At 38.8% G+C, this 144,179-nt stretch overlaps 12 protein-coding genes, 1 non-coding gene and 1 pseudogene across 15 annotated transcripts; 8 read left to right on the top strand and 6 right to left on the bottom strand.

Moving 5' to 3' along the window:
• Positions 1–951: 951 nt before the first annotated feature.
• Positions 952–4,167, top strand: LOC102713973. The gene is made up of 6 exons (XM_006664382.3): positions 952–1,393; positions 1,581–1,698; positions 1,870–2,222; positions 2,508–2,587; positions 2,771–2,920; positions 3,987–4,167. The coding sequence occupies exons 1-6, from the start codon at positions 952–954 to the stop codon at positions 4,101–4,103; spliced, it is 1,260 nt and encodes a 419-aa protein (XP_006664445.2). The 3' UTR covers positions 4,104–4,167.
• Positions 4,168–7,893: 3,726 nt separating this feature from the next.
• On the top strand, positions 7,894–13,917 carry LOC102713702. Its single transcript, XM_006664381.3, has 2 exons — positions 7,894–8,351; positions 13,012–13,917. Exons 1-2 carry the CDS (start codon positions 7,894–7,896, stop codon positions 13,271–13,273), a joined length of 720 nt encoding a protein of 239 aa, XP_006664444.2. The 3' UTR covers positions 13,274–13,917.
• A 1,450-nt stretch (positions 13,918–15,367) lies between these two features.
• LOC102713430 (protein NRT1/ PTR FAMILY 4.6-like) lies at positions 15,368–20,302 on the bottom strand (the record flags this gene model as incomplete). Its single annotated transcript, XM_040529377.1, has 5 exons — positions 15,368–16,649; positions 17,569–17,684; positions 18,444–18,890; positions 19,300–19,517; positions 20,182–20,302. Coding segments are annotated over 5 exons (1,755 nt in total), but the record flags the coding sequence as incomplete, so codon positions are not given.
• Positions 20,303–32,149: 11,847 nt separating this feature from the next.
• Positions 32,150–33,528, bottom strand: LOC102713151. 2 transcript variants are annotated; one of them, XM_040529532.1, is made up of 2 exons: positions 32,972–33,528; positions 32,150–32,871 (listed from the first exon to the last, which is right to left on the bottom strand). In XM_040529532.1, the coding sequence occupies exons 1-2, from the start codon at positions 33,498–33,500 to the stop codon at positions 32,852–32,854; spliced, it is 549 nt and encodes a 182-aa protein (XP_040385466.1). In that variant the 5' UTR covers positions 33,501–33,528; the 3' UTR covers positions 32,150–32,851. The 2 variants fall into 2 exon arrangements, with proteins under 2 accessions (XP_040385466.1, XP_006664442.2); XM_006664379.3 differs by having other exon boundaries at positions 32,150–32,828.
• A 14,257-nt stretch (positions 33,529–47,785) lies between these two features.
• On the bottom strand, positions 47,786–51,510 carry LOC102712874 (calcium-dependent protein kinase 29). Its single transcript, XM_015842760.2, has 8 exons — positions 50,782–51,510; positions 49,650–49,773; positions 49,405–49,548; positions 49,167–49,319; positions 48,968–49,083; positions 48,717–48,884; positions 48,341–48,562; positions 47,786–48,255 (listed from the first exon to the last, which is right to left on the bottom strand). The coding sequence occupies exons 1-8, from the start codon at positions 51,367–51,369 to the stop codon at positions 48,082–48,084; spliced, it is 1,689 nt and encodes a 562-aa protein (XP_015698246.2). The 5' UTR covers positions 51,370–51,510; the 3' UTR covers positions 47,786–48,081.
• A 4,499-nt stretch (positions 51,511–56,009) lies between these two features.
• LOC102712597 lies at positions 56,010–60,134 on the top strand. 2 transcript variants are annotated; one of them, XM_006664377.2, is made up of 3 exons: positions 56,010–56,067; positions 56,176–56,299; positions 57,930–60,134. In XM_006664377.2, exon 3 carries the CDS (start codon positions 57,966–57,968, stop codon positions 59,226–59,228), a length of 1,263 nt encoding a protein of 420 aa, XP_006664440.1. In that variant the 5' UTR covers positions 56,010–56,067; positions 56,176–56,299; positions 57,930–57,965; the 3' UTR covers positions 59,229–60,134. The 2 variants fall into 2 exon arrangements, with proteins under 2 accessions (XP_006664440.1, XP_015698563.1); XM_015843077.1 differs by having other exon boundaries at positions 56,022–56,067; positions 56,199–56,299.
• A 1,362-nt stretch (positions 60,135–61,496) lies between these two features.
• On the top strand, positions 61,497–67,526 carry LOC102709694 (chaperone protein ClpC2, chloroplastic). The gene is made up of 10 exons (XM_006663854.3): positions 61,497–61,616; positions 62,334–62,912; positions 63,660–63,775; positions 63,876–63,998; positions 64,072–64,257; positions 64,432–64,647; positions 64,809–65,026; positions 65,385–65,460; positions 65,562–65,651; positions 66,177–67,526. The coding sequence occupies exons 2-10, from the start codon at positions 62,357–62,359 to the stop codon at positions 67,353–67,355; spliced, it is 2,760 nt and encodes a 919-aa protein (XP_006663917.1). The 5' UTR covers positions 61,497–61,616; positions 62,334–62,356; the 3' UTR covers positions 67,356–67,526.
• Positions 67,527–70,924: 3,398 nt separating this feature from the next.
• Positions 70,925–76,662, top strand: LOC102712319. Its single transcript, XM_015843355.2, has 15 exons — positions 70,925–71,516; positions 71,672–71,749; positions 72,028–72,156; positions 72,271–72,344; positions 72,578–72,671; positions 72,992–73,034; positions 73,283–73,345; positions 73,731–73,960; positions 74,141–74,261; positions 74,337–74,437; positions 74,548–74,661; positions 74,869–75,039; positions 75,099–75,242; positions 75,334–75,479; positions 75,584–76,662. The coding sequence occupies exons 1-15, from the start codon at positions 71,212–71,214 to the stop codon at positions 75,730–75,732; spliced, it is 1,962 nt and encodes a 653-aa protein (XP_015698841.1). The 5' UTR covers positions 70,925–71,211; the 3' UTR covers positions 75,733–76,662.
• A 1,062-nt stretch (positions 76,663–77,724) lies between these two features.
• LOC102709415 (probable calcium-binding protein CML28) lies at positions 77,725–78,973 on the top strand. The gene has a single exon (XM_015843059.2). The coding sequence runs from the start codon at positions 78,353–78,355 to the stop codon at positions 78,845–78,847; it is 495 nt and encodes a 164-aa protein (XP_015698545.1). The 5' UTR covers positions 77,725–78,352; the 3' UTR covers positions 78,848–78,973.
• A 3,643-nt stretch (positions 78,974–82,616) lies between these two features.
• LOC102712042 lies at positions 82,617–84,181 on the top strand (annotated as a pseudogene).
• Positions 84,182–89,550: 5,369 nt separating this feature from the next.
• On the top strand, positions 89,551–89,673 carry LOC121056085. Its single transcript, XR_005812988.1, has one exon. It is a non-coding gene; the product is annotated as a small nucleolar RNA snoR86 (small nucleolar RNA).
• A 5,969-nt stretch (positions 89,674–95,642) lies between these two features.
• Positions 95,643–98,066, bottom strand: LOC102711761 (2-alkenal reductase (NADP(+)-dependent)-like). Its single transcript, XM_006664375.3, has 5 exons — positions 97,754–98,066; positions 97,087–97,264; positions 96,534–96,700; positions 96,327–96,409; positions 95,643–96,240 (listed from the first exon to the last, which is right to left on the bottom strand). The coding sequence occupies exons 1-5, from the start codon at positions 97,988–97,990 to the stop codon at positions 95,862–95,864; spliced, it is 1,044 nt and encodes a 347-aa protein (XP_006664438.1). The 5' UTR covers positions 97,991–98,066; the 3' UTR covers positions 95,643–95,861.
• Positions 98,067–101,398: 3,332 nt separating this feature from the next.
• Positions 101,399–103,764, bottom strand: LOC102709126 (2-alkenal reductase (NADP(+)-dependent)-like). The gene is made up of 5 exons (XM_015843076.2): positions 103,392–103,764; positions 102,960–103,137; positions 102,677–102,843; positions 101,878–101,960; positions 101,399–101,790 (listed from the first exon to the last, which is right to left on the bottom strand). Exons 1-5 carry the CDS (start codon positions 103,701–103,703, stop codon positions 101,415–101,417), a joined length of 1,116 nt encoding a protein of 371 aa, XP_015698562.1. The 5' UTR covers positions 103,704–103,764; the 3' UTR covers positions 101,399–101,414.
• Positions 103,765–111,907: 8,143 nt separating this feature from the next.
• LOC102708850 (2-alkenal reductase (NADP(+)-dependent)-like) lies at positions 111,908–114,702 on the bottom strand. Its single transcript, XM_015843351.2, has 5 exons — positions 114,438–114,702; positions 113,982–114,159; positions 113,486–113,652; positions 112,698–112,780; positions 111,908–112,600 (listed from the first exon to the last, which is right to left on the bottom strand). The coding sequence occupies exons 1-5, from the start codon at positions 114,666–114,668 to the stop codon at positions 112,222–112,224; spliced, it is 1,038 nt and encodes a 345-aa protein (XP_015698837.1). The 5' UTR covers positions 114,669–114,702; the 3' UTR covers positions 111,908–112,221.
• Positions 114,703–144,179: the final 29,477 nt, after the last annotated feature.

Genomic DNA, 144,179 nt, shown 5'->3' with positions numbered 1-144,179 from the left:
TATTAGTTGTATTATAGCAATAGTATGCAGTCACACCTCATGTTACTGCACTTCGATCATAATGTTACTATATTTGTATTATGACATTACTGTAATTGTATAGTAACAACACACATGTTACTGCACTTATATCACTCTGTTGCTGCAATTATGCAGTAACAATACACATATTTTACAGTAACATGAAGTTATACCGTTACTACAGTTATTGCCGTAGCATTAGTGTATACTAATACAAATCCTATAGATATTTTTTAAGATTTCAAACTTTAAACAACTTTATCTCTCACCTCATATATTATTTTTTCAAAACGTTTGTACCACGTTGTTAGAAAAATAGTGCTTTTAAAAAAATAGATCCCTCATGGGTATGTTTCGATGTTGTTACTGCAAATTAGTTGTCGTGTTACTGTATTATTTAATTGTGTTACTGCAAAATTCCTGTGAGACAAGGGGTAGGCTTAGATAAGCATGAGAGGAAGCCCATAAGGAGATTGACCACGGGGGTAACTCTTTAGCCAACCTTTAATTGAGTTGTGGATGATTTTTTAGCTAGAAAAAGGGGTGGGAAGTAAGATGAACCTTGGGATGCCTTAAAAGAGAGGGGTGCAGAATAATTTATACTAATAGGTGCACGTATTAGTCTTGCTATATATATATATATATATACACACACGAGTCACTGACCATAGAGATGAGATGAGTCGCTGGCCATAGAGATCGATCGTCGACGAGGCAAACCTCTCATGAGCCGACAAAATTAATTCACTGTGTTTTTCCACAACCGCTAACCCGTCCCGGCGCTCCCGCCCTCCTCCAAAACCGCCACTCTCTCCCGCCATTTTCACTTCGCGCCCCCTTACTTCTTACTGGCGGCGCCGCCAGCCACGCCGGCCGGCCCGCCGTTTCGATCTCGCCGCCGTGTTCGCAAGGGTGGTCAACGCGGCAGCGATGGCGGAGTGCGGCGGCCGCGGCAGCGGCGCCGATGGCGGAGGAGGGGCGCGCGGGCGGGCCTGCTTCGACTTCGACGACTACCCGTTCCCGGCACCGCTGGACGAATTCGACGACGACGTCCTGCACCTGCTCCATGTCCCCCTCCTCGGAGACGACGTCGCGGCTGCGGCGGCCACGCCGGCGCTGGTGCAGAGCGCCGCTTACCACGGTTCCACCGGCGACGAGGATCTTCTGAACTGGTCAGCGTGGTCATCCATGCTTGATAATTTTCACACCGACGTCGTCGACGACGCTCCACCTCCTCCCCCTCCTCCCCCTACCCTCGTTCGGTCGCCGGATCACTGCGTCGCGTCAACGTCGTCCGCCGCACCGGCGCCGCCGGAGGTCACCGTGGACTGCCGTGCCTGCCAAGTGCTCAGAGAAGTAGTGCATTCCAATGGTACATCGATCGATCGCCTCAGTTCAAAGATCGATTAATTAATTCATCCATGTTAATTTCGCTCTATCCAATCATGGATGAATCGAACATTAAATTGATGCAAAAGATATATAAATGCTATTCGTTGGAATGAATGTGGAGGATTCCACTTGATCTCACTGTGCTTAATTATTGTATGATATTCTAGGGTTGGAGACGACCAAGCTTTGTATCCATGGCGGCGACGGCGCGTTCTACCATGCAATACTGGACGTGTACCGTGTCAAATCCAGGGGTCTGGCACTGGCACATCACTCCATCATCGAGTAAGATGAGATCAAGCCTGTTCGTTCATCACACAAATCAACACTTGAAATGTTCCGATTTCCTCTTGATCTCCTGTCCTCCTGAATCTTATATATATATATGCATAGGCAAGAGATGTCTAGCTAGATTTTATGCAAGCTAATCGATATATCCATCTTATCCCATCGCAGTTTCAGAGGGTGGGGCTACGACTGGGTGAAGCAGTACCTGACGGACTACGCGCAGCGGCGAGCCACCGGCGGCTTCGCCGTCGTGCAGGACTCGCTCTCGGCGTTCCACGACGCCCTCTGCACACCCATGCCCTGCAGCAGCCATGTCAGCGACGCATATAAAAGAGCAGCATCATCAGTAGCAGCAGCAAGAACCAATGGCGATGGTGATCATCGACTCGTCGTCCAGACAGATGCCGTAGTACAGCCAGTAGCATCATCGTCAGGTTGCCGTGTCGGAGCAGAAGCAGCGGCAAGCAGTGGTGATCGTCAACTCGTCATCGACACTGCCGCCATCCAGCAGCCAGCATCAGGTTAATTGTTCAACGCTGTTGACTTGGTCAGTAACAGCATGTTTGGCGGCATATTTGCTAACGAAAAATAATTTGTGAATGAGAATTTATATACATATTCTTAGTGATCTTAAAGCCAATGCTGGAAAAAAAACTTTGGTAGAAAAACTCTAAAATCAACTGTGAATTTAAAGTTAAAAATTTATTTTTCTGCTTATAAGTATAAGCAGAAGCAATAACATAAGAAGTATTGTTCATGGATTAGCCCCACGTGTTTGATACTTTTGTATACATATATATGTACAGGGCCTTCGCAGGCAGATCATACCGTTCATCAGATGCAACAATGTTTTCATCGTGCTGACAGGACTGCACTTGCAATCCAGGTATTTAAGATTTTATTATTTGAGTTCTTACTACACATTAATTCTAATACATCATTTTGTTTAATTATACAATGTGAAATCGGTATCTCTCTACACAGGGAGCATCAAAAACGTATAAAAATTGCTTCTAATTAAACATTACTATTGCACTGAAATTCACTAAATTTGATATATATATTCTAGAGGGAGAGAACTAAGAAGCTTTGCCTGGGTGACGTCGCCCCCTACTTTGACCAACCCATTGCCAAGGCTGCTAGAAAGTTGGATGTCTGCGCCACTGCTCTCAAAGCCATCTGTCGTAAAAATGGTGTACAACGATGGCCATATCGTAAGGTTAGGTACTAGTAGGTTATTTTACTTTCAGACTATATATTTTGTACAGAAGGTCAAGAAAAAAATGTGCATTGCACACATATACAGTACCTGTAAAATATCACAATCTATATATTAGCGAGCACTACTACAAAATCATTTTGTAAAGATACTTTTTGTAGAGGTGATTTGAGAATTGCCTCCAAAAAATGATCGATGAGTTTCCCGCATGTTCTTTTTTTTTTATCTTAGAGGGACTTTAGATAAGGTTTTTGCATATTTTGCTAAATTTATCTTGTATAGACATATTTTTATCACTTCAATTAATTATGCAGAAACAAATTTTTAGCACTTAAGTGTTCTCATGAGGCATTTTAACCTCTATAGAGGTATGTTTCAGAGATTAATATATGCAGAATAAGTAGATATATGTTACACAAGACACACATAAACAAGTATTGACATGACATTTAGATGGGTGGTCCATTGAGATTAAGTGTGTTTTTTCAAGAGGTCTTGATTTTTTTTTTGAAAATTCATTAATTAAGTTTTATTAAAAACACGCTCTAGAAAAAAAAGTAAACGGTTTACAGAGCAATTAGATGCACAGAATAAGATTTTAAGCAGCCTTGCATAGCAGTAGGAATTTTCATGAGCAATATGCGATATATTTTGACAGTCAAAGCAGGAATTAAGAATTGAGCATGGGTTATTACTCTATTTTTCACAATAATTTGCTATGTAGTAATAGTACAATTTAATGCATCTACAAAATACTTCTACTCTCTTATAGATATAAAAAAACACCTCTATCAAAATGACACAAGCCATAGAGGAATGCCTCTTCGTTTACAGAAAAAAAGTACACAAGAAGGCATTTATGAGGAATCTCTGAATATGCTTTTAGTATTGTAAAGGCATTTGAAACATGTCTCTATCAACCATTTTTTAGTAGTCAAAGAAATCTTGGAGCAGTGCTATAGGAAAAACCCATCTTAACAGAACCGTTGATTTTTATATGGCATATTTATATAAAATGGTTGTTTAAGACTAAACTTTGAACATTGTGTCCTTACTATTTGTATAGGTGAGAAGCATCGATAGGCAGATTGCGACTCTAAGGAGATCTGGTAACGGAGACACAAATGAGATTGAAATGTTGATCGCTTCGAGGAGAAGGATAGTTGCTGGTATTATTGAATAAGGACCAAGGGGAATTAATGCTAACCCCTTTTGAGCCCTCACAATTCACAAATGCACATAGAGATTATTTGGGAGTAATTTTTTTATTAATTTTAATTATTTGCAAATGTTGCAATTCAAGATAAAGGTGTGTCTGTTGTGTAGCAGACCTCAGCTAGCTAATATTAATAATTAGTCAGTCTAATACTTCAATGATGAGAACTACAATATATATATATATATATATATATATATATATATATATATATATATAACACCAAACATGCACACACTTTGTAGTAAACAACGTGTCTCAACAGCACTGCCTATTGGTGTCAAAAATTTACTCCCACTTCTAGCCAATTTGGCTGTGTTGCTAAGCTCTCCACCCATCCTCTCCTCTCCCCCTTCCCTGTAGACGTAGAAGAATTCTCAGTCCCCTTCCCTCGGTGCAAAAATATATATATATATATATATTCTCACTTTAAACTGAATAGGTTCTCCACCAATCATTTCTTCTCTTCCACTCTTCTTATGTTGTAAAGAATTGCTCATTGTCCGGTTCCCTCCTAATATCTCTTTTTGATGTAGAAGAATTATTCATTGTCCCCTCCCCCACTCCCTCCACCTATTAATGTTTCATCTTGATGTAAAAAAATTAATCATCATCCACTTTTTACTCTCTCCCCTCCTAATGTAAGTTTTTTGTATTTTTGTTATACAAAATAAGTCAGAGAAATATTTTTTACATTAGAAGGGGACAGAGTGGGGGAAGGCAGTAGGGAGAGAAGGATAGGTTGAGAAACTAATAATGCCAAATTTTTGGATCGGCAATAACATATGAGGTGGCACATTAACCGAAAGTACGTATGAAAGTATGTATGATGGAGCGTAGAAAACAAGGGGTTACTCAGTTTTATAGTTTCAAGATGAGATAATACTCTACTCCTACTTAGATATAGGTTGATTGTCTAAACCGTAGCACATGATTAGCCATGATCTGTTGGACCGTGGAGAATGTGCCCCCGAGAGACCCTCAACCTCCCCTTATATATCGGTGACAGTGTTTTTATAGATATATAGACTTAATTTGATAAGACGAAGCCTAAACTGACGCATATCCAACTAATCATGGAAATGACATTAAATCTCATCCTTCCCATATACCTAGTCGGTTACAGTCTAGTATCTATCTTTACAACTTCTTTTATAATTTAGAATGATGAGAAGCAAGAAATCAACCATATATTAAGAACTGGTTGAAGCATTGCAATGAGCCAATGAATATAGGATACGTATGTAAGAGGAGATTACGTACCGCAGTCCGGGTGATGGTATGAAGTAGCGCTTTTGCTATTCCGCAGGCGCCTTATTTTTTTTTGTTCTACCTTAGTCGATTTGTTGATCAAGTGGCAAGATTCGTGCGCTCAGTGCTGCTGCCACTACAGTCTTTTTTTTTTTCATTCACTGGCCCATTTACTCGAATCCTAAAAAACACCCTTGATCGAGAGTATCCAGATTCCAGACCCTTCCATTGCATTTGCCCAGCGTCTTTCTTCATGTGGCTGTGAACTGCACCCTCCCCGCCTGAGGTTCCATCCCGCCCTTGTTGGCCCAAGGCCAAAAGACGCTGGCCCAATCAAGATAGAGTCTTTCTACGCCTCAAAAAATAGCTCATGAGATGAGAGATTTTTCCTAAAATTTCAATGTGGACTATTCCGAGCCGCGCTAGCCTTGCTGCCTATGGCTGACGAGCAGAATGGCAGCCCCGGCCACGCCGGCCGTGACGACGCCACCATCTTGAGCCGCAGGCCCCCCGCCGACACCGACGGTACCACGCCATGCCATCACCCGGAGGGCCTTTTGTTTTGCTTATTTGATTTGTTCATCTATGCTTGGTTTTGGTTGCTCAACTTTAATACCGACTGGCCGTGTTCAGCATGCCTATAAATTAACTAAGCCTCACTCGTTTTTCGTGCACATATTTTCTTAATAATTAATAATAATTAATCATGTACTAATCTATTACTACGTTTTTCGTGCCAAACATAAGTTAACTTATGCCCACCTATCCGAACGGGGACATGAAGGAAAGTTGTGGATTGCAATTTTGGCGTTCCAAATGTTTGCTATTTTTGGAGCTTATTTTATTACTACAAATCTAGCATTGATTGATGCTTAAGATACTTACTGACTGATGAGAACTAATGCTCGTCCAGTAAGGATATTTTTGGTTCTAGGGATGGGATGGGTTAGGACAGAGCCAACCCATCCCTGACCTGTTTGTTTGGTGGATGGGTGGGATGGGTTAAACCCAGGAGAGAAATATTTCTCTCAGATCCAGGTCGAACCCATCCCATCAAAACGGTGGGAAGGATCCGTCCCAGGACGACCACGACGCATAGAGGGTCTCCATTTTATTTATTAAATTTATTTAAAATATATTACTTGTATAAATATACATCCAATTACTTTATGTTATTAATATATTAATACTAGTATTTAATATTTAATTTTGGATATGAGAGGTAATCTTTATCCCATCTTATCCTTTCAACCAAAAAATACAGGTCCAACTCATCCCATCCCATCCCTCCCACCAAACAAAAAATAGGGTCCAACTTATCCATCCAACCGAACAGAAAAATGGAACCAGCCTATCCTACAATCCATGGATCGGTCCTGTCATTTCACTTTTTGCAAGTCGTTTTCGTAACGGGGCTGACTCCTGTGCATTTTACTGCTAGTAGAATTTAGTCCATACCGTTGATTTATTTTTATCAGACGGCTATGATAAATTATACTATCAACAATATTAGGTGTAGTAGAAATTTAAATGGGTAATATCATCCTTTTTATTATCATCTTTATTGAAAAAAAAATACAAAATTATAAAATACTGTTAATCAAGTAATTAACAAAGTACAAAAATACCCTTTTATAATAGTATTACTAGTAAAATACACCGAAGAGTTGCCCGTAATCATACCGAATGGCTAGAATGAGAAGATTGCCTTTGGCGTTTGGCCTGCTAAACCTGTTCCTGACACACATAAATGTCGCCCATGATCAGAGTAGTACCAAGGGAGGATACTAAATTACGCTTGAAACGAGTTCATGGTTGTTGCGCCATGGTTTACAAGAGGCATCGCAAGAGAGCTTGGATTTGGTGCCTTCTTTGATCATGAGAATCTATCTTCGCATTTCTAGTTGCATTCATATGTTAGTTATATATTTGCATATTTGTGCGATCCAGAGGTGCTTGAGCGAGCGATGATAATAGAATCTAAGATTTTGCAGCTCGAGGATGCTATGTCTATTCAGAGTTTGAGACCAATGATAATCTCGGATTAAAATATATATGTCAGTGGATGATTATCGGCTGAGTTGTTAAATTTTTGTTATTTACAGAAAGGTCACACATATGGCAAAAAATTATTAATTCAAAACTTTTGGAAGCCAAATTGCACTTCTCAATTATCATAGTTGCTTTTTTCTCTTGTGCAACTCCTATCCTAAATTTGTGCAACTCAGTAATAAATATGTGCTACTATACAACAGACACCAAGTATAATACCCTTTTAATTTAAAACTTTTGGAAGCCAAATTGCACTTCTCAATTACCATAGTAAGGGACCTTTCGTGGACTTTTTCCAGAGAAAAAAAAAGACAGAAAATAACAGGCCCAGATAGCGCAAAAGAGACGGCCCAATTAAGTGGGCCGAACTCGATGGAGTCTTCTCCCGCTACGGCCTTGGACCGAACCCCACTTTAAACCCTTCCCACGAAACCCTAGCCCGCCACCGCCTCCAATGGGCGACGGCCCGCAGCCGCCGCCGCCGGTCCTGCTCGCCGCCGCGCCGGGTGAGGCCAAGCTCTGCCACGCCGCGGCGCTGTCCCGCGAGGAGGTCATCCGCCGGCGACGGCGCCGCCTCCTGCAGCTCTGCTCCCTGTACCGCGCGCAGCTCTGGGCGCTCGCCGACGAGCTCTCCGCCAGGCACGCCGAGTACTGGTGGGAGCACGGGGCCAGCCCCATCGTCGCCCCCGGCGCCGGGAATGCCGTTGGCGACGGTGGCGCTCCGCTCCCTCTTCCTCTTCCTCCCGCTGTGAATGGCGGCGTCCGTGCGGGCTCTGCCGCGGGGAGGGCGGGGTGCTTGGCGGCGAATTGCGGCGCGAAGGCGATGCCCCTCACGTCCTACTGCTTCGATCACATCCTCTCCGACCCCAAGCAGCGGCTCTACAAGCCCTGCGCATTTGTCACCAAGCGAAGGTACAATTTCACGCTTCCTAGAGTTGATTTGCTTCCATATTAACCATTTCGCATTGCGTGGGGTAAAATTCTATGCGAGCAAATGACGACATGGGTGATTTACGATTCTGCTTGATTCAGGGAATTTGGTTGTGAATTTTGATATATTTTATTTCAGGTTCACTGCTTATGTTGAATTGTGTAATGTTATGCCATACTTCTTTTTTCTTTGTGTTGGTATCATTTATATAGTTCTAAGAATTCCGCAGCCTTTTCATTCATTATGGGTATGAGGCCTGAATAAGTATGGTTTTCAGAAAACTTGGTGAAAGCTGAATACATTGGTGATGTATTGGCGGTTTTTGTTTCTGAGATATTGTTGGAACATCATCAGATTTGTAGGTATGTTAGGTTTTTAATTATCGCCCTGCTTGGATCAGGGCACATCATTTTGGCGCGAATCAGCTGGTTCCCGCCGTTTCCTGGATCCTGTTATGGATAATATGTGCTACAGTAACATATAGGACAGTTGTAATTATGTTATGTTGTGACTAAAAAAAGAAGGAATAGTGGATTTGTTTACACTATTCTTAGTATTTTTCCGCCGCAAATAACTATCCAGGAATAGAATCACTGATGCTACCAATTGGAATAAATAGAATTACTGATGCCAATACAAATTAAACAAATAATCAATAGAAGTATTGGCTCCGATATGGTATCTCAATACCATGACCTGAAAGTAGCATTATCCATTCAACCTGCAAGCTAAAATGGTGTCCATTCATCCTTCGTTCATTTAGTTATTATTAATGTATGGGTCAATTAAGAAGTTTCTCTTAATTTCACAGCATTCATGTTAGTATCCCTCAGCTTTGTGACTAACTTGAAATATCCATGAGCTTGCTCCTGTTAGTAGAGTTTAACCACTTAAATGTTCTGTTAGTCCTGGCATGTCAACATATCTTATTGTTTGTGGTGAATCACACTTGTTTTCTAGTACAAGGTGCTCCTGGTTTTGCTATGACTTTTTACTATTGCTTCTTAAAGAGACTTTTTGCTTGGGTCAGTACAATACATAATGACCGAGGCCAACTTTGGTTGGCTAATCCAGTCATTTCATCAATGATCAACAAGTATGATGGTTCTAATGATGATCCTACACAATATGTTATGAGAACATTTAGTTGAAACCTCCAAATTTGGATTCGCCTTTGTTGGATTTGGGGTTAAACCTTGAACTATTCAAACTTTTATGTGCTGACAAAAAACATGTCTATATTAGCAATACACCACTCTTGCTTACTTATTTTGCCAGTAGGACATGGATTAACGCCTGCGATAACGGTTCATATATACTGTTTTTATGGAAAAAGGTCGAGAAAGCAATGTTCCATTTTTTTTAAAAAAAATAGGACCCCCTCACTATATTTTTCTAATTAAAAACAGATTCAGAATTGATAAATATAGATTTTAATAATTTTAATTCGATTGTTAATCCGTTATTTTACAGGCTGGAGTATCCATTCACCACATGCATTTGCATGTCCATAGCTGCCAGCTGTAGTTGGTGGTGGTCTATCTGTTTGATTTGTGCATGCTGTTTTGAATGCAGTGCTTAATAAGTTTCTTAATTCCTCTACCCAAAACAAATTGGGTAAACATCAGTAGTAGTGTTGTGTTGAATAGAAAATTAGTACTAGGTGTTCAACTCACATGCTATGTTGGAGTCCGTTCTTCACACCTTCAATCCATATACCTGTTTATTCTTCTTGTGTTTGGTCAAATTAAGCATTTTTTTCTATATTACATTATCTCAGTCCCCATCAATTTCATGTTTAGCTTGTCATGTTCCTAAACTTGTTCATGATACTGCACTCCATTGATCTGGATGTTATATAGAAGGGGCAATTGTATAACTTGCCCTACTTTGGAGTCCAATTGCGGATTTAACCCTGTTTTTTTCAGTTTGCAGATTTAGCCCACTTTTCAAAGTTGAAGCTCACTTTTGGCCCTACTTCATTAAGTCATGTTAACGGTGTTAAGTGAGGAAAAAGTGGACGTCTTTACCCTTGCACATTTGACCCTGTTTTGTTAGTACTATTTGCATATTTGGTCCTGTTTTTAACACATTTGTATATGTTAAGAAATATTTGTAATATTTAACTTATATTTAACAGATTTGAGTCGGTTTTAATTGATATTCGACTGAAGTTTGATAAATTTGAATAAGATTTAAAATACATTTGATTAAAATTTGAATAAATTTTAAAAAAATTGGGGTAAACAAAATTGACATTGTTTTGTCTATTTTTTTTACAAAATTTTGATAGCATATTGCCTAAAAAATCCCAAATTGCAAACAGTGAAGCAAATATACAAGAATGCTCATGTAAAAATAGCACATAATTATGTCCAATAGCCTACAAATCAACACACAACTCCTCAACCATACAAATCAGCACATAACAAGTCGTCGCTGAGGATGGGCTCGATGCCGGCGTCGAGGACTTGAACCGCCACATGAAAATAACTTACATCTCCAAACCAAAATCGTACCTAAAGAGCATGGGCGAGAGGATAATAACAGACGACGCCTGACTGGATCTGCGAGTTCAATCACTGGTCTGGTCGTTAGCCGAAAAAATTAGCAGAAGAGTAGAGACTACCTAGACGAACGGGATGGACGCCGGGATGAACAGGATCGGCCCCCCACGGCGCAAGGAGTCGGCGGTACTCACTAAGGGCGCAGCGCACGGGTGGTGGCGTGGGGGACTCGAGGATGACAACGGAGTACGGTACTGACGACGACGTGGGAGGGAAGGTCGAGGCAGACGGCATGGCGGGCAGGCGGCGATTTGCTCCCTCCTGACGTTGTTCATCTCCTTGAACCGCTTCACCACCATGGGCTGACCTTCCAGCGGCGTCGCCCCGACGCCTGGAGCAGATCCTCCAGCTCGAATCTTGGCCTTCTTTCTTGGATGAACACTAGCCTCTACAAGCCCGGTCGTCGCGCGCCTGCCCAACGCCGTGCGCCTAGCCGCCTCCACCTCCAGTCTGCTGATGCCGCCGCGCGCCTAGCCTGCTCGCCCAGCGCGCGCCTGGCCCGCTCACCGCAGCCGGCCGCCCGAGCACCACCGGCTGCTGTCTGAGTGTCGCCGCTCGTCACGCCGTCGGACCGCCACCACCCATTGGCTCGGTTCCAACCGGGGTGGGGTGGGGAAAGTGCATATAGGTTTTTTTTTGGTTGGAATGACCTCAATGTTATTAAGATAGGAAGAAAAAGTTACAAGAAAAGTTTTACATCGATAGCTGGCTGTTGAGGAAGGATGTGTACCAGAGCACACGCCCCGAACCAATTGCCAACTGTCCAAACACACACTACAGAGAGGAAAGCTAAGCATCGAACCGGCCATCGCTAAGCGAGATCGATCGCCACCGAGCTAACGACATCACTACGACACGAAGACTCCAAAACGACGCCCTCACGAGGGTGCGACGCCAAAAGGCGTCGCCGTCATCCATCAATGACTGGATAAGGTTTTCACCCAGAGCTCCTTGCCGAGGGAGGAGAGATACCTCAACAATGCCCTCATTAGGGTTACTACGTCTGAAGGCAAAGCCACGGTTGGCCTAGGCAATTGGGCTAAGCTTTCGCTTAGAACCCCCTACCACTGTGGTATGTCACCCAATCTGAAACCACCATCTAAGCATTGGCGGCACATAGCTTCCACCACACTCGACCAACGCCCCTCCATCGATCGGCTTCATCGAACCACCGTCCCTGAGAGCTGGCCCAGGACCTCTCCGTTCCACCACCCGCTGACCTCGCCAAATTTGGCCGAAGGAGAACCCGGGCTTGGATGGCTTTGCTTCAGCAGCCTGAGCTTCCCTCGCTGACAAACTGCCGTCTCAATCCAGCCTAGAAACTCCCCACAGAGAAGGGATGGAGCCCCAGGAAGGGTGAGGATGCTGACCATCAACGAGAAAGACGACCCACCTGCGCCAACTCCCTTAGCACAACCATCTGTGCCTGCGCCGACGCCAGACACGTTGCCAAACGGGACAGGGGCATTGTTGTCATTTCGCGTGTTTATTTCTTTTTTCTTCTTTTTTTATTTACACTACTCATGGTACATTAACAATAGGGTCAAACGGGAGCTTCATTTTTAAAAAGCAAGGCCAAATCTGGAAAGTGAAAAAGATAGGGCTAAATCGGTAATTAGACTATAAAGTAGGGCCAGATATGCAATTGTCCCTATATAGAATGGGTGAATTGTTTCATTGGTGGTGAAGGCAGCTGCTAGCTTGGTACCAAGCTGTAAAAATGTTACTACAATCATCCAAGTTTGCGGGTTTGGCTGGTTTTTTTATTAGAAATGGTTATTATCCTTAAATGCTGTTACATGTCTAAACTGTATAGATGCTGCTGTCATTGTACTGTATCTTGTAAACTTTATAGGACTCACAAATATGCATATGCATATGAAACATCTGCAATGATATAATACATAATTGTAGGATGGTTGATGTTTATTGGATGTACTTGTTTTGTTGAATGTAAGGAAAGAGGATTGACTTTTTTAAATGCCAATTTACTCTTTGAAGAATTTGTCTTTCTACTTAATAAGCAATTATCCATATATGTTGTATCTAATTAGTATTGTTTATGCTACTGCAGTGGCATGCAAAGTGATGTAACAACTTGTGGGAAACCAGCCCTGACAGGCATTACTCCATTGCGATGTTCTGAGCATGATCCAAAATCTCAGAGGCTCTTTATAAATGCTCTGAAAAAAGTTGGAATTGACCTGCCCTTGACAAGCAAGAGTGTTCCAAAACTCTCCCTGTTGATTTGTGAATCAGTCCGCCAAATTCAGATGAAAAGAAGGATGCAGTTAAATGGTGCAAAGAATGTGCCACTTCATAGATCATCAAAATGATTCTTTTGGGTTGATATATGATCCTGTTGTACATGATAGCTGACAGACATGAAAGATCATCCACTGTAAATACCAGGTATTGATGCGCACCTCATAGTCAGAAAACTTGCTGGAGTTATGGGGTGCAAAAATCTTGCACAGAAGAAAATGCTGCTCAACTGGCCAACTGCTTGTAAAGAATTCCCTCTTCAATCCTTCAAAGGAAGAAATGAGAGTTGGACTTAGAGCATCCAAGGAAATGCAAAAACATGTTCAAGGAACTGCAGGGGAATGTATAGCCCTGATGTTTGTTGATCTATATGATGTAGTTGCTCAGTAATCCTTCTATATTTGTTCATCCAACCTTGCTGTGGTCGTATCAGCATAGTTTGTTCATGCTGCCGCAGATTGTAGTGGTTTAGATTTTTAGTTTGCTGATGATGTTTGGGAATTAAGCTTGCAAGCTTCAAACTGTGAAAGTTGATGGCTGCTCGAATTCCTCTAGCATTGTAAGGTTCGTTGCCAATGTGTATATATTAACTAGTACTAGCTTGGTTTTCTTATTCTACGAACAAAATTATTGATCCCTTGGATTATACGTCTTGAATGTGTGTAGGAGATTGATTTTGCGCTATGAATGTGTGTACGAGATTGATTTTGCTCTACGTTGTGGCATCTTTTCTAATTAACTCTTTCTTTTTTCCCCATACGCACTTACCTGTTATTTCCCTTTGTTGGAATGCCATTTCAGTTTTTAGAACTATCTTTCCATGAAATGTTGGTTTTCATTTTGTTTTAATCACATATTCTCATTGCATTTGGTTTGTGGGGAAACATATTTTGAACATATCTTCTCAACTATTTGCTTTGTTCCGAAATATATTGTAGATAAAATATAAACTTTATAGGTTTTTTACAAACACATTAGTTAAAGAAAAATGTACCCTTATTAATCATCTCAGTGGTCAAATTTAAATTTAAATTGCATAAAATTTTATTCAAACGCTAGTCAGTTGAAAATATATAGATTCTACGCATTAAAATCAGTACACAATAAATGGTTATATTGTGGTATAATTTTTGAATCCTAAAAAGTTTGGGTTTTGCTCCCCTGTTTTAAAATAGAGGTATTATTCGAATTCAATTTTTTAGCACAACATAAGCATTTATGTACTAGTTCCAATGATTTAATTTTTATGATTTTAATGATTCTATAACCAACCTATTACTTGGAAAGTAAATCTAAGCAATTCGAAATTCGAAATTTAACCAATGAAGTGACTAAAGGTAATATTTTAATTAAGTCTAATTATGCTAAACTGTAGATATAAACTAGGAGTATAGATGAAAGCTCGGCTTGTCGGCAGTTTTGAACGGGTCCTGAAACACAGGTGTTGTTGGAGCACCCTGAACACAGTTTTTAGCTACAACACACCTTGCACCCCTGCACTACTGCACTAAACTATTACAACTACAAGCCCCCAATGTGACAGGGAAAGAAAGGGGCGCCACTGCATCCACCACATTCTCTCCCTCCACAATCCGATGGAATGCTTCTCCACCTTACTATTATTACTGCCTAACAGTATTTTACTATTACTGCCTCTGGTCCACTGTAAATCTCGGCACTCCCATTTTTTTCTTCTACTTATATTTATAGTACAGGTTAATTTTTTACTTTTCAATTTAAAGTTGATTTTGTGAGTTTTCATCGAAGTTTATTTTCTGATCTTGGCTTTTATATCGTTCAGAATACGTATATAAAATTTTTATTCACAAAATATTTTTCATTTGCAAATATGTCTTTTTGTTTTTTTTCATAAAACATCCAAACAATCACCCATATATATGCTTTAATGTTTTGAAACAGAGATAATTGGAAAATCTTTTCAACTTTTTAGCCCTGTCACCGTCTACTTGGCTTAAGCTAAAAAATTAAAATCTAAAATACTTTGAACACACGTGTATAGAAATTAGAAAGCATATCTGGATAACATCTATAGCCAGTAGTGCAGACACTGTTATGAATCCAAAATAAAATACTAGCTGCACGCCGGGTACTCAATCTCATCAGTTCTGAGGGCTCATCATCATAAGCTGTACATGGAGAGATCACAGCCGTCCGTTTAAGATCCTACGGTGCACCCGTTGGCGCTCAAACTTGTAATCCTCCATGGTGGCATGCATCGATGCCTGTACATGTAAGATCACTGCCATATCTTTTTAACTTTACTACCCATCATATTGTCTGCTACTAGTAATTGGCTTAAGTAAAAAAAATCTAAAATACTTTGAACACACATGGATAGAAATTAAAAAGCATATTTGGACAATATCTAGTAGTGCATATATCATTGTAGAGCCAAAATAAAATACTAGCCGCATACCTGCACTCAATCTCGACCGTTCATTTCTCGATCCGAGGGTTCAAACCCTCCACTACTGTCTCGTCACTTATACATAAGCTACAAACCTTTTTTTGCACAATACATGGAGAGATCAGAGCCATCCATTTCAGATCCTACGGTGCACCCAGCCGTGCGATCAAACCGCGGCTTTCTTCGTCGTCGTCGTCGAGATCTTGTCATCCTCCATGGCGGCCTGCATCCGCGGATGATGCCTGTACGTGTACCGCCATGCGCAGCAGAGGTAGAGGAAGAAGGCGGCGATCTCGAACAGCGCGAGGAGCCAGTAGAAGCGATCGAGGTGGCTGTCGTCGAGGTCGGCGCCGTCGAGCCAGCCGCGGCGCCCGCGGCCGGCGCCGGCGGTGGCGCGGTTGACCGCCTGGATGAGGAGGCCGCCGAGCCACGACGCGACGCCGAGGATGCAGAAGAAGACGGCGCCGCCGATGGACTTCATGCCCGCGGAGGCCTCGCTGTAGAAGAACTCGAGGAGGCCGACGAAGGAGGTGACGTCCATGACGCCGAGGAGGAAGAACTGCGGCGTCAGCCAGAACACCGACATGGGCGCCGCCGAGGCCGCCGCGCGGGCCCTGCGCCGCGACTCCACGGCGGCGGCCAGCGCCAGCGCGCCGGCGCTCGACGCGAACCCGAGCCCCACGCGCTGCAGGTGGGTGATCCCGCCGGCGAGCCCCGTGGCCCGCCGCAGCCACGGCACGGCGGCGCGGTCGTAGGCGACGAGGATGAGCATCTGGAAGACGATGGGCACGACGAAGAGGCTCGCCGGCGGGACGTTGGTGCCGCCGAGGCGGGTGTCCATGGCGCCGCCCTGCTGCACGGTGAAGGTGAGGAGGAGCGGGATGGGGAGGTAACCCAGGACGGAGCTGAGGAAGACGGGGAGCATCCGGAGGATGATCTTCGCCTCCTCCACCTGAGTCACCGTGCACAGCGACCACCGCCGCCGGTCGCCGTCGTCCACCGCCGCCTTGTCAAGGAACCTTCATTACACATCAAGCACCGAATCAATAAATTAATATCATATATATATATATATATATATATATCAGAATTTACACTTAAAATTATCATATCTCAAATACAAAGTAGCTGGAGATACTAAATTTTATATTAGAAAATTTAATACATGTCTATACTTTATTAAATGATGGGTAAAATTGCTCAAAAAGTACCCTCCTGTTACTTACAAAATCTTTCAATTCGGTTCTAAACAAACCTTATAAGCTTCGACTGTGTAGCTCGAAAAAGTTAGTCCAGAAGAAAGTGACAATTTGTCTAGATTTATCCTAAAAATTACATGGCTCATTTTTAATTTTACTACCGGTTTGAATTTTGGACACGACTGGACATTGATCTTATCCAGAAAAGGTATTTTTTGAAAGTGCCATCTAATTTATTGTGACCGTTTATCATTATTTTAAACATAACATTTTTTTTTACATTTACATTAAAGTTTTTATAAGTCAGACGATTAAACCATGTTATCTTTAAAAAGATTTGCTTCAGTCCTAAAAAAATAACAAAAAGTACCTTGAGGTACAGAGACCTCGCGGTACTAAATTATTTCCGATCGTTGGATCCAACGGTGCACATCCTACTCAGCAAGATCTAATGGTGGGAAACGATTTGGATACCTCGAGGTACCGGTACTTCGAAATACTTTTTGTTAGACCGGAGTAAATCTCTATGAAGACAAAGGGTCATATATTAAAAAAAATAAAGATAGTACTTTCATCATTGAATATATTTATTATAATATAAAAGTATGAGTGAACCGTGTATACTCATATGACAAATATGAAATATTTTTACCCAAGGGAGTAAGATGGTACTGAAAGTCATAAAAAATCGAAATAAAATGTAATTTAAAGGGTTCTTTAAATTTTAGAAAATACTTACTTGAAACCAGGAGTCTTGTCCAGCAGCTCAATGCTTGTGCATTCTGAATTCTCATGCATTTCCACCACACCCTCCGGCATCGTCACGTTCCTCTTCCTGAACGCCGCCACAAAAACCTGTCAAAATACACACATGAATCAAACATCATTATGCAAAATATTTCCTTTTTGTTTGCTTTTGGGGAGGGTTGTCGATCGGAGTATTTAAATTTTAAGAAATTTTTTTGAAGTGTTCTACATACATATTTCGATGAATTTGGACAGATCCCTGCTATGTCCTAACAGATTTTCAATATTTGTTCCTAGAGCCACATCCAACTAGCTAGGATCAGGGTACCAATGGAACTGAAATTCCAGAAATTACCGGTACGAAATAATTTGAAGTTTTAACCAAATTCGGCCAAATCTTTAAAAAATCAAAATTCACAGAAATGAAAAAAGATTGAAAATTTCGGGAAAAATGTTTTCCTATATGGGTGGAGGGGATCTTGAAATTTTCATTCCGGAAGTTTTGAAAGAAAATTATAAATTTGTGAACCCCGATTAACGTGTCAGATAATTAAAGAGGTGATTGTTATTAAGATAAACGTCAACCGAGGTATTTGCAAATAAAAATAATTTATGAATAAAATGTTCATATACTTGTTCTTAACGATCTAAAAAACTGGCCGAAAAATAAACTACGAAAAAATCCCTAAAATTTACTCTAAATATAATGTTTAAAATTTAATTTTTAGCTTATAAGCATGACCAAGACAAAAAGAGGTGGCTGCAAATTGAAACAAACATTAATCTCGCCTGACAAATTACCTACAAATTTAATCAACAGAAAATTATATAAGAGCAGAGAGGAGGATGCTCTGCTAAGCAAGTTACCTGGAGGATCCTGGTGAGCGGGCTGCCGGCGGGCACGCGGTGGCGGTAGTACGGCAGGCCGGCGAGGACGACGGCCATGGCGACGAGCGCCATGACGGCGGCGAGCGCGAAGGCGAGGTCCCACCCCTGGTTGTTCTGCACCCACACCACGAAGACGAGCCCCACGAAGCCGCCCAGCGAGATGCAGAAGGTGAACCAGTTGAAGAAGCTCATCTTCCCACGGAGCTCCGCCGGGTCGCCGGCGCCGTCGAACTGGTCGCCGCCCAGCGCCGCCCCGCACACCCGCAGCGCCCCCTCGCCGACCGGGATCACGTACAGCCCTAGCCTCAGCAGCGTCAGGTCGCGCCCGCTCGCCGCCGCGCACCGCTCGACGCCGCCGCCGCCGGCGTCGCACGGCGGCGGGTGCAGCCACGGGAAGTGAGCTTGGCACGCCAGCAGCATATACCCCTGCCAACACCACCAAGGATCCATGAATCCATACCGGTATTTTTCCCACTTTCACTTAATAATCAATTAAATACGCACTAATTTAATCATTAAAATTTCAAGAATTTAGCCGAATTTTGTCTCGAACGTTAAATATTTCAAGACCATAAGGCCTGATATACTAATGGTTTTAAGAGGATGCATGATTGTTTAGCTTATTCAAAAAAAAAAATCAAATGACATATTTGCAAATAAAAAATAGTATGAAAGTTATAAACAACTTTCGTATACGTGTTTTTAAAGACAAAAGCCAAGGCTAAAAAATAAATAACGACGAGAAAAATCCTAAAACCTACTCTAAATTTTAATATTTTAAATTTAAATTTTGGTTTACAAACGAACGAAAAGATATAGCCGTGAGATAACTTGCCAGAATCTCGATCGGAGCGAAGATGAGGATGGTGTAGAAGCGCTTGACGTAGGAGTCGGAGACGAAGGCGCCGAGGAGGGAGAAGACGCAGATGGCGCCGTAGAAGTTGGCGGCGGTGGTGGAGGCGTCGGCGATGCCCATGTGCATCGTCCCGTGCAGGTAGCTCACTATGTTCAGCATCGTCGGGATGTTCCCCATGTTGGTCATCACGATTAGGACTGCAAACATTATTGGAAATTGGTATATTATTATGCATCATCATCGATCGACCAAGCTTTTACTAATTAAGCTTCGGTATGATATATTAATTAATTAATCCATGCAAATTTTTATGTAAATGTGAATGTGGAAAGGGTGTAGGGAGTTAATTGCTATAAAATATATTACATTGCATTGCCCTCTTTTTATTCACAGAACTAGAGCAGTGTAGTGTTCTTTAAGAAATGACAGAGAAACTTCCATCTGTAAACATGCTAGTGGTATGTACTGCTGGTTCAGCACCTCCCTTTGTTTTTTTTTTATTTCTCCAGTGAAAAAACAATGAAGAAAAATAATACAATTTAGGTACATACGTGGAAGGTGATTATTTGGTTTTTTCTACGACATATTTACAAATGAAAAATAATTTATGAATAAAAATTTTATATACATGTTCTTAACGATCTAAAACCAAGGCTAAAAACGATAAAAAAAGCCCTAAAATCTACTCTAAATTTAAAGTTAAAAATTTAAATTCTGACTTAGAAGCATAACAAAAACAAAAAAGATTAGGCCGACAGTCCTTTGTAGTTGCTAATCAGGGCCATTGAGATGATATCTTGATCGTCGATTTCTAATCGGACGGTAACATAAGTGCGCAAAGACTATAAATTGGTTACTCACAGTAGATGAACATAGCAGCCTTCACACCACCGTGCCTCTTGGGATCAACTGGCCTTCCCCTCCAGTCCACAAGGCCTTGCAGAGCCATGGCCAACTCTAGATCTTCACAAGATTGTATGTGTCACAGTCTTGGCTCCTGCTAGCTATATCTTTGTGGCTTCTCATGTGCAACGGTTGTGGCTTGAGTTGCTGCCTTTTTATAGACATGGAAGAAGAGCAGCTAATGGCAGTGTCTGTGTCATTTTTATCACTAAAGGTTCTTCTGATTTTTTTGTCTACATCAATGATAAGACCTAGTATAATTGATTCAATTTGACACTAATTTGTCATATGTGGCCTGTACGGTTAAGTTTCCTAATTGTTTTCTAGTGCCAAGTTGGATCTTTGACACCAGATGCTATAATGAATTATATAATGTAATATGAAATCTATATATATCAAGGGGCATTCCTCTCGACTTATGTTTTAAAGAGATAGCCCACATAAACCTTATACGGGAATGGTGACCACAAATGTGGCACCCAGGAGGCAGGAAGCCCTGACTGAATAGAAACTCTAAAAGGTGTCTTTGGAATGCATGGATTTTAAGGAAATTTCCGTATTTTCTCTACTCTAAGAAGACAGATATTATGCTAATCAAACCATTCCGTCCGTGTTTGTAGGTATAAGTTATTATCGACTCTTATCTGATCCACGTCGAAGAACCTATTTTATAATGATAAGTACACTAGAGTCAGGTATGGTTTATTAATTAATACAATAAAATATTTTTTATTACGCTAGTTTTTTTTCTATCTACCCTCATAAAAAAAGTTTGCTTTAATAAATGCTAAGAGTCGACTCATAACGGCTTTTCTCTCTCCTTCCCTCTCTCTTTCCTCCGCATCACTAAATTAATTTGCTTACGTGACGATTGAGAGAGTCAGCTAATAAACACTTTTGGACGTGCCCTAAAATCCGATATCATTGATCATTATTATACTTACTATATGGCCTACTTTTCTTCATAACCATCTATACTCTATCCCTGACATAGGTCGTGTTCTTCTCCCCTCCTTATTAACCCAAATTTCTCATTTTTCACGTGCACGCTTCCTGAACTGTTAAATAGTGTATTTTTTCCCAAAAAATTTCTATAGAAAAGTTACTATAAAAATCATATGAATCTATTTTATATTTTTTATAATTAATAATTAATTAATAATATACTAATCAATTATTATGTTTCCGCTTTGGATAACTTACTCTCCTCCCGAACACAGCCGTAGGCACAGCATACTCCAACACACTTGGATTAATTTAGGACATACAAAAGACATAAGACTAAGAAACTACTCTCCATATATGAAACCACTCCATAAGAAAATCAATTATAATAGGTCTTATCATGAATGTGTCCACAATTTTGTCTTACATCAAACCACTGATTTATTCTCAAGTGATTACCAAGAGAAACGATAGTTGGGCCCCTTTCAGTTCAATAGCAAGAGGAAACATATTTTTCTTCGGTGGGTGGGCTGTCAATTCATTCATAGCGCAAGATTAGTTGGCACAGAAACGGGAGTTCCCTGTCCATTTTGATTGTCAGTTAATAATCTTAGTTTACAAACAGCTCCATCATTTTTTCAGCTTATAAGCTGTTGCAAAATTATGAATTCCAAAACTAATTTCGGAGTTGACTTTTCGCATGAGTTTATTCTCTAATATTTGCTTATAATCCGTAAGAGTATATGTATAAAAGTGTTAATTAATTTTTTTAAGTCGCTGATGAGCCGTTAGGGCATGCTCAAAGGCAGAGCCCATTGTCAACTCTTATCTGATCTACGTCAGCAACAAAAACCTATTTTATAATGATATGTATAAAGGTAGAGTCAGGTATGATTTCTTCATTAATGCAATAAAAATTATTTTATTACGCTAGTTTTCTTTTTATCCACATTCATGCAAGAAAACTTTTAGTAAATTAAAGCTAAGAGTCGACTCTAAACCGTTGCCATACATGACAATAGTTTTTCCCTCTACTTCTCTCTTTTTCCTCCATGTCACTAAATTTATTTACGTGACGATTAAGAGAGTCAGCTAATAAATACTCCGTACTCTGGACCGAACAATGAGGCTAAAAATGAACCTGAGGAAACTGCAGGCTACAACCCTGAATAATTAATTCCATGACGGACTTATTTTAGAAAAACCCCACTTTCCTGATGTTTCACTTTTGAGGGACCTCAAAATAGATGCCTCTAATTTGGTGCTCTCTTTTATTTTATACGAGGATTAGAGCTTTTGAAATCTATCCCAAAATATGTGTGTGATTATATCAGAGGTTATCTCGACTACAAATTGTCATTTAATTAGCACCATCAGCTCATGATTACTCCCGCACGTTGCGTCACTTCGATCAGGGTCTGGTGATGATCATACACACAACTACACAAGCATTGGATTTGCTTTACATGGAGAATGACCTGAATGATATGATTTCTAGTTAGACTTGTGAACAGTACCTAAAAGCCTTTTTCAGCATTGTAATCCACACTGACATCACACAGAGGGGGTATTCTTTTCGCTTTCTAAAAAAAACAAATAGCATATTTATAAATAGAAATTAATTTATCAATAAGCGTTTGTATATGTGTTCATAGCGATATAAAAGCCAACACTGAAAAATAAACTATGATAAAAAACTTTAAAATAAACTCTAAATTTAAAAGACTTACAATTATAAGTAAAAGTCAAAAGATGAGCCGATATTTGCAAATGATCGTAACAGTTATGTGCGTTGAATATTTGGTTGTGGTTGAGAGGGCACATGCTAGCTGCATTGCCCATATCTAACTAGCATATATATTTGGTTGTTTGAGATTATTTAAAACATCACAAACAAAACTTAAAATTCTTTAAAAATGAAAAAAATTATACGTGTTATAAGATTTTGAGTCATATAAATTGAAATTTAAAGTTGATTTGATATGTTTTTCTTGATCCTGACTCACGAAGCAGCCTATATGAGTCGTGACTCACCGTAGGTAGACTCTACATGTGTATGTGTATATATATATATATACACACACTATTAGGTGTAGTTACACTCTTCATCACGCCTAGTGTACAGGAACATATTTATACTCTTACCCAAAAGATGTATGCATGTAAAAGATTACGTGCTACATAGGTCCTAGGTATAGAGTGCTAAAGTTTATGTGTCCATTTCAAATGATAGTGCAATACCTAAGTGATGTAGATGTATCGCACAACTGTGTGGATATATAAACAAATAAACTTTTTTTCCATACCATGGAGGAGAAATTAGCCACTTTTGCTGATCTTTAGCCATGCAGCAAAATGTGTGGTTTCAAAAATATGAGAAATGTTAGTGCACTCTTTACTTATCAGCCCCGCATTATATTATACTCTAGAAAGATCTTGTGACTAGCTCCTAGAAAAAACCAATTATTGGATATAAATATTATATGGTGTATGCATGTTAAGAGAGTAGTATATATGATTATGACAAAACAATTCATCTTAATTTTGATGGATACATAACCAATTTGGAGGTACTATTTGTACATTCAAAAAGGGGCATGGGGGCAGACCAGGAGTTTTCTAAAACCTAGCTGAATAATCGACTCATGTAGGAAAAATAATATACAGCCCTTTGTTTTACAAATATATAATTAATAAGCATATTTGTCTACAAATATTTGACATATGTCCCATCTTTGCTGCAGGTACATATGTAGCCAAAAAGGAATTTTGGCTGTATATATAATGTATAATCAAAATCCGTCATAAATTGGGATGAATTTAGTACATATTTTTGTGGCGAGCCACCGCAGTGTGTGATGAACGTTTTTGACGCACTTAGACGCTACTTGGAGGGGCCATTAGTGGTGGTGTTGCATATCTATCACTGAAAGGAATCTCATCACTTTGTATATATTGCGGCCCACTGTTGTTTATTGGTGCAGGAAAAAGATATTGCTACAAGTTTATGTTTTGGTAAATATAAACTACTTGGTAATTAAGTGTGCATGCGTCCTTATCCAAATCCAAATCCAAGACTGATTTCTATCCCATAATATACGGCGCAACTAACACTGATACAAAGACCAAGAAATAGTTATAACAGTTATAACCATATCCTTATTTATTTTATCTGAGTGCATGCATGTAATGTGGTTAGACGTTTTGATGATAAAGAATTTAAAGTAAATCAAATTTAGAGAAAAGGTGTGCTAGTTAATGTATATTTGTATAGACACCTTATATTATATGACAGAGAAAAAAATAGTCCTTATCCAAATCCAAGACTGACTTCAAAACTTTGCTAGGGCAATACTGTTTTGACTACCTTAAGTCCATGCCATTGGCTCGGTGGATGCTCACATGCATAATGAAATCTTAAAAGAATATGGTCCACCTTTGTGCATTAGCAGAATAAGCTCACATCCGAAATGTCTATTTCATAAAATCTCAATACATATACAACCGCTATTATGTGGGAACATTTCAACTTAAAACTCTAGCATTCCATTCCTTGTGAGTTATATCGGATCTAAGGCATTTTTATTGGCTATATAAGCGAAATTGAAACATTTTTTTACTTAGCAAATAACTAAAAATCTATAAAATCGAACTCTTATATGTCTAGAGCAAAACTTAACTCACTATGTATAGCTCTTAATTTATATTAATTCTTTGTTAGTATTAAGTTTTTGTTCCCAATTTATTATCTTTGCCTATCTAGTTTATTCTCAATAATAAAAAATTATTTTAATAAATTAAGAAAGATGAAACATATATATGACAGTACATATCGAAGTATCCCTGTGAAATTGGCCTGCACCTTGATAGATTTGACTTTGTGACAAAACTACTTTTGCTAGACCAAGCTAAGGTATTTTGACTTACTTTAGTAAAAAGCAAATATGATCAATATATAATAATCTAGCTAGTGCCTTTTTGGCGCCGTTATCCATAGCGATTATTCTCAGTTGGAGAAGACACATGAAGATGCTCTAGATGTTGTGCTGTGCCATCCAATTGGTAAACCACTCATAATTCCACCCAAATAGATCATCAATCCTTTGCATTGCCACACGTTGTGATGTGCACATGATCTAATTTGGACAGCGAAATAACTATGGACCATATATATAGATGCCTTGCATTTTGCTTATGTAGTCTTGCTGTTTGGTCACTAATTATTATTCCCTTTTGTTCTTTGTTTAGAGCAGTGTTTGTTTGGCCATTAGTCAGTCATATGCATTCAGATAGTACTAATTAATCATGTGAAGAAATTAAGGTACTCAGGTGCATGCAACATCTTTTGTCATGTCATCTAATAACTTGATTTAGTACAGATTCCAGATCAGGACCATGTAATCGAACTCTTTTGACTACCAATATATAGATTAGAAACATTTCTTGGGGTTGTAGAAAATAAATAATTTAATTTCTCTATAAAGATACAGTGATAGTGATAAGGGTATGATGCCACCACCCCGTCTAAAGTTGACAGGACATTGAGTCTGTATTGAGAAAAAAGTTACTGGGAGAACAATATTTTCCTAAGATATTGATCATATTAAAAATCATTCTAACATTCCAAAGCCATGGAAATCATGTAGGGCCTACAAAAGTGTGGTGTCATGAAACATTGTATCCTGTGTGATGGGTGTGCTACTTCCATGAGTAATCACGCGTGCGTTCCACCACAGCTCCTCTCACACGAACCTACCATGTATGTGTGTGCATGGGTCTAGTGGGCTAAGGCCCTGTTTAGTTCTCAAAAGGTTTTCTCAAATTATCACATCGAATTTTTAGACATCTAAATGGAGCATTAAATATATATGAATAATAAAACTAATTACATAGTTACGGGGGAAATCGTGAGATGAATCTTTTGAGCCTAATTAGTACGTGATTAGCCATAAGTGCTAAAGTAAACTATATGTGCTAATGACGGCTTAATTAGGCACAAAAGATTTGTCTCGCAGTTTCTTGGCGGAAGCTATAATTTATTTTATAATTAAACTATGTGTAATACTTTAAATGTTTGTCCGTATATCTGATGTGATGTTTTTTAAAAAGATTTTGTAAACTGAACAAAGCCTAAATATTAGGGTTTGGATTAAACTGTTGAGTTATACATGAACCAAACAAATCCGATATGGCTCATCAAAAGACGAGATATCCTTTTTTTTCCTTAAATTTGTATCTATGAATTATTTTGATATATTTTACCAATCCCCATGATACGTGAAAGTAGTGTGACACTTTTTCTTATCATAATACCCCTGTACTAGTGTCATGTTACAGGCATCGATATGATACATTCATATGCAAGTATCTATGATATCTTGATGATATATATATATATATAGTCAGTGTCACGATACCTCCAAAAAATACATGATATCATTGTAGTACAATGGTATCTCGAAGTATAGATACACATTATCTTTGCAAGTGTATCAAACATGCTATCATATAGCTGGATATCAGATCCGGTATTCCAATACCCATAGGTATCAAATCTAGTACCTATATGTATCAAAGCCAACATATATTAAAGACGAGATATCCTTTGGACTAGTTCCTTTTTTCTCAAAATTTGTATCTACGAATTATTTTGACATATTTTACCAATCCCCATGATACATGAAAGTAGTTGTGTGATACTCTTTCTTATCATGATACCATTGTACTAGTAACATGTTACACAGGTATCAATATGTTACATTCATATGCACGTCTCCATGACACCTTGATGATACATAGAGTCAGTGTCATGATACCTCCAATAAAATACATACCTCTAATAAAATACATGATATTACTGTAATACAATGATATCTTGAAGTATTGATACTCATTATCCTTGCAAGTGTATCAAACCTGGTATCATATAGTTGGGTATTAGATCTGGTATTCCAATACCCATGGGTATCAAACATAGTACCTATAGGTATCAAAGCCGATAATTACTAAATCTGGTATCCAAATGTATCATGTATAATGTTTGCTATTTATAGATATTGATCAAGTTGCCTCTATGATACTTTATCATCCTAGTTGTTACATTCACGGTGTTTTATACGTTATAGTTTTATAGTATTAAGGAAGTATACTACTGATTAATAGTTTACCTAGCTTCATAATATGAAAAAAGAATCATGATATGTAAATTCAGGATATACTTTATCTTTATTGTGAGAACCTGAAAGGCAATGCTGGTGTAGTGGTGTAGCATCATTTGAAGATGGCCTAAGATCTAATGCATCCCACATTGAGGTTGTCAAAATCTTGATCTGTCATATGGTTTTACAAATATGATCATAACTAATGGGCATGATTCTAACAATTTTATACAGGTAGAATTTACCATTTTAAGATGTTTTATGTATACGATACTATAATTGTGACCCAACTTAGAACTTTCAGTTTTTACTCAGGATCACAATTTTAAGAATGAACACAAGCCTCATTAGTGGGTTACAACTATGAACATATGGAGCACTCATAGGTTGAGATTTGCAAGGGATACACTCGTACACTCCGCCCTATTGTGTCCACTCCACCCCCAGTGTGTGTGAAACTTATTCATACACGGATTTTGTAATAATTGGATGTAGCTCATTGAGCAAAGGCCGAAATGTTATTCCATTATCTTAAAAAAATGTCAGTGATGCAAGAAAAAAGTGCACAACCTGTAAATGTCCCCTAACATTTCCAAAGAGAGGAACAAGTCAATCAAAAGTAAAACTGATGGGTGGGAGAAGTTAAGAAATACTTTAAATACTTAGTATTCGAGTGAGGATAGGAATGGTTTGCTAGCATTTCTAACAAAGTAACTATGCCAAATTAATTCTGTCATTGCAAAACTTCAAGTTTTTCATTCCGAAACAAATGAAACATACAATAGGTATCTATAAGTGACCCAGAAAAGTATTTGGCAAAAACAGATACTATATATTCTACAATAGCTATCCAACCAAACAAAAATTTGATAAAGTAAGAGCAAAATCAAACACAAGGAGAAGTCTTTTTTTATCCATCAACTGTAACTACGATACCATTTTGATTATGCTTCTCGTCTGTCCTAAGCAATCACTTTATGTCCTTGCATAGGTTTGAATGTGGTTAGCCAACATGGGCCAACGACTAGCACTAACTACTCCCCTCCCTCTCCCTTTTTTTACTTGATGCCATTAACTTTCGATCTACATCTGACTATTTGTTTTACTTAATTTTTAGTGCAAATATGTAAAATTATAAATCATGCTTGAAGTTCATTTAGTAATAGATCAAATCATACAAAATGATTAATTTATTATATCTTTTTTATAAAATAAATGATTAAATATAGATGTAAAAGTCAACGGCGTTAAATAAAAAAACGGAGGGTGTACCATAATAATAAGGAAGGAAAGCTAACCTTTTCTACACCGAAACCCCCTACGCAACAATCCGAACATGCCATATGCTTCCTTTTCTTAAGCTATGAAATCAGAAGAACAAACAAAAAATCGATGATATAATATTTGTGCTGAGGTTTCCTAAGATTTCCAGCCCAGTTCTATAGGAGCTTTGGCAAGTGTGCCTCCTTAACAAACCTGTTGGGCTAGCCTTTTAGCTTTGTATGTCATATGTGCCCATTGGAAAATCCATGATCAGGCCCAAGTTTATTGGGCTGCATATGCATTGTATAGACATACTAAGAAATAAGTTCACTTAAGGTCCCCCAACTTAACGTCGAGTCTGTCTAATATCCCTTAACCTCAATACCAAAAATGTGTACACCTAAACTTATATATACCGTTCAAAACAGGTCCTTCGGCAGTATTGACTTAAGTTTTGAGCGGTTTTGCTGACGTGGCATATGGTGGGTCCCACGTGTCAGTTTTATTTCCCTTCCCTTCTTTTCTTACGCGGTCGCCGCCCAGAGTCAACATCCTGTTGCCTCGGTCGCCACACGCCGCCATCCCGACCTAGCCACCTCCTCCGTAGTCGCCGCCCTACTTGGCTCGACCATGCCCAGCTGGCCACTCCCTGGCTGCCACCCGCTTAACCCGGCCACCAAGGCCAAGCTTGTCGCGCCTTAGAAGGGCTCCTGGGACCCTGAGAACCATGCCGCCATCCTCGCCTCCCCCAAGCTCATCAGGCCTACCATGGCGACGACGACGGCGCGTGGCAGCAGAGGCTGGAGGCGCACTCCCCCGAGCTCATCAGGCCCACCACGGCGACAACGACGGTGCGCGACGACCGAGACAACGTGTGGCGGCCAAGGCAGGCTGGAGGCGCACTCCCTAAGCTCATCAGACCCACCACAACAACGACGACGGCACACGGCGGTCGAGACGGCATGCGGCGGCCGAGACAGGCTGGAGGCACACGTCCCCAAGCTCATCAGGCTCACCACGGCGACGATGCCGCGTGTGGTGGACAAGGTAGGCTGGAGGCACACTCCTAGAGGCGCATAGCGCGTGCGATGGCCGAGGCGGGCGGGCGGTGACGACGACGTACGGCAGCCGAGTCAGGCGAGCGGCGAGGACGTACGGCAGCCGAGGCAGGCTAGAGGCTCAGAGTGCGGCTGGTGGCCGGCGAGCTTGCGGCAGAGCCACGCGGCGGCGGCCTCGGTCGCCAGGCCGGGCGGGGACTCCGTGAAGCTGGACGCGTTACTCAACGAGATCAACATGCATGTGTACCAGTCTACCAAAACACGATCCTGCCGATGTAGTCCAGCAGGGCGATCTCCAAGAACTCGCGGACGACATCGTTCACGCTGGTGGTTGTGTTCCCGTTTGGCGCCAGGGAGGCGGAGGCAGTGGGCGCTGTGTACATGGACGATGACGAGTAGCCGGAAAAGAAAAAAGGAAGAAAACAAAGGAAAAGAAAAAAATTAAAAAAACTGATACGTGGGATCTACCTTATATCACGTCAGCAAAAACCGAGACCTTCTATAAATGGTTTCTACAAATTTACGAGCACACATTTCTGGTTTTGGAGTCAAGTGACCTCAAACAAACTTAACGTTAAGTTAAGTGACCTCAGATGAACTTATTCCACATACTAATGACAAGGCCCAACTAATGCATTTTCGATATCTATATTTTGGAGGGCATCACAATTCAGAATTTTTAGCATCACTCATCCAAAGGAATTGAACATCAACCCTAGAACAATATAACCTAGAAGTATTTTCAGTGCACCAGAACAATCTGGATTAACTTAAAGTTAATGTGACCAATGCATTCAGGAGAACCTAACATATGAAACATACTAGCATAAATTTCATAGAATATGGACCAAATCTGGCTTGCAAATGCAAATGTATACCAAATGAAGCTCACTCAACACCAAAACATTCTCCTGCCTTGTTGCGTGTCCACTACTGCAATTGCAAAGACAGTCATTAGGACACTGCAAAGGACAGGGCCCTGAACCTGATGTGATGTAAATTGAATCATGTTAGTTAGGACTTAGGACCCATCACCATCAGAGTTTGTATAGCTATTAGCAGAGAGGGCACCATGGCTGTTGGCTGCATCTGGAGAGCAGGCAGCCTTGGCACATCAGATTCCTAGCTAACTCCTACTACAGATCCAACAAGTTTGAACAGTGGGGCCACTGCTACTGGGGCCCACTTCACCTGCCTCTGTCAGTGTGTGTATGTGTAAATGTAACCAGGACCAGCCAGCTCCCCAAGATGGTGTGTTTCCTTTTTGTCCCTGGACCAGCCCAAGACATTTATTAATGGTGCAATTACAAGACAAATTTATCTTAGTAAGCTCCTTGAGGTGTTAATTAAGAACAAGGATTCAGAGTTTCAGACATAGAGCCCAGGTGCAGAGGAGATAGATGTCATTGTGCTGCTAGCCTTGCTATCTTATGTTGTCACACAACTCTCCAAAAGTTCTAGTGTACACCTGTCATGACTTGGAGATTAATTAGTGGTATCTGTGTTAGTTAATGCCACTGTTGGGGCTGATGATCCTGACAGCCATGTGCTTGCTACTAGTACTGCACTTCTACCTGTGTTCAATTTCATGCATGAAACTGGCTGCCACCATTGGCCAGCACTAAGCAAAAGAACACATTACTCTTGTGATGATCTGATGTAGAATAGACAGGTGTCCATTCTCCTCCACTGTAGTACTAACCAAAACAAACTGTAAATGTCGTTGGCTTCCTAAATGACAAGAGATCAGCTTAATTAAGTAGGGTACTTAGAACCCCAGATTGGACCATGTCGGCAAAGGAGAGCAGAAACAGAAAATCACTGCAATGCAGAGCTATCAACCGCTGTTAGGACAATGATTAGGATGGTGGGGGGAGGAACCCGCGAGCATTGATTACGCCTGAAAACAAGACATGATCCCGTGCCACATGGTCAGATCAGACACGCGAAATCATGTGATGAACAGTGCTGCTGATGCTGCTGCTTCTTGTTGCCAGTGTAGTGCTGTGCTGTGGCCTAGTTCACACTTCACAGTGTTCATGTGAATGGCTCATCAGTACGAAACTGTAACGACGAACTGATCGATCGATGGAACTGCCATCTTCTCCAATTAATTTATGAGTTTTTCGCCTCCCAAATTGCTGGCTAACCGACGCAGGAATCAGGTGAAAGCAGCAGATGAAGAGGGTGTCCTTTGTTTTTTTCCTGTCCACTTGGAACAAATAGTGGAAACTGATCATCATCTCAGTAGTAACTGATGGTGTTTAATTTTGTATGAGTGGATCTGATTAACTGCAGTGGAGGATGGAACACAAAAAGATGCGCAATCACATGTTTCTGCGTTTTAATTAAGTGTGTACTTAGCTGACATTTCAGCTGGAACTGAATAAAAGTGCCATTTTTTTTAATAAAAATGCAGTCTTTGATCTGGAAATTCCAGGATCCATCTGGTCCAGAATCTTCCAGATAAACAATGCTTCCAAAAGGCTAAAGAAATCGCAGGGAACTGCACTGAAGCAGTGTAGTATGATTACATTTCTCTCGGTCAAAGAACAAGTTGGTTACAAATCTTCTGCACAATACCTGCAGGAATAGTAGAGAAATGCAGCAACCAAATGTGCCCATGATTAGCAAAACATCAAGCTGATTTATTTATTTATTAATTCATTCACATTTGCTTTGATCTCCCAACTAGGATTACATTATTTTGATTTACATTAGTTGCTGGAGATGACAAGCTGTAGGCTGTAGCAGGCTGGCACAGCAAGCAGACACAATTATTCTCCCAACCAATCTGAACCACACTCCAGCTGCATGTACTGTTACACACATCCAGCTAGCTGATCTGGTCACCTCTCCTCTCCTCTCTCCCAGCAAGATCCAACCACAATGATCATCAATGCCACTCTCACTGTGCTCCCCTCAAATCAATCGATCGATCGACGGATGCTGATGATTTGGAGCAACGTGATCGATGATGTTCTTGACATGGACCCTGGTGCTGTTCTTGACAAGACAAATCAACCGGGAAGACGACGAGGGGAGGGGGGAGTTGTCCATGTCCTTCTCGGGGTGTGTGACGATGGCGGCGTCGGTCGTGTTCAGCTGCAGAGCCTGACGGTGCACGCGACGGCCTGCGCCCAGTACTTGAGCCGCGCCTTCACCTCGTCGGGGCTGTCTCCTGCAACGCCGGCAACAGATCGATCAAGAAATGAGGGTGGCGACTGCAATCCGGAAGTGGTTTCGTGATCAAATTGATGTTTTGTTCCTTGTTTGGATATGCGTTGCGACGTTTCTTGAACAAGTTGGCTTGGTGCTTCTTACCGGGGCTGGAGATCTTCCAGTTGGGAATCGGCGGCGAGGGAGAGGGCGGCGCGGCGGTCTCGGGCGGCGCGTGCGGGTGCAGGCGGTCGTCGAGGAAGCGCTGGCTCATGGAGTAGCAGAGCTCGAGCGCCGGGAGCGTGCCGCAGAGCTCGGGGATCTCGTCGTAGCTGAAGCCGAACCCCAGATCCACGCACCCCTTGAGCTCCTCCAGGTCGTCGTCAGTCAGGCTCCGCGCCCGCCCCACCCCCACGCCGCCGTCGTCCCCGCCCGCCGGCGCGGACGCGCCTGCGCCAGGCTCGTCGGCGACCACCACCGGCTTCGTGCGGCGCGGCCACGCCGCCTCCCACTGCGCCCCGCGCCACACGTCCTCCGCGTCCGCCCCACCGGGGTCGGGGTGGCTCCTGCGGGTGCGGCGGCGGCTATGGCGGTGCCGGCGGCGGCGAGGCGGGGGAGGGGAGGAGCTAGAGGAGGAGGACGCCGTGGCGGTGGCGGCGGCGGCGAGGTCGGGGTCGGAGTCGGAGCTCCACATCTCGCGCGCGCGGGGTGGGGTGGGAAGCTGGAAAGGCGTGCTGCGTGGAGAGGTGGGAACGGGATTTATGTATGCGGAGATGTGGGGCCCGGTGTAGGTGAGAGCATGGGGTGGTGCTGACGTCTGGTGGGGCCCACCTGGCAGTGCATGGAAGGTTGTTGCGCCGCTTGCGTTCATGATTGAAGCCTCAGAGTTGCTATCCTAGTGTGATTTTACTTCTCTCCGTTTCTTCGTTTTGTATGGTAAAACATTTTGGATTTATTTATATTCATCATTATATAAATGTATATTATATGTTTAGATTCCTTATTATTTATATAAACAGTACTAGAAAATTTTATATTATAAAATAGAGGTAGCAATAGCTTTGGTCACTAAATTGTACGTAAGTTCGACTCTGTTATTATAGCAGATGATCATATATTTCAGTTGACTAACAAATAGGTTCAGTTAAAATCTAAATGACTCACCTGGTCTTATACCTCTACCAAACATTAAGCAAACAAGATAGTAAACAAGACTCACCCAAAAAATGCTACGATGAGTCCTCGTGTTGAAAGCATCAGAACCTCGGTTTGAAGCTAAGTGATAAGCAAGAATAAGAACGTGTTTTTACAATGAAGGTGTGGTGGTATAAGACTGCTACTAGCCGGTCAAAATGAGCACAACTATAATATAGTCAGTGTAATAGGTTTGAAGAAAGATGGATAGGCTCCAAGGAAAATGATGGTATGTCATTAGGACATGAGGGTGGACACAATGGTGTAAGCCGCTAAAGATGACAATTGGGTTAGAGGCAGAGTAAAAAAAAGCTTATAAGACCAATTAAAGGGGCTTAAATAAAAAGAGCAATTGAAGAACACTATTATGGCATGAGGAGGATGATCAGAACAAGGCGGAGAGAAATAGAGGCATAGGATCTCTGGATAGGCTTACTAGTGTCGATGCTACGATGAATAGGTGAGGCACCAATGCTACAAACTTCTATATCATTAAAATACTAGTGTTGTATGCTCAATCTAGAGTTAAAACGATGCAAGTGGAAACCGAGGGAAGCAAATTGGGCTAGGAGGTAGATGACTACCTTTACCTTAGCATAATTATAGCCCTAAAAGATAACTGACATATTGAGAACAATCATGCAAATAATCATCATATAACCCCTTTATACAAAGATCAAAATAAACAAGAGAATTGATATGTATTGTGTTTTCACCATACATGCTAACACATTCTAAAACCATATAATATCATGTAGGTGTAATGACAGCAAACCAATCTACATAAATACGATCGATTTATCACGCTTGTGGATTAACATACAAGATAAATCGGTATTTAAAAGAGGACAGTAAGGAATTCTATTATCTGCGTAGAGTCATGGAAATTATGGATTAGGGTGGAAAGTTTTTAAGACAATTAGGGTGGAAAGATCACTTGAGACAATACATTGTGATGTGGGAGGATTGGAAGAGGTGGTGGCAGGGTTGCTACAGAGGGTTAAGAATTGATGGAAAAGATAGGCATGGAAGAGAGATCGAGTCAATTTGTTTGGATATAAAATAGTAAAAGTTTATAGAATTAGCAAACATTAGTAACGCTGTAATGGTAACGTTTTGTTTAGTTTATTAGCCCACTAAATTCAGAATGATTAATTTTAATTTTAGCAGCAAACTGAATAAGTATTTCATAGTTGAGTGACGCCTATTTTCTTTTGCCCGTAAACCTATTTAGTGTTGTGGTGTGGTGCAGGGGAAGTTGAATCAACAGGAAGGTTAACCTGGAGTTTTAAATACTAATTAAATACGCACGGAAAGATCTAGAGAACGCTCGATTGTGATCGTGATCGATCCATGCACGACGCTGCCATACTCGTCTTTTCACGGACTTTAAATTTAAACTTAAAGTTTATTTTGAAGTTTTTTATATAGAAGTACTTTGTTTTGTTTTGTACTGCTTTCGTCCCATAATAATTTTATTTTTTAATTTTTGTCTAATGTTTGACCATTCGTGTTATTTAAAAAATTTATTAAAAAATTTTAAAAAAATTAGTCATGCATAAAATATTATTCATATTTTACCATAGAGTACCAAGAGAAATATTAATCGCGAAAAAAATTAAATAAGATAAAGAGTTAAAACATTATATCTAAAAACTAAAAAAATAAACATAATATGGGACGGAGACAATAGCATTAACATTTATATAGTTAATATTAAGAACATATATAAATATTTTATTTATAAACTGACCTTTCTGGTTTGTTGATACTATAGGGGTGTTTGTTTCCCTAGGATTTTTTAGTCCATATCACATTGAATGTTTAAACACTAATTAAAAGTATTAAATATAAATTATTAATAAAACTCACTCTATACTCTATACTCTAGACTATTTCACGAGATGAATCTATTAAGCATAATTAGTTTATGATTAGCAAATATGATGCTACAGTAAACATTTGCTAATTATGATATAATTAGGCTTAAAAATCCTGTCTAATGAAATAGTCTTTATTTATACAATTAGTTTTATCATCGGTCCATATTTAATACTCATAATTAACATTAAACATTCGATGTGACAAGAGACTACTAACAAATACCTGGACCCAAACAGTTCCCGTAATAAATGTATAGACAATGTGTATATATATGTATATATGACTCCTAGTTGCGTACGCCCTGCATGCTGTGGTTAAGTTGCATATATCACACGTACGTACAGCACACGGGATCGCCTTTTGTTGTCCGCGTGGACGTGGCAGATGCGACGTGTGCACCCACAGGAGGAGGAGTGACGTGGACGCAACCGCCAGCAGTGTACGCGTCGCCTATGCCTACGTGCCCTTTTGGTGTGCTATGCGCCTATTCCCATCGAGGATTATCCCATGACGTAGCCAGTATAATTTACCTTTCTTGCTGCTTTTTCTCTTCTTTTATGACAACCGGACCAGCACCTCCCTTATAAGAAAATTTTAATTTTTAACCTTAAATTTAAAATTAATTTTGAGGTTTTTACTATTTTTTTCAGTTTTTTCTTTTAGATTGCGACATGTATATAAAAATTTTATTTCTAAATTATTTTTCGTTCGAAAATATACTGTTGCTTTCTCTTTTTACGATCCTAAAGTATGTACTGCTCTATCTGTTTATACTATCGTTTGGTTTTTAATTAGACGTGATATTTGATCATTTGCATTATTCTTTACTAATATTAAAAATATGTATCACTTTTAAGTATTAATAAGTTAATTTAGTATAAAAAGTCAAAAAATAAATAAGTGTTTATGATTTTTTTTAAATATGACTTGATATAAAAAAATTAAAGCATCATGCATTAAAGTATAAAAGGAGTACATCATATACCAATTAAAATACAGAGGCAGTACATCATGTTCCGCTGTGTGTACGGGACAAAACCCACTGTACTTAACTGGTGTTTGGGAAAAGGACTTATTTTTAAGTTATTTGTCTTATCGAATGTTTGAACGTTTATTATAAATAGTAAACATTGACTATTAATAAAACCCATTTATAATCTTGGGCTAATTCACGAGACAAATCTATTGAGCCTAATTAATCCACGATTAGCCTATGTGATACTACAGTAAACATGCTCTAATTATTGATTAATTAGGCTTAAAAAATCCGTCTCGTGGATTACCACTCATTTATAAAATTAGTTTTTTTATTAGTCTGTGTTTAATACTTCAAATTAGTGTCCAAACATCCGATGTAACATGAGGCTAAATAACCCCTTAGGTACATGTAAAAAAATGCATTTCCAAAGAGGTTAAGGGAAAACAGGAAGGACTAGAACGCTCATATCTTAATAGGTGAAAGCAGCAAGGTTCTGAAAACTTGAATGTGCCAGTAAGCCATAAATCACCGTGAGATGGAAAGCAGGAGACAGATAAACCAGTGGGTTTGACGTACGGAACAATTCTAATCAAGGAGGCAGCAAAGAAGGTACTGCTAGTGTTCACCAAACTGCTTCCGAAACCGTCGTAGTTATTGCGATTATCACAATAAACACGATTACCGTGGTGCAAAACCACGAAAAAACCATAATAATCATGCTCCGCTGACCAACAAATTCGAAGGTCTCCACAGTCTTGTAAAAGTTGGTTACTGCATTGGAAGCTCCATGCCTTCAAGAGACTTCTAGCTAGCGGTCCAAAGAAAAAGAAAAAGGTAGAGACTTTTTCATTCCAGCGAGTCTTGTGAATGCTACGGATCATCATTTACGGTGGAAGTAACGTGGCTTTGTTACTGATTTATGGGCCAATGGACCCTAGACTTACATGTTACACAGTGACTTCAACTACGGAGGATCTTAATCTGAATTCTATATGTAAGGCACGTTGGACGAGAGAAAAAAATAGCTACACATGAGTCTCAAACCTACGTTGTCATGCTAAATTACCAAATAGATATTTTTTTAAAAGTTATGTTTAATTTTTTGTCCTTTATAGTGAATACAATAGCCAGTTAAAAAATTTGTGCATAAGCAAATGAGAAAGTCTAAAATGCCTTTGTTTGGCCGGCCAGTGGCATGTTTTTCCTCGGTTTTTATACGCACAATTTCTGAACAACTAAACTGTGTATTTTTGCAAAATGTTTCTATATAGAAGTTCACTATCTCTCCTTTTAAAGTAGATTTTCAATTTTTTTTAGTAACTAGTTACATCATTTACTCTATTAAATAGATATCAAAAAATCAAATAACATTTCATCTTTTATTTTTCCCTCAACTAAAGATCACAGCCTACGTATTCTGACCTATTTGGAGAATGGATTCCAACAAATTTTGTGAGATAGGGGCGTATTAATTATTAAAGACTATTAAGTTGGTTATAGATGATAGGAAAAAAAGGTCATTTTACTCCCTCAAATTAATTGATTTTACCACTTAATGCTTTAACTATTTTTTAAATTCATTTTACCCACTAAACTATTGAAACTAATCCATTTGACTGCTTAATAACATTTCTCTTTGTTTCTATGGTTAATACAAGTTGTATTTTAAGATAAATTTTTTGAGGCATACATAACACCATTACCAACTTTTAAAAATATTTTTAATTTTTCAATGACTATTTGCTTGAAATTTAAAATATTATTGATGTTTAAATCAATCTAAGATGCTTCCAACATACATAAACAGTTTGATAAATGTTAAAATTTGGTGAGACACAAGTTGTAATGCATCTATCATCCTAACAAAATCTTAGTGCAAAATATAACTAATATAGAGAAAAAAATAAAAGTAGCATTAGAGTGAAATGTGAACCATTTTTAATAGTTTAAGATATAAAATTAGCCAAAAATAGTTTAGAAGGAAATTACTCCAATGAAATAATTCGGAGGAGTAAAATGGACTTTTCTATGTTATTTTTTAGAGCAAGTAATTGAATATTTAGAAAATTCAATTGGTTATAGTTTCTTATTTATGGCCTCTCACCTCATGCTCAAGATGTTAATATCCTAATAAGTTCAATAAAAGACCACTACTAATAGTGTCTTTTCAGTCGTGCCGGGTAATTGAAAAACATTACCTATGTTCATCCACTTCAATTCAACTAACAACCTGGCACTAATACTAATTATCAGTGCTTCTCTCTCTCTCTGGAAACCGGTCGGATACTATTTAGTGTTACATAAATATAAATATAGAATATTTTCTCCGCCTTTTATATTCGATGTCGTTGTCTTTTATATTTTAATTGATCGTCTTATTCAAGATATTTATGGAAATATGTAAAATTATAAGTTATTCATAAAATCTCTTTAATATTTACGATAAATAATCAAACGAAAAAAAAATCAACGTTCGAATAAAAAAAAAAGTGGACTACGGAGTATATCAATGGCATGATCCGGTGTGACGGTGTGTACGAGCGTAACGTACGTACTGGTGGTACGTAGTACGTGTACGTGTACCTACGTGCACATATTTATGTGTATAACTCTACCGCCTCCGTCCCAAAATAAGATAATTTTTCAGTTTTTAGATATAATATTTTGATTCTTCATCTTATTTAAAATTTTTTGTGATTAATATTTTTATTATTACTAGATGATAAAATATGAATAATACTTATACGTGACTAATTTTTTTAAGTTTTCTTACAATTTTTAAAAATAAGACAAATAGTCAAAGTATTAGGCACAGAAATCGAAAAATGGGACAGGGACAGTACATAAGATACAGTGTGGCGTGTGGCGAGCTTACATCTGCTCGAACTGCTCTAGCTAGCTAGGTCACTTGGCATCTTGTAAGTGGCGACAAATTAAAAGAGACGTGCATGCATGCAGCCCCAAGAGCAGCTTAATACTTGTTGGACTTATATTTGATCATTCGTCTTACTTAAAAATTTAAAAATTATTAATTATTCTATTATAATATAGTTTATTATTATAGAAACTTAAGTTTGACTTAATTTTATATATTTAAATTAAAATTTTAAATAAGACAGTACAACCAAATATAAATTCAAAACCCAATATTATTGTTATATTAATAAAGAACGGAGTAAATAGCTAGCTCACGATGGACGGACGAGTGACGGCAAGGGTTGGCACGTGTACTTGCTTGCTTGCGGTGCACAAACTCCATCCCAACCCACACCGATATGCATGGAATGCACAAGCAACAGCAGATACGTACGTGGTTCCATCGTTTCGATCTGTGGTGCTCACATGCATACCCATCCAATCGTCCATGCATATCCATGCATTCCTGTTGAGCTCAAAGTTCAATTCTTTTTGCATCCATGCATTACTAAGGATGGCTGAAATTTTAAAGTTAAAAGATTATCTAATTTCTACGATTATTTGAGGTATAAACGACTAACACCATTTATTTTATTTATGTTTATGTTTATGAGCCAAAACTTAAACTTTCAACCTTAAATTTATAGTTAGATTTTGTGGATTTTATTTTTACCGTACTTTATTTTACAACATCGGCTTTTAGGTTGTTAAAAATACTTATATAAAAGTTTTGTTTATAAATTATTTTTTTACGATTATGCCGTTTGATTTTTTTCTATGAAAAAAAAGCAACCAATCGCCCCTAAATTAACTACTACATCAGACTTTCTAGTCTTACCTAAAATCATCGATTTATGAATGTATATAATTTATATATATGTCTAGATTCATTAGTATCCATATAAATCTAGGTAAAGTTAGAAAATCTTATATCGTAAAATGGACGGAGCACTGTAAAGTGAAACTTTTATTGTAGAAGGTCAGCTGATAAAATTTTATATAGAATATTTTTGTACGCGAACACAGTCTAGGAGTTCGATAAGCACGCCCCCGATGCTGACACCCTTAGTCCTCATGACAAGAGTTGATGTGGAAGGGACTATTCCATTGACCTATTTATAAATAATTTATTTATAGATATGCTTTTAGAATAGTTAAAATATAGATAATTTATTTACAAATTGGTCCTTAGCACCGAAGAAATTGCATCAAGGATCTATTTGGAAATTAAGTTATTTACAAGCGATGCTAAAAAGATTGGCACTGACCCTCTTTGTCTTACATGCCTTGGCGGTGAGGGTGTCAATGCCACCAACGTTGGCACCGATATGTTAGTCCCAGCGCAGAGAAAAATCTATTTCTAAAATAAGCTTTTTCTGATATCTATTTTGTGAAAGAAGTTTCCAAAAGAGCTAAATTGTAAAAAAAAAATTGTCGATGGGTAGGCCATTGAGCGGTGAGACTGCCCTGATTCATGCAAAAAGCTACCCTCCTAGTCCTAAAATAAGGACATTTTTAGCCATTCTAGTTTGTCTCAAAATAAATTTATTTTTAAGTAATTATAGCACTATAGTTTATAAAAGCAAGGAATAAATGTATTGGAATAGATAAAGTATTGAGTAATTGTATTGAGATTTGATGAAGTGTGAGGGTACTTTTATCTTTTAGCTTTTGTATCGATATGTGTGTGATAAGTGAAAAATTGAGTTATTTTGGAATGGGGAGAGCAATATGTAGCTAGAGGATTCCCCGTGAAAACGAGACTCAAGTTTGTTTCTCGCTGGTCTACGTTGATTGAATCAAGAAAACATCATCACTCGTATTATATCTTTTCGCTTGTATTTATGCTTACTAACCAAAATTTAAATTTTCAGCATTAAATTTAGAGTTGATTTTAGGTTTTTCATCGTAGTTTATTTTTCACCATTAATTTTTAGATTGCTAAGAGCACGTATATAAAAATTTATTTATAAATTATATTCATTTACAAATATGTGGTTTGTTTTTCTATACAAGGCAAACAATCACCCATACTTGTTTGCATTATCATCACCATATATATATTTATCGATATACATGTATATATTTGCATGAAACCAAACGACCTCTATCGACTGGGCCAACAAACTCAGGTAAATAAATAAATCATTATGCATGTTAAAATACATCCTTACTGTTTAGTTGCTTGTTTAATTATAGTTGTGATAACCCACACTTTGTTTCTCCATGGTCTCGCTCGTTACACCCAAACAATACTGTACTTTGTGGTCAACAAATTGCGCACCAAACCCTATTTATGATAAATTTAGTTAAAACGATGTTAGGCAACAAATTGAACCAAACAGGGTACCGTGTCTCTGCAGTAAGTCAGCGTGGGAATGGTTAGGTTCAATCCGTTTATCCACTTGAACCAAGGCGGTACTAAGCCTAGGGCAGCTATGGCTTTGAGCCAAGGCCTAGGTCCATAATCCTTTGAAAATTATATGAAATCTCCCTACAAATTTAAAAAATAGTTAAGATCGCATTAACTTAGCCCTACTCTTGAATTTTTTTCTAGTTTCGCCCCTGACTTGAACCTATTCATAATATGCTTTAATGGATTTGAAATAGTGCTTTTAAATTTAATGGAACAAATTATTATAACCTTAATACTGTAGGATCTATGGATAGATCTTTCTAGCAGTTGTAATCATTTTTACCCTTTATTTATACTAATTTTGAATGTATAAATTTAGAACTAAAATTTTTAAATTTGCGTCTAAACTATGAAAGAATATCAAATTTAATTGTAATTTGGTGAGATGGTTTATTATGTACAAGAGTAACTTTGTACTCACTCCGTTTTTTTGTTTGATGCCGTTGATTTTCTTATTTACATTTGACTCTTCGTCTTATTTAAAAATTTTGTCCAAATATACAATTATAAATCATACTTAAAGATAATTTAGTAATAAACTAAATCATAATAAAATAATCAATAATTATATAAATTTTTGAATAAGACGAAGGGTCAAACGTAGATCAAAAAGTCAACGGCGTCAAACAAAAAAATCAGAGGAGTATAAATTTTAATCAATTTCTACATGTGGTATCCACGTATATCTCTTCTCCTACTAATTAGGTTATCCATTTGGTTATTTATGCATAGCATATCCACACAACAAGCTCAGCGTGGATTGACCCTATTGAACCATAGGTTATAAACTCAATAACAAAAAGTTTAGGTTAATCCATATGATGTCCAAACCATTCCCATCCTTAGCAGCAACCGATGAATCAACAAGCTCAGCGTCGATCGATCATTAGCTAGGACTGCAATGGTAGCTCCTATATATTTATGTTCCCTTGTGAATAACAGACGCTTAATTTGTAATTAATATCCATTGTTGACCAGCCAATTGCTTGCTAGCAATAGCAAAGCTAGCACTTGTGCATGCATGTCGAACGTGACAGATAGTCATTTTTTTCTCTCTTTTTGTAGGAGCGAGCTCGATCGTGTATTATACAGGCACAGCCACATGCATCGTTTGGGGGGAGGAAGAGGAGCTTAGGGGGTGTTTGTTTCTAGGGGCTAAACTTTAGCCCCTAGTCGGATGTTTAGATGTTTAATATAAATAGTAAACGGAGTCTATAAATAAAACCCATTTATAATCTTGGACTAATCCGCGAGATGAATCTAATGAGCCTAATTAATCCATGATTAGTATATGTGATGCTACAGTAAACATTTGCTAATTATGGATTAATTAGGCTCAAAAATTCGTCTCGCGGATTAGCTCTTATTTATGAAGTTAGTTTTTTTATTAGTCTACGTTTAATACTTCAAATTAGTGTCAAACATCCGATGTGACATAGGGCTATGCCCCATCTAAACCACCCCTTAGTAGCCATTTGGATCCAAGGACATTTTTTAAATCTCTTGTCACATTGGATGTGTGGATGTTAACTAGAAGTATTAAATATAGACCGATAACAAAACTAATTGCATAAATAAAGACTATTTCATTAGACAAATTTTTTAAGCCTAATTAATTCACTATTAGCAAATATTTACTGTAGCATCACATGCGCTAATCATTGACTAATTAGGTACAATAGATTCGTCTCGCGAAATAATCCAGAGCATGGGGTGAGTTTTATTAATAATTTATATTTAATATTTCTAATTAGTGTCAAATATTTGATGTGACAGTGACTAAAAAATCAGAGGGAAACAAAAGCCCCCTTACATAGGCACCCAGGAGCAATTAATTAATTAATTAATTAATTATTATATTTACATATATGTGGAAAAGAAGACAAGAAAGCAGCCAAGAGAGGTACGGGCTACCTACCCACGTGGCCGGTCGACCAATTATTACATTTACTGCTGCCCGGTCGATCACCTGCTCATCATCAGCGCCTTCGGTGTCCCGTTAGTGCATTTCCAACTCATAAAGTAGGTTCTATAAACTTCACAACTAGTACTAGACACTACTCTTTCAATACAAATATTATTATTCTATACTTTAATTTAATGCTACTTATCTCACATGATATCTTGAATGTTGTTGTGTAGAAACCATGTCTCATGTAAGACATGGTCTTATTCTCTTTTCTCATTTATTTACTTGCCATATCATTTTTCATCCTAGATGGTAACTTATTTAATGTTATGGACACCATCTTAGTTATTGGGTTGGGATTGACCTTAAACCATTTCCAATCCAATGACTAGGATGATGTCTATAAAATTAAATAAGTTGACATCTAAAATAAAAAATAATGTGGCAAGTGAATAAACGAGAAAAGAGAATGAAACCATGTCTTACATGAGACATGATTTCTATCCAATATCCAAGATATCTTGTGAGATAAGTAGTATTAAATTAAAGTATGGAATAGTGGTGTTTGCATTGGAAGAGTTGTGTCTAGGACTAGTTTCTTGATGATGTGGAGTTTATAGATCTAGTGTTATGGGTTGGGAATGACCTTACGTGCTCGATGAATAGACCAAAGCACGTGAGTTCTTCCACAATTCTATTTAATTATTAAAAAAATTTTAGCTCAAAACTCTATACAATTTTATTTTCAACTCGTTTTGAATCCGACTCTTAAATTTTATAGATAAAATGGTTGAACAGGTTACCACCCCTAGCTCAGTCTTAAAAGAAAATTAAAAATATGTAATCAATTCATAAACTTGAGAGTGGATGTTATCAAGTCCCGTAAACTTAAAAATTTACATTTAGTTACTTAAACTTGGGAGCATATATCATTTAGGTCTGTAAACTTTTATATTGCACATCCGAGTTCAGCATCTTAGTTTAATAAATTATAGTCGGTCTAAATTTTATTTAACTGAAGTTAATTGTTGATGTGGTATTTCACATGTGTACAACATTTACAAATAATCTCGTCTAGGATCAACTTAACCCTGTATATGATCAACTTTAGTTAAATAAGATTCTTATTTTTGACTGGCTATCATTTATTAAAGTAAGATGGTGGATCTAGCTATACGTGTAATTTTCAAGTTTATGTACGTATCGCTGTTAAGTTTAAGTAACTAGATAAGTGTAAATTGCGTTGATGTGTGTATTAAAGTGCGATGACTATCGAAAACATGCACTTTCTCTCCCTCGTATTAGGGAAAGTGTACTGTCGATCCTCTCGATTTACCGCTCCAGCGGTCTGTCAGATTCGATGGTTTTCCTTGTGAGGACCTTGTTAATTGGATGGTTGAATATATAGATGTCTTTGTGTCTCTCCTGATCATTGGAGTATATATCATATGAATGTAAACCATCATCTATTTAGTATAAATATTTGCACCTTGAGTACAAAAATGTTTTACCACACGTGCCAACAACTCTAGTGCTAGACAACTCGTCTAAGACACTTCCTCCATTATTTTTTATTTCATAACTTAAGATGTTTGACTTTTCTGGTTGCAACGTTTGACTATTCGTCTTATTTAAAAATTTAGTACAAATATAAAACATGATAAGATAAATATAAAAAAATGATAAGTCATGCTTAAAATTCTTTTGATAATAAAGTAAGTCACAAGTAAAATAAATGATACTCCCTCCGTCCCTAAATATTTGACGCTGTTAACTTTTTTATACATGTTTGACCATTCGTCTTATTCAATTTTTTTTAAATATGTAAAGCTATGTATGTGCATAAAAGTATGCTTAACAATAAATGAAATGATATAAAAATAATTAATAATTATGAAATTTTTTAAATAAGACGAATGGTCAAACGTGCATCAAAAGGTCAACGGCGTCAAACATTTAGGAACGGAGGTAGTATTTCAATAATTTTTTGAATAAGACAAATAGTCAAACATTGCAAGCAAAAAAGTTAAATATCTTATATTTAAAACAGAGGGAGTATTTGTTGGTCAGTTTTATTTTAGATCCAAATTGACCTTATCCAAATTTGGTTTGGCGTCAAATTTTGGCGATGCATAGGACTCCACAAAAACTTTGGTTTGGCTCGTTTTGGCTTCAAAACAAATGCAAATTTACCTCACCTAATATTGGAATTTCGTTTCTCTTCCGAGGCCTCATTTCAAAGGCCCATATGCCACCCCCCACCATCTACAAATTCAAACTAGCAGCCCATTAGGCCCGATGGGCCCAAATCCCCCGGCCCATCCAAACATATCATTTTAGTCGGCCCGCTCGAGTGGCGTCACACGCACACACGGGCCTCTCCTCCCCTGGCGCCGGCGGCCAACCGGCGGAAGGCCGGGGGCCGATTTTGCCGGAGCATGAGGTGCGTGCCCCCTCGTCTTTGCATATGCATCTGGTTCCCATGCCTCGCTGCTGCAACTGGCGTCGGTGGCAGCGGCGCTCCCACCCGCGCGCCATGTGTTTGCTGAAATGCCGAAGAGGCTCGGCTCGGCTAGCCAGCCCGTGGGGTTTCTGTCTGTCCCGCGGTGGGTGTTTCTTGTTTGTGCGGATGCTGCTGTGTTGGATCGTTATTTTAGTTGTGTTACCGATCGTTGCGAGGCTTTGGCTCAGGAGGCAGGTATTTTTCTTGATTTATATATATTCTTGGGTATTGCTGAAATCCCACTTGAGTGCTGTACGTTCAAACTTGAAGTTGATATGAGGTGTTTAAGCGGCAAAATATAGGATGCAATTCTATTCAGTAGGGAGCTGGCTTGATGGATGGAACTGTTGCCACTAATATTATCACTTTACAGTTGGAAGGATCAGGGTGTATTTTGTGAAAATAGGAGATCAGTTATCCCATGAGAGGGGAGCATCTAAGAACAAAATATTTTGAACACAGAGATTTGAACTTTGAAGCCCAGAGATAACTTAAAACTTGGGATTAAATTTAGGTTTTGTTAGCCTTTATAGTTGCATAATTCGTTGCATTGGGGTTTAGACTGTACGATTACTTGTGGTGCTTGAACATAGCAATTTGGGAGTCGGTCACCAGATTTGAGTCTTCGATTTAGAAGAAAACTATAGTAACAAAAACAGTGTTTGAGTCAGTTGGTAACTCTTCATGCTGCCAATATTGACCTCGTTCAGCAGCGCTAACTATGGCTGCCTCGCAGCCAGCTGCAACAGGAAGATAGGCTGCACAGTGCAGCCTGCTGCTAGTTGCACTGCCGATCAGCGCCATTACTAATCCATGAATGTTAATGATATCCTATTATTTCACTGAATGTTTTTCCCCTACAAAATCACAATTGCATATTTATGGTTGGTTAGGAATTGAAGCTGAACTGACGGATCATGCTTTGTCAGAACAAAAGTTACGGTACAGAATAAAATAGCACTATAGTTTTCAGCTGCCATGGGCCCATGAGTAGTGCCGTGCAGATCAATTATAGTGCAGATAGGTTCAATTCTGAACTATTTGTTGTCATTTTTAGTTGAATTCAAAGATCCTATATTCCTGCTTCGTTCTTTTTTGGCTCGTACTGTGCAGTACAGGAGAAAAAAGTACCAAGGTGGTACAGGGCATTGCTGCCTTCTGTGTTGAACAATATGAACTTCAGCGTAGATCTGCTTTTACACGAGCCAACAGAGAGAGTAACTTTAAACGAATGGTTCAACTCTTTCTTTCTTTTTGTTTAGTTTTCTCAGAGAAAGAGAAAGGGTGTATTTAGGGCTGCTCTTTGACATCTGCATCTGAAACATTCAGGGCCACTGAACCCCGTGGTACCTTTGCATCCCAAAATGTGGAGACCCAATACGCAAACATGGAAAACTGCGCATGTTTTTCACATTCTCTCTATTATGAGTGAGCATGCATGTAGAGAACACGTCACTTAGTTAACAGCTCGTTGCTATTTTCCTGCTGCAACAAGTGGGCCACTGTGATTAAGCTTCAGGGACACGTCCTTAAACATCTTGCGGCTGAGAGTGTTGTAAACTGCTCTTGAGTATTGTCGGGATGCATTCCTCCAGTCCATTCCAGCTTTCATCATTAACTCAAACTCCTCGTAGCTTATCTTCCCATCCTATAGAACGCACTTCAGTTAAAATACTGCTACATATGTGTTGTGATGTGATTTGTTAGTTTTTGTTACGGAAAGTAAACTTAACCTTGTCTTTGTCAACATCCAGAAATATGTCATCGATCGACTTCTGGTCGCCTCTTGGGGAGAGGGCTTCTTTCAACTCTTCGATCTCTATGTACCCACTCCCGTTCTTGTCGAAGAAACTGAACACCTTGGGAAGGTGCTCCTCGCTACGGATTTTCTTCAGGTGAATGGATACTGTCACAAACTCCTTGCAATCCAGCATGCCGTTTCCATCTATGTCTGCCTGTAGAATTAAAAAAAAAAGGCCGGAGAGTCTCATATAATCTGTGAATAATCCACGTTTTGAACCATTCAATTGGCTGATATGGGATTGAAAATGAATTCATGTAGCAAGATTGCTACTTGCAAGTGGTAAAGAACTGAGAGGAGGAACTCACAGCTTCCATAAGCATATCGACGTCTGTATCATGGATGTTGTGGCCTATCACTTGCAGTCCTTTTCTAAGCTCTTCTAGTGTCAAGTGTCCCTTCTTGTTGGTGTCCAACATGTTGAACAGCTCCCTGATTGCGTCCAGCTCTTCGGTTGGTAAGTACTCCGCCACCACCTAACGAACAATAAGTTCAGTTTCAGTACTCAGTTACACTAATATCTAGGGATAACACTAATGAAACAGAGCTGTCAGCTTACAAGTAAGGCCTTCTTCTTGAACTTGTTCATTACAGTGAATTGCTTCAGCCTGGATCTGACTGCTTCTCCCAGAGGAATGTTGGGAGCTGCACTTGCATTCTGTATCCAAGGATGCTCTTCATTCTCGAAGGCCAGAAACGACGGTTAGAATCAAGCCAACTAGTTCCAAGGGGAGGCAAAAATGGCAGTGGGAACTAACCTAGCACTTGTTGAGCTGTCAACCGAGTGTAAGGGTTTGGATCAAGCATCTTCCTTACAAGATCCTTGGCATGCTCTGACACCTTCGGCCAAGGCTCTCTTTGGAAGTCAATATATGACCGGATGATTGCCTGTGCGATCCCTTCGTCGGTCTCTACAAAAGTTCATCAGAAAACATGGTGTGTTAGTTAAAATGGACAAAAGCTAGCATTTCCATGTATATATGAACTGAGTATTACCAGCCCAGAAAGGAGGAACACCACATAACAGGATGTACAGTATGACTCCTGCACTCCATATGTCTATTTCTTGCCCATAATTTCTCTTCAGGACTTCTGGCGCCATGTAGTAGGGAGATCCAACAATCTCATTGAATCTTGCACCTAATGGAGAAGAATTACTCATGATACTTAAATGTTTGTTGAGATATAATGTTTGTGGAACTATATGGAATTGTTGTGGTTTTGTCAGCTCGATCCTGTACCAGGTTTGAAGCAGACTGAGAGGCCAAAATCGATGACCTTGAGAGGGGAGTTCTCGGATGCATTGGCATACAGGAAGTTCTCAGGCTTGAGGTCCCGATGTATGACGCCGTTCTTGTGACAGTGCTGCAAAAGGTTGTAAATAATGTGTCAAACATTTTCGTTCATGTCTACACATTGAGCAATCCATTTAAAGAGGTGTTGATTTACGTTTCAGTAAATATTGCTGATTATCAGTTTCATACTTCAATGGACACTACTATTGAAATGCTCCTGGAAGCAAATTTTGATCACACACATTTTGGTTTAAGTTGAAAGGATTGTGCTTATTTGCACATCTCATTTACATGACATAATTAACTACTACCTCTGTTTCATAATATAAGATGTTTAACTTTTTTGTTGCAACATTTGATCATTGTCTTATTAAAAATTTAATACAAATATTAAAAATAATAAGTCGTGCTTAAAATTATTTTGATAATAATGTTAGTCACAAGCAAAAATAAATAATATTTCTATAATTTTTAAATAAGACAAATGGTTAAACATTGCAGATAAAAAAGTCAAACATCTTATATTATGAAATGGAGGGAGTATATGGATACCGTAGGTTGCATTATTACAGATCACTGTGAAATGAGGGGGTGATTGTTTGCCTTTTTATTTGCAAACAAAAGATAATTTGTGTGTGAATAATTTTATATACGGACTCTTAGCGATATAAAAGGAAAGACTAAAAAAATAAACTATGCAATATTAAAGGAAAGACTAGAAAATAGACTACGATGAAAAAATGTCTAAAATCAACTTCAAATTTAAGGTTAAAAATTTAAATTTTGGCTTATAAACATAAACAGAAACGAAAAGATAGAGGTGATGAGTACATAGCTTAATTTCAAGATGAAATGCAAGATATATAAAGTAGAAATAAAGTAAGTGCAATTTCCTCCGACCCTAAATGTCTTATCAAAAAAATTACATAATTATTAATTATTTTTATATCATTCCATTGTTGAGTATACTTTTATTATATATAGTTTTACATTTTTTTTTAAATAATAAGACAAATAGTTAAACTTGTATAAAAAAGTCATGTATAGGCTGGAGAGAGAGGATAGATATATAGGAGACCTGGACGACGTCCATGATGGTGCGCATGACGGCGGCGGCGGCGCGCTCGGTGTAGTGGCCGCGGGCGACGATGCGATCGAAGAGCTCGCCGCCCTCGCAGACCTCCATGACGAGGTGGACGGCGTCGGCGTCCTCGAAGGCCTCCCGGAGGCGCACCACGTTGGGGTGCGGCGGCAGCGACCTCATGATCGCCACCTCCCGCCGCACGTCCTCCACGTCCACGCTGCTCCGGAGCCTCCGCTTGCTGATCGACTTGCACGCCAGCTGCTCCTCGCCGCCGCCGGCCGACCACGTGTCCCTGCACCGCCGCGTCACCCCGAACTCCCCGCGCCCCAGCTCCTCCCCGAGCTCGTACCGCCGGAGCATCTCCTCCGCCTGCGCCGCGCTCTTCCTCCCCGCCCCCGCCGCCTGCAGCACCCTCACCGGCTCCGCCATCGCCACGGCCCGCGCCGCCTCCGACACGGACGACACCGTCGACAGGCACCGCATGTTCGCCGCCCCGACGAGCCTCCCAGCGCCCCTGCGCCGGCCCGAGCCGCCGGAGCCCCGCCGATTGCCTGACGGCCGGGACACGCAGCAGTTCCCCATCGCCGCCGCCGCGCCACCGCAACGACGACGTCGACCGGATGGACGGATGTATGTGGATCTCTCTCTCTTTCTCTCTATCTGTTCCCCCTCTCCCTCTCTCTCTAGGGCAAGAGAGGAAGAGAGAGATGGGAGGCAATGGCGGTGCAGGGGTGGTTGGTTTTGAGAGAGAGACGGCGACGGTGGAATTGAAGCGCGCCATTGTTTCCTCCCGCCTCTTTCGTTAGTTGTCGGCTTTGCCATTTTTGGGGGGTCTCCTCGATTCTCAATTCAAACCAACCTCATTCCATCTTATGTTATGGTAACTTTAGGCTTTCATTTAAAAGGAGCCATCCACACGTCTATAGATGACCATAAGGCCCAGGGCTTAATTGATAGCCCACGACACAGTTGGTGTCGGGCTCGTGCCAACCTAACCCAACGGTTGGCCCGTGCCTAGGCTAATACCTAGGCATGGTGGGATGGTCTGACACGTCACGATATGGTCTAATAAATAGGGAAGAACAATAATTAAGGGCCTGAAATAGACTTAATTCAACCATATAAGTATGCCCTCAAAGAGATTAGTAAGACAAAGTTAACTTGTTATAACCATATAAGTTATGACCCAAAAAGACTAGGGAAGAAAAATAGATTTATTCCATAGAGAAACATGATGGGATGTCGTGCCTTCGGGTCGGCCCGACACGGCCTAATAGACTCGGGTCATGCCTAGGCCGTTGGTGTAGCCCATAGATAGGGATGACCCAGCCTAGCGTGTAGGTCAGGTCATGTTGGCCCAACTAATCTCGGTTCAGTCCTAGTCGTGCTTGGGTCGTGCTAGGCTAGGTGGCTCATTTGCCCTTCTATACACACATCTCACAAATAAGGGATTGTTTGGTTCATTACTAAACATGTGTGTTTACGTTCCTTATTATGAGGATTGACAAGTAGTGTGCGTGGTTAAGGGCCAAATGGGTCTAGGAAAAAATAATAGAGAGGGTTAAAAATCCCCTTCTTCAACCTATACATGAAACTATAACTTTCTTCATGATGGATAGTGGTTGCCAGATATGCTGCATGCTGAGTAATTTCTTACTCCTCAACGCCTCGTTCTCCATCCATGAAAATGCAAACAGACGGACCATAGGTAGTAAGGCAGACATAAAGCAACTAGTTTTCTTGGGCTGCATAAAACAATGATACTCGTAGTTTATTAGGCTGCATATTAGAAATATGCTACTACATGTTGTTTGTTGTTTATGGGCTGAGCAAAGTATGAAAAATAAGTAAATATTGGGCCAACTATGGCTACACAGTGGTGTCAAAGCTATTGGGCCACTAGTGTCACCTATGGTAGAATTAGGAGTACTTAGCCTAATAAAAATCTATTGGTATCACTAAGACCACCGTCATAGTATCATAGCCGCCCTTGTTACAACGTTCCCTGCTTGCGTCTCAATTGAAAAGTAGAGGGGAGAAAGAAGAAAAATAAAAGGATGAGTAAAGGCTGATATGTTGGTACCATTGTCATTTTGCAGAGACTAATAGATAGGCTTTTGGAGTGAGCACCCGCTCTAGCTAACCAAATTAGGTTGCATTCTTTTGCCATTTTTTCTCGGATTTTCCTCGTTACTTGAGCCCACGCTTTCCACATACCGCTAAACGATGTGTTTTTAAAAATTTATTTATAGAAATTCATTATCTTATCTTTATAGAGTAGATTTTCAAGCTGCCTTCATTGTTTTATTACTACACCTGTTTCATAACGTAAGATGTTTGACTTTTTTATTGCAACGTTTGACCATTCGTCTTATTTAAAAATTTAGTGCAAATATAAAAAATAACAAGTTGTGCTTAAAGTTCTTTTGATAATAAAGGAAGTCACAAGCAAAATAAATGATATTTCCATAATTTTTTAAATAAGACAAACAGTCAAACATTGTAAGCAAAAAGTCAACCATTTTACATTATGAAATGGAGTATTAAATAGTTACTATAAAATTAGAAAATAGTTGATCTTGATGTTCATCAAGAAATAATATAGACTTAATTTGAGAGCCGGCTACGTACAGCTTGATTTGGGTAGGCGGTAAGAGATGCTTTAAGGCCATTTATAGTGCAGGATACACCCTCATGTGCCATGTAGACAAAATCACTCCAAAAGACACCACACACAATGCAAACTATTTACAGTGGAACCCACGGGCTATTTTTTATTCCGTCCTCTCTCCACCTTTGCCACCATCTCTGTCTCTTCCTCCTTTCTTCACCGAGCACATCTCTCTCCCCTTTCTTCATCAAGCATAGGTCGATGACCGCAAGGCTTCTTGGAGCTGGGCCGGCGGACGACGGTCGACGGAGGTGGCTGTCAGGCGCTCTCTCGCCTACATGGTGCGTCCAGGCAACTCGCCAACTAGGCGTAGTGTGAATGCACTAAAGAGACTACATATGGTAGAGACATATAGTATATATTCGTGGACCCATACGAAAAATAAATTTTAGTCGGTTTAATTGATGGCAGCATCATACCGTACCGGGTTAAGCAACCAACTGATGACTCCTCCTGCCTCTGCAAAGTAGCCGACCAAAACCCCAGAGTGCGTGACAAGTCCCGGAAAGAGGTCGATGCACTCACCTGATCGTCGGATGCCCGGTCGGTGCGTGCAGAACACACCACACCTGCACCACGGCCGCAGTGCTGTGCTGCAGGTGAGAATTGAGACCGTAGGCTTCTCTTCTTTGCTGATATGCTCCCTGCACTCCGCTGAATTTACACCTAGCTCCCAGGTGTAGTAGTTTGATTAATTTCCTCAAGATGATGATTTTGATAGGATTATGGGAGTTATCAAACACCTCCAATGTGGGCATATCCGCAAACATAGTCGTGTATACTATTTAAAATTGATGAAATTTGTATCTTTTCTATAGAGATATGCTTTTCTTCTACCTTGGTGGGGTTGCGACGGCGGTTTAGAGGGAAGATGTAGGGCATGTGGAACTCATCATCTTAATTGTCCATAGAAGAGAAGATAAGGGGAGAAAATATAAAGGTGCATATAAAATCTAGAATTTTCAAACTGGAGTTTTAAGATTTAGGGGGTGATTGGTATATTTATAAATAAAAAATAATTTGTGAATAAAGCTTATATATATATGTGTTCTTAACTATATAAAAACTAAGACAGGAAAATAAACTACAATGAAAAAATTCAAATTTATGGTTAAAAAATTAAAATTTCGATTATAAGCATTAGCATAAACGAAAAGATATCGCTTTAAATTTATTCTAATTGTGGGTATTAGATATATAGGAAAATGTTCAAATTTATTCTAATTGTGGGTAAGAAGCAGGTGGACTATCGTTGTCCTTAAGGCAAAACATCATTTTTCACAAAAAAAAATAGTTTATTAGAACAAGTCTCTCCTCTTATCGTTTTGACTAAGGACGTGAACAACAATCATTAATAAGTGTCTTTTTATCCTCATCAAACAGATAATTTTTTTGGCATGGAAGTGAGAGAAAAGAACAGAGAATTATCAATGTTAAGATTAACCTCGAATTCTCAGCTTTTAAAAAAGGGAATTTGCTGAGGATGGGAAAAATGCTAAAAAAATATATTTTAGTGAGTTAATGGTTAGAGTATTTGTTGTTTGAACTATAACTATTGCAAGGGAATAATCTTTAAATGATGTCTATTGGCTAATAATCTGTACCAAGCTCTACCTTATCCTAAGGCTTTTGCAAATTATATTACTAAAGCACGTTACATGTTGAATATCATCATATAATTTTCATTTAACACATAATATAATAATTCAAAAGGTATTAATGGCCCAAATTATAATGACAAAAAACAACGTGTTTATGGGAGTGGAAGGAACAAGTAATTACATAGTTTCTTTTACTGCACTAGATGGATATCCCGCGCATTGTAACGGTATGATAATATAGTAGATATGAGTTCTAAATTTTTCTTACCTACTACACGATTCTTTTCATGTGTTTATATATTTTTGTGCCTTTATCAATTATCCATAAGTTATAAATGATTGAGTTGTATGGTATGTCTTTTGAGGGAAGAAATGTAATTTACACTCTTGATGAATCATATAAAGGTTTAAAATGATTGAGGTGATGTGAAGAGATGCAATTTACACTCTTGATGTATCATCCTAAGACTAAAAATAATTGAGGTGATATAATTTCATGAGAGAAGAGAGAATTAGTATTAATATAAAGTTTATAGAAAGATGAGGTCACAAGGGTGCGATTAAATGCATGATTCATGAATGTCACACCAAGCTCCAAAATTTAAATAAAAATAGAAAAAAACTGCAAGGCATGGACAATATTCAAGAAAACTGAATAAACAAAGTTTCTTACTCATTCTTTTTTTATTTGACATCGTTGATTCTGAATCTACATTTAACTACTTACGTTATTTGAAATATATATATATATATATATATTAGTTTATTTATTATCATTTATTTTATAAGTTTGCAAATTTACACAAAATATTTTAATAAGACGTCAAATAAAAAACCAGATTATTTCACCGGGGGTTCACAACCCATTTTGGAAGAACCCAAGGGCCTAGTATAAAGAGTTGCTAAATAAAGCCTTGGGTTTAAGCAAAACTGCTCCGGGAGGAGATGGCAAAAGGAGGGAGACGGGAGCAGCTGAGGGGCAGCAGGTGGCTTCTCCGAGAGATTCAGGTGACGAACTCTCTTCTTCCTCTTCAGCAGATAATCATCTGAATCAATCTATGTTTCGTTTTGTTGATCACTCCGCATCTTTGTTTGCATTTGTTTACGAAATTTCAGTCCGTTTCATGGGGGAAAAGCAGGTTTCTCTGAAGCGGTTTCCCTTGGGGATCTTCGTTCTTCCCCCTTTGCGTTTCTTGATTCATGGTGGCGTGGTGTTTTTCTTCTGCATCTGCATGTCCAGGTCTTCACTCGAATCCTCTCTTACTCTGAACATTTTACTGATCCTGAATTCCTGATCATATATGTATATGCCCCCTTTTTTTGATTGGTACTAATGGCAGATATGGTTGCTGCTTAGTGCTAGTTTTTGTGAATACCTAATTTATTTATTTATGCTGGAGAGTTTATCTGCAATGCAGCAGTTGTGCTTGCTGGTAATATACCAGAAATTTCAGGCGATTTTTAATGAATGATTTAGTTGAGTGCTAGCTACTCTTTTCCAGGCAATGGTAATGTGAAATCAGTAATTTGGAAGTATTTCAATCCGCTGTATAAACAATGTTCAATATATGCACTGTTTTTGGTGAATGTCTGTACTAGTTACAATATCAGCATGAATTGTGTGTCAGAAAAATTGCTATGCAGAGCATGGTGTCAATAATGACCTTAATAACAAACACAGAAAATTTATCTGCATGTCATTATCTCATCTTGCATACTTTGACCTTTTCTGAATACAATCGAGGGGTTCATTTCTGTGTGAGTAGACTAGTTTGCTTGAAATATTGTGTAAGGTGATGACACAGGCCTATGACAATTTCATTGACCAGGGCCTTAGGTTGAACTTAGCGTATCTCAGGTTGAACTTAGCTTACCACTATAATTCATTAGCCAGAACTGAGGATAGTTAATTAAAAAGTTGTTAGCATGGCTTGTTGCAACATCAAAACATTTGTACATGTCTATGGAAACATATGAAACCAACATCCAAGCAGCTTTTTCTCCTTGTTTGCATGGATTAGGTAGTATGCTAGGTACTTTTCTTCATAAAGGCCAATTTGTAGATAAACCAAGTCAATACTTGTTGGCAAAGTGGATGTCATAAAGAAGGTGATATTTTAGGTAAAGAACTAGATAAGAGATCCTTCTAAAATTACATAACATCCCTTCTGAAGAACAATCAATCAATTGGACTTCATCTAGGATAGTCTTCCGTAATATTCAAGTATTAAATATGTACATAATGTTGGAAAATCTTAATTATTCAATCTGACTCCACTTATCATATGAACTATACTAATTCAACCGCTTCATTTGTCACTATCACTTGTGTAACAGTGATGGACTGACGGCTTCTTCTTCCATATATTTTAGATATGGTTGAGAAATCATATGTAGTTGTCATAAATATCCCATCTAGTTCTTTGACACAGAATCTATCCCTTTTGTTTTCTCTGTTAATTAATTATGTGATCCAAATTTGACTAGAATTATATTTGGATTAGTTTCCTAGTAGGTTTCTCCCAGTCGTTTCCTACTAGGAGTAGGATTAGTTTCCTAATAGGATTCTTTCAACCTTTTTCTATTAGGACTCTTTGATTTCCCCTTATATATACTCTTGTAAGCCGCATGGGAAGAGCTGCGTTCTTATTATTATTCCCCTACGTTGTAATCATCTTCTCATAGCGTTTTTACCGGTTGGCGCCCGTGATTTTTTTTCCGCTGGGGTTTCCACGTTAAATTTCGTGTCTCCGTTGTGTCTTCGATCTGGTCAATTTTTCTAACATTCTCTACCTATTTGGTAGAAGACTCAATTTGTTTTTGTCTTGGGTGATTGCCTGAAACAATTTTCTTATACCTCCAACTTCCAGATAAATTGAGCTGAAGGTTGTACAAGACATATTGCTATGGAAGTCGCCAAGGAGGACAAAAATGTTTGCAGCAAGGAAATATCAACAATATTAATGATTGAAGAAGTTTCTGAGGAACTGACTAGTGGAATGGACAATCCGTATGCTGCTACCGATATCTCAAAGCTGTCTCCAAAGGCTAACCCAGCTTCAGCCCCTGAATGTGGTGGTTCTGAATTTGACAACAACATGGCTTCGCTTCATAACCATCTAACAGCACACTTATCATTATTTAGCTTGAAAGACACATGGATGAACATGAAGGAGGTTGCTGCTTCTGCAGACAGGGAGGATCCAACAGCCATTCTTAGTTGTCCATTGAAGACTGTTAACAAGGATGCTAATGAGGAATTGGTAACAGAATGGAGGCTTGGAATGGGTGATTTCCCCTTGGTGTCATCAGAGTGTGGTGATTCTTCGTGTGAGAGTTCTCTCAGCGAACGGTCATCTATGACGAGCAGCCCATGCACATCATTCACAGCTCATTCAGATACCCGGTCTGAAGATCTTGAAGGAGTAGACATCTGGGTCTCATCCTTGGATCTTAACGAAGAAAACTCTGACTTGCTTCAAGAGAATGAACAAGATCTGGGATTTCTAAGTTCTGATTTCCCCAGCCCTTCATTCAGTGCAGTGAGAAGCCTCCAATTCTGCACTTCCAATTTGACCCCAGCAATATCACATACCAAAGAAGCCAATGACTCTGATGAGCCAATATTTTGGCCATTTGAACGCACCTCATACGACAGTCCTGAATTTGATAAATTTCTGCTTGTATCGCCACGTCGAAATACAATGGATATTGGGTTTACTGAAATTCACCGGTTGAATCCAATCATGCAGAGGCTTCATAAGAACAGATTATCTTCAGCAAGGAAAAACGTCGAATCACATCATGGAAGTGTCACTTTGGGTGCAAAAGGAATCAAATATTCCTCCGGAGATAAGGTTCAGAAGGCTAATACAGCACCCTCCCGGCTGAACAGGACAACAAGAACACCCTCTAAGAGTCAATCACCGGGCAACTGCGAGAAAAGAAAGCCATCTCACTTGAAAATCTCTCCTCCAGGAAAGGATAAGCATCCACAGTTGCAGTCAGGTTGCACTGTTCAAGAGCTTGAAGCAAGTGATCTGCAAAAGCTAGCTGTCGAGAACATTTTGATCGAACAGTTCATTGGGTTGAATGAATTTGATGGCCACGAAGGTATTGATTCAGATTCTTCGGACAACAAATTAAGTCTCTGGCTATCTTCAAGATAGCCAGCCAGCCACTCAGATACCATGTACAATCAGCCCATTGTATGCATGCAACAATCTACTGTTAATGTTGTTCATATCTTCATGTATCACTGGCATCTACTTGAATATATCTGAAGCAATCAACAGCAGTCAGCAGATAGCCTGCTGTACCATGTCACCTTACATTATATTGGCACCTGTAGAATGACATTGCTAATGAGGTTTTTCTGCATAGGATGATTCAATTTTAGCACCAAGAGTTCACAACTGGTTGTCAATTGTTCTGTGATTGGTCTCCTATCAGTCTTGGCACTGAGCAGCCAAATTTTCGCTGTTTTCGTGATGCTGGATGAACCTTTGTGAACTCCTACTGCTATCTCTGAAGCAGAATATAAGTAAACATGTAAGCTTCAGGTTGGAAGTTTTTCTGAACTTTCGGTTCCAAATAACTCCCAAGATATACATACATGGAAGAGGATGCTAGACCAAGAACAGTACAATTGGCACTTGTATTCTTCAGTGTTTTGTCGTCTGGTATGTTGCTTGGCTGGTTGTGAACTGCTCTGAGTCCAGTCGAAATTTCCAGGTGTACTTGATTTTAGGTAGCAAAAGGAAAAAATAGAAGTTGGAGTGTTGGACTTCAGTTGCTGCCAGACAAGCTCCCACAAGTCACAGGAACATCTTTTGGTTGGATACAGGACTGATGGCTTGTGAGCCTCTGTTTTTCTCATCATCTGCATATCACTGTGGTCAGATTATGTTATTGTTTGCAAGCTGACAAGATTATTATGATCCAGGTGTACAATAATTCATAAAAAAGAGTTTAGAGTAGCTTGTTTGTGCATGTATGCATGAATATAAACGGTAGGTAAATTCCCAACCGTATCGATACCATTTCCGTATAAATAATATAACATGATATCTTCTCTGTCCATTTCCACTTCTAAAATTCAGCTTTTTAAAATTGCTATCGAATCGTATCAAAGTTATCACTAAATAGTTAAATTTATAAATACGAAAAATCTCCAACCGTTTCCATAAAAATAACATAAAAACAATATTGTTTCCGACCGTTTTCAATCCGTTCGTGTATAATCGATCAGTGATAGGATTTGGATGGGTTTGGTTCAACCCAATGTATATCACTTGCATGCCATTGTAAATATATAAAATACAGAGGAATCTAGTAGAGAACTAGCATAATATCAAACGAAATAATTATACATTATACAACATGTAGGGATTAGTAACGAAGTAAAAGGAACTGGCGATTCGAAACAGCTTTTCCGTGACACCAGGCATCAAATTATAGGCTATATGAATATACAGATAAATACAGATACAAGAATTTTCTAAAGTAAACGTACCCATAAGAGCAAGTACAATAGCAGGATATAAGCCAGCTATAAATATATTTTAAAGAAATAAGATGAGAGAGAATAGAGTAGACTACTAATTTATAGCCAGCTGTACACGAACTTCAAGATAAAATGTGTATATGACATGTGGGACCATGTTTAATGTTTTATAGATAACTATGGTATGAATTGATTATTAGATTAACTATAGATAAATTGGAGTTAGTAGTTGGCTATACTATTAAACTTGTTCTAATGCGTATACAAATCCTTGCTACGAAGCAAACTGAGACCAAATTTGATCGACAGTACTAATATTTTTCTTCTAAGTTTTACCACATGGTTATAAATATTAGACACTTAAAATACTAAGGTTTTTGTTAAACTTTAAAACTTTAACTATCAATCTTATGGTGTACTCCCGTCATGTGTTAATTATAATGTTGAACTAATCAACGTAGAAAAAAAGGGACTAATAAGTTTAAAGTATTACGATACTATTATTAAAGGCAAATCTACATATATCTTTTTTAATGACATAAGTATTTAATAAGTTGTCGAAGGTCAAAGTTTTAAACCTAATCTTAAACATCAAATGCTGATAACCGAACATTTACATGACTTATCCATCTGAGTTGAAAAATATAAGCTTGCAGCCTGCAGCCTGCAGATTCTGTTCTCATGACTGGGAAAAAAAATCTGTTACCGAGAAAAGAAAAATATCTACCATTTTCCAAGGCAAGAAAATCGGTTGCTTGTGCCAGCAATTCTCTGCCCCCAAGAATTTCACAGACAATAGTAAAAAATCGCAACTTTTTCACAAGAAAACAAAAGAAAGAGGAGAAGAATCGCCCAGGCACGGCCAAAACAAAACCCAGGAGAGAGAGGCGCACCAATCTCTCCTCCGCTTCTGCTTGTTGGGCGCCCAGCCAGCCAGTGAGCCGGAGGCCCCGTCTTCCTCTTCTCTCCTCCGTCCTCCCCCTCCTTATCTCCAGGGAGGAAAAATAACCAAGAACGCACCTTTGTTCTCTCTCTCTCTCTCTCCTCGGAGGTAAGCTTTCGCCCTATCTATCCCCATGCCCGTCCTTCCCTTCCCTGTCCGTGAATTACTGTTCTTGGTTGGTCCCTGTGATTGCCTGCCTGTTCTTGGCTGCCGTGTTCGGAGGCTGTGGTGCGGGAAATTTGCGCTCTTGGATGGGCTGGTGATCTTGTTGGTCTTTGGTTGGGGTGTAGTTCTTGGTATTGCGATCCCTAGATGTTCTTTTTTTTTTCTGTTTGCTGTATGGAAATAAGGATTGCTTTTTCTTTTTTTTTTTATGTTGTTGTTGCGAGGATGTTTGTGGATAGGCGTGCAATGGTATGGCCGATCTTTATTCGATTTTTTATTGTCTCGATATGGTTATGCAGATATTGAATAGATGAACGGGAGAGCAGATGGAAGTGTTAATTTCTTTTGCTGGGAGTTTTTGTAGCACTGCAATTTCCTTCTGAATAAATCGGAGAAAAGAAGAGAGAACAATATAGCTATTTATGATTTTACAGTTTAGTGCGGATTTTTTAGATAATGTACAGTTTCAGTGAAGAGGAAGCACAGAATGTTTTGTTTAGAAACAAAAGAATAATAAGCAGAACATGTTAAAGCACAGTATGTTTATTTAGATACCATACTCTCCATTGTGTTTATCTCTGAGCATTTAGCTTACTTCCCTTTGTGGATCAAGTATCTAGATTGGTTTCTAACTATTTCTGAACTGTTGGCTCTGCACAGGTTTGGGGGAGTTACTTCTAACCATGGCAGGAACCCTGCTCCAGCCGGTTGCTCTTGGAACAACTTTCGCGGGCCGTGTAAGTGGTCAGCGATGGAAGTCTCATGGAACCAGGAGGCCTCCCTCAATGTTGGCTATGTCATTGAGCCGCCCTGTTAAGATGGCAGCATTTGTTGGTCTGAGATCAGTACATAGCTTCTCAGTCATGCCAGTCAGCAACTTCAGATCGACGGTTGCATCTTACAGATCAAGACGGGGAAGGCGTACTCGTTTTGTAACCAGATCGATGTTTGAGAGGTTCACCGAGAAAGCTATCAAGGTTATAATGCTTGCGCAAGAAGAGGCAAGGCGGTTGGGACACAACTTTGTCGGTACCGAGCAAATTCTATTGGGTTTGATTGGAGAAGGCACTGGTATTGCTGCTAAGGTGCTCAAGTCAATGGGTATAAATCTCAAGGATGCACGTGTGGAAGTGGAGAAGATCATTGGGAGAGGCAATGGTTTTGTTGCTGTCGAAATACCATTCACACCACGTGCAAAACGTGTTCTGGAGCTTTCATTGGAGGAAGCTCGTCAGCTAGGTATGTCCGTCAAGAGGTCTCTGTTTGCATTTTGATCAATGTGATTTTGCCTTCGATTTCTGGTTCTATTGTATCTTATTACACTTTAAAAAGATTGAAAAGCTAATAGGAGGATAGTGACATCTATGTATCAAAAAGTCTCAATGCTTATTGATTAGCTATCCAATCATTTTCACTTACTAATTACAAGTATGCAGCAACCCATGGATTTGTTTTCTGGCTTGGTGATCCAATCTGAGACTACTCAGAAGGGAGAGTTTCATAATGGTACTACCTGAGTAGTAGTTGGTTATTGTTGCTGTCAAACTTTTGTCCCCGACAACCATGTTGTTTTCTAAATGGATTGAATTGGAAGTTGCCAGCATATACTTCAAGACATCATATTCTTTTTAAATACGTACCACTAAAAGTGCTCTCTTTTCTATTTTTGATCAAGTAAAAGTAAAAATTGAGTTACATTGATTATACCGTATTAATTTGGTTCATCACATCTTTTGTTCTTCTATAGTGTGGAATTCTCTTATTCATTATGCAAATTATTGCCTTTGCATCGGTATCTTGATTGCTTTGTTGGTGTTACTCATTTTGAATTCATCGTCGCTAAGATGATGGTTCAGATGTTAAAGAAACTTTTGTATCACATGGCTTCTTATGTCACGATGTGATGCATGCGATTTTCTCGTTATATTTGAACATATCACATAAAATATTAGTGGTTTCCCAGACCTAATGCCCTTATTTTTCCAGGACACAACTATATTGGATCTGAGCACTTGCTTCTTGGACTGCTCCGTGAGGGTGAAGGTGTAGCGGCCCGTGTGCTCGAAAGCCTTGGAGCTGACCCTAGCAATATTCGTACACAGGTAATGACATGCATATATGTGAATTTTTTCTCTCCTTGTTGTAAAGCAAGTAGTGCTTGTTTCTATTTTGCATTTTATAACGATCGGTGCACACTTCTAGGTTATTCGAATGATTGGTGAGACAACAGAAGCTGTTGGTGCAGGAGTTGGGGGAGGGAGCAGTGGTAATAAAATGCCAACACTTGAGGAGTACGGAACTAACTTAACAAAATTAGCAGAGGAGGTAATATTTTTTGTCCTATTGCAACATAATAGCACTTGTGCACCATAGTTGTTAACTCTGATAATCTCTGTAGGGAAAGCTGGACCCTGTTGTTGGAAGGCAACCGCAGATTGAGCGTGTCGTACAAATTCTGGGGAGACGAACAAAGAACAACCCATGCTTAATTGGAGAGCCTGGTGTTGGAAAGACAGCAATTGCAGAAGGCCTTGCGCAACGCATTTCTACTGGTGATGTGCCTGAAACAATAGAAGGAAAGAAGGTATACTTTGTTGCTTTAATTGTGTATGGTATATCCAATGTTGTATGCACTAATCCTCATTTTTTTGGGATATTATCAATACCGTATTTGTCATTCTTCTGTGTTTAGGCTCTGAAGTCTTCTGGAGGGATTTCCTGGAAATAATCAATATTTATTTGCACTTATTTGCTGCAGGTCATTACCCTCGATATGGGACTTCTTGTTGCTGGTACAAAATACCGTGGCGAATTTGAAGAAAGATTAAAGAAGCTGATGGAAGAAATCAAGCAGAGTGATGAGATAATACTATTCATTGATGAGGTCCACACTCTCATAGGAGCAGGAGCAGCTGAGGGTGCTATTGATGCTGCTAACATTTTGAAGCCAGCATTAGCAAGAGGAGAATTACAGGTATGTGGATGGTGATCTGCTGGGACTGGGAGCATAGGACTACCAATCGGTTCTATTTGTTGTTGTGTGCACTATCTGCTATCATCATGTCATGCTGAATCTCTTGATAGCTTGGTATTTACTATAGCCTCTCAAAATATACTCTCTATGTTTCATTACAGTGTATTGGAGCCACCACGCTCGATGAATACAGGAAGCATATTGAGAAAGACCCAGCATTAGAAAGACGTTTCCAGCCTGTAAGAGTGCCAGAGCCAACAGTTGATGAAACCATAGAAATTCTCAGAGGGCTTCGGGAACGATATGAGATCCATCATAAACTTCGTTACACTGATGATTCTTTGATTGCTGCTGCGAAGCTATCTTATCAGTACATTAGGTGAATGAAGTATTGAGTTGTAAGCTAGAAAATGTCACCTTGAACCCTTGATCATCATGCAAATTGTTTTTATGGATCTTACGTAGCATCTCAACAAAGTGTTAGTGAGGATTTCCCAGTTGAGAATTAAATTTATTGAATAGGAAATATCTTAATCTGTCTCCACAACTCAACCGATTATCAGAGAAAATAAGGATATGTTCCTATAATTTAAATTGGATAAATTCTGAGACTTCAAAAAATTCTCTGAAAAAACTGCTGCACGTTTTTTCTGGGTATTATTAATTTAGTACTATAGCTTGACTACAATCATGCATCATTGTAATTTTCGTCACCTGACACATTGTTTTGTTTGCAGTGATCGTTTCCTCCCAGATAAAGCAATTGACTTGATTGATGAAGCAGGTTCACGTGTAAGGCTTCGACATGCCCAGGTACTGAATTTGGTCATATGCTACCATTTGTTTGGATCTCCTTACCTTTTCAAAATTTCTCGTATGCTCTACACAATATCTGAATCCAACTATTTCTACAGGTCCCTGAAGAAGCTAGAGAGCTTGACAAGGAGCTCAAGCAAATCACAAAAGATAAGAATGAAGCTGTTCGTAGCCAGGACTTTGAAAAGGTAGCTGCCTATGGATGGAGTACTAGATTTTGATATCTCTTAAGTTCATGAAGCAACTTTACTGTTTAAATACTTATTGAATCCACTGTTAGGGTAAATTCACCATTATTATCATACATGACATAATTAATGTCATCTAGGAATTCCTTGTCCATTCCATCAGAATAAAGCTTCTATTTAAGTTGATGACTACCTAGTGTGATTCACACTTTTGCTTGGAAAAATAGTTATCTACTCCTTCCATTTTATAATGTAAGACTTTCTAGCTTTGCCTAGGTTCATATGGATGATAATTAATCTAGACATATATATAAATTATATACATTAATCAATTGATAAATTTAGACAATGCTAGAAAGTCTTATAATACGAAACAGAGGTAGTAAATAGTAGTGTCCGTCCATATTACCTTCCTTCCTTACATTGTGCATGCTATACAGAAGTCAATGCTTGTCAATTTGCCTTTTATTTGATACAAATGTTAACTTATAATTGATGGGATATATTTAAATTTATTGACATTAGGCTGGAGAGCTGCGTGATCGTGAAATGGAATTGAAGGCCCAGATAACAGCGCTCATTGACAAGAGCAAGGAGATGAGCAAGGCAGAGACTGAATCAGGGGAGACAGGGCCACTGGTCAATGAAGCAGACATCCAGCACATTGTATCATCATGGACTGGTATCCCAGTAGAGAAAGTCTCAAGTGACGAGTCCGATAAGCTTCTGAAGATGGAAGAGACTTTGCACACGCGTGTAATTGGTCAAGATGAGGCTGTGAAAGCCATCAGTCGCTCCATCCGGCGTGCTCGTGTCGGCCTCAAGAACCCGAACAGGCCAATCGCGAGCTTCATCTTTGCAGGTCCAACCGGTGTTGGTAAATCCGAGCTTGCAAAGGCGCTCGCGGCTTATTACTTTGGCTCCGAGGAGGCCATGATCCGGCTTGACATGAGTGAATTCATGGAGAGGCACACTGTATCCAAGTTGATTGGATCACCCCCAGGGTATGTTGGTTACACTGAGGGTGGACAGCTGACGGAGGCAGTTCGACGCCGGCCATACACCGTTGTGCTCTTCGACGAGATTGAAAAGGCGCATCCAGATGTGTTCAACATGATGCTCCAGATCCTGGAAGATGGAAGGCTAACTGACAGCAAGGGGAGGACAGTGGACTTCAAGAACACCCTCCTCATAATGACATCGAATGTCGGGAGCAGCGTCATCGAGAAGGGCGGGCGAAAGATCGGGTTCGACCTCGACTACGACGAGAAGGACAGCAGCTACAGCAGGATCAAGAGCCTGGTCGTCGAGGAGATGAAGCAGTACTTCCGCCCCGAGTTCCTGAACCGCCTCGACGAGATGATCGTCTTCAGGCAGCTCACCAAGCTGGAGGTGAAGGAGATCGCCGACATTATGCTCAAGGAGGTCATTGACAGGCTCAAGGCCAAGGACATTGCCCTCCAGGTCACCGAGAAGTTCAAAGAACGGGTCGTCGACGAGGGGTATAACCCGAGCTACGGCGCGAGGCCGCTGAGGAGGGCCATCATGAGGCTGCTGGAGGACAGCCTCGCGGAGAAGATGCTGGCTGGGGAGGTGAAGGAGGGCGACTCCGCCATTGTTGATGTGGATTCGGAGGGGAAGGTGGTCGTCCTGAATGGCCAGAGTGGGTTGCCGGAGCTTTCAACCCCGGTCGTCACTGTGTAGTAGTACTAGTTGATAACTGCAGAGTGTTGAAAAGATGCAGTCTTTTTCATTTCAGATACATTTCTCCATAGTTAGCAACTTAGCAGAACTGTATATATAGCATCATATAAACTTGGTTCTCATTTTTAAAATGCATTTTATTGTCTTCCTGGTTCTCATTATTATGTTATGGTTAAGGGTAATGACTTCAAACGTGACTAGCTCCTATGATGTGACGGGCGGTGTGTATAAGGCCCCTTAGGCCCGGTCACGGATTCACCGTCGATTCCTGCGACAGAGGACCTCGATGAGATCGCGACCCTTTGTACCCCCATAAGTATACTTGCAAAAAGAAACTGAACTAACAATGAGTATCAGATATTAATAACAGAATATGCTTGTGCCAATACAATACATACTAAGTGTATCATTTGTATACATTTCTCAATTGTTTTTACAACAAGGTTTCATGTGGTGCATATCCGTAGAGAGCTTTGGTATCGTTTTTAAAAAGGTAAAATCTGATTAGTGTGCGTGCACTCTATAGTCTTATCCAGGGGCGGAACTGCAGGGGGCATGGCCCCTCCTAATAAAAAGAAAATTTCTTGTTACCCCTTTATATGTAGCCCAAGTCAAAGATAGTCTAGCAGGCCACCGTGGCCCAACTCAGCCCATGTGGGAACCCTGTTTACGTACTTAGTTTCTTAACCAAAAATTTATAACATCAAGTAATAACATTTCCTTTTTCATTTCTAGGTTGATTCGCCTTGTTCTTACTTTACCAGTTTCAACTGCAACTATAGGGCGAGCATTTTCTGCAATGAAACTTGTTAAAACTAGGCTACGAAATAAAATGAAAGATGGATTTTTAAGAGATTGTTTGGTACTTTATATTGAGAGACAGATTGCAACGAAGGTGACGACAGATTTGATTATGGACGATTTCAATACAGTGAAGCGTCGTGCCGTGAAGTTTAAATGAACACGTAAGTATATTGCTTACTTTTGCAAACTATTCGCTTTTATGTATTGCCAATGCATGAAATCGAGGAGAAAATGCCAATTTTTGAACTATCAAATACTTGTCTAACCGGCCGGCCCCCTTTGATTTTCTGTCCAGTTCCGCCACTAGTCTTATCGAGCGACGCCTAAAATATCAAATATCCTACAAGTATACTACTAGTACATCAAGCAAATTAAAATCACATATACTTTAAATGTAATTTTTTCTTAAACTATTCATCCGATCTACGATCCGATTACACCGTTGTGTTCGTAACAATTAAATCTTTATAACAAGATCTCACATGATTATATTTTGATAAAAAATATAAATTATTTTTATATTATATCCAAATTACTTTTAGATTTAATTAAGTTACATTTTAGACGTATAAAAATAAATTTAATACAACATAAATGTAATTTACATATATTATAGAAGTAACTTAAAGCAAAAGAAAGTAACTTGTCATGATATAAGTAAATCCTGCACTCGATATACTTAACTAGAGATGCATTGATCGTCCATCCGGTCGCATACGGAGATATCCGATCCACAAGTGTCCTACTTTACTTAAAAATATACTACTAGTCCATCAAGCAAATTAGAACCACCTATGCTTCAAATACATTTTTCTCTTAAACTACTCATCCGATCTACGATACGATTACACCGTTGTGTCTATAACAATTAAATCTTTATAACAAGATCTCACATGATTATATTTTGATGAAAAATTACAAATTACTTTTATAACAATTAATACAGCTATGTTCATAACAATTAATTGAGATTTAGAAGTAATTTAATTTGTTTGAAAAGTAACTTATATTTACTAGAAAGTAACGTACATGTGGTTTGACTTGCTCTCTGACAGAGGTGGTGCTGGCTGGATTGCAACGGGTGGTATCTGCAGTTTTAAAGAAGCTCCTTGATGTAACTTCAATGTTATTTTTAGATGTAACTTCAATGCTTTGGGTATATAACTTCAATATATATTGTTTGGATGTAACCTTTTATTGTTGCCCAGATGTTATTTCAGTGTCATGGTGATGTAATTTTTTAGTGTTGTCGAGATATAACCTCAATATTGCGAGGATGAAACATCAACATTAGGAATATAACTTCAGTGCTATTCGGATGTAATTTTAATATTATGGAAATTTCAAAAGTGATGTAACTTTGGTGTTATTTGGATATAACTTTTTTTAGCAATGTTCGGTTATAACTTAAGTGTCATGGGATATAACTTTTAGTGATATAAGGATGCATTTTCAACATTGGCGCGGATATAACTTCAACATTGAGGGATGTAACTTTTAATATTTTTTGGATCATGGATGTAACTTTTAGTACTGTGGAGATATAATTTTGATATTTTGAGGGATGCAAATTTAATGCCGCGGGATGTAACTTCTATAATATATGTAAATTACTTTTATGTTGTATTAAATTTAAGAAGTAACTTACAATAAAAGTAAATTAACTTGTTACGGCATTAAAAAAATCTATTGCGCGGGTAAAAATACAAGTCTATCTAAAAATTATATTTAATCAACATATCATAGTTACCCATAACGGATTTACTTCTAATTTTAAGTTACTTCTATAATATATGTAAATTGCTTTTATGTTATGTTAAATTTATTTTTATATGTCTAAAAGTAGTTTGTAATTCTTTTTATCAAAATACAATCATGTGAGATCTTGTTATAAAGATTTAATTGGTACGAACACAACCGTTTAATTGGATCGTTGATTGGACGAGTAATTTAAGAGAAAATTATATTTGAAGCATTTAACTTGTTTGTCACATTTTGGAGAGAAGATGGGTGTGATGCGCTCGCTGCAGTTTATTTTCAGGAAAGACAAGATATGAGATTAGCAATTTAGCGTATGGTAAATTTGTTAGCGTGTAGTAAATTTGATAACAAGCCATGCGAAGCATACGACGTAGAATGGGTCGCTAGTTAGAACAAACCAGCTACCGCGCGTCAAGTAGTTGCGTCCTTTAAAAACTAATATAATGATAGTAATTTTCCAATCATTTCTATTTAAAAAACAGTTTTCTTAAAAAAACTGCCGACCTGGTATTGAAGTTACTACTTATAAATACTTAATATAAATATGGAAAGTCCTCGACGGTTTTCTGAAAAATATAATAAAATAATGATTTTGTTTTTTTACCATTTCATCCCTAGATTAGCCAATGGTATAAATCTAAAAGAAGTAAATATTTAGAAAATGGTCTAACTCCAATGACCAAAACTTAAGGGCATGTTCAATGATAGGGCCTATTATGTACTCTATCTCAAACCACGTTAGCAGAAAAAACTCCGAACAGTCTCTCAAGCTGACTTTTTATAATTATATACTAATTAATTGCTCATTCACATTTCATCTGGTCGGGATTAGAGTTACCACACGTACAAACATATTTTTTGGGTTGTTTCCTCGTATTTTATACGCCGAGAGTCGATGTTTTGCTGACTACATAACAACTCATTTTCTCTCTCCTATCGTTTTTCTTCTATATCTATCAGCGAGCATGTAACAAAAGAGACGGCAGTAACAATCCTTTATACGTGCCTTAAGATGTCAGTTTGTTTCTTTGATTCCGTGATCTAATACTTGACCCGATGAGAGGAAATGCAAATTATCTTGTCACACGACGTGATTCCATGCTCCAGTACTTCACTTAGGTCAGGAAATGCAATCGTAAAAAAAGATTGCATGGGCCGAGTACACAGAGGCCCATCTTAGCATAGCAAAGCAAAGCAACTGGGCCCGGCCCAATACCTTACTAACTATGCTTCTCTGCGTGACTGGGCCCACTAACCGCAGCGCTCCTTCCTCTCTCCAACAACTCCGGCGATGGCGGCGGCGGCGGCGGCGGCGCCGTCGCGTTCTCCCAGCTTGCTGTCGCTGTGCCTCGAGGAGGTGGCCTCCCACCTCAGCGAAGGTGCGGCGGCCGCCGGCGGGTGCGGCCCTGGCCATCTCGATGGGGATGGGGCCTGTGGTGGCGAGGCTGGCGGGGAGGAGGAGGAGGAGGAGGAGGGTGGCCGCCTGGTGATTACGCCGGAGGAGGTGGCGGAGGCGCTGCCGTGGGAGCTCCTCCACCGGGTGGCGTCACGCCTCCCGCCCGCCGCGCTCGAGTCGCTCCACCACGCACACGAGGCGCGTTATCGCCGGTACCCCAAGTCCCCAACCGCCGTCCCCCCTCTGTATTCCTCCCCTCCATGGATGTCTATCTACTTGTTATTGGATGCATGGTGTGTTATTTCTCGGAGACGAGGCAACCTGATCATCGTTCATCTGTAATCGCCCGTGCCAGGTGCTGCTCTTCAACTGCTGCTACAAGTGTTGGGTTTGGAGGGCCTGACGGCGGCGGACGCGGGATAAAACGATCAAGGTACCACACATTTGCAAAAATAAGAAAAAAGAGAGATAAATGCTAGTAGTTTTGTTTATTGCTCGAATTGATTGCATGTTATAAAACCGGTTCGTTGCTTATCTTTACCTGTTACTGTAACCACTAATCAGGCTTCATAGTCAGTCCTTTTACTCAGATTACTCTCTACATTGTGGCGGGATAAAAGAATACTGTGTACCAATTTTTAGAATCTTAGTAAATGTCCAGAATCAGGTTTTATTCATGCATTTTACTTACGTATATGCCGATGTCTTCAGGTGCGAAGATTTCAACTCCGCGTGGCAAGCATTGTTCAGACTTCGTTGGCCCCTTTGTGATAATGCTGGACATGATAGCTTGATTACTGTAGATTGGCAGCAACAATATTGGGAAAAGCATTTGCAGGAGTGCGTGATATAAAACTTACATTCTGAGCTTTGGTGAAATGCTTTTACTTTACATAATATGTTGGAACTGCATTTTAACATATGCATCTTCTGTTCTCCTTGACCCTTCCACAGGTGCCTTGACGAAGCTGCTGAGAGTGCCTTGCTTCCTTCCTTTTGTGGGAATATTGGTGAGCTGACTATATCAGGTCAGTATCAAGAATGCTTCCCAGCATGACTAAATATTTGCTATTCGCTATGCTTGACATTGTTTCATCATTGGTGTTAACTTTCGTAATTTCATATGGCCATCAGTTCCACTTATTTCAACTTAGTTTACTTTTATTAAAACTGAAAAGAAATGCTTTGTAATTATCTTTCAGTGCATCACCCGTTTGTTGCTATTGTAACCATAATTATCTTTTGCTGATGTTCTGGACAGCTAAAATCATGAGTTATGTTCTCCACAGCAAGGACATCCGTCAACATTATTCAACATTTATGTATCATTGCAGAAGATTTGGCTGTTACTCGAGGTGCCATGATAAATTGAAAATTTCATTTTTTTTCACATGCTCAAAATGCAATTCTTTTTTGGGAGTGATATTTGAGCAATTTTAACTCACATTGTTCTTAACATTGTGAGAAAATATTTCTCTATTATACATATTCATTAAAAAGCAAATGTCATGAAGACTTGGTGAGATTTATGATGACCTAGTTTTGCGATTTTAGGTTTGCTATTTTGTAACTGGTAATCTTACAATCTTTTATGATCAGTTTGGTTCATGATTGGACCTGATTTCTAACTTCAATTTCTTAACTTTTACTATAATGCATTTTCACTTATTTTCAGGTGTTTGCGACTGCAAAGTGTTCTTTGCACAGCAGAAATTTCTGTAAGTGCTGATGATACCTCATAGATCTGTGATACTCTCCTAAGTTCTGAAATCTATAGATCAAGTTGTGTTTGATGTATCATTTGAGTGCTCTTTTTCTTCACAACTGCATTTTCTTGTTCCCTTTTCCAAATGGTTGGTCCTTCTATTCTTGATACAAAAGCTAATCTTTGCATGCTGACCAAAATGATCTTTTTCAATGAATTTAAATTTTACTAAGTTTGACTGCTGAAAATCATGTCTTTCAGGGTTTGTTGCAAGGTAGTAAGCTGGAAAAATTGATGTTTGTAAGAATAAAATCAGAGCTGGAGGTAATCTTATACTGGTGAAACTGCATTTATTGTTGTAACCGTAACTTCAGGGAATAATACTGATGGTTCTGTCTGAATTCTGAAACCTTCTTGAACAACAATCCTCTGTAAACTCAGTTGAAGAAAAAGGGCACTGGTTTGTTTTTTTGACTTGCTGTAATATACATGTTTAAACATAAGAAATTCATAAGATAATTTTCTCTATTTAATGTAGTATTAAGGGTTAAATGCAGCATCCTAAATAAACTGACTTCATGTTAAACAAGTAAACTGGAAAGCACTACCATTTTCTGCATGGTCCTTCTCTGTTGTTTTATTATTTCATTATCTGACTTTGATTGATTAGTTCATAAGTGTTGAATTTCTTCTCAATTTGTACTGACAGGTTAATGGCGTCTGCATGCTTTTGGACTGCCATGCAGAGACATTGCTTTCTCTTGAATTTATTCATTGCCAGCTTTGTCCTGCTGCCATGGATAAAATTTGTAATAGTGTATTGCAGAAGGGATCAGTAAACCATGGGATCCAGAACTTCAGTATCAAATCATCACGTATTTGCGAAAGCAACCCTCTAAACATCTCTGCCGGTTTATTAGATTTTCTTTCAATGGGAAAGTAAGCCACTTGCCCTGTTATGGTTGATGGCACTATTAGTAAGCTTAGCTATTTTGATTCAACAGATAGAAGAAAATGTAACTTGATTTGCTGAATATGTGGATTCCTTACATGAGTTGAGTAATTTGGTTCATTGATATATGATTATTGAGACATTGTTCTATCCTTGTGATTATTCAGGTCATTACATTTTCTGTCTCTTAATGATACTAAGATGCAGCCATCATTTGCCAAAATAATTGTTCATACTCTTCTTGAATCTTCAAGTGGCATACAAACTCTTGAGATATCAGAAAACAATGTGGGTTCACAGGAAAACACTCTCTTTTTTTGTCCTTTATTGGATTGTATTATGGAAACAATTCATCTCTTGTAGATTGCAGGCTGGCAAAAGACAGTGGATAAAAGATTTGCACGCTTTTCATCAGCAGTAGATTCAAGTACTTCTCTGCACTCCTTGACCCTTCTTAACCTGAGGTATTTCTCTATTATTTTGCACCGCCTTATTTTGGAATTTATTGTTCCTTACTAGTTTGATGTTCTGATGGTCTGATTGAGTATCTGATCATTAATCTTTACCATACCAGGGGTAACAATTTGAACAAGAGTGATATCGAAGATCTATGCAAAATCTTAGTTAAGATGCCTAACTTAAGAGATTTAGATATAAGTGACAATCCTATCATGGATGAAGGAATCAGGTATCCAAACACTGAACCCAGGCCAGGTGTCATCATAAGCTTAAGCAATGTAGATTGTAGAAAGCAGAATTATGCTTACTATTTTCTGTCTAAATTTTTGGAGATGCATATGTCATGAATTCGTACTATATATTTTACATCTACGATAGAACAAAATTGGCTTTGGAAGAACCTTGCACATTGACTAAGCATGTTAAAAAATTACAGATTTCTTATATGTTTTATTTCACGGACTCTTTGGAAGGCAAAATCACTTTCGAGGTTAAGAGCAGAGAACTGTGACTTGACAAATATTGGTGTGACTGAACTTCTTGAATGCCTTTCATCTGTGAGTGAACCACTTAATCTGCTGTCTATATCGGATAATCATCTTGGGAGGTGAGTCACTTTTTTCTAATATTTGTATTGGTCACTATTCAATTATAATGCATTTTCAGTTCTGTTGCAGCTGCATTGGCGAAATTTTTGGGTTCTGGTGTAAGGGAGCTAAATATTGAAGATATTGGCCTTGGGCCGATAGGCTTCCAAATCCTTGAGGAAGCATTACCAGCAGAGGTTGCCCTTTCCCATATCAATGTCAGGTAGGGAAAAACCATAGTGGGTGTGTAAGTGGTACTTGTGTCAATGTGCCATAGTGACATTTGCCTTGCATACTTTTTATCTATTTTGCAGTAAGAACCGCGGTGGGATTAGAGCTGCACATTTTGTTTCCAGATTAATACGACAAGCACCAGTCCTTGTGTCAGTCAATGCAGGGTCTAACCTCTTGCCTCCTGAATCTATGGAAGTCATCTGCAATGTCTTGAAGCAAAATACATGTAAGAAAAAGACATACTAAATTGGGTTTACTGGTCTATGATCGAAGCGGACATAGACTATTAATACATATATAGGTTAACAACCCATGGAAATCTTGTTTTAGGTAACTTGGAGCGGTTGGATCTGATGGGCAACATGCATTTGTCAGATGCTGCCTTTCCTGCAGCACTTGAATTCAGGAAGCGCGGAAAGCAAATCCTCGTTCTTCCTTCACAGCCAGGTGCCTGTGCTCCATATGATGATGACCCATAATCAAGGCCGGTTACATCGGTAATTGTGTAATGTGTTTGGTTATCTGAAATGGGACTCGGCGGTGAAGCATCTGGATGTTGGTCCTGTGATGGTATGGCTTACACCATGGCTCGTGGCATGCCGACCTGCTGGCCATGGGCTGCTGTGCTGGAGATGGAACCAATTGTTGGATCAGTTTGGTGTTGCCAGGCATTGCTCCCTGGTACTTCGTCATGGGGATAGTGCCGTGTTGCCAGCTTCATCTGCATCAATCAGTGTTGTGGCATGTATGTTGGAGATGGTACAACGAGGATTGTGAGTTGATTGAGGAATGTCGTAGCGTCCAGTGCGTACAGAGCAGTGTTGTGTTTTGATCCAAGAATGGGAAATGACAGAGTTCATATTCCGCACTCCAACTTGGCAGCAAGACGCTATGGTGAGTTATTGTAAGTTGGGTTATAGTGTCTGATATTCCATATCATGTTGAGCTCCTCTTGTTACTGGATATTAGACATGTTTCTTATGTTTTGATACATTACTTAGATTGAGATGACCTGCTTTTAGTCTTTGAAGAAGACACTGAGTTGAATATATTTCGATAAATTTAGGTCTTCCATGTTGGCGTTGTAGGTCTTTTCGACGCCCTTATTTTTTTTTCTGACATGTTTATACATTCATTGCCACTTACCGACATTGTTTTCATCTTTAAAAATAACAAAGGAAGTTGGTCCATTTTACGTATGTCAGAGCTAGTTGCAGAGCGCCTCTGCAAATGCATTTTGCCTATCTGTAAAAATTGTTCTTGATAGTGCGATGGGATAAAACCGCCCGTCTCTCCAAATGCATTTTGCTTGTCTGTAAAAATTGTTTCAGTAGTGATGGAACAAAACTCCGGCAACCATGCGCGGTCACATGGCTAGTTGCTCAAAAGGTAATCGAATTTTGTGCTACATTAATTTTTTTATTGACACAGTTGACTTTTATATTTATGATTTGCTATTTGTTTTATTAAAAAATACATATCTATTAGATGCTTCGTTATGATTTATCATCAAAGATACTTTAAGTGTAATTTATGATTTCGAAAATATGTATAAAATTTGATGAATAAGATGAATGGTTAAAGATATATCTGAAAGTCAATGACGTTAAATAAAAAAATATTAGTTTAGAGGTTGGAAACATTGTTTTTATACCAAAACAAGCTCAGGGCTATATATAGTTAGTTTTGTCCGGGCTTGGGAATTGCTATAGAGTTGGCTGCTGTTTTATTTGTATTTTTCAGCTGAATTTATGGCCATCGGATCGTTATATGATTCGTGCTTGTCTAATTAGGTGTGCGGAGACAATTGGTTGAACCCGTTTTATTTTCTCAACCTGAATGCAAGAGAGAGAGCCTGTGCGCGACTGTAACCACTCCAATCTTCCTCTTCACACACACTGTACTCATCGGCCATCAGTGCACAAACTAGTGAAACAAATCAATGCAAGAGAGAGAGTCTAGTAGATTTAGTTTTGTCATAAACTAGTGACATCTGTTAGTAGTTGTTGAAGAGCAAAATGCTGAATTAATTTTAATCGTTCAAGGATCAGTGACACACTTCATCCATTTTTGTGAGTTTTTCAAATAGTGCTAGAAATTGTTTTGTAAGTTTTTTACAAATAGTTTTGTTAGTTGTGTTTTTTCTATCTATATATATTTTCGTAAGTTCACTAATTGTAGGAATACTACTTTGTTTTGTTTGTACTCTGAATACATAGTTTTGTTAATTTCACTAGCAATAAAGCGTGCTTAGTTTCTGCCAAATTAAAATCAATCATGTATTCAAGGGCTACTATCTGTTGAAGTAATTACATGTTTTGTTAGCAAATATCTCTTTGGTAGTAATATTTGGATGAAGTGTGATTATTTGTACTGAAACGTTCAAAAATCAAAGAATTATTTATTGCTTTAATCTCTAAAAGAAACTTAAAGAAACTGTTTTTAATGTACTGAGCTCCCTACTGAGCTTTGTGAATAGAGTTTTGTCAGTTTTGTTTTCTTGAGTTTTTTGATGATTAGTTTTATGCTTTTATTAGCTTTGCATTTCTGGTTTCATGACTTTACTAGGTTTTCTAGGCTGTATTTAGAACTAACGTTGAACAAAACGGGTAAGCTTGTGTGTTTTTTGGCCGTTCTTCTTGAGGGCCATGGGGTTTTTTCATGGAGAACATCCTGGGACTTTTCCGCAATGTGTGAGTAGCATGGAGATGGGAGGCAGACGTGGATTTCAGCCTGCTGTTGTATAGACAGCCCCAAAAAGTAAAAAAAAAATTTCTTGGGTTTGCCAATAATTAACACGAACCTCCCCAAACGGAAAACAAGCACCACCATTCCCTCTCACCACACAACCCAACCCAACCCAACCCATTCTCTCCCAACGCCAAAACAACCTCACCAACCATTTCTCCTCTCTCCCATTTCCCACTTCTCACAAAGTGCACCATCCACATCTGATCTCACATATGATGATCAATGAGCTCAAGATAAATCGTTATTAATCGATCGAATCCCACATACATAGAGCATGCATATGCAATAATACAATAGATGAGATATGATATCATATCGGTCTTAATTTGCGTGTAATTAAATTTAAATATGAGCGGCGGCGGCATGGATTCGTCGGAGCTGAGGAAGGTGTTCAAGATGTTCGACAAGAACGGCGACGGGAGGATCACCAAGAAGGAGCTGGGCGAGTCGTTCAGGAACCTCGGCATCTACATCCCCGACGACGAGCTCGACGCCACCATGGACAAGATCGACGCCAACGGCGACGGCTGCGTCGACGTCGAGGAGTTCGGCCTCCTCTACCGCTCCATCCTCGGCGACGACCACCGCCACAACCAGCCGGCCGGCGACGAGGACGACGGCATGCGCGAGGCCTTCAACGTGTTCGACCAGAACGGCGACGGCTTCATCACCGTCGACGAGCTGCAGTCCGTGCTGTCCACCCTCGGCCTCAAGCAGGGCCGCACCGCCGAGGACTGCCGCCGGATGATCAGCAAGGTCGACGCCGACGGCGACGGCCGCGTCGACTTCAAGGAGTTCAAGCAGATGATGCGCGGCGGCGGCTTCGCCGCGCTCGGTGGCTAGCTGACCTAAGCCTAGCCTCTCCTCCCGGTTAATGAACTTAATTAATCGCATGAAAACAAAAAAATAGCAAAAAGTATCTCGAGGTACCAAATCGTTTCTGATCGTTGGATCTAACATCGCATATCCTACTCAGCTAGATTCAATGGTGAGAAATGATTTGATACCTCGAGATACTTTTTGTTGGACCGGAGCAAATCTCAATTCATTTATGTTGGTTGAGTTGATTATATTATCCTATCTTTTCTCTTGTTTTTTACAGAGTTCATGGAAATTACTGTTATTTTGTAGCTAGAAAGAAGCAGGTTGATCATAGTGCTGCATGTATGCATGGTGATTGTTAATTTGTTTGGTATAATTCGTCGGTTTTGTCCTTTAGTTTCCTGTTATTATATATGCTGTTGTTTACCTTGAACATTATATTTCTCTACTGCGGTGTACCTATCATTTTGGAGTTAATTTGGAGGTGCAGACAAGTTTGTCATGCGCATTCTAAATATTATCACTGCATGTTCCTTTCAAAATTACATTTTTCGGTATGGACAATAATCCTATCGAACAACCGGCACAATGATAAAGAGGATATATTGTCTTTGTGTATCAATAAATCTATATAGATAAATAAAGCTTCTTAATTAGTAATGTTTCAGGAATTAAGATGCACCGAAAAAGGTCTAATCACCATTAGGCTGCTTATCTGAAAATTCGATGATTGGCACACTACACCATAGAACCAAATAGGAGGCAGTTGTCCATCAGTAAAAGAAGTTCGTCACAAACACTCAATCTACCCGGAAATGTTGTGTCAATGTCACACAGTAAAATTACTTCTTGGACAAACAGTACTCCGGCAAAAATCAACATCAGATCGTTTGCAACAGTACTCCGGCAAACATGTATACGTAGACGTGTCCCCAAATCAGGAGAGACTACAAGGGTGAAGGGGGAAAACGTGGCGCGGTGTGAAAATTTTAGGGCCCAGATATGCCACCGCGTGCCCTTCTCTTTCCCGCTCCCCCTAATTCCCATCCGTTGTCTCGATCTGAAAATTGTCCCTACTCCAAACCCTAGATCAAAACACCTCCCTCCTTCTCCTTCTCCCCCATCCCTATCCATAGCATTCATGATGTGCCACTCCTTCCCTATCCCTATCCATAGCATTCATGATGTGCCACCGTCCCTGTTATGTCATCCTTAATATATTGTCTCCACGTCCGAAGATAGCTTTTGAATAGATTTCTAACTAGTCGGGTGCGAGCACAATAGGAGCACGACCTTCAAGCCCTAAGGAAGCGTTGCCACCATCGTAGCTACCAACTGATGCCTCCACGGTTTCCTCCTCCTAAAGCTCTATAAACAGTGTGTCGGTGTCGATGTATTGTCTTGCTCACCTATTAAAGTTTTTCAGCTAGTTTCTTTCACCTTTCACCTATGAAGAGAAAATGCTCAAGGTGATCACATTTCTCCCTCCCTAGCTAGCTAGCTATTTCCTCTTCCCTTCCTCTCACCTCCTTACTTTATCTTCCTCCCTTATCAATTTTTTGTACTGGTAAAATGATGAAATTATTGTTGTGTCTACGCATTAGTGCCGACGTGACTCGCGCGAAGCTTCACACGTTAGCCCTCCGCATGTATTACATCATATGTATGTACATAGATGTAGATGTGGATAAGCTCGATTCATGATATATATATACAAATTATACAAGAGCTAGAATACTTAGTTGACTAACCATATGCATTGTGCTTAAAAAAAAACATATGCATCATGCATGAGAGATACTGTCTCCTCTCACCGTGAAACTATCCAAAGCTATCGCGATACTTTACATGGATCTCGATGTGCGATTTGCTATTTTATTATTTTTTTAAGTAGAAGTAACATCTGTGATATTCTATATTGATGGCAGGAGGCAACAAGAGCATGCATATTTTTTATTTGAATTAACCATGTGCAACACGGCCTTCTTGGAATCATCTATAACACATGATCGACTGGTACTGTAAATATTAAATATATTGATAAATGTTATAGATCAAGGCACTAATAGCATCTGCAACAATAATGGTAAGGTCAGTCTCGATGCAGGTTTTATGGAGGTGTCATGTATATTAAATAGGGTACTACATCAGCAAAATTACTGATTTGGCATAATCATTAAATGAGAGAGTTTTATAAGACGAGAGAGTAGTTGCATCCTCATAAAACTCATCTGGCTCGGTTACGTAGTTTACAGTCTTGGTAACTATACCATGAAATTGTGCATTGAGACTGGCCTAACTGATACTGTGTATGTCTAATTAATTGTGTGCCCTGATCAATTTGTGGAACACTTTGATCGAAATTAATTAAAACTATACAGAGATTTCATCTATTAGAGCAAGGCTAATAATATAGCCAATAAGCTGACTATAAGACTTTTTATAACCTTCTCTTAGCTCACCCATACAGTAGTTAGCTCTTTATCATTAATGTAGGACCCACATGTCACTCTCCCAGAGTTTCTTGGTTTTTGTGCCCGAGCTGGCTATAAGGTTATAGCCCGCTTACACTCTCTCTCATCTCCTCTCTCCTCCACATAAGTATTTAGCCAACTTATATCCTGCTATTATACTTGCTCTTAGTTTTTCGTGCGCCTAAAATTTACTTTATCCGTGTTTAAGTAAAAGATATCATTGACTTTTTAACACTTTTGACCACTTGTATTATTAAAAGTTTATTTGATTATTATTTATTTTGGTGCGATTGGGTTTATAATTAAAGATATTTTCATTATGACTTACATTTTCGTAAATTTGCACAAAATTTTTAAATAGAAAGAATGGTCAAAAGTGTATGAAAATATCAATTGCGTCATTTTTATTAAAATACTGAGAGAGTACGGGGTTATATAAAGGGCATACTTATATTAAAAATAAGTATATGGTGGAAAACCTTTACCATCTAGTTTTAGACACACCGAGTTAGCCTAAAAATTCCAAAATGGACAGCCTAAGCCCTAAGGACGTTTTAAAAAGTCAATACCAAAGCAAACGAACTCTTCAAATGAACTTTATCCTAGTAATTTCTCATTGTCTAGTGGATATGACCTTAGTTTCCCGAGATTTCAGACCATCGAATTAATTACGACACCTAGCACAGTACATGCAGTGCCGTGATGCACGAGGCTATACCGTCAAATTTTGAATTTTTTGTATTTTTTACCGGAGTTTCTTCTTCAGCTTTAGAACATGTATAGCAGTATGGACAGTTGTTTTCTATTTAATATACACAAATAACTAAACAAACAAGTTGTATAATGGATAACCTATTTATTGGTCTGTACAATATTTAATATAGTATTTTTCATGTCCGATAACCAATGTATGAAGTTTTTCTCTAAAAAATATTTCATGCAACTTGGGAGTACGTGTCTAAACAGTAGACGAACGAAGAGACGACATCTAAGTTTTTGTTGTGATTAATCTGACATGGATGATATAGATAGTCATTGTCTCACTGTTATAGTAAATGCCCTAAGCGTTTAAATCTCTAAGAACATAATTATAAAAGTTTAAACCATAAATTACTTTTTCTCATTAATACTCCATTTGGTGTATTTTCCGTATTTAACCAACCAACGGGGGTCTAAGCAGTTAGCACAGTCCACTCACTTGTATATGCAAGATGCTACCCTAACAATCTCCTATAAATACCCTAGCTCACAGCAAGCATTTCTCCAAGCAGAAGGCCGGCACACCATTTTTCAACATCCCCATCCAACTCACCACCATGGCCAGCGCCAGCTTCTCCATCATCCCCTCCAGCGCGCTCATGGAAGGCATGGAGTTCAGCTTCTGCAACCTCTACCTGCACCACACCTATGGCGGCCCCAAGCCAAACCAATCGACGATCGTGAGCGGCAACGGCTCGACTGGGCTGGGTTCGACGGTTGCCAACAACTGGGTGGTGTATGATGGGCTTGGCAGTGATGCCAAGGCTGTTGCCCATGCACAGGGCCTGCATATCTATGCTGGTAACTGGCATAATTCCTTCAGCTTGGTGTTCGAGAACGAAAGGTTAATATGATTCTATATGTATATATTTTTCAACTTTTGGTATACTAATGTCATAATTTTATAAATTAATAGTGCATCTTCTGATATGAGTGTTATCGTACCGAACTTTGAAACAAGTTTAAGGGATCCACCCTTCAGGTGATGGGAGTACCTGTCGAGGGTGGTGAGTGGTCCATTGTCGGGGGAACCGGAGAGTTCGCTATGGCATCTGGTGTCATCTATAAAAAGGTGCACGAGCGAAGACCAGAGGGGAATATCATCGAACTCACGGTCCATGGGTTCTGCACTAGCTTGAAAGGCAGAAAGGTGAGACTTTTGGTGCTCTATAATGATTTATTTGGAGCTTTGTCTGACCTCATAAATTATGTGAAATGTAATCATAGTTGTTGTTGTTAAGCAAACTAGAGTGCTTCACTTGTGTGCATATGCAGTTTGTTCCCATCAAGGTTGGGCCATGGGGTGGAAATGGAGGGACACCTCGAGATATCAAGAGACTCCAAAGGGGCTAGAATTTAGACACGGACAATTAATTAATAATTTCTCCGTTTCATAATGTAAGATGTTTGGCTTTTTTGTTTACAATGTTTGATCATTTGTCTTATTCAAAAAATTATAGAAATATCATTTAGTTTGCTTGTGACTTACTTTATTATCAAAAGAACTTTAAACACGACTTGTCATTTTTTATATCTGTACTAAATTTTTGAATAAGACGAATGGTTAAACGTTATAAAAAAAATCAAACATCTTATATTATGAAACGGATGTAGTAATTGATTAAAAAATATACTCCCTTCGTTCATAAGGTTTTCTGGATGTGCCTACAATTATCCATGTATATAAGTTTTGTATATGTGTCTAGATTAATTAGCACATAAGAAGTCTTATAATTAATAAGAAACAGATGAAATACCATGTATATATATATATATTCTCGTAAATTACTTGATATTTTTCATTTTCTCGTATATGCAGATTGAATTTGCCAGTTCAGAGTTCCTGATAGAAGTTTCTCGAACATTTGGCACATATGAAGGTGCCAGTGTTATAACATCTATCAAATTTGTCACCAATCTGAAAACGCACGGGCCATTTGGACAGCAGAACGGGACCCCTTTCACCGTCCCTGTGAAGGACAACAGCAGCATCGTGGGCTTCTTCGGACGCGGCGGGAAGTATCTGGACGCACTCGGCGTCTACGTGCATCCAATACCACAGAACGCCTCAGCAGCTGCGCCGCTCTATGAGTGCCGGCTGAACAAAATCCGGTACGGATAGTATGCTCGGTGCTGATGTGGTAGTGTTGGTTCCAAAAAACCGACACTGATTGGTTTTTAGAACCGACACTGATGTGTTTCTGTGGTAGTCATCTCTCTAATTTTACTCTCTAAAAACAGCTTTCGTGTGTGTGTGTGTGTTTAGTTCGTGGCATGGGGATCCTCGTATTGCATCAGGTGATGAGTGGTCCCTGATTTGTAGCTTAAGTGCTTCTTCATTTGCATTCCTTAATTTTGTCAGTGTTGCCCCCGGTTTGCAATAAGGATCTGGATTTGAATTAAGATTGGTTTTTATGGGACATGTTAAAATATATTGCTACTCAATCAGGACATATTGCAGGCTTGTGTCATACTCTCCCTGTTTCACAATGTAAGTCTTTTTAGCATTGCCTAGATTCATATAGATGCTAATGAATCTAGACACATATATAAAGTATATATATCAATGAATTTAGACAAAGTCAGAAAGCCTTACAACATGAAACAAAGGTAGAATAAGCTTTGCCACACAAACTTCTGATATTTAAGATATATACTTATCATTGACACCTAAATTTGGTATCAACATGAACTTAGAGCAACTTCTGGCTAAATTTGAAACAGAACGTAACTTTCATTTGAGCAAGTCTAATTAAGGCAGTTCTTGTGTTTACTTACTTGGGCCAGAGGTTTCTTTGAGTCCTAATTCGGAAAGGTTATGGCCAACTTGATCCTGATCCAAACCCACGGAACCCAATATCTAATCAATTATTCTACATTTAGTCGTATCTTCTACTACCTCCGTTTTATGATACAATATGTTTGTTTTTTTATTGCAACGTTTGATCATTCATCATATTCAAAAATTTTAGTACAAATATAGAAAATGACAAGTTCTACTTAAAGTTCTTTTGATAATAAAGTAAGTTATAAGCAAAACAAATAATATTTTTATAATTTTTTGAATAAGACAAATGGTCAAACATTGCAACCAAAAAAGTTAAACATTTTACATTATAAAACTGAGGGGTTCCTAGTACTCTAGGTCATATATATATATATATATATATATATATATATATATACATATATCTTTGTTGATTTACACTGTAAATTGTTCACCTTCAATGTGAGCGCTATATTTTTTTGAATGTTTGCTCCATAAACTTTCGGATTCATTCATGAGATGGGTCATGGGTGTACCTTCATCTCGACCTAAATCGTTCTAGGGGTTTGTTTTGATCTCCAAATCAGATTTGCTAGTCGGTTTTGATGTTTTAAACCCATATTTTAGGAGCTTCTCAGGATGACTCTGTAATAGTAGAAATCTTTAGATGATTACGGTGTTAGCTGAAAACGACGTCAATAGTTATCAAAATGAGTTCATTTTTTTCTTGGTCCTCAAGATAGTAATCTAACTACAACAAGGTTACTCTTTTCCATAAAACTTTATCGATCCTAGATAATTGCATCTTGATGATACAATTAGTCTAAGACCACTTCTGATCTACGCATAGATTGGAAGCACACAACCTAAAATTATTATAAAAATGAAAAAAAAGATATAAACGACATGGTAATGAATATCATGTCGTAGCAAGCTACAACCACAAGCAATCTCACACACATTTAAAAGAAGGCATTTCAAAGCAATGTCCTACGCATTTAAAGTATGCACTTTTCTATGCTTTTATTCATGGTAGAGTTCCAATTTGATTCCATTCTTTCCCCTCAAAGAAAAAATGATTTTCTCATCCTAGTTTTGTTATATTTGCTTTCATTCAGCAAGGGGCCGGGAGAGATCATCATGGGTCTGATCTTATGGCATTCCCAACCCATGACACTAGATATGGTTTCTATAAACTTTCCATCATCAAGAAACTAGTACTAGATACTACTTTTTCAATGCAAACACCACTATTCCACACTTAAATTTAGTGCTACTTATCTCACATGATATCTTGGATGTTGTGTAGAAACCATGTCTCATGCAAGATTGGTTTTATTCTTTTTCCTCATTTATTGACTTGCCACATCATTTTTCATCCTAGGTGACAACTTATTCAATGCTATGGACACCATCCTAGTCATTGGGTTGGGAATACCCTTACACTCACCACTACTACACTGAAGATCTTCTCTGCTACTCCCTGTTTTCTAAAATATATAAACATTTCTATGATTAAATGTTATGCCACTATATAAGTATTTCTGCATTGATTCCCGCTAATTCAATCATTCGAATGATTCCAGAGCCAATCAAAAACTTGAAAGGGAATCTAATCAATTCAAAATTAAAAAATAACTACTAAAGTAACTAAAATTTTTTAATATCTTCTTAGTCTATGCTAAACAATACAGAAATACTTATATTTTAAAACAAAAGTAGTGGTTGAGAACTCTCCTTTATGCTAGTTTCCTAACCGGCACAACATTTGAGGTAACGAGGGGAGCTCATTAGTGCTGGATGTCAGAACTATTGTCATGATCGTGCACATGCTTCACCATCCAAAACACATGATAGCTCACTTGAAAATAGTAGTGGGATGGTACTTAGGCCTGAAATCTCAGATGGATAGCTTAGAGGAGGGTTGAATAGGTATTTCTAAAAACACTTCAAATCACAGCGGTTAGTAGATCGGACTGTCCGGTCATAGGGGCTGGATCGTTCGGTTAGCACTCTCGGCTTAAGGTCGAGAGCTATGGCTGGACTGTCCGGGTATGAACACCGGACTGTCCGGTTAGGCAAAAGAGTGATTCAAGGAATCCCCTTTTACAGTGGTGTTCCTGGGAACATGCAGTGCAAGTGTGCAAAAGATAGAAGGAGATAAACCCCAAAACAACAGAAATAACGATAAGAAAGAAGGATAGTGACACTGTGGATTTTTCTACCAAAGTTTGGATCTTTCGATCCTACTCTCCGTTGAGGCGCTCCTGCGAGCGTGATCTCTCTTGATCTTTTTCCTCACTTAGCTTTCTCCCACGAGGTCAACTCGGATTTTTAGGTTCACACCTCAAGGTTAGCGAATCCTTGATCGACCACCAAGATCAAGTTCAAGCAATTCTACTCAACCCTAGGTCGATCGTGACTTGCTCTACCCAGAACCTCCTATGAGAAAGCCCAAGTTTCCACTATCGAATTACCTAAATTCTTGGCGGAGGGTAGGTAGAACCTTCCCAAACTCTCTCAGGCGATCCACACCAATTGGATGCTCACGGGCGATGCCTATCCATCTAGATCACTCTCAAGAATAATAAGCCCAAGTGCCACCATATGCATCCATGATCTCCAAGAATGAAGCTCTCAAGAACACTCTAACTAAACACATATCCTTAACCTTGATTCTCACAATAATCACTCTAGAAGGTGTTAGAACAAGTTAGGGAGGCTTGAGAGATGCTAGAATAGCCCAAGGAGTCTACAGATTCGAACTGGGAGCCTCACCAACGAATAGACCACTTGGTTCCAATATACAGTGCTGTCATATGTCATGTAGCTGTTGGGAAAGTACAAAGGGCCAGATCGTCTGGCCAACACTTAGGTGTCTGCTTTAAGCTAGGGGCCGGGCTATCTGGCTCTGGCCGGACTGTCCGGTCCAGCTTCTCTGGAATTTTAAAACCTAAGCATCTACATCTGACTCGACTCACTCATGGATGCATATAGGGATTCTTGTGACCCCTCTTGATAGTACGGAGTTCCTACAACTAAAAATCAAACATAAAAAGCCTTTAACTCTGTCGAACTTCGTCTAGGATCACTTTGATCAATCAATTTGCGCGATCCTTGATGAACCGAAATTTCTTCACTGCATCACAAACTCATTAGTGCACAAATGCTTGACTTGAATTATCATTAATTATCCAAAGCTCGATTAGGAGCCAGAAGCATTTTCAAGGCCATTCTTAGTGTAATATTTTGTCGTGTGGTTTTCATAGTGCCAAATTATCAAAAACATGTTTATGATAATTTTGCAAATTTACACAAAAAATTTAAATAAGATGAATGGTCAAACATTGATCCAAAAGTTCAATGGCGTTAAACTAAAAAAAATAAATAGAGGGAGTACTTCAATATATGGGTGTGCTCTACTTGGATCCAATCTATCGACCGCTTATTCACTTCCCTGACCCGTCACTTATTCACCTCTGTGTTGCAATCTAAACTGCAGTCTTACTGCTGAAGTGGTGTGGTTCCAAGAGGAAGAGAAGGGAAAGAAGAAATCGAGAGGAGGGAGTGGGTCCCATTATTTTTTAATCTTTACGTGTCTTTTAGTTTTTGATTTTTACATAGGGCAACGGCGGTACAAGGCGTGGGGCAGCTTGGGCTGGAGCCGCACAATTTTTATTTTTAGTTAAAAATTTATTCAAAAGATTTATATTTCATTGTCAAGCCCTTGGCTTAATAAATTTCTGGTTCCGCCCCTCGGAGTCACGTATGTACTACATGGGACAAAGTCTAAGCCAAACAAGCTAGTTAGACGCCACATCAAACAAAACCGATGTCAAAACCATTAGGGGACTCAATTTACATTGGTTTTACAAGTTGAAGGATAATGTATACCCGGTTTTACACTTGAGGGATGCAAATGAAACTCAGCTGATACTTGAAGGATAAAATGTAGACTTTTGCCTTTAAGTTTGATATAAAAATCATAGGAGGAAGGAACATAAAGAAAAATGTGAAAGAAGAGAAAGAGGAGGAGCCCAGGAGGAGGGAGACGCATGATATATATATATACATATATATATATATATATATATAACATATATACATACATATATATATATATATACATACATATATATATATATATATATACATACATATATATATATATATACATACATATATATATATATATACATACATATATATATATATATATATATATATATATAGAGAGGCCCATTTCCGTGGCCTACTCATGGAAAGTTCCAACTCGGCCCATAAAAGGCCCATCCGGCCCAACAGAGACTGCAGCCCGAAGGGACGGAGGATTAGGGTTTCTCTCCCCCCTATAAATGGAGCCCTCCAGCCGCCGTCTCCATTCATCGCCTGCCGCCTGCTCCCCTCCAGCCGCCTCACCTGTTCCTCCCCCATTGCTCTGCGATCGATCTAGATTGAAGTAGCTCTCGGTTTGATTTGACCTCGTGTTCATGTGGCTTTGGAGCTCTGAATCGGTGGTGAATCTTGCGTTCTTATTTGTTCTTTTAGGTTTCATTTGTTCTTGTGTGGTTCCTTGTTTCTTTGCAAAACAACCGACGAAGAGGGTTTTGTTGGATCGAACGAGATGAGTTCGATTTTGGATTGGTTGGGTTTCTGAAGCATTGAATCTGTTGGGGAAGGGGAAAGAAAGAAAGTAAGAAGGATACAAAAAAAGCCAATTTGCAGAGCAAAGGGGCCAGATGCAGTGGCGATCTTTGCATTGAAGGTTGGCGACAGCGAGACGCAGTTCTCCGTGCCGCTCAGATTTTACCTCTGTTTTGTGACGGCCTCGAACAAGCTGCGACATTCCAAATTTGCTCCTCTTTCTCTGATGACCTCTTCGACTTTCTTTTTATTGTTCTTTTCACTGTTTTTTTTTCTCGGAGCTCTCCTCTGAGCTGTTCATTTTTATTTTCCTTCCATTTGTAGACAGTCGCATTGGAAGAAAATGCACACCGGAAGGTACTAAAAAATGTGTGTTAACGGATGGATCAAACGTAAATCTCGTTTAACAGATAACTCAATCAGACATGACTGCAATATTGCGTTTCCCAGTTACAATTTGCTACAAATAAATGTTCTCTCCAGATTTGGTGGCGATACTGGATCATAGACAACTCTGAACCTCGAGTCGTAGCACATGCCCAGCGCAAAACAAAATCCATATATCCTGAATTCCTCAGACAAGAACCGTTTTTGAGTTCACGCACGTGCAATGCACGTTTTCTCCATAAAAATATTTAAATAGTTGTTAAAACAGAAGGAAACTGCTTAAAAAAGGAAATACATGCTCTAAATAATTCAATAGAAAAAAGGGAATACATGCTCTAAATAATTGATTCATAACTCATACAGTGAACAAATGCAGAATGCCAAAGTAACAAATTTAGATTGAATAAAAACTTACCGGCATTCAGAGTTTCAGCATTCAGAGTTTCAGATAGGCATATGACTGACCAAAGTTACAGATTTGACAAAAAAAGATTGCAAATTAATTCCATAAATCAATTATAAACTTGAGTACTTATAATTCACAGCTCAGACACACTTTAGTTTTAGTTTTAAGAAGAACACAAAAAATAATACATGCTCTAAATGACTGCTTTATAACCCATACAGTGAATCATGTGTTATCTATAGTAATTTGGAAGCCGTAGATGTTAACTCAGAATAGGAGAAAATTGGTGTATATTTTTTTACCTGTAAATCTGTAATTGTAATTGTAGACAGTCGAGGTATATAACATCCTGTATTTTCTATTGAATTGAGCTGATACCGAAAAAGGGCATCCACCAAGGGGCAGAATCAGCAGGGAGGGGCAGAATCAGCAGGGGAAGATCAGTAGCAGCAGCAGATTGACATGGTTGGGCAGCGCCTTGGAGCGGACGTTTGAGGCTTGGAGTTGACTGACAACGTGGCCGCAGCATACGATTGGAAGTGGCTGACTATGGAGAAGAAGTGGCGGGGTGACAGAGGCGACCATCGGTTATAGATGGCCATATGGGCCGGGCTTTAATGGTGGCATGGGCATGCCCTGATAAAGCACGGACCAAACATAACCTGACATGAATAATTGCGTGCCTGTGCCGGCCCGGCCTGTGACTATGTATCGTGCTGGCCTGTGACTATGTATCGTGCTTAGGCCGTAACCCCGGCACGGGGGGCTGGCACGAGCACGGCCTGTTAACGGGGATGGCCTGATATGGCCTGTTTTATATGCCTATTTGTTTTTTTATAGCTTTATATGTGTGATTTCTATGTTTAAAATTATAAATTTGAGGAGTTATATAATTTTGGTTGTCTAAGTTGATAATGGATGTCTGGACTGGATCATTGGGTGCTTTTCATTGTCAACAAGTGTTTTTTTTTATTTTTGAACTATTGACTAGCTGTTAATTTTGTATTTTGAGATTTGTGTTGGAGTTCGGGCCAACACGAGCACATCGGGCCTAACGGGCTGGCACGACACGTATAAAATATCCCCGTGTCATGCCTGGGCTTATTGCAAAGCACGACACGCGGCACGACACGACACGACTAGCCAATCGTGCCTATCATGCTCATGCCTTAACGGGCCGTGCCTATTCGTGCTCGTGCTATGCCGTGCCAGGTGGCCCAGATGGCTATGTATACCATCGGGAGGGCGGTTATGGATGAGACCAGTGCTGGTTCTGCAAAAACAGGCTACGACGTGGATGAGGCCAGGGGTGAGGGGTGACGGAGAAGATGACTGGCAGAGAGCACCGGCATAGATACGATCGGCAGTGAGGCAACAACGGCTGGACGTGGTATGGACGGAAGAGCAGCAGCGTGGACATTGTCCGTGGAGAGCAATTTTCGCGCATAGATTGCGTGCACTTTGGAGTGGTTTAGGGATGTGCCCATAGGATTGTAGGAGAGGGACTTTTCAGAGCGTTTTAGGCCATTGGATAGATATATTTTACGGTTGACAATTGATGAAGACAATCTTGTGTATAGATCAGCTCTCAAGCTTCGCCGTGGCTGCCCGTTGAGCATGGGCTTGATTGGAATTAGGTCTTGTTTAGTTTGCAAATTCTTTTGTAAAAGCATCACATTAAGTTTTTAAAAGCACATTTGAAGTATTAAACGTAGTTTAATTATAAAACAAATTTCAAATTCTGTCTGGAAACCACGAGATAATCTTTTGAGTCTAATTAATTCGTTATTAGCACATGTTGGTTACTATAGCATTTATAGCTAATCGTGTTTTAATTAGGCTCAAAAGATTTATCTCATGCATAACTATGTAATTAGTTTTAATGTCTCATGCATAACTGTGTAATTAGTTTTAATGTGTCATGCATAACTGTGTAATTAGTTTAATGTTTATATATATTTAATGTTTTATTTAGGTGTCCGAAAAATTTGATGTGATATTTTAGAAAAAGTTTTTGAAAACTAAATAGGACCTTAAGAGGCTGGCGAGCTGATCGTATGGTTGGGCTTGGCTTGAGTTTGAGTTCGCATGGTTGGGCTTGGCTTGAGAGGCAGGCGAGCTGATCGTAAGCCTTCTTTCTTTTCAGTTCATTTTTTAAATGAGCCGGCTTGCCAGCATAGCAAAAAAAAACAAAAGAAAAAAACTGTATCTGAGCGACGGTTAAATTGAAGAAAACCATAACCAATGACCAACCTCAGTGGCTTGATTATACTTAAAGATCATCCTTTCGGTGGCTTGATTATGCTTAAAGATCATCCTTTCAGTGGCTTGATTATGCTTAAAGATCATCCTTGCAATTGAACGGATAAAAACTAGCGAACAGGATGGGTTTTTTTTTAGTGAAGAGAGGGCACGGGAGCCGGAGGTGGGGTCGGTGGAAGAAGACGATGGAAAAGCAGCAGTGGGACGTGAAAAAATCATGAAGATGGCATGGTTATAATTTGACAAAATTTTAATGACACATATACGATTTCTTAAATAGTAATGATATTTTTTTAAAACTGTGAAATTTATAGTGGTATGGATCCAATTAACCTTTTTCTTTATGCTCTCAAGTGGCTCTTTTGTTGGTGAACCTAAGCTGCCATGTGTTCACCTACATTATCTTATTGTTTAGCGGAGTTGTTCCTCAATTTTTGGTTATCATGTAGATTATAAAGAATCAAATACGTCAACTTGTTATCCTTTTGATTATTTGTATTTTTTTTCAAGGTTTTTGTCCTAGTTATAAGTTATATACGGAGAATTTTTTTTACTAGAAGCCTCATGAGACAGTACGTGAGCGGAGTCATGTTTTAGCTTGTTTTTCTAACCAAGCTGAGCCAAGGCAAGTCTATATTCATGTGATCCTTCACGAGCTGAGCCAACCTCGTTTCCACCTCTAATCCCCATTACCATTAATTCCTAGACATGATGTGACAACACATGCCGCATACGCAACTGGCTGTACCAGCTGGGCTAAGTTCAGCACACTAAAATGAGAAAAATCATTAGCACATGATTAATATTGAGTTTTAGCTATTTCAAACTTGAAAATGGATTATTCTAATTTTTTAAACAATTTATATATTTTTTCAAAGATACACCTTTGAAAAGCTCGGGTAGCATGTACACGGAAAAATAGAGAAAATTTAGCCTCAATTGTAACTTACGAAAGCGCCTGTAGTCTAGCGCGGTGAGAAGCAATCGGATGGCTGTTGGGCAAGGTGGTAATTGACAATACATGACACCCGATGCTCGCGATAGTTGCGATTCGGCGAGGCACACGGTGACCATGCAACTAGGGTGGTTCACCATTGGGCTAGGAGGGCCGGTGTGGCGGGCATTAGAGCAGGTACAATAGCAGCTATAAGCCAACTATAAGCATATTTTAAATAGATAAGAGGGGAGAGAATAGAGATGGATTACTAATTTGTAGCCAGCTGTACACGGGTTCTAAGACAAAATATGTGTATGACATATGAGACCATATATTGATCTTTTATAGGTAACTATTGTATGAATTGGCTATAGATGAATTGAAGCTAGTAGTTGGCTATACTATTGAACTTGCTCTTAGGAGTGTGGCATGGCTTGCTAGGAAGGCTGCCCGACTCAATGAGCAATAGGCAGCTGAGCTGCGCGAGGTACATTAATTTGTGATGAAAGGTTCACTAGTTTTCACCGAATCTTCAATTACGCACCAATAACTTTTTTTTATTTTGACCTATTACATTCAGTTCCGAAGACAAAAAGTATACTTTCTGAAGGCCTAAAAACTATTCTATTCTAAAGTGGAGAAAGCAGAACCTTTCTTTCCTCGTTGTAAGCCCTTCTGTCCTGCTTTGGCCTTTCTACTTGTCGAATCGAGACCCTGCTGGAAAATCAGCTTCGAACGAGGTGAACCTTGTTGTGGCAATCTTCAGTTTGGCATGATTGAATGCATAGGTGTTCGGTTAATTTGGTGATGTAATTATGTTCATATTTGTTAAGTTTTGTGAACATTGTCGATGTAAGATTTGAATTATGAGAAAGAGAAAAGATAGGCTGAAATGAGCAAATTTTATGTCAAAATCTTAGGTATATAGATAAGGGCAAAAATACCATTGATATATTAAAGTAGGGGCAAGTATACAATAGTAACAAAGGGTATTCATGTAGTTTTACTACATACTTAACTCCGTCAAAAAGACTTAAATAAATATGGCAAACCCTAACCTCGATTAAAAAAGTAAAAGCAAAATTACAAACCTTAAAAAAATTATAACATCACAAATGAATATGAAAATAGAGGTAAAAACAGGGCCAACCCCGAGGCAGGTCGTTCGGAGCGACCGTCCTAGGCCCCAGCCTATGTATATATATTTACTAGCTGAATGTTCATGCTTTATTATGGATAAGACTCTGTTTAGTTCTTAAAAACTTTTTCCGGTAGAAATCGTGAAATATTAAATATACATAAATATTAAAACTAATTACACAGTTATGGGAAAAATTATGAGACGAATCTTTTAAGCCTAATTAGGACATGATTAGCCACAAGTGCTACAGTAATCAACATGTGCTAATGATAGATTGAATAGACTCAGAAGATTCGTCTCGTGGTTTCCAATCGGAATCTAAAATTTGTTTTGTAATTAAACTACGTTTAATACTTTAAATGCGTGTCCAAAAACTTGATGTGATGTTTTTGCAAAATATTTTTGTAAATATATTAATATTGCCTAAAAGAAATAAAAAAATATTTTTCATTAGATATGTTATACATATTTTTACAGGGAATATTCAACTTATATCTAGCTATCTTCTTAGATTTAATTGTTTTTTAATATTAGTAAGTTCAATGGAAAATTTGTAAACTGTATAATAGTATAATAGGGGTACTGTCACCGGTACTGCTTTCTTTTTTAAAGTAGTATAGATGAATTTAGAGGTCCTAAGTCTGTTTCTGCTTCCGCTGTGCATGATTTCCATTATGAGATCACATCAAATCCTATTTCCATGATTTCAATTTATGGCTTTTCTCCACCTTTTAGTCTGAGCTAATTTCCACGATCGGGATGGAGCCACGTCACGTCAACTGCCAGCCACGTCAACCAACTCCATGATCTGTAATGCACAGGTAATACATACGGAGATTCCTAGTTGTTTTATTATAAGTTGATTTTTTTTTTGTAATTGCAATGCATGAGACACTGCTAGTTATTTTACCATAAGTTAATTTTTTCCACGTGAAAATTTATGGAGTAGTTAGCACATAAGTATAAAAGAGGGCCAATATAGTCATTTTTAGAAAAATCTGCAAGTCAAGTGATGGTCAACCAATTCTCTAATAGAATGAGCATAGAGATGATCAAAATCAAAATTAAGTGGCATGAAAGGAATAAAGTAAAATTCAGAAATACATAAGGGATTGAACAAAGCTATGTAGGGAATTTTCTCTCTGTATATAATGGTCCAAATTGTGGCACACCTTAGGTGGTGGTTAGGGTTTTCTAGGGTTGACGCCCCTAAACATGCATACTAAAAGTGGACGCCCAAACCAAGTAGTGCGGTGCATTACTCATGTGCGATAGTGACAAGTTGTTTGCCAACATTATGACCGGTGAAGAGCTTGAGAAGCGCCGATGGCGCCGAATCAATCCCCTCAACAATGTCCTCCACATAAGTCACCTTCCGTTCCTTTAGGTATTCGGCCATCTCCTTCTCAAACCGGTAGTACATATCATAGTAGTTGAACACCAAGAACCCCTCCATGCGTAGGTGCTTCGTGACAATGTAGAAAAGATTCCCCACCCTCTCTGGCTGCTCTAGGTTGTACTGCGAGATCATCCCGCATGCCGCAATCCGGCCACCCAGTCGCATGTTGGGCAACACGGCATCTAGCGTCTTGCCACCAACATTCTCGAAGTAGATGTCGATCCCCTTCGGAAAGAACCTATGACCATTCATGCTAACACGTGTCAGTATTTTGTGTCGATTGAACTATAGAAATTGTATTTTATTATTGGAAGTAGTGTGGACCTCCTTAGAGCTCCCTCAAGGTTTGGCTCCTCCTTGTAGTTGAAAGCATCATCGAAGCCAAACTTGGTCTTTAAGAGGTTGACCTGGAGATACAACAGATGAATTTTCAGCAAATGTATTGGCATCCAATTGGGGTTCAGAAATGGTATTGATTAATTTAGGATTATCGATCTGAGAATGCAGAGCATGTGAGATTGTTGTACAAACCTTCTCATCAGAGCCAGCACTGCCAACCACATAGCAGCCTGTAATCTTAGCAAGCTGACCAACAATCTGACCGACGGCGCCGGATGCCGCTGAGACGAAGACATACTCACCTTTCTTAGGCTTGGATACTTCGAAGAATCCAACATATGCAGTAAGCCCAGGCATTCCTATATGAATTATGAATGATATGAAACAGTTAAAAAAAATTAAGCGAATAGATTGGGGGATTGTATGAACTATTAAATATAACTGCACGTTAACTGAAAATGGCATGCACTCCCCCGTTCTATATTATAAGATGTTTTGGCTCCTTTAAGACCGATCTATGAATCAATAAATATGTTTTATATATGTGTTTAGATTTATTAGTATATTAATATAAATATAAGGAGGGCTAGAAAATCATTTAATATGAAACAGATGTAATAACACTTCTTTCGCATAAAAAGGTTAATGGGATTAATCCGATTTCTGAAACCAGTATCGTAGATAACAAAATTTGTTTGTGACAAGAACAAAAGATCTAGGATATACACACTGACAGTGAACTCACCCAGAACACCAGTGTAGTAGGTCAGAGGAAGTTCAGGGTGATTGATATGGAAAAGTGACTCTGGGTTGTTGATCACAGTGTATTCTTCCCATCCTGTTATCCCCCAGACAAGATCACCGGCCTTGAAATCTGGGTGTCCGGATGATATCACCTTCGACACGCCAAAATTTGCCAAGACCTGAAAGTTATTTTTAGCCCCGGAGGTGAGCAAATTAAAATTGTATTTTATGAGGTTTCCAGTGAATGAAAAAAAGATCTATATTTGTTCAGACTTATATCTCAATAATCTCATCAACCTTTGCATTCAGGGTTTTTTTCAGTTCTGAGGGAAAAAGAAAAAGGCACAGCTAGACAGCTCCCAAAATTCAAGGATAAACCATGTGTGGTCTACAAACATTAGGTTTGAGTTCAAAAGAAGAAAAAAAGAACTGGATTTTTTTTCTACATGCATAAACTTGGAAAGCTAGGGAGCTGTACAGATTTCAAACACCGAATTTGTTAGTCCGGTAAACATTCAGGTAAAAAAAAGAAGATAGTACTGCAGGTAATTTGTGACCATCAATGGTATACATACATAAAAGTGCACATACATATTAATTATAATTATAAGACTATTGATATTGTTAACTTATAAGAATCAGATCCATGACGTTGAAAGCTCTCTTACCTCCCCTGGGACAAAGTCCGGGACATAGCTCGGCACCTCATGGTGGGTCATCCGGTTACGCATGTAGGGATCACACGAGACATAGAGATTCTTCACCACCACCGCCTTCGACCCTATCGGGACGTCCAACGTTGCCTCCGCCATCACCACCTCCATGTCATCCTCGGAGAGGGCTCCCGTCACGTACCGCTTTAGTATCACCCTCTTGTTGCTCACCGTCGTCGTCGCCGCCGCCATTGCCGCCGCCACCTGTGCTCGCTTCGTCCTTTTTTTCTTTTCCTTTCCTTCTCCCAGTGAGCTAAACGGTAGGGTGCCGAGCAGCAAGTAGATGTATATATACGCGGTGCCGCAGGCAGAATGACGCTGGCCTCTCATCTCACGGAGCAACATATTCCATGACGATTTTGAACTGTATTCCCTCCGGTTTTTTCATTTGACGTCGTTGAATCTTGGATGATCATTTTTTCTTATTAAGAAATTTATATAATTATTAATTATTTTGTTATGATTTGATTTATCACTAAAGAAACTTTACGAATAACTTATAATTTTGTATATTTAGATAAATTTTTTGAATAAGATGAACAGTTAAATCAAAATAAAAAAGTTAACGATGTCAAATAAAAAAAATCAGAACGAGGACCTTGGACGGTCAGGGTGGGTTAGTGGCACCGCGACTAAGCGGTTTGCAGCAGCTAACACGTCTCAGTCCATGGGTCTGGCTAGTATCTGGTTGGGGTTTGGTGATGAGGCTAGCAAGGAGCCAACGAGCCGTTTCTTCATCTAGCACATATGTAGCTGTACCACCACTGCTTCAACACCACACACATAACAAATGGATCACACACAAGGGAGACATACACGTTGCTATGCACGGTGGTGAACTAGCCAGTGATAGTGTGATTCCGTAAGCACATTTTTCTAACTGCTAAATGATTTTTTTTTTAAAAAAATATATAGAAAAGTTAATTTTAAAAAATCACATTAATCTGTTTTTTAAGCTTTTTATAACTAACGTGTAATAAATCATATGTTAATCCGATGTCACGTTTTCCGTGACTCCTGGTGAGCGTGAAAGGGGACACCGCGACCATGATCTTTCTTCCAATAAAAATCATATCGTGCACGTGCAGTAAATTAATCAACAAACCCTCTCCGGCCTCAAAATTTTCTTATTAAATAAAACTTTTTAGCAAGTAATTTTATTACTAAACCACCGGGAATTTTTTTCAAATCTAAACCTTTTGGCCACGCCAGTGCTAATGGCGCGGCAAGACAACGCTGTCATGTAGCCTAATCGGCGTGGCATTGTGTGGCAGTTTTGCCACGCCACAATGGCGTGATAACCCGTTTCGTCACGCCAATGTTGGTGACGTGGCCAAAAAGTTCATGCGGTGGAAATATTTTCTTGGAAGGTTTAGTAATAAAACTATTTCTTAAAAAGGTTTAAAAAATAAAAAAATTTCGCGGGCCTCCTGGGTTATGGGTTCAAGTGGCTATGATTTGCTCCCAGGGTAGAGCATCTTCATGGCTACGATCATGAAAGGCTCACTTGGAGGTATCCCAACTGCATGGGATCGGTTTTGTTCAGCGGAGGTGCAGAAATTTGATTGATTGGAACTAGCATCAATTGCTAATTTGTCAAATAAACATCATATAAGTGGGAAAAATGATTGAAAACTATGAGGAGTTTGACGAGTTGATGAATCAATTGTTGTCATATGATCCTGTTGCTAGCATGTTAATTAAAAAGAAAATCAAGCATGCTGTGATGCTTCATTGTCCTTGCCTCCTTGAGACTTAGAAATGCCTCACGATCTTGCTTCAGTATTAGGAAGAATTGACTAAGAGTACAGTACTCCAACTTACCTCTCTCTAGAGGTAAGAGAGCCATCAAAGATCCTCACCGTTGATTATTAATAACATAAAAAAATATTTACTCTTCGATTGATAGAGGGAAATGTTAATTAATTATCCATGTATTTACCCTTCCAAAAAAAAAAGACTTTGCCGTGTTGTATACCTATCAAAGCATAAAAGTCCATCCAAATATGCACCAAAGCTAGCATAATCAAAGTTTAACACACTGGGTGAAACTTTGAGATATTCAATGTAAAGGTTGTTGAGCGTAGAAAAGGTTGTATTTTCATGTTTCAAACTGCTATATGTAAGTAGAATTTAGATATGACCGAAAAAATTGAAATTATTTAAAAACTTCCACCAAAAGAATGAAAGGAAAAACACTCCTTTAATCTGTTTGTAGTATTTTTCATTCAAAATTTGAAATTTAATAGAATAACTTAATAATATTACACTGTTTTTATATTACTACAAGGAAAATTGATCCTTTCCATATTCTGATGTAGTGATTCATATTAATTGACCTTAAATGATAATAAATGTCATCTTACCTCCTATAAGGTAAGATGAATATTATCTCTTAGATCAACCTTTGATGGATGGTTCAAAATAGTTTTGGTGTACCCTAAAAAAATCCAAGAGTTATGATATCTAGAGAATTCAGGCGACTCAATGTAAACGTCAATTTGAGAGTTCCAGTTAGGGATGGCAATTCGGGTACGGGTCCTGGGTACCCGCTGGGTACCCGACCTGACGGTAACGGGTATGTGTATGATTTTTTACCTGCGGGTAGTACCGTACCCGACATGAATCGATGCGGGTATAAGTACGGGTATTTCCCACCCACGGGTAACCCATTAGGTACCAAACGTATCCCACATATTGAATTTTGTCTAAAAATTTATTATGTTATTCATGTAATAATATTTGCGATATACTTCCTTTTAGCTAAAAACTTTGATATGACCTATGTCTTGAACTTTTGATGTGTGATGCAATATTGAATGGTTGAATCTGAACATTAGGTAATGTGCTATGTGGTGTTATTATCGCTATCATTAGTTTGTTGTATTTGTTGGAATATTTTATCATGAGCAATATGTTGTATTTGTTGAACTTTTCATGTGTGATGCAAGATTATATTATAAGCAGTATATAGTTTGTTGTGTATGTTGGAATGATTATTTTGATGTGCTTTTGACATGTGAAATGGTAGACCCAACGGGTAACCGATACCCGCCCGGTACCCGACGGGTACGGATTTAGATTTTACCCGTGAGCACGAGTACGGGTAGGGAATTCTACCCGCAGCCTTCACGTTGGCGGACGGGTAATTGCTCTACCCGCACCAAACCTGACCCGTTGACATCCCTAGTTCTAGTTAGAGATGCTTATCCCACCAAGCATGTTTACGAGTAACAAACATTGTTTACTGAGCGTGCAGATGATCGACACACCCCGATCTTTTGGCTTCAACTTATGCTTATAAGCCGAAATTCGAATTTTCAATCTTAAATTTAGAGTTGATTTTGAGATTTTCTCATCAAAATTTATTTTTTAGCCTTGACATTTAGATTGCTATTAACACATATATAAAACACTTATTTCTAAATTATTTTTTATTTATAAATATGTCGTTTGACTTTTTTCTTGAAAAAGCGAAAAAATAGCTGCTGAGAATGTGCAGACCAACTTGTTTGACAAAATGTTTGCATGAATGGCATATCGAAGGGCTCAAGGAGTATACTACATCTATCCTAAGAAATGGTCTCGTAAGAGCATCTCCAACAGACAACCCAAATCAGTCTCGTGGGATGGTGACCAGCTGCTTGCCGACATTACTACTAGTGTAGAGTCTGATGAGGGCTGCCGGTGCTGCATCAAGCCCCTCGACGATGTCCTGCAAATACTCCACCTTCCCTTCCTTCAGGTATCCCGCCATCTCCTCAAACTGGCGATACATGCCAAAATAGTCGAACACAAGGAACCCCTCCATGCGCAACCTCTTGGTGATGATGTAGAAGAGGTTGTGCACGCCATCTGGGGAGTCCAAGTTGTACTGTGAGATCATCCCACACGCCGCGATCCGGCCAAACAGCCGCATGTTGGGTAGCACAGCGTCCAGTGTTGATCCACCCACATTCTCAAAGTAAATGTCAATCCCCTTCGGGAAGTACCTAATGAGATGATCATCGAGAATAGAATGGGTCACCTCGTTAGAACATGGGAATTTTATTTCGTTATGATAAGGGAGGTGCATGAACCTCTTCAAAGCCACATCGAGATCTGGCTCTTTCTTGTAGTTGAAAGCATCGTCGAATCCGAACTTGGTCTTCAGTAGGTTGACCTGGAGATGCAGTAGATGGATTTTCATAAAATGTTATATAGATTTTGAGGTATATCAGTTTGTGGAGATGCATGATTGGGTGGATCTAACTTCCCAGAAAAAAATACTCTGATCTATGTGGTAGAAAGTGTAGACCATTGGGCCACCGGTGGAAACGCTATATTCAGTTTATTTTAATGTATGCACAATCTGGGGTAACATACACGTATCCACAAGATCTCCATTAATTATTGGGTGTTTCATTATTTAGTCCACAACTTGATGTATTTTATTTTTTATTTTTCCACTTAGTTTGGAACTATATATTATACTAACGTTGACGTTGGGCGCAGTGCGTCATACAAATGCATTATTCGCAGACGCCAAAATAGGAGGTAATTAATTGCCATCGTTAGTGAAGCAGAACAGGGTCAACTGTTCATGATCCTGGGTTGCAAATAACAGAGAGCCAAGGAGATGCTACTTCTCTTCAAAGTAAATGTCTTTTTCCATGAAATGTAGTAGTTTTGAATGGATTTGATTTTGATGTCTAGCAGTTTAATTAGCAGTTACTCCCTCTTTCATATTATAACACTTTTTAAGTTTGCCTAGATTCATCTATATATCGATGTATATGTTTTGTATATATGTTTGAATTTATTAGCACATAAATAAATCTAGAAAAGGTTAAAAAGTATTATAACATGAAACAAAGAGAATACGATATTAATACAAACCTTCTCGTCAGAACCAGCACTGCCGACCACATGGCAGCCTGTGATCTTAGCAAGCTGCCCAACAATCTGACCAACGGCGCCTGATGCTGTGGAGACGAAGACATGCTCACCTTTCTTCGGCTTGCACACCTCAAAGAACCCAGCATATGCAGTAAGCCCAGCAATTCCTGAATCATCAGAGATTCCATTCAGCTAGGGATAACTGGCAATGGCATTCCTGAATTTGCCCCAGCTAGAGAGCATGCTCATCATCATTGACAGGTCTGAGTTACAGTGAACCTACCAAGAACACCGGTGTAGTAAGACAGAGGAAGATCAGGGTGATTGATCTTGGAGAGAGACTCTGGGTTATCGATCAGGGTGTATTCTTCCCATCCGGTCACACCCCACACAAGGTCACCGGCCTTGAAATCAGGGTGCCCGGATGATATAACCTTCATCACGCCATAATTTGTTAAAACCTGCAAGATTTTTGGCCACAGGGACAACAAAATTGTAAGGTTAATTTGCAGCCACTACCAACACAAATTCGTCGGGACATTAGTGCCGGTTGGATAATACCCGTCACAAACAAACCAGCGGTACGAAAACAAAAACTCTGGATCAGATCCTAGAGAAATTAACTTCATATCTACATAATCTCACTAAAAACAACATTATTATTGTACCGAGTACCAATGCAAAGCACATTAACTAGGGAGAATCGAGCATGCACCTCTCCAGGGACGTAGTCTGGAACATAGCTAGGCACCTCGTGACGGGTCATCCGGCTGCGCATGTATGGGTCACAGGAGATATACAGATTCTTCACCAGAACCGCTGCCAACCCTGCATCCGCCGGTGGCAGCGGTGCCTCCGCAGTCACCACCTCCATGTCGTCCTCCGACAGCATTGCCAACCCTGCATCCGCCGGTGGCAGCGGTGTCTCCGCAGTCACCACCTCCATGTCGTCCTCCGACAGCATCCCTGTCACGTACCGCTTCAGGATCACTCTCCTGTTTGTCACCGCCGCCGTCACCATCACCATTGCCGACGATTCTCGCTGCGCTTCTAGAAGCTATTGTGGAGTGGAAAGTGAGAGAGACTAGATCAAACAAACGCCTACAAACTTACACATATATGTATAGGAAAATTAGAGAGAGAGAGACATGGGCGATCGTCGTGACGGAATCAACAGTGTGCTGAGTTTTCAGTCTTGTGAACAGCTGAAGTAGCAGCCGTGATGATTGACCAGTCTGACACGACGCGGAGCAGCTGTTAGCAGTTAGCAGCACGTCTCTCACATGATCATTGTGTTTAAAATATTAAACACATATATAGCTACATTTATGTATGCCATAAGAGGGTAATAATTAACCAAAAAGATCTGTACAATCATTTCTGTCCTGACTGGGACCTTGGATGGTTGGATTGCTTCTGCCAATAATTGTACTATCAAGGTACAGCTGCTGTACATTGTGGTACCGAAAAAGACAAAAAATGACAAGGTGCTACCTCAAGTAGATCTAAATGCTGTCGCTCTTCAAATTATCATTATAAATATGCATAATATCGTCAATATTACAAGAGATTTTTTCCGGTCCAACGAAAAGTACCTTGTACCGGTACCTCGAGGTACCAAATCATTTCCCACCATTGGATCTAGTTGAGTAGGATGTGCGCTATTAGATCCAACGATCAGAAACGATTTGGTACCACGATGTACTGGTAGCTCGAGGTACTTTTTGTTATTTTTCGTTAGACTATAAAATTGCTCTTCAATCCGCAACTCTACTATAAATACATTTAATTTTATATACTTTTAATTGATATCATGTTGTCATTATATATATTTAGTTTAGAGATGTGGTCGTACCAACTAATTAATTGTTACCGACGCAATCTTCAACCCTTATCTTTTCTCTTCCGCTTATGCTTATAAATCAAAATTTAAATTTTTAACCTTAAGTTCGGAGTTTATTTCAGAGTTTTTCACCTTGACTTTTAGATCACTAAGAATATGTATATAATAGTATCGACGATTGATGTCGGCAATAAACTTATAGAGTGACTATTAGGCTCGGAACTCGATGGTTAGAATGAAGAAGAAGGCGATTTACCCAGGTTCAGGCTCTCGGCTAAGCGAGATAATACCTTACTCATGCTTGGTGATTGTATTGCGTAGATGAATCTCCGTGCCCTTAAGGGGGCACCCCGTATCCCATTATATAGTGGGGGAAGGATTATAAATATGATAGAGTCCTAATCTAACAAGACTAATATCTATCCTAATTCGATTACTCGGGTCTGGAATACATGGCATGCAATCCAGTACATGCTAAACTCCAAGCCGACACCATGCAAATATAAACTCTTTCCTATTCGGTACTCCTTTGACCGTACGTACTCGTGTGGTCATCAGATACCCCTAGTACGGGTGTCCCACAAATAGTTTTATTCATAAATTATTTTTTGTTTGCAAACATGTCATCAAACAATCACCCCCTTCAATTTGAATCAGAAAGTTAACATGCACATCTAAAGAGGCTTCTCTAACTTGCTATCCTCTTACATATATTAGTCAGTAGTGACATATTGTCTACTAGCTATCGGGACCACATATTAACCAATCAAAATCCAAGGACGGTATACTGCTTCCTTGCACATCATCGATCTCTCCTGCTATGCTAATCTGGAATCACATGGAATTGGATCATCTACCATTCAATGCTAATGGCACCGGATGAATAGTATGGTGAAATTGGCATAATTCTATCTGTTTCGTTTCTAGATGGAGGGTTAGAGATTGATCTGCTACGGTACACCACAGTAAATTTATTATAGTTTTGTCTATATTGATTTGCTACAGTAACATACACCATATCTGCTACAGTGTAGCGCTGTTTTTCTCTCTTTATTTCACTGTGCTATCCTACCATTGCTATGCAATGACAGGTGATCCGAATCCACCCCAGAAATCGTCAATATCAGCAACTTTTATTTCAATATAATATATCTACACGTTCAGTTCTTATTTTATACAATATATACTCTAACTGATCCATAAACATGGTTCACATAAAGAGGTAGAGAATTAACTATACAAAGCGAACTATTCTAGCCGTGCAATCGAGTCTACCTTCATCTTCCACATAATCAAATTACACTACCCACGAAACAAGTACATGACAAACAAGTACATGACAATAATGACAATAATAATAATAGTAAATGCAAGTCAATATATTTACTATCTTTCTCACATGCACGATGAATAGCACTCCATCTAGTCAGGATTACTTGTTTCTGATAGGCAAATACTACTAACAGTAAGTCCGCGTTCGACAGTACTACTATTAATCTGGATCTCTTTCTTTTTTCATATACATGCTTCCCAAATTGCTAAACGGTGTGTTTTTTTAAAAAAAATTTATAAGAAAGTTGTTTTAAAAAATCACATTAATTTATTTTATAATTTTTATAACTAATAATTAATTAATCATGTGCTAATCCATCGTTACGTTTCCGCGCGGGTTATCTAACGTATCCTATATATGGTGAAAGTGGCCCAAGTCAATTTTACTATCTTCTACAGTACATGGTCTTTACCGGGAGTAGAACCAATCTAAATCGTTTATTGTTTTTAAACCAATGAATTATATCTACTCCCTCCGTTTCATATTATAATACTTTCTGGATTTATCTAAATTTATCTATTTTTGAATGTATATATTATATATATGTCAAAATTCATTAGTATATATATGAATCTAGGCAAGAGCAGAAAGTCATCTATTGAATGGAGGAAAAATTTATATTACCACGTCAAACGCTAGTAGTAGAATGTTTTTTCTACTGGTTAAGTGCTGCAAATATTTAGGCTATCTTTATTTCAGAAGTCAAACACGAGTGATGTATTATGGTATCGTCTGAATATTTAGATTTGAAGACTCCTATTGCTTTCCCCGTATGTATAAACATAATCAATTAGGTTTGTCCCCTTCTACACTGAATGAAACCAAGATGGAACCAAAGTTGACTTCGAAACTTAAAACAAAATTTAGTTTTATTGTGGACAAACTTATTTTAATGTGTAGAATCTGTCGTAGTAAGATTTATCTTCAAGGCTTCAATGAATAAAATTAAATTTTATTGTGGACAAACTTATTTTAAGAGCATCTCCAAGAGTTGCCTAATATAAGTCCAAAAATATAAACTTTGCTACTAGAGGCTAAAAGTATTCCTCAAACAGTTCCCTAAATTAGCTCCCAAATTTTTATTAACCCCAAACACTGATCTGTTTTGACCCAAATTTTAGCCTTGTGGTGAGGGTGCGAATAGCAAACTTGTGCCACTGTTTTAAGCTGACGCTTTTTTTTTCGTCCTAGGCCCCACCGCCCTTGAGCTTTGTCTCCGCTGCCGCACCCTCGGGCCTCCTCCCCATGTCGCGCCCGCACGGCCGGTTCCGCGGCGCCGCGTGCTCCGGCCTCCTCCAAGCCGTTGCACTCTGGCCTCCTCGCCGGCCCCGCTGCCATCTGACCTGCTCCCCGCCGCCGCACCCCGGCCTCGTCGCCGACCCCACTTTCCTCCGGCCTCCTCCCCGGCCTCGCCACACTCCGGCCTACTCCCCGCCGCCGTGGCCCTCAGGCGACCACCTGGCCGCAGTTGCAGCCCTCCCACCCTTAAGCCTTCATTTTTTTTGCATATAAAAGTATAATTTTTTATTAGTTGCCTAGTCCAATGTCCTTGACAACAATACGCATATGCTAATTCCAAAAATCAATCCATTCTACATATTTGATTATTTGGCTTAGAAAATTTCAATTACTATCAGTCCACAGTCCACTAATGGGAGCATTAAGTGCATACTGAAACATTAAGTGATCCAAAAAATGCTAAATCCATATTTTCTCAGATATTACTCAAATCCATAATAAGGTCTGAATTTCTCAAACTGAAGGTCATTCCTAATTTTGTGCATCCTCATCCAGCCGCCGTTGCAGCATCAGTAAACATTCCTCTCTCTCTCTCTCTCTCCATACTTGTTCATACTTGTGGCCATTCTGTCGTGGATGAAGATGAGTTTAGTAACAGTGATGACTGATGAAGTATTGTCCATTGCTTGTATGGGAATGTATAAGTTCTGCTCGTGCTTCAATAGATTTTTCAATTTTTCCACATCCATTATTTAACAATCTTGATATTCTTGTGCTTCCCTGGTACTCTGATTCTCCAATGATCATGTATTCATGTTGATTTTTGTGTTAAATTCATATCATATATTAATTTCTCATGAGTATATTGTTTGAACAATTCTCACCTAATAAAGAGTACGGTGCTAGAGATTGTTGATTTCAGGATTACATGTTTTCATCTTATTAGTGATGGCACTGTTCATCGTACCAAATAAATATGTCTTAATCAGGCTCAGCCTATGCAAATTCTGTTATAGCTTGATTTTTTTTGAGATGATACTCACAATATTTGATTTTTTTATGATAGGCTCAATATTTTGTTGCTTTCATTTATACTCAAGACTGTTCTATCAGCTAGTCATCCTAAAAAATAACCAATTTTTGTACTCCGAGGTGAAGATTTGAAAAGAGCTCAAGGATTAAAAATAAAATTTTACCTTTATTATAAAGTACTAGCTTAATGCATGTGCTTTGTTATGGATAACAAAATATATATTATATTGACTAAATAAGTAAAAAAATATAATTTGCATAAAATGTGTTCCCATCTTTTCTATACAGAATATTTGCCTTAGTTTAATTTTATATATGGCCAAAAAGTTCGTGGAGTGGAAGTAGATGTGATGGACTCAATGCCAGATTGTCACCACAGCTGCCTTCTTTACTATAGAGATTCGTGCTAAAATGTACAGTTCTTTGGACATTCCATCTTCAAATGCAAAATGCAGGCCCACACTGTTAGTTCTGAATCTAAGAAGTCAAATGAGATACCCGTTTATTTAATTCTTTAAGATAATATCAATAAAACTCGTGGTTACCCATGTAAACTATGAAAATCATTTTTAGCTCTGAATTCACATTTTCCCCATCACACGAAAATGCCCAAGTTTTGAATTCAAAACATAGAAATATGAAGTATTGCTCACTGCCAATGCCCATGACAAGCAATTCAGCACATCACTATCACGAGATGGCGACCAGCGAACTTATTTTATTTTTTAAACTTTTTTAAGAAATAATTTTATTACTAAACCTCCGGGAAAAATATTTTCGATCCACTGCACGAACCTTTTAGCCACGCCACCAATATTGACAGAGCAAAACAGTTGTTACCAGCTAGCAGGACGTCTCTCACATAATCATTGTGTTTAAAATATTAAACATTTATAGCTACTTGCTGATAATTGGATGGTTGGACTGCTTCTGCTGAAAACTGTACTATCAAGCTACAAAACTTCTGAACATTGTGGTAACGAAAAAGAACAATAAAAGGGAGAAGGTGGTGCCTCAAGTAGATCGAAATGCTGTCTATTATTGTTCTTCTATTAATCATCATAATTATGCATAATATTGTCGATATTACACAAATATCTGCAACTCTACTGTAAATGCATTTAACTTTATATGCTTTCACTTCATATTATGTTGTCTACCAACTAATTAACTGCCACTAAAGCGAACTTCCACCCTTATCTTTTCGCTTCTACTTATACTTATAAATCAAATTTTAAATTTTTAATATTAAATTTGGAGTTGATTTCAGAAGTTTTCACCAAAGTTTATTTTTTAACCTTTGTTTTTATATCGCTAAGAATATATATATATATATATATATATATGTATGTATGTATATATAAACATTTTACTCACAAATTATTGTTTATTTACAAATGTGCCACCAAACAATCACCCCCTTCAATTTGAATCAGAAAGTTCACGTGCACGTCGGACAAGGCTTCTCTAATTTGCTATCCTCTTACATAGGTTAGTGACATATGGCCCACTAGCTATGGGACCACATATTAACCACTCAAAATCAGAGGACGGTATATTGCTTCCATGCACATTATCGATCTCTCTTGCTATGCTAATCCGGAATGACAGTATAAATCATCAATGCCAGCAACTTTTATTTCATTATAATATATCTACTCTACATCTACGTACACATTCAGTTCTCTTCTTATACAATATATACTCTAGCTGATCCACAAACATGGTTCACACAAAGAGGTTATAACTAATAAAATGCATTGAGATTAATATTCATAAGACACCATTCATATAAGTTGCATGCGTATACATCGTACGTTCGGAATATGTCTTTATTTGTACTTCTTCTTTTAGAAGTTCGAGTTCCTGCGGAGTCAATCGTTTCAACTGAATCCGGAGGGACTCGTTGTGTTTTCTATCTAGGCAAATCCATATTTGGATCATATTGATAGTTATTTCAAGTATTTGCAACCTATATGACCCTCACCATTGCACAGAAAACCAGAGCTTTACTTTTAAATGTTAATTATGTGCATGTATATATGTGGATCAAGTCCTTGATGATCTTACTTGTTGGCAACTTGTACTTGTGTGTTGTAGAGTATATCATAAGGTAAACTAACATATGGCATGTGAGCGTCGTAGCGATCGTGTCGACCACATGACCTGGAATGGGACGGGCTAGCTTAGCAATACTTTCTTTATGGCTTTATCCTATGGGCTAAGGACTTCCGTGAACCCCGTGAGCATGGGCTAGCGATGAGGATTACTGTTGTTGCGGGATCCGACTAGATGATGTGGATTGTCGTTATTGCGGAATCCGATGATTGATATGCTTTTGTTGCGGGGATCACCCACGAAGATAATTGACAGATGGGATTGATGAAAAGCTTGTGATCTTGACCTTTCTGGCATACAATGTGAAGTGTGTTTAAAGCGACGACGGGCATGGGGATTGAAAGGTTTAAGACATCTGTGGGTACAACGACAAACCTCTAGAGAGTGCATTGAATTGTGATAGGTCACTCCATGTTTTGGGTAGAAACTGCGAACGTGTCACGAAAGGAACCTATTAGAGGTTCTACCCTGTGGTACCTCATGTGCAGTAGAATTTCAAATTAAAATTTGAGGTTTTTGATAGAAAGAATTGCCAAAATCATTAGAAATTCCATGAATAATCTTGGATCCTGTAGTTATTGCATTCAAACACTGCATTTCTATTTATGGTCTTCTTAAGTACCTTTTGTACTCATCCCCTATATATGTTAATTCCTTGGATATAGATGCTGAAGCACTAGAAACCAATGAAGAAGAGTATAATGAAGGAGCGGAAGAGAAGCAGACGGTGGATGAGAACCTTGAAGAACTTTATGATCATGTCGAGGCTAACTTTGGGGAGTAGTGTCTGATGCGTTTGGCATAGTAGGGGTAGTAGCAATGAAATGTTAGTATTACAAATACCAGTGGTAGTTCTAGTAGTTGGAGTGCTTTTGTTGTATATATTTATAACTTATGGCTTGTATCTTTTGTTGTTGTTACTCGAGTTATGTGCTGAGCTTAATCGTTTAGGGTATTGTAATAATCGGAACCACTATATAAGGAGCTCGTATGTGTAGACGTGGTGGCAGGATTCATTAAGTACTAGATGATATCTGGCGCTTTGTCATGAGATACACGGATTAAACTATGCTAAATATTGTTGAGATGGCAGATGATATGCGTTGAAATATTGTGAAAGTGATATAGGGGATGATTTGATAGGCTTGTACATTAATATTTATAATGCAATGAATTGTAGATGATATAGTATGCTTGCATGAGCTTTAGATATAATAATTGCTAATGAATAATGTTGTGACATGTTTTCATATTGAGTTTTATAGCCAGTGGGAATCATCCATACAGTGTTGTACTATCAACTAGTCCTCCTAGAAAATAACCAATTTTGCACTAGAAGGTGAAGAATAGAGTTTGAAAAATGCTTAAGGGTTAAAAATAAAATTTTCCCTTTATTAAAAACTACTAGCTTAATGCATGTGCTTTGTAATGGATAACAAAATATATTATAATGTTGACTAAATAAGTAAAAAAATATAATTTGCATAAAAATGTTCCCATCTTTTCTATAGAGAATATTTGCCTTAGTTTAATTTTTATGTGGCTATCTATTTAAATCTGGTGGTTTCTTGATATTAAATTTACAGTGGAAGTAGATGGGGGTGATGGATTCAATGCCAGATTGTCACCACCACTGCCTTCTTTCAAAATAAGAACCACAGAAAATATTCGTGTTCAAATGTACACTTCTTTGGACATTCCCATCTTCAAAAGCAAAATGCAGTCCCACACCATTAGTTCTGAATCTATGAAGTCAAGTGAGATGCCCATTTATTTAATTCTTTAAGATAATATAAATAAAGCTCATGGACATCCATATGTAAACTATGAAAATCATTTTTAAATCTAAACGCACGGATTTCAGATCTGGTGGCGGGAGCATTCACTACTTCCCCATCACATGAACATACTCAAGTTTTGGATTCAAATCATAGCAATATCAAGCATTGCTCACACGACCCTCCCAAGCAATTCAACACATCACTCTCGCGAGATGGCAACCAGCTGCTTGCCGACATTACGACCAGTGAAGAGTCCGATGAGGGCTGCCGGTGCTGCATCAAGCCCCTCGACAATGTCCTCCACATACTCCACCTTACCTTCCTTCAAGTATCCCGCCATCTCCTCCTCAAATTGGTGATACATGCCCTTATAGTCAAACACAACAAACCCCTCCATGCGCAACCTCTTGGTGATGATGTAGAAGAGGTTGTGCACACCATCCGGGGACTCCAGGTTATACTGTGAGATCATCCCACACGCCGCGATCCGGCCAAACAACCGCATATTAGGTAGCACAGCATCAAGTGTTGATCCGCCAACATTATCAAAGTAGATGTCAATCCCCTCTGGGAAGTACCTAATAAGATGACGACCATCGAGAGTAGAATCGGTCAGTGTTTGCCTCTTTAGAACATGGGAATTTTATTTCATTATGACAAGGGAGGAGCATGAACCTCTTCAAAGCTGTATCGAGATCTAGCTCTTTCTTGTAGTTAAAAGCATCATCCAATCCAAACTTGGTCTTCAGCAGGTTGACCTAGAGATGCAGTAGATGGATTTTCATATAAAATGTTATATTGATTCTGAGGTATATCAGTTGAGGAGATGCATGATTGGGGGGATCTTAATTCCCAGAAACAAAGCTCTGATCTATGTGGTAGAAATTTGACATTATTGTGCCACGGATGGAAATGCTATATTCAGTTTATTTTAATGTATGCACAATCTAGGGTTACATACACGTATCCACAAGATCTCCATTATTGGGTGTTTCATTATTTAGTCCACAAATTGATGTATTTTATTTTTCATTTTTCCACTTAGTTTGGAACTATTATACTAACGTTGACGTTGGGAGCAGTGCATCAAACAAATGCATTATTTGCAGGCGTCAAATAGAAGGTAATTAATTGCCATCCTTAGTGAAGCAAAACAGGGTCAGATGTTCATGATCCTGCGTTGCAAATAACAGAGCCAAGGAGATGCTAGTCATGCTACTTCTCAAGCAAATGGCTTTTTCCCATGAAATGTAGTAGTTTGGAATGGATTTGATTTTGAAGTCTAGCGGTTTAATTAGCATCTAATCCCTCTGTTTTATATTATAAGATTGTCTAAATCATCTATGTATTAATGTGTATATTTCATTTATATGTCTAGATTAATTAGCATACAAGTAAATCTAAGCAAGATCAAAAAATTTTATAACGTTGAACAGACAGAATAATAAGATATTAATACAAACCTTCTCGTCAGAACCAGCACTGCCGACCACATGGCAGCCTGTGATCTTAGCAAGCTGTCCAACAAGCTGACCTACGGCGCCGGATGCCGAGGAGACGAACACATGCTCACCTTTCTTCGGCTTGCACACCTCAAAGAATCCAACATATGCACTAAGCCCAGGCAATCCTGAATCATCAGAGATTCCATTCAGCTAGAGATAACTGGCAATGGCATTCCTGAATTTGCCCCAGCAAGAGAGCATACTCATCATCAACAATTTTTTACATAATGAATTTGTTATATTCTAGTTTTGGACTTAAAAAGAAGCTACAACCACTTATTACAAACATGAAATAAATCAACACGTACCATTTGGCTTTCACAAAGACCAGAACAAACCGGAAGACAATAAAAGAAACATGATGCTTTAACAGGAGATAACTTTATTGAATCCTACTGCTAAATCTCTAACCAAAACATGCAAAGAGTCGATAGATGAGTTATAGTGAACCTACCAAGCACACCAGTGTAGTAGGACAGAGGAAGATCAGGGTGATTGATCTTGGAGAGAGACTCTGGCTTGTCGATCAGGGTGTATTCTTCCCATCCGGTCACGCCCCAAACTAGGTCACCGGCCTTGAAACCTGGGTGCCCAGATGATATCACCTTCATCACGCCATAATTTGTCAAAACCTGCAAGTTTTTCAGCCACAGGACAACAAAGTTGTAAGGTTTGCGGTACTCACTACCACACAAGGACGCAAATTCACCAAAGGCATTAGTGCTGGTTAAACAATTCCGTCCCAAACAAACGACCCATACGTAGAAAAAACTCTGGATCAGATGCTAGAAATTAACTTCATATCTAAATAATCTCATTGAAAGCGACATTATTATTATTATACTGAGTAAATATGCAAAGAATATTAACTGGGGAGACTCTGACATGAAAGAATCAAAGAAGTACGTACCTCCCCAGGGATGTAGTCCGCAACATAGGTAGACACCTCATGACGGATCATCCGGTTACGCATGTAGGGGTCACAGGAGATGTACAAATTTTTCACTAGAACCGCCGCCGACCCGGCCACCGGCGGCGGTGGCGTCTCCCCTGTCACCACCTCCATGGCATCCTCCGAAAATAGCCCTGGCTGCACGTACCGCTTCAGGATCACTCTCCTGTTGGTCACCGCCATCGCCATTGCCACCGCTTCTGGCTGCGCTGCAAGCTATCGTGGACTGGAAAGAGAGACTACAACAAAGAAAGGCATACATACACATATATGTATAGGAAAATGAGAGAGAGAGGGAGAGATGGGCGATCGTCGACATGACGTGTGTGATCATGACGGAATCAACAGCGTGCTGAGTTTTCAGTCTGAACAGCTGAAGTAGCGGCCGTAATGATTGACCAGTCTGATAGGGCACAGAGCAGCTGTTAGCAGTTAGCAGCATGTCTCTCACATGATCATTGTGTTTAAAATATTAAACATATATAGTTACATTTATGTATGCCATAACTCCATTCATTCCATGTTATAAATTTTGCTAACCTTATCCTATATTCATACGTGTCCTAATGAATTTAGACACATATATCCAAAACATATACATAAATAGATGAATCTTGCTAATCTCAGAAAATCTTATAATATGAAACAGAGCAAATAATAATTAATTCAAATTCTGCAGAATCATTTCTGTCCTTAATGGGACCTTGGATGGTTGGATTGGTCTGCTGATAATTTTACCATCAAGGTACAAAATTGCTGTACATTCTGGTACAGAAAAAGAAAAATTAAAGGGAGAAGCTGGCCCCCCAAGTAGATCTAAATGTTGTCTATTATTGCTCTTCTATTTATCATTATAATTATGCATACGCAACTCTACTTTAAATACATTTAACTTTATATGCTTTCACTTCATATCATGTTGTCATTATATACATTTAGACATGTGATCGTGCCAACTAATTAACTATCACCGAAGCGACCTTCAATACAAACAAGAAGTTGACATGCACGTCTTACCAGGTATCTCTAAATTTCTATCCTCTTATGTAGGGTACTGTCATACGAACCGTTAGCTATGTGGATCACATATCAACAACTCAAAACAGGGGATGGTATATCAAAGGAGTTGTTCCATGCACATCATCGATCTCTCATGTCCTTTATTATTTCAAAATTATATATGTATAAATTGGTAATATTCTTCCATCTCTATTTCCATATAAAAATTGTATGCTAAACCACAATCACAGTATAATTAATCATCAATGTCGGCAACTTTTATTTTAATATAATATATCTACTCGAGGTCTACGTACATATAGTTATCTTCTTTACAATATATACTCTAGTTGACCATAAATTAACGGACGCGGTTCCTCTTATTTAAGTTAGAGGGATGTAGGTGGATGACATGTTGACCCCACTGGCCATGGGCCTATATGTTAGCCACGGTGACTCAAAGTCAGAGGATTCCTCCGCCAAATTAACATGGTCCACAGAAAGAGGTAGAAAATTAAGGCCTTGTTTAGTTTGCAAAAATTTTTTGTAAAAACATCACATCAAAACTTTAAATATACATTTGAAGTATTAAACATAGTCTAATTACAAAACAAATTTTAGATTCCGGCTGGAAACCACGAGACGAATCTTTTGAGTCTAATTAATCCGTCATTAGCACATGTTAGGTACTGTAGCACTTATGGCTAATCATGTCCTAATTAGGCTTAAAAGATTCGTCTCACTTTTTCATCTATAACTGTGTAATTAGTTTTATTGTTTATATATATGTAATGCTTCTTTTAGATGTCAAAAAATTCGATGGGATGTTTTTGGAAAAACTCTTTAGGAACTAAACAGGGCCTAGGTATACAAAACGAGCTCTTCTAGCCGTGCAATCAAGTCTACCCTCATCTTCCACATATTCAAATTACAGCACCGTCAGGCCTCAACACAAGTACATGACAATATAATAGTAAATACAAGTTAATATATTTAGGCCATGTTTAGTTCTCAAAAAGTTTTTTTAAAAACATCACATGACACAAAAATTAACTGCACAGTTACGGAAGAAATTTTGAGACGAATCTTTTGAGCTTAATTAGTCCATAATTAGTTATAAGTGCTGCAATAACCAACATGTGTTAATGATGGATTAATTAGTCTTAAAAATTCGTCTCGTGGTTTCTATGCTAGTCGTGAAATTCGTTTTTTCATTTGTGTCCGATAACCCTTTCCGACATTCGGTCAAACATCCGACGTGACACTTCTCCCAAAATATTTTGCCATCTAAAATGATGTTTAGATTGAGAAAATTTTTGAGAGAAATGTCACGTCAAATGTTTGACCGGATGTCGGAAGGGCTTTTCGGACATGAATAAAAAAACAAATTTCACGGCTAGCCTAGAAACCGCGAGACGAATATTTTGAGCCTAATTAATCCGTTATTAGCACATGTTGGTTACTGTACCACTTATAGCTAATCATTGACTAATTAGGCTCAAAATATTCGTCTCAAGATTTTTTTCTTAACTGTGCAATTAGTTTTTTGATTCATCTATATTTAATGTTTTATTTAGGTGTCTAAAAATTCGATGTGATGTTTTTGGAAAAAAATTTTGGGAACGAAACAACGCCTAAACGGGCCTTACAATCTTTCTCATATGCACGATTAAGGTGGTGTTTATATTGAGAAAATTTTTAGGAGAAGTGTCATATCAAATGTTTGACCGGATGTCGAAAAGGGTTTTTGGACACGAATGAAAAAACGAATTTCACGGCTAGCCTAGAAACCGCGAGACGAATCTTTTGAGCATAATTAATCCGTCATTAGCACATGTTGGTTACTGTAGCACTTATAGCTAATCATGGACTAATTACGCTCAAAAGATTCGTCTCAAGATTTCTTATATAATTGTGCAATTAGTTTTTTAGTTCATCTATATTTAATGCTTTATTTAGGTGTCTAAAAATTCGATACAATGTTTTTGGAAAAAAATTTAAGAACTAAACAACGCCTCAATCTAGTCAGGATTAACCGTAAGTCAATTTTACTATCATCTACAGTGCTTGATCATGACGTGTGTGATCATGACGGAATCAATAGTGTGCAGAGGTTTCAGTCTGAACGGCTGAAGTAGCGGCCGTGATGATTGACCAGTCTGATAGGACGCAGAGCAGTTGTTACTAGTAGCAGCTAGCACCACGTCTCTCACATAGTAATCATTGTGTTTAAAATATTAAACATTTATAGCTACTTGCTGATAATTGGATGGTTGGACTGCTTCTGCTGATAATTGTACTATCAAGGTACAAAACTGCTGTACATTGTGGTAACGAAAAATAACAATAAAAGGGAGAAAGTGGTGCCTGGAGTAGATTTAAATAGTGACTATTGGCTACCTTCGTCTCATAATAAATTTAATTTTTAATTTTTTCGTATTTAACATTTGACCATTTGTCTTATTTCAAAAAATTTGTACAAAAACTTAAAAAGTTAGTCACACATAAAGTACCATTCATGTTTTATTATCTAGTAAGAATAAAAATATTAATCGCAAAAAAAATTTCAAATAATACGAAGAGTAAAAACATTGTATCAAAAAACTAAAAAATAATTTTATTTTGGAACGGAGGTAGTATTGTTCTTCTATTAATCATCATAATTATGCATAATATCGTCGATATTACACAAATATCTGCAACTCTACTATAAATGCATTTAACTTTATATGCTTTCACTTCATATTATGTTGTCATTATATATATTTAGAGATGTGATGGTACCAACTAATTTACTGCCACTGAAGCGATCTTCCACCCTTATCTTTTCGCTTCTGCTTATGCTTATAAATCAAAATTTAAATTTCCAATCTTAATTTCCGAGTTGATTTCAGAAGTTTCCACCTAAGTTTATTTTTCAACCTTTGCTTTTACATCGCTAGTGTGTCTATATATATATATATATATATATATATAACTCACGAATTATTGTTTATTTACAAATATGCCACCAAACAATCACCCTTCAATTTTGAATCAGAAAGTTCACAGAAAGTTCACGTGCACGTCGGACAAGGCTTCTCTAATTTGCTATCCCCTTACATATGTTAGTGACATATGGCCCACTAGCTATAGGACCACATATTAACCACTCAAATCAGAGGACGGTATATTGCTTCCATGCACATTATCAATCTCTCCTGCTATGTTAATCCAGAATCACAGTATAAATCATCAATGCCAGCAATATTTATTTCATTATAATATATCTACTCTACATTTTCGTACATATTCAGTTCTCTTCTTATACAATATATACTCTACCTGATCCACAAACATGGTTCACACAACAATTTACTATACAAAGCGAGCTATTCTAGCCGTGCAATGAAGTCTACCCTCATCTTCCTCATGATCAAATCACAGTACCCTCAACACAAGTACATGACAATAATAATAGAAAATGCAAGTCAACATATAGCACTCCATCTAGTAAGGATTACTTGTTGTTTCCGATAGGCAAATACTACCAACCGAAAGTCGATTTTACAATCTTCTACGGTGCTTAATCTTTACGGGAGTAGAATCAATCTGGACCGTTTATTTTCTTAATGCAATTAATCAGATCTATTTATATTAATTATCACATCAACCGCTAGTAGTACAATATTTTTTCTACTGTTTAAGTGCTGGAAATATTTAGGCTATCTTTATTTCAGAAGTCAAACACGAGTGGTGTATTATCGTATCGTCTAAATATTTAGATTTGAAAGACTCTTAATGCTTTCCCCGTATGTATAAACGTAATCAATTAGATTTGTCCCCTTCCTCACTGAATGAAATCAACATGGGACCAAAGTTGACTTCCAAACTAAAAACAAAATTTTGTTTATTTATTGTGGACAAACTTATTTTAGTGTGTAGACTCTGTCCTAGTAAGGTTTATCTTCAAGATTTGCTATCGTTGTATATTAAGAGACACAACGCACTCATGCTACCGTGCTTCATATTTTCTATACTCAGATCACTTCAATCATGGAATGAAAAAAATGCTATATGGCAGACTAAACTCTTCTTAGATAATGATTTTATAGGATAGAATGATGATATATTACAGGTATATAATCCCGGATAAGATATGAGCACTCAGAGCAAGGTCAATAGAAATGCTAACTACTGGCTCTAAAATCTTTTCATATCACTCAGAGCTAACATAGAGTTAACTTATACAATAGTACACACAAATATATGTTACATCATCAATACATGTTCCACTTCTCATATACTCATAGTATCTTGGAGCTTGTGCTGCAATTGACTGTAAATCTATCGCCTGTTTTTCTTCTCTCTTATTTCCTCTCTTCTCCATGTAAACATAAATATGAAGTGCCGAGTCCGCTTAGGTCACCTATTGTACTCGCTCTCATATTAGCTGGTCATTTGGCAGCAATATCGAGATCCACACAGTTAGATACATTTTCCTCATCCAACGATGTCTGATCTTCTTATATTAAGGGCCTGCTTGGGAACTTTGAAATACATATGGTTACATCAGGACAATATTAACCCAAACAAGATAAAAGAAATACTTTTGTTTGGAATACAACCAGAGAGATTTACAAAGGTTTTCTTGGTGCACCAGAAAATACAAGTGGTAAATTTTTTACAAGTATTATTTTTAACACGTAGGAGATTTGCGCACCATTTAATTAACCAACCTCAAGACCCCTCCACCAAGGTGTTACAAATGGGCACAAAAGAACAATTGTCATAGTCAATAGATATTGAAGCTTTGAGGATCTCGTCATACACTAAAGCACATCCTCAGCAGCCACACCGTATGAAGAACATCGAAGGCGCAGTGTGTAGCTCCATTGAAAACACAATTGTTCATATGTTTCCAAATCTACCCTTGCAACCCATATAATTAATGAATTGAGCCCATGCATTCTTCTCCTTTTTTTGTCAACCCTCTTGCTGTTCTTGTCCACCACCCACAAATTTAAGTATCTTGGTTTGGTGACATAGAGAAGAAACCCACTCTTTGAAGGAACAAAGTCCAAACTTGTTGGCTTAAAACACAAGACCAAAATATTATTTACTGTGTCTTTGGCTTGGTAACAAAGAGGACACGCGGCTGGGTGAGGTAATTCACACTTTGCATGTCTGTCCCCTGTCCAACAATGACTATAGGTTGTCAACCAAACAAAAAAATTGCATTTGAATGAAGCCCAACTCTTCCAAATTCTTCTCCGATGAGCAAACCTCACCGTTCCACTGAAGAACGCTCCATAAGAAGAATTGGCAATATACACTCGTGAGTTAGATAACTTCCAACGGTGCTTATCGGCTATGCACTCTTGCAAGACACCCCCCTCCACCAAGTCCCAAATTCAAAGATACTCTATAGTGACCTGCACAAACAAATGTCCTTTAATATGCATGATCCATCTTCAGTTGTCTAAACCTAGGGCCACTGTACACTTCTTGACCACCTTCCTAGCAATCATGTGTGCAAGTTGGGGGCTAACTCAAAAATAGTTTTCCCATGTTAGATTGATCTCCACCTCTTGAGCCCAGCGGCTAAAGAGGGCCTTGACCACGCCCTGATCGGGGGCGTCCAGCCAAAAAGGCTAGTGGGCCCCTGTCACACTGTGCTATATAAACAGGGGGTGAAGGCCGGCTCGGCACGCAACACAAGGTTCGTTGCCGCCACCACTCCACCCCACAAAACCCTAGCTGATCAAAGGGAGGCGCAACCAGTGACGGGATAGCCACCGCCGAGCCTCGACCTCGCCAGAGCTACGACGACCACCACCGTCGCCGTCAGCCCCAAGCTGAACAACGATTACGATGGCCAGATCGTCTTCCTCCTCGGTGAGTGCCTCCACTGGTCGGTGTTCTAGTCTTCCTCTCGTACACAGATACGCAATAGTTCCCCGGCAATCTCTAGACCTAGGTGATCCTAGAGACGACTCTAACAATGGTATCAGAGCAACCCTAGGGCTTAGATCGTTTCGGGGTTTTGAAAACCAGAGTGAAATCAAAAGGGGATTCCATCCCTGTTAACGCCAGAATTTGGATAATTGTCATTGGAGATTAAACTGTGATTAAGGACCGAATCGGACAGGAAACAGGGCAATCGGATAGGAGACCAAGCGGAATACGACTTGGATTCAGCCGATGGAGTATGGATTAGATAAGAAATAGAGTCCGATTGGGCCTAGAATTTTACAGATAGATTCGGGAATAATCAGATTCCGTGTAATTTAATTTTATCTATTAGTTAGAGTTAGTTTTAGATTTTTTTTTCTTTATCTCCAAGAGATTTAGAGTCCACCCAGGACTTGTGTGTTAGAGATAGAGTCTAAATAGGAGTTTGTTATTTCTTTTTATCTACTAGGAGTTGTAAATCTGTCGCCTGCTTTTCTTCTCTCTTATTTCCTCTCTCCTCCATGTAAACATAAATATGACGTGCCAATATTTGGAGCCCGCTTACGTCACCTATTGTACACGCTCTCATATAAGCTAGTCATTTGGCAGCAATGTCGAGATCCACACAGTAAGATACATTTTCCTCTTTTTGGAGATTCAACGATATCTGATCTTATATTAAGGGCCTGCTTGGGAACTTTGAAATACAAATGGTTACATCGGGACAATATTAAACCAAACAAGATAAAAGAAATACTATTGTTTGGAATACAACCAAAAAGATTTACAAAGGTTTTCTTGGTGCACCAGTAAATACAAGTGGTAAAGTTTTTACAAGTATTATGTTTAACACGCAGGAGATTTGCGCACCATTTCATTAATAGAGAGATAAAAGATGGAGGGGAGGAATAATTAACCAACCTCAAGCCCCCTCCACCAAGGTGTCACAAACGGGCATAAAAGAACAATTGCCATAGTCAACAGATATTGATGCTTTGAGGCTCTCGCCATACACCAAAGCACATCCTCAGCAGCCACACCATATGAAGAACATCGAAGGTGCAGTGTGTAGCTCCATTGAAAACACAATTGTTCATATGTTTCCAAATCTACCCTTGCAACCCATATAATTAATGAATTGAGCCCATGCATTCTTTTCCTTTTTTTTGTCAACCCTCTTGTTGTTCTTGTCCACCACCCACATAAATTTAAGTATCTATCTTGGTTTGGTGACATAGAGAAGAAACCCACTCTTTGAAGGAACAAAGTGATCCAAACTTGTCAGCTGAAAACACAAGAGACCAGAATATTATTTATTGTGTCTTTGGCGTTGTAACAAAGAGGACACGCAGCTGGGTGAGGTAATTAACACTTTGCATGTCGGTCCCCGTCCAACAATGACTATAGGCTGTCAACCAAACAAAAAAAGTTGCATTTCAATGGAGCCCAACTCTTCCAAATTCTTTTCCCAGGAGCAAACCTCACCGTTCCAATGAAGAAGGCTCCATAAGAAGATTTGGCCGTATACATCATGAGTTAGGTGCTGTTTGTTTCCATAAGTCCTAGGACTAAAATTAGTCTTAGGACTAAAACATAAGTCTATTTTAGTCCTATCATTTTTATTTAGAGGGACTAAAAATGACTAAAATCTCATTAAATGACCTACTCAATAGTACACAACACACACATAACTATAGACCTAAATTAGTAGAGTACGTGTACTATAGGCATTTAGTCTCTTTTAGCACCTCCCATTGTGACTTATGGATCTACATAGTTTTAGTCCCTTTTAGTCCCTCATGTTTGGTATTTTAGGGGCTAAAAGGAACTAAAGTGGAGGGACTTATGGATTAGTCCCTCCAAACAAACAGCCCCTTAGATAACTTCCAGCGGTGCTTATCGGCTATGCACTCTTGCAAGACACCCCCTCCACCAAGCCTCAAATTCAAAGATATTCTATAGTGACCTGCACAGACAAATGTCCAACCATCTATCATCCCAAAAAAAATGTAGTTTGCCTATTCCCAACTTGCGAATCCGCAGTCGTACTAAACATTTCGCAAGAAATGCGAGGGAGCTCAGTGGGTAAAGCCTGCCAAGCATAATCATTGTTCGTTTTCTGTAGCCAAAGCCACCAAATACTAAGAGCCCAACTCATGTAATCAAGATTTAGAATTCCACGACCACCATAAGCAATAGGTACGCAAACTTTGTTCTAAGCAACCAAACAATTGCCACCGTTAGTATTTTCATGTCCCAATCGCAGAAAGGGTTATTTGTCAATTGCTTTTGTCACCCATTTCGGAAGATCCATTGCTATCATGAGGTAGATCAGGATGGCCGAGAACCTGTCTTTTCTGAACTTAGATGACCGGCCCTGTTCATAAGAGAGGCCTGCCACATTGGGAGATCATCCGCCACCTTGTTAGTAAGGGCTAGAAAGTTTGTTTTAGTTGCCTTTCTCAACTTCAATGGGAGCCCTAGACGGGAGCATGGAAACTCCTTCACCAATCATGGTGAAGAGTTAGTGATCACCTCAAAATCTTCCTCACTGCATCTAATAGGAATGACCAAGCTTTTCTGCGTATTAATAACCACCCCGAAGCATGACAGAAGATATCCAAAATATGTTGGATAACAGAATAATCGATCATCAATTGTTGGCATAAAGAATAAAACCACATCATCTGTATAAAAAGAGCATCGCTGTTGTGTTTGCCATGCAACAAGTGGTTGTAACCATCCTCCTTGAGTTTCCCGGTCCACCAATGAATTTAGAACATCCATGACCAAAATAAATAGCATAGAGGACAACCCTAACGCATCCCTCTGCGGTGAGAAATCACATCTCCTGGCATCCCATTGAGTAAAATCCGAGTAGACGATGTAGATAGTAATAAACATATAAGATTGCATCACTTCTAAGTGGAAAGCCCAAGAACATGAACCAAAGGCTTTTGATATGTCCAATTTCAGCAACACAAGAGTCTCTTTTTTGGCATTTAAACACTTGGTCATTTGCCGCACATGAAAGAAATTATCGTGGATGCACCTCGCTTTGATGAAAGCACTTTGGTTTATGGACACCATAGAAGGTAACAACAGAGCAAGGTAATTAGCAAGAATTTTGGTGACCAATTTTGCAAACCTGTGAATGAAACTTACAAGGCGAAAATCCTTGACTTGACAGGCATCCACCTTAAGGTAGGAGTGTTATATACGCTGAATTCAGCCATCTGAATTTCGAAACATGTTCCATTTGAATCACCGCGAGAGCAACTAAGATATCCCCCTTTATAATCGCACAACAACTGTTGTAGATACAACCAGTAAAACCATCCGGCCCAGGAGCCTTGTCTGAAGGCAGAAAAATTCCTAACATGCGCCGAGCCAGGAATGTCCTCATAGTAATCAAACACTACTTGTTTATTTCCTCTTCTTGACTGGTGATCACCTGATCATCCATATAACAATAAAATTCTTTCTCTTGCAGTACCGAGCATGATGGTGGAAGAAGGAAGTATTAGCATCACCTTCCTTAAGGTTGGTGACTCAAGACCACAATCGTGCAATGGTGCGCTCAAGGGAAGCCAAACCAACACAATGTAACTTCAAGTTCTTCCCCAACCAATCCTCCCTTGTGGAGGGAGGCCTATATTAATGTTTAGCGATTTCAAATCAGTGCAAGATCTCTTCGGCCAAGAATAGCTGAACCTTAACTTTACCTACTTTCCCGTGACTCCAACTTTGAAGCCCTCTTCTCAAATACTGAAATTTGAAACATCTGCTCTACAGGGCAGGAGCTATCAAAGTGAAACCTTCCCTTCCTGGTTTACAATCCAAGCACCAAAGGTCAATTATTAGAGCAATCAATGCCAAACTCTGTAGAAGGGAATCAGGAAAAATCTCCTCCCAATTTAGGCAACAACTTTAGTGTTTTTTAAGGATTTTTTTTATTGTACCCTACAGTGTATGTGAGCTATCCAATACGGCTAATCCAATAGCTTAGATAGGTTAATACTGCGGTGATTAGATTATGAAGCAGGGGTCAGGGGGCAGCCGCATGGTGTGAGGTGGCAGGGACGATGGTGGCCCGGGCGCACAGCGGCTCCTTTATGGGCATGGCCTGACGGCCACACGAGACAAGGGCACAAGACGGCGAGGCGACGTAGCAACGGCTGACTAGTTGAGACGTGAGAGCGAGTGCGCAGAGATAGGGAGACGTGTGTGTGGCTGTGCGGGACTGCGTGTTGCGGTGGCGTGCGTGGTCTAGTGTGGCACCCCTCAGCTCCACATCCTCCGCTAACCCTAACTCTCACTGGGATGGATTGGCTGACTTGGAAGCCAGGGGCTCTTGTGGGCTGTTTTCGGGGGTAATTATAGGCCCACCTAAACTGCCTGTAGCCATCATTGTTGAATGTGGCACTTGTGGTGGGAGAGATGTACTGAACAGACGGTTCTATAGATACATTTGTCCTACAGAATCCAGCCTGGACAGTTGATAGCATTGTTCAGTCCATGGTCGAGCAGTGTGATCTGATGCATGCATGCGACAAGCGGTCAGTAGCTTGTCTGTGTCGCTACTTGAGAGTAGCTCCTGTGTTTTTTGTGCTGGCTAGTACTGTAGGGATGATTGCTTCTCTAGCGACAGCTGCTCTGCCACTGCCACTAGTGCACTACTTACCACAGCCAATTACATATCGGGTGTTATATTGGACTGATCTCTGTCACATCGGATATTTAAACACTTATTATAAATAGTAGACATAGACTATTAATAAAACTCATATATAATCTTGGACTAATTCGCGAGACAAATCTATTGAGTCTAATTAATCCATGATTAGCCAATGTGATGTAACAGTAAACATACGCTAATTATGGATTGATTAGGCTTAATAGATTCGTCTCACGAATTAGCTCTCATTAATATAATTAGTTTTATAAGTAATCTATGTTTAATACTTTAAATTCATCCAATACGACAGGGACTAAAGTTTAGTTCCTGGAACCAAAGACCACCATAGTTCATCTATTTTAAAGCGTAAGTATTTTCTTTTGAGTTAGACACCCATACTAATAAGAAAATAAGTAGAAACGATTCAGAGAGGTCTTTTATTGGTTAAAAAGATAATTCAGATGAAGAAATTAAATAAAAGATAGTTATGATTCGTGGAGAGGAGAATATATGCGGAAAAAGCTACATGAATCCTTCGGTAAACTTTTTTAATTAAACAATATCATCGCAGAAAGGCAAACCATATTATCAGTACGTTCAAGGAGCATTTGATATTAAGCTAAAAAATGAGAGTCGGCATAGGTACTATAGTGCAAACCAAAATTAGCGAAACAGAGTTCAAATTTTTCAAAAGCAGAACCGGCGTGAGTGACCAAGTTTACTCGCAATAACTAATTCTCATAAAATATCATGGAGACTATTATTGTACAGTATCTCATTGGGTATCATCTTATCTCGATGGGACTATGGCCTTACACCCCCTAGTACTGTACTTGTTTGTAATACATGGAGATTCCACGATTAGCACCAGGCCTAGGGAACGCATGGTGATAATGGCGCCAGCATACCTCCTCTGTACCACCAGATATGGAGAGGAGACAACCAAAAATAAGGAACAAAACACTTAGGTCATTCTCGTGGTCCCTTTCATTTTAATTTTACAGTTTTTAAGTGTGACACATCGAAATTTTAGGGGCTGTTTAGTTTCCAAATTTTTTAAAAAAAACATCACATCGAATCTTTAGACATCTAAATAAAGCATTAAATAAATATAAACATTAAAAATAATTACACAGTTATGGAGGAAATAGTGAGACCAATCTTTTGAGTCTAATTAGGACGTGATTAGCCATAAGTGCTACAGTAACCAACATGTGCCAATGACGGATTAATTAGACTCAAAAGATTCGTCTCGCGGTTTCCAAGCGGAATCTGAAATTTGTTTTGTAATTAGACTAAGTTTAATACTTTAAATGTGTGTTTAAAGTTTTGATGTGATGTTTTTGTAAAAAAAATTGCAAACTAAATAACCCCTTAGTTTTGTTCTGTGAAATGAAAGGGCATCTCTGGGTGGCCTCTTTTATTTCATAGTTTTATAGACTTGATAGACTATTAAATGTCTGCATGAGAGTATGATCAAATGTGCTATACAAATTGTTGCATAAGAGTAAAATAGGAGGTGAACCCCGTACGAGATCGGGATGAAAGAATGGTTTGGCCTAAATGGACTTTCATTCGGCTTGTATTTGCTTGGAAATAACGTCATGAGCCCCTCAATGGACTTCATTCGGCTTGCATTTGCCTGGAAATAACGTCGTGAGCCTTTCACTAGGATGAAATGGTTCTCTTCCTTTTCTAATTAAATTCTTATCATGTCTTTAAAAAATTTGATATGGCACATAATTAATGCCAAATGAAATAGCCACCGAGAATGGCCTTATCCGATGTCTACGAATTTTATAAAGATTAAAGCGATTCCTATAGATATCCAATAAAATTTCACCGTTCCAAAGAAGCCAATTAGTTGCGCCACAAAGGTTGAAGCGTAACCACGAACCACAAAATCGAGATAAGGTATCATTATGATTAGTCTAGGCTGAAGGCCGTTTGAGAGATAATCCAAATTATATATATTTTTACTAGAAGATGGTAAAATTTAATCGCCAACATTGAAAGCTGGGGGACGCATGCGCTTCCAGATCGAGTTTAGCTGGATTAAGAAGATAAGCATGTAGAAATAATCTAGTCATAAATATTCCACTCTCAGAACAAGGATCTTTCGAATTCAGTTTTATATTATTATTAAGTAACTTTCAGGTAAAATTTGCATATTAGCATGTACTATTTCTTTTGTTTTATAAGTGAGCAATTTTCCCATCATTGACGAGGTATCATGAGGTACCACTGTTTTCTATGGTACTAGGAGGTTCCAAATTTTGATAGAAAACAGGGTACTAAAAGGTACCAAATTTTATATAGAAAACAATGATACCTCATGTATCTCCTCGAGGATGGGAAAAATGTTCTTTATAAGCATTTGAGAAAATATCATTTAGAAATGCATGTAGAAATATAGTCATAAAAATTTCATGCTTAGAACAAAATTCGGTCAAATTCAATTTTATATTATTATTACTATAGTACTTGTCAAGGAAAATTTGCATGTTGGCATGTCCCATTTCTTTTGTTTTGTAACAAAGCATTTAAGAAATTGTTTTCCAATGGTTAGAATGTTAAAGTTTGACCAATTCATATTCTAGACATCAAATAATTATAACCGAGATGGTATATACGATAGCTATTACTGAAATGCATTTTAGTAACATACTGGTGCAAGGACATCAAATCTTAAGATCAAACCGCGGAGGGTCAATCAATTGCATGTCTGCCAATAAAATTCACTAGCCAGAGAACAGTACCAGAACTAGCATACATACAGAGTCCGTTGCTGTGGACAATATATAGTCACAGGATTTTTGTGCACAACTACTGATCACTACAAATATAACGGCCCAACTGTGACGGAGCCCAAGAGCCCGTCACTGGCAAAGCCATCTATGACGGGCAGTAATAGGGCCATCACAGATAGTTGTGTATGGTTCGGCACACCGCCGCTGATAAGTAATACGTGACTAGGAAAAATTTAGGCCCGTCACCAAAAGTTATTGTCAGCCTTTAGTGCAACCTGTTACCGGGGCACACGGTCCGTGACGGGCACTGAGAACAGGCCCGTCACAGATGTAGCATCTCTGACGGGCCAAACATTAAGGCCCGTCAGAGAAAACTTTTTCGCGACGGGCCGTTGATAAGGGCCGTCAGAGAAATGTTTCCGGCGACGGGCGTTGAAATAGGGCCCGTCAAAATGTTTGTTCTGTGACGGGCTTTAAATTATTGCCCGCCACCAATGGCTTGACCCGTGACGGTTAGATTTTTATGACCCATCAAAGAAGTGTCGGACTAGTTTAAGGTGGTTAACTATTTATATGTATGAAATAAGAACAATTTCATCGTTCTTAAAAAAGTACAATGAAATACTAAAATTTTAGTTTCTCACGGTATAAATAAGTACCCAGAGGTACCGAAAACTATATTAGAAATTGTCTTGAAATAAAATCTAACATTTATCATTTTAACAAGTCTACATAAAGAATATTTTTGGCTCAGATCACAAAAATCTAATAATAAGAACAAGTTTTATTTTTCCCGTTGCAACGCACAGGTATTATTATGCACAAGTCTTAGAAAAAAGGGAAGAAAAAATGTTCTTACAGGCATCGGGTCAAGTTAATTTTAATTGGGCAAATTAAAATAAATTTTGAACATAAGTTTTGAAAACATATTGCATGTTGACTCAGGAATAGTAAAGTATGGTCACTATATAATTGATTTGGGAAGGAGCAGGAAGCTTATAATTTTATAATTGAGAATAGTAACATAATAAATAAATCAAATAAGATGGTTCTCTTTCGGTAACGAAGTACGATGGTGCATATTAAACCCTGTTATAACATTTTCAGCCAAGTTCTCTGAGTCCTACCCACTTCAATTTTTTTTATTTGATGCAAATATTTAATTTTAAAATGCATAGTTACGGCTAATAAGAGCATTTCAATTTCAGCAAAACATTTGCTTGTTTTTTTAAAAAAATGTGATTTCATTTTTGTTGTTAATTATATTTCTACTTGGATTTTTTAAAAAAATTGAACGTAAATTATATGCATAGGGAGTATATATTTTATGGGACTCGACTATCCATTAAATTTTATACACATGATATATATATATATATATATATATATATATATATAAAATGTATTTTATGGAAATTTTACTTGGAATGATTTTTTTAATCCAGTGGTGAAGCACAGGCATTGTGCTCGTCTACACTAGCGTGCACCAATTTATTTTACTCACTATCATCATCATCATGTGACACATCTGACGGCCTAAAATATCTGTATGCAGTTTAATGATTCAGATCCTCCTCCCCTATGGTACATAGATTTTTTTCATTTAATAGAAACTTTTGATATAGGAAGCCAACGGCATATCGTGATCACTAATTAAGAGTTTTTCATTCTTAAATCTTATATATTTAATTAATTTTTTCCATGTAAGGATCACTAATTTAGGACAGATAATATATCATATACTATTTCTATATTTTATATGCTACACTGCACCAATTTGTTTTACTCATCAGCATCATGTGAGACATCTGACAGCCTTTAATGATCCAGATCCTCCTCCCTTATGGTAGGTAGATGTTTCCATTTAATAGAAACCTTTGATATAGAAAGCCAATGATATATTCTCGAAGAATCACTAATTAAGAATTTTTCCTTCTATACTTAATTATTTTTTCCATGTAATGATCACTAATTTATGTTGGATAATATTTTATATATTATTTCTATATTAGGAGGGTTTCTATACACTAGACAAACTCTTTCGCAGAATTACCGGAGTTCAAATTCGATTACTCTACACATATTCAGTGTCATTTGTTTTTTACTGCAATCCGTATAAGTTAAATTTAATCTTACATGTTTGTGCAGTGGTATAAAATACTTTTATTTGTTTATTTATTTAATTCTTTTATAACTGTTTGGGTGGCATGCAAGAAACAAGGGGATATCCTCTCAAGAGAGTCTCCCTTATATATGAGGCATTGTTTTGCTTCAATGGGTTTAGCTATAACTGCAGTTGTTGTTTCTCAACAGGGTGACAGTGAACTCACCCATAACACCGATATAGTAGCACAGAGGAAGTTCAGGGTGATTGATTGATCTTGGTAAGAGACTCCGGATTGTTGAAATCATAGCACAACATGATATAAATGGTGAATACTACCTCTGTGATCCAACTACGGCCGGATAACGAGCCAGCGCGGATCGGCTCGGTCCAGCTCATTAAGATAACGAGTTATCTCGGCTCGGCTCGTTATAAATCTTGAGCTGACTCGTTAGGTTCGTAAGCCATGCATAAAAAGTTAACCTAAATAAATTTTTTAATAGATTATACAAGAAAATTTTTATTTCAAACATGCAAATCATATGAAATTATATTTAAATATTAAAGTTTGAACCAATAAATCATATGATGAACCTATGAAGTACTGAACACATGTATGCCAGGGTAAAATCAATGAACGCCGATGAATCTTGTGTCTTTAGTCTAGCTCGTTAGGCTCGCGAGCAGCTCATGAGCCAGCTCTGGCTCGTTATCTCTAACGAGCTAAAATGCTAGCTCGGCTCGTTAGAAAAATAAAACGACCCGAGTCGAGCTGAGTCGAGTTTGGTACCAGTCGAGAGCTACCAAATCGAGAGCGAGCTAACAAGCCACGAAGTTTCTGTCCACTCCCTGCATCCAACTGCTCGGAGGAGTGGACTGCTCCCGACAGGTGTTCGATCAAATTCGCGCCCCGGAGAGCGACGGGATGGCTTCGCTGATGGCGAACTGGACGCCGCGCGCCATGTGCCCCCAGCACGTGAGCTCCACCGCCGGCGGCTTTTCCCCCAGCGTGAGCGCCACCTGTGTCCCGTGCTCACTTTCTTTAATGGCAAAGCGAGAGCCTAGTCACGCTAGCTTCCGGCCAGCTTCTCCTACCCACCGCGCGACACCCACGACGCCGCCACCCACTCGGTCGCTCCGCTCCACGCCGCCGGCGCCGCAGTGCCGTACGCTACCGCTGCCTCGTCCAGGTCCAAAGACTCCAAACTAACCGCGAAACCCCCAAACCTGTGCGTCGCGGCGCTGCCATGACCGCGCCGTCGTCCTCCGCCGCCTGCACGCCCGGCGCGTCGGCGTGGCGGCGCTGCCCCAGACGCTGACGGCCGCCCGCGGCGTCTCCGACTCGACGGAGGCGCTCACTATCGAGACATCGGTCCCCTACAAGTCCCACGTAGTTGGCCGGCCGGGGCGCGGCGTGGCCACCACCGAGCGGGAGCTGGTCTCCTTCTTCCGCGACATGTCCGTCGTGCGCCACGCCGAGATCGCCAAGCTCATCCGGGACGCTGTCGCCGCCTTCGCCGAGCTCATGGGCCGCCGCGACGGCTGCTCCGGGGTCGAAGGTAATTGAACACTCGTTGCTCAATCTCTTTGTGTGATGGAGTTGATCTGTTGATGTGAGAGACAAGAACTAAAGTTAACTGAACTGAATTAACCAGTGTGTTTCAGTTCATCATTTTTTCTGATCATCTCTGAGGTCTATTTGTGTGACTTAGTTCTTTATAGTGCAATGATCTAATTATCTTGCCTGCAATAGAAGACATGCCAGCATGGAGTTGGCCATGTTGGTGCCCTTGTTTGTATCATAGTGATGATGGTATGTTACCCTGTGTTTGGTGCAGGTTGATAGTATATATGGATGTTCTTGCAGTACTGAACCAAGCTTGTAAATTTGCCAAACAACATGCTCTTGAAAATGGACCGAATGTAATTTTCCTGATTCTGTCGTTTTTGTTGTGCACATTATGGACGTCATCGATTAAAGACCAGAGGGAGTATCACAAAGCAATAACACAAGACAGCACGATTTTTCTCTTTGATTGAAAGTTGAGAAATCTAAGTCAGCTTTATATTCAGTCAGTATGAAACGGAGTTGGCCAACGACCTACATGCACGCATTCAGGCGGGCGCCATGACTTTTGGACCCAGCACTCCACCATCGTCGTGATTATGAAAGAGGAAGAAGAGAGAGAGAGGAGAGGAAGGGAGAGGAGAGAAAACAATTAAAAAAAACTATGTGGGGGCCCACCAGACACCACGTCACCAAAACCAATCCAAAGTTGAGTCAATACTGTCGAGGACCTTTTTTGAACAGATTATGCGAGTTTAGTGATACACATTTCTATTATTCCGGTTAAAAAATGAAAAAACAAACTCGCCTCTCTAAGTTCAGGAACTTTAATAGACTTTTTTTCCGGTGCAGAAACACCTCCTCCACCGTTAGATGAAATCACGAATTCGGCCCACCAAAATGTACAAATTAATTCGGTCTACCGAGGCCCATGAAAAATTTCGGCTACCAAAGCCCACGAATAAATTCAACCCGCCAAATTCATGCCCCTAAATTTGGTCCACAAATGAATTAGGCCCATCCATTGTACATTAGAAAATTGGACATTTGGACCCACAAAAAAGCACGAATAAATTAGGGCTATTATCTCCAGCCGTCAAATTAAGCCCACCAACATATCTGGCGCATTCACTCACACCAAAGGATTAGGCCCAAAGATGAAATTAGCCCATTTAATTACCATAAAAAATGGGACCGAGTTTAGATGCTGCACTATGAATTTGGCCCACTACCGAATTCTGCCCATAACAGAATTCAGCCCAACACTACCCACAAGTGAATTTCAGCCGACCTGTAAATTTGGCCCATATAGTTCCCGTCCATGATATTGGCCCACGACTGAATTTGGCCTGCATAGTAGTACTCAATGTTTCCGCCCACCGATGAATTCGGCCTGCCTAATTCTCGTTAAGGAGTCCACAAAAATTGGGTGACCTTATTCCCACTAACGAATTCGCACCGCAAGCGAATTGGGCCCGACTCAATTTCCGTTAATTAATTCGGGAAACAGTCCACTAGAGATCCCTAAACTTAGAGGCGGGCTTATTTTTCGTTCCTTAGCCGCAATACCGTTTACAAAAGGTCCCTCGACAGTATTGACCTATTTTTTAACCGGTTTTGCTGACGTGGCGTCCGATGGATCCCACCTGTCATGTTTTTTTTTATTTTTTTACTCTTTCCTCTCCCTTTCTCTCCCCTCTCTCTCTATTCTTCCTCTCTTCTCTGTTTCTCCATAGCGCTGCCGACGGGGGTGGGGGCGAGCGGCAGCAGGAGCGGGCGAGCGCGTGCAGCGGTGGCCGGGGCGGGCGAGCACGGGCGGCGGTGGCGTGCAGCAGGCAGCGTCCATAGGGTTTGGAATAATGTATAGAGGCTAATAGGCTAGCCGGCCAAGGCCCAATATAGGGTTTACCAACCCTAGCTCGGGGTCAGTTTTTTTGGATTTTGTGCCTAGTGCTAGATGGTATCTTACCCTGTGTTGGGTGCAGGTTGATGGTATGGATGTTGTTGCGTGAAAGCTTGTAAATTTGTCAAACAACATGTTCTTCAAAATGGACCGATTGCAATTTGTAAGTACCCAGGAGTTTTCCTGATTCTGTCGTTTTGATTGTGCACATTATGGAAGACCAGAGGGAGTATCACAAAGCAATAACACAAGATAGCACGAGTTTTTCTCTTTGATTGATAGTTGAGAAATCTAAGTCAGCTTTATATTCAGTTTGTTATGAAATATGTTTTTCTACACGGTACTACTTAGTTGAGAAATCTAAGTACTGTATCCCTTGCATAAGATTTGCTTTGACAAAAATATAAAGAGAGAATTCCTAATTCAGCTTTATATTTTAATTTTTTATGATGTTCTATTTTTTCTGATTAGGACATGGAGAAGGAAATAAGGAAGCAAGTCGATACCGCCATAGCTAAAGCAAAGGGTATTCTCCAACGGCTCTGAAGACAAAATGACGTATTCATCCATTTGATGAGACCTTTGTGAAAGGCTAGTTTAAGATGTTAATTAATTCATCTTCTCCACAGTCAAATAAAATCACGAATTCGGTCCACCAAAATGTACAGATTAATTGGGTCAACCACTCAACCATGGCCGACGAAAAATTCCGGCCTACGAAAGCCCACGAATAAATTAAATCCACCAAATTCATGCTCCTAATTGGTCCAGAAATGAATTAGGCCTATCCATTATACGCTAGCAAATTGGACCCACGAGAAAGCCCAAATGAATTAGGCCTATTATTTCCAGCCGTCAAATTAAGCCCACCAACATATCTGGCTCACTTCACTCACACCAAAGGATTAGGCCCACAGATGAAATTAGCCCTTTTAATTACAAAAAAAACAGTTGGGACCGAATTTAGCCCATTCGATGCTGCACTATGAATTTGGCCCACTAATGAATTCGACCGAATTAATCCTACAACAGAATTCAGCCCAACATGTAAATTTGGCCCATATATTTCCAGTCTATGATATTGGCCCACGGAAGAATTTGGCCTGCATAATAGAAGTCGATGTTTCCGCCCATAAATAAATTCGGCCTGCCTAATTCTCGTTAACGAGTTCAGCCCACGAGAAATTTTCTTACGATTGTAAGGCTTATAGTGAAAACAAATACAAAGTGAATGAATTTAGAGAAATACATATTTGTAGGTAACCATTTGCTTTCATGTGAAATGACCATATATATACAGTTCAATCTAGGTATTTCTATGACCACTTCATGGTAGAGAGGATAGGATGCAGGAAATAATATAGGTACCAGGGAAACGTGAAGTGAAAAAAGATTAATTTGTGATTTATGAAAACCAACTGTCAGAGGACACTGGGATTAGCTTACTGTTTACCAAGTAGAATTGAAAGAAACCGACGATGATAATGAATGATAAGCGAACAGAAGTAAATGTGTGCACATAACTTATAAGAAGATCATTGCATGAAATTGATCACCTCTCCTAGGACGAAGTTAGGTAAGTTGTAGCTAGCCGTCAGATGACAGGTCATGCACGTATGGGTCACAGGAGATATATAGGCTCTTCACAACAACCATTGATGGACCGGCTGATAAAGCAAGAGTTGATGGCATTGTCGTCACTACCTCTATATTGTACTCTGATGGAAGCCCCCTCACTGCGTACCTCTTTAGGATTGCCCTCCTATTGCTCACCATCCTCGACGCCACCGTTGACACCATTGTCGATGCTTCTTGAGCTAGACTAGATAGACTGGTTAGTGTGTAGAAGAAATATATGGATAAAGACAAATAAAGAGACACTTGTCTATGAGACAATTGATATAATTGTTGACAAAAAGTCAGCGAAGACAGACATATATTAAATTTGTCGTGTTGCTCCATCAAGACCTCTGGTAAAATTTAATATCTATAAGGAGATTATAGCCTGAGAGTTCAGGATTTTAAGAAACGGTTGGTGAAAATAAAACAGGTTGGCTTTCCCATGTTCCAATTTCTAACTTTTGTTTATTTTCGGAATTATATAACTACATATTCTCGTAAACTATGCGAACATATTCTCTTAAAAACAAGATCTTAGAAGAAGCTTAAAGCTATTACAAGCTCTCTAAACCTGAGCTAGTACTGTGTCATGATGCCAGCAATGAGTCTTTTCCTTGAATCCTCTTACGAAAGCAACGTGAATGGCGGCATCTCTCTTTATCCACATCTCTGTTGGCTGGTGTTCGAGGAGGATAGGACCATGCGTTTTCGTGTGGCTTGGATGGCTGGATGGATGGATTGTTTCTGTCCGCACGGTTTGTGTTGCCACATGGCAAAATCTGGAATATGATAGAGACAAATAAAATGAAACCAAGGGATGATTGTTTGGCAAACAAAAATAATTTGTAAACAAAATTTTTATCTGCGTATTCTTATCAATCTAAAAGCCAAAGTTGAAAAAGTAACTCTGACGACAAAGACCAATATCAACTCTAAATTTAAGGTTGAAAATTTAAATTTTAGCTTATAAGCATAAGCGAAAGCATGAGACGTAATAAGTTAGTGTCCAAGAGCCCACCCGTCACCAACTGCCCCCTTACTCCTTGAACTCGCCTTTTTTGTTTTACTCACCATCATGACCGCATTCACAACTATCACTACCATGCTACTTCTTCCGGTCAAAAAAATTTATCATTTACGATAAGATTTAGTCAAACTTTTAAAATTTTGATAACCATTTTTTAAAATTAATTTATAAAACCAAATAAGATTGTGATACATGATAGTACCTTTAGAGGAAAATCTCTACTAAATACCTGGTTGCATTCTTTATTCTTGATTCCTCATATTTTTCCTTCGCTTTTGCACGAATGGTGTATTTTTTGCAAAAAGTTTATATACAGAAGTTCATCATCTTATCATTCTAAAGTAGATTTTTAACTTTGTATTAGTTAAGTCCATCATTTACACTATTAAATATTAACTCCGTTTCATAAGGTAAGATGTTTGATTTTTTTGGTTTTAACGTTTGACCATTTATCTTATTTAAAAATTTAGTACAAATATAAAAAATGATAAGTTGTGCTTAAAGTTCTTTTGATAATAAAGTAAGCCATAAGTAAAATAAATGATATTTTCATAATTTTTTGAATAAAACAAATGATCAAACATTGCAACCAAAAAAGTCAAACATCTTACGTTATGAAACAGAGGGAGTAGCTATCAAAAAGCAGATAATCTCATCCTTCGTCTAAAAGCTGAAAAATAACACAGTCGTAGTGTACACACAATTGCTTGGAGTTTTTTCAGTAATATATGATTTCTAAATGAACAGTGTAAAGGCAGTAGCCCTTCAGCTCTTCCAAGAGGTGGGCAGAATATTGTGTTTTTTTCTTTTATTCGGCACATTGACACTTTCTTTAGGCACGAAGGCCGTTTTCCTTTTTTGAAGTTCTTTCTACTTATACTTATTTTTCCGTGTTTATCTTTCAATTTCGCGACATGCTGTATCATCACAAATTTTTCACCACACGTTTCCGAACGAATTGCTTATTTTTATTTAATAGTTACCTCAAATCTGAGAAAATGATACAGAATAACTTTTGTTAGTTTGTCTGAAAAAGAAAGAATAACTTTTGTTAGTGTTGCGTTAGAAACATGCCAAAGAAGATTAGAAAATTAAATGAAGATCGAAAACATGAATCACATAACATTCCAACAAATCGTGATAAATTATTTCTTATATTCCATTTAACGGTTAACCACATAAATGCATCATGGGTGAAATCAAAGTCCAACGTGTGGTGTTCCAAAAGATGCATGCACTGAATGGAAGCTGAATAGATTAGTTGAAAGTATTTTGCTGGAATTTATTCTTCCATTAGTAACTTGGCACACAGTTGGCAGCAAATGAACAATAGATTCCTGATTTGACAAGTTTTGCTGGCTATTATTGACATTCTGTTGTGGATTAGCAATATCTTCGAGAATAGTACCTTAGATGCTTTGACTATTTTTATTCGTTTTTGCAGTAGTAAAAACAATGTCACCTCTCAACCACTTGTAATGGTATAATCTTTCAAGTTGGGGATGTAATGCCAAGTCAAACATTTTATTGTGGAGTTTATACTTTTGTATACTTTCATGCTTTCAACTCTATGCTGCAATGTAGAACTTGTCCCACTTGACAGGAATGATGTCCTCATATGGAACAAGCAAAAAAGGAAATGAAGTATATATGCAAATCTTGCCACAGCAACTTGTCAAACAGAATATTTGGCTGCTAAAGTGATCAACTTCAACATGCCTGCAATTAAACTGATAGTTCATAACTTCATCATATTGACAGTGGTGTCAAGCAAAAAACTTAAACTAGACTAAGGGTTGGTTTGGCAGTTATGATAACCTAGTTTGGTGATGCATTTAGGAACGTGGGTACTCCCTCCGACTTTTTGTGTTTGATGTCGTTGATTTTTTTATCTACGTTTGACCATTCATCTTATTCAAAAATATATATAGTTATTGACTATATTATTATATTTGGTTTATTACTAAAGTAACTTTAAGTATGATTTATAATTTTGTATATTTGGACAAAATTTTTGAATAAGATGAGGGTCAAACGTAAATAAAAAAAGTCAACGACGTCAAACAAAAAAACGGAAGGAGTATTTGGCAAACTCTTTTTCTTCTAATATATGACATGAAATATTATTGGATTCTTTTGGGGGGGTAAATATTATTGAATTCTAAAATGACATTTCTGAGAGAAAAAAAACGGAAGGAGTATTTGGCAAACTCTTTTTCTTCTAATATATGACATGTAATATTATTGGATTCTTTTGGGGGGGTAAATATTATTGAATTCTAAAATGACATTTCTGAGAGACATGACACTAATTCAAGTATAACCAAAGACAGAGGTCGCGCATTGTTTAGGTTATTACTAAGAGGTACTCCTATATCTTTTTGTGAATTTATAATTGTAAACCTGTCCTAACAAAATCATGGAAAGGCTATGTACTAGCATTCATGTCCGATATATGCTGCAAGCAACACTGTGTCTCTGTTTAGAAGAGCAACACTGTGTTCCTGACAAGTCAAGAATCTAGCAAGAAAAAAAACACTAATTTCCCTGGGAGCACTGCAGGTCAATGGACAACAATCATCCTCCTGTGAATAAATTTGCAAACTGGAAAACAAAAAGGCTATCCACAGTTTCTAGCATCCTAAATCCATGTCTATCCTTTCATATCTAACTTGGCTAAGCTAGGATTTTCTTGAAAAGACTGCATGCCAACTGAATATATTCTACATATCTATGGAGAATGGTCAAAACTGAACTGTGGCATGCAACTTGCAAGCATTCAGAGAGAGATTAAGGCACTATAAATATTTGGTGCACACTAGGTGAAATGGCAAGCCAGCCAGGGCAATTAAGCAGAGCAAACCTAACTTGTGAGGAGGGTAGCCTTACATGGAGATGAGGAGCTTACCTCTATTAGCCAAGAATGGCTTGCCTATCTCCACTATTTGGTTCATCACTGGAACCAAATTGGGGTTCAGATGGTGCATCAAATGTGGAAGATGGTGAGCCTTCATGGCTAAGAGAGTGATTCTCATCACACATGCTAGGCTTTATCCCTCTTTCCATGTCTCAACATCTCGCAATCTTCGGTAGCCGGTAGGTGAACTCTTTCGGTTCTTTGGATCTCATTGTAGGTAAGATCTCACTATTCAGATCATCCATTGCAAATTCAGAGACACGGGTATGAAGAATTGAGGTTATAAGGGGAAGTACAAAAATAGAGTGAAATGCAAAGTTGAAATGGAACAGTGGTATGCTGTTGAAAAGATGGAACAACTTAACTCCTTTTCGTTTCTTTGTTGTTCTCCTCTAGAGATGTGGAATCTGTGTTGTTTCTATCATTGCATCAAACCATTTTCTGATAACAGTGTCATTTAAGTTAGATAATTTGGTTCTGATAACTCCTCACTCCAACTTAGAGCATTTCTTTGCATAACTTAGCAGCAACAATGCATATATATCAACGGGAAGTTTTGAGAATATATTGTTAGTGGTATGTTGAGAATATCTTTTTAGTGATATGTTGAGAATGAGGTTCCAAGCATCAGAAGGGGATCCCTGACTGTGGTTGTGTTTTTTGTGTCGATGAAGAATGAAAGATTACCTAATTTTTTATAGCTATTTAATGGTTTAAACGATGGAATTAACTACTATAAATTAAAAATCTACTTTAGAAAAATAAGATAATTAATTGCTATATAGAAATTTAAAAATATATTACTTAACCATTCAGAAAGCGTGTACAAAAAATCAAGGAAAAAGCTAAAGATAAGCCGAAGAAAAGAACACAGAATAGCTAAGCTAGTACCTGTTGATACTCGGTAATGAACTGGCTAGCAAAACAACTGGTCAACTGCCAAGGGAGACTGAACTACAAGGCTGGCCTAGGCTCAGACCTGTTTAGTTTTCAAAAGTTTTTGGGAGAGGGGTCACATCCGCGCGTACGGTCGTATATTTGAAGTATTAAACGTAGTTTAATTACAAAATAAATTTCAGATTCCGTCTGGAAACTGCGAGATAAATCTTTTGAGTCTAATTAATCCATCATTAGCACATGTTGGTTACTGTAGCATTTATGACTAATCGTGCACTAATTAGGCTCAAAAGATTCATCTCACAATTTTCCCCATAACTGTAAAATTAGTTTTAATGTTCATGTATATTTAATGCTTCATTTATGTGTATAAAGATCCGATGTAATGTTTTTAAGAAAAGTTTTTAGGAACTAAACATGGCCTCAGTCATTTAGGGCCTGTTTGGTTCCCACCAAATTTTTTTAAGTCCCTGTCACATCGAATGTTTGGACACTAATTAGAAGTATTAAATGTAGACTATTAATAAAACCCACCTCATATTCTGGACTATTTCACGAGACGAATCTATTAAGCCTAATTAGTCCATAATTAGCGAATGTGATGCCACAGTAAACATTTGCTAATCATGACTTAATTAGGCTTAAAAAATTTGTCTAATGAAATAGCATTGATTTATGCAATTAGTTTTGTTATCAGTCTATATTTAATACTTCTAATTAACGTTCAAACATTCGATGGGATAAGGGACTAAAAATAATCCCTGATCCAAACATCCACTTATATCTACTACTACTGGGAAAAATGAAGTCGTTGACAACTGCCATCTCATCTGGAAAATCGAAAAGAATAGGTTCGATATAGTGCTTTATCATCAACCCTCTTCGTTCAAAATTGCATGGCCCTAGCTAGCTCATTAAAACACAGACATGTTACTAGCCTTCTGTAAATATTTGATTACTCGGTGAGGATATATGTTCATGGGCTTTTTTGAGTCTACATATACATATGTAGAGAAAATTTGACCAGAGAAATGATCATCATTCCCTACCCTCTCCGGAAATGAATTGCAATTCAGTTCAAGTTCCCAAAAGGTGTGCTATACCATTTTGTAAATTGAAAAAGAAAATATGCTAGTTCTGATTATAGTGAAAGAAATATATTTTTTTGGATAATGCACACAAAGAAGTTCCAATTTGTATAATGCAATTTAAGTTTTTTAAGAACATCATAAATAATTTAGACATAAACTTGACAGTTTTATACAACTACCATGTCTTGAGAGATGACAGTAATAACCAACATTACGAATTAGTCGGAAGACATTACATATATAGAAGAAATTGTTTGACTCCATTTGGTTTGATGGACTGGATAGACTTATTGTCCACTAAGGCTAGGTTTGTTTTCACTGAGGAAGTTCTGGAATTATCCATCCAAATTAACTTGAAAACTTGTAATTCAAAGTGTGTCAACTTATAATTAATTATGCAATGCTACTTTATCCTATCCTACAGTGCATCAACTGATTTTACTAATTATCCATAGTTCATTCATCATTTTTTAAATCCGATAACTAAAATCATCTTCGTAAGATTAGATGGCTAGGGTGAACTATATTTCTTCTTTCTTCTCACGTAAACTTTCTATATGTATTACTAGCAAACTGCTCATGCGTTGCAAGGGGATTTTATATTTTAAAAATATTATTAATATGGTAATAACATATTGTTAACACCAAAATTTGGTAAATTTTCTTGGTGGATTCGGTTAAGAAAAAACGCAATTAGCAGATGAAAATCTTATCCAGAAAAGACCAGATTCAAGAAGGAATCGTGAAGACCAAGGCTTGGCGACATAAATTTATCTATTAATTAAAGTTAGTTAGAATTTTATCTCTAAGAGATTAGAGCCTGATCAGGACTTGTTTGTTTTCTTTTTGTCTATTAGAATCCGTGTCGTATTCAATTGAAATTAGAGATAGAGTTTGTTATTCCTTTTTATCTATTAGGAGTCGTGTGTTGTGTCCGACATGGACTGCTATCCACCCAAGTGAATAACTATGTGTGCCACGGGTCATTTAAATCATCTACACATCAATTAGATCAATTACCTTCGGCGCATCACCACCCTCTTCCGAGGTTTCAACTCCGGCGGAACTTGGCACCTGACGCGGGGCTGCATCGCTTCAATCTTCGGTGGAGGGGTAAGTCCATCGTTCCACCGAGCCACGGTAATTGTATCGGCTAGATTAGGACTGTCTCGGTTTGTCTGATCTTCTAATCTAGTTGTGTGATTGCTAGTTATCGTATCAGTTTCAACTTAGATCACTTTCGTGTTTTGAGTTGATCTGGTCGACCACTTTGGGTGATTTACGTTGGTTTGATATTCGCTGTTTGACATATTCAATCTAGTACTGTCTCGATTCGGTCCGATCTAGTAGATTGCGTTTATCAGATGGCTTATATCAGATTGATGTATTTTGTTCATTGTTCTATCGGAGTACCAACCGTTAGGTTATCAGTCATTGGCTCATCGGCTTGATAGCAATCTAGATCTATTTAGTATCTAGCCTGACATTGCTAGGCATAATCTTGAACTGTCTCGGTTGGGTCCGTTCTTCTATGATTATTCTTAGTAATCTAGGCTAGATATTTTATAGATCTTGGTTGTTTGTCCGCCGTCTATAGCCGATGATATTTGCCGATCCGCATGTTCATCATATTTATATCAACAAAGTAATCGATTGCCTTACTACGTTATTTTTATACCAATCGGTTGGATTTACTTAGACCGGTAATTATTTATGTTGCATCGGCTTATGAGAATTATGTGCAAGTTAGGTTTAGTCGATCGTAACACATGATTCATTGTTTATTCCAAGTAATTCGTCGGTTTATTTATTAGCCTTATTGATCTTCATGTTTTATATAATTATATCGTGCTCGACCGCATACTGTCTTGGTTAAGTCCAATCTCTGTACGTCTAGTTCGATCTGGTTATAGGGGTTCATTCGATCGATTAAGATTAATAAATAACTTAGCGGATTATATTGGTCTAATATTTAATTTAACTCTATTTCTATCAAGTTTCTAGCCAATCCAAGCTTTTTATAGCCGATCGTTCATCCTATCAGCTAACCATTGTAGCGTCAACATCTGATCAGCTGGAGTTTTAGTTACCTATCGGCTCAATAGCCTATCGACTTGTTTTATTGCTTATCTTATCAGTTGCAGGATCAAACTGGCTGACACGTCCACGCATTCTAAGATTTAGGTCCTGCACTGGAGCTGTCTAACATTGAC

This window comes from Oryza brachyantha, chromosome 12, assembly GCF_000231095.2.
Source record: "Oryza brachyantha chromosome 12, ObraRS2, whole genome shotgun sequence".
Classification (NCBI taxonomy): Eukaryota; Viridiplantae; Streptophyta; class Magnoliopsida; order Poales; family Poaceae; genus Oryza; species Oryza brachyantha.
The sequence above is the reverse complement of the archived record's forward strand: the minus strand, read 5'-3'. Positions and strand labels throughout refer to the sequence as shown.

What these genes read in the sequence shown, in the direction of transcription:
- LOC102713973 (XM_006664382.3), top strand. Translation starts at nt 952, where the DNA reads ATGGCGGAGTGCGGCGGCCGCGGCAGCGGCGCCGATGGCGGAGGAGGG. An exon ending in GCACATCACTCCATCATCGA is followed by an intron (nt 1,699 to 1,869) that starts GTAAGATGAGAT and finishes ATCCCATCGCAG; the next exon opens with TTTCAGAGGGTGGGGCTACG. An exon ending in AACGATGGCCATATCGTAAG is followed by an intron (nt 2,921 to 3,986) that starts GTTAGGTACTAG and finishes CTATTTGTATAG; the next exon opens with GTGAGAAGCATCGATAGGCA.
- LOC102713702 (XM_006664381.3), top strand. Translation starts at nt 7,894, where the DNA reads ATGGGCGACGGCCCGCAGCCGCCGCCGCCGGTCCTGCTCGCCGCCGCG. An exon ending in GCATTTGTCACCAAGCGAAG is followed by an intron (nt 8,352 to 13,011) that starts GTACAATTTCAC and finishes ATGCTACTGCAG; the next exon opens with TGGCATGCAAAGTGATGTAA.
- LOC102713151 (XM_006664379.3), bottom strand. Translation starts at nt 33,500, where the DNA reads ATGTGGAGCTCCGACTCCGACCCCGACCTCGCCGCCGCCGCCACCGCC. An exon ending in CTGGAAGATCTCCAGCCCCG is followed by an intron (nt 32,829 to 32,971) that starts GTAAGAAGCACC and finishes CCGGCGTTGCAG; the next exon opens with GAGACAGCCCCGACGAGGTG.
- LOC102712874 (XM_015842760.2), bottom strand. Translation starts at nt 51,369, where the DNA reads ATGGGGAACTGCTGCGTGTCCCGGCCGTCAGGCAATCGGCGGGGCTCC. An exon ending in CCATCATGGACGTCGTCCAG is followed by an intron (nt 49,774 to 50,781) that starts GTCTCCTATATA and finishes AACCTTTTGCAG; the next exon opens with CACTGTCACAAGAACGGCGT. An exon ending in GACAGCTCAACAAGTGCTAG is followed by an intron (nt 49,084 to 49,166) that starts GTTAGTTCCCAC and finishes TCGAGAATGAAG; the next exon opens with AGCATCCTTGGATACAGAAT.
- LOC102712597 (XM_006664377.2), top strand. Translation starts at nt 57,966, where the DNA reads ATGGAAGTCGCCAAGGAGGACAAAAATGTTTGCAGCAAGGAAATATCA.
- LOC102709694 (XM_006663854.3), top strand. Translation starts at nt 62,357, where the DNA reads ATGGCAGGAACCCTGCTCCAGCCGGTTGCTCTTGGAACAACTTTCGCG. An exon ending in TAACAAAATTAGCAGAGGAG is followed by an intron (nt 63,999 to 64,071) that starts GTAATATTTTTT and finishes TAATCTCTGTAG; the next exon opens with GGAAAGCTGGACCCTGTTGT. An exon ending in TAAGGCTTCGACATGCCCAG is followed by an intron (nt 65,461 to 65,561) that starts GTACTGAATTTG and finishes CTATTTCTACAG; the next exon opens with GTCCCTGAAGAAGCTAGAGA.
- LOC102712319 (XM_015843355.2), top strand. Translation starts at nt 71,212, where the DNA reads ATGGCGGCGGCGGCGGCGGCGGCGCCGTCGCGTTCTCCCAGCTTGCTG. An exon ending in GAATAAAATCAGAGCTGGAG is followed by an intron (nt 73,346 to 73,730) that starts GTAATCTTATAC and finishes TTGTACTGACAG; the next exon opens with GTTAATGGCGTCTGCATGCT. An exon ending in GATTTTCTTTCAATGGGAAA is followed by an intron (nt 73,961 to 74,140) that starts GTAAGCCACTTG and finishes GTGATTATTCAG; the next exon opens with GTCATTACATTTTCTGTCTC.
- LOC102709415 (XM_015843059.2), top strand. Translation starts at nt 78,353, where the DNA reads ATGAGCGGCGGCGGCATGGATTCGTCGGAGCTGAGGAAGGTGTTCAAG.
- LOC102711761 (XM_006664375.3), bottom strand. Translation starts at nt 97,990, where the DNA reads ATGGCGGCGGCGACGACGACGGTGAGCAACAAGAGGGTGATACTAAAG. An exon ending in CGGACTTTGTCCCAGGGGAG is followed by an intron (nt 97,265 to 97,753) that starts GTAAGAGAGCTT and finishes AATAACTTTCAG; the next exon opens with GTCTTGGCAAATTTTGGCGT. An exon ending in GTGCTGGCTCTGATGAGAAG is followed by an intron (nt 96,410 to 96,533) that starts GTTTGTACAACA and finishes TTGTATCTCCAG; the next exon opens with GTCAACCTCTTAAAGACCAA.
- LOC102709126 (XM_015843076.2), bottom strand. Translation starts at nt 103,703, where the DNA reads ATGGTGATGGTGACGGCGGCGGTGACAAACAGGAGAGTGATCCTGAAG. An exon ending in GTGCTGGTTCTGACGAGAAG is followed by an intron (nt 101,961 to 102,676) that starts GTTTGTATTAAT and finishes CTGCATCTCCAG; the next exon opens with GTCAACCTACTGAAGACCAA. An exon ending in CTCGATGTGGCTTTGAAGAG is followed by an intron (nt 101,791 to 101,877) that starts GTTCATGCACCT and finishes TCATCTCATTAG; the next exon opens with GTACTTCCCGAAGGGGATTG.
- LOC102708850 (XM_015843351.2), bottom strand. Translation starts at nt 114,668, where the DNA reads ATGGCGATGGCGGTGACCAACAGGAGAGTGATCCTGAAGCGGTACGTG. An exon ending in CTACTACACTGGTGTGCTTG is followed by an intron (nt 113,653 to 113,981) that starts GTAGGTTCACTA and finishes CTGATGATTCAG; the next exon opens with GATTGCCTGGGCTTAGTGCA. An exon ending in CTCGATACAGCTTTGAAGAG is followed by an intron (nt 112,601 to 112,697) that starts GTTCATGCTCCT and finishes TCATCTTATTAG; the next exon opens with GTACTTCCCAGAGGGGATTG.